Consider the following 137,534-nt stretch of genomic DNA (forward strand, 5'->3'; position numbering starts at 1 on the left):
TATAGGATGCTCCTTTTTTTTCCTCCTCCCTCCGCTCCTGAAAAAGATCAACTGTTCCCTCTCTTACATCAAAACACGTCTCCCTTCACAATGCCTCCATTATCCCACCTGACCAATCACAGCGCACACACACTCGCACACACTCCCCAAATCACGCAGCCGGCTGGTCAGTGAGGACAGCGATAGCGACTCGAACCGCATCATCAAAGTCCAGAGAAACACTTTGACCCACGTGAGGGGAAAAGGTCCCAGGAAAACACACACCGCTCAACTATAATATACACCACGATGGATTTCATGCATTTTTAGCTTTTTTTTTTTAAACTGAATTCTATGATCGGTTTGAAAAACGAAGAATGAAACGAAACCTTATTTTACACGCGCTCTTGTTCGAACTCTTTTTCTGGAAGTCGAAAAGGGTCATAAGTTATATTTTACAAAATGCTGCTCTTGATTGAGATATGCTAGCAATGCTAGCTTGCCGATTCTACGTGATCTCAAAAAAATAACCATCACTGAAAAAAAAAAACCCAGACCATCAATGACGGCGGAGTTCGCTCCGGCCCCGTCTAGTCCAGAAGGGACGATCTAAAGTGAAAGACCTTCCTTGTGCAATAAATGTTTCAAGCTATATACACCCTAGGAATACAGATCTACAGTATTTGCCAGAAAGAATCCAAATCAGCGAGGAATTGACCGAGAAGAGGAGATTTTTGTTGAGCTGCTCATCTTAATTAGTCCACAACTTCATTAATAATTGTAAGGAAGCATATCTGGGTAGAAGTTATATGCACCCTAGGTACCCCTACCTTCATGCTAGAAAGAATCAAAAGTCAGGGAAGAACTGAAAAAGAAGCAATTTTCGTGAAACATGGACGACGCCGGACAGCACGACGGCATAAGCTAATCGCCTGCTGGCTGGATGAGCGAATAAGTCTTGAGATAACAGTACTGGGACACCAACCCTCATCGCAGGGTGGCACAGTGGTGTAGTGGTTAGTGCTGTCGCCTCACAGCAAGAAGGTCCTGGGTTCGAGCCCCGTGGCCGGCGAGGGCCTTTCTGTGCGGAGTTTGCATGTTCTCCCCGTGTCCGCGTGGGTTTCCTCCGGGTGCTCCGGTTTCCCCCACAGTCCAAAGACATGCAGGTTAGGTTAACTGGTGACTCTAAATTGAGCGTAGGTGTGAATGTGAATGTGAATGGTTGTCTGTGTCTATGTGTCAGCCCTGTGATGACCTGGCGACTTGTCCAGGGTGTACCCCGCCTTTCGCCCATAGTCAGCTGGGATAGGCTCCAGCTTGCCTGCGGCCCTGTAGAACAGGATAAAGCGGCTAGAGATGAGACAACCCTCATCGCTGTCAGAGTGCAGGCACTTACGGATGCAAAGCGCAGGGGAGACCGGGGGCTTCGCAAACTGCAGTTTGAGCCAAATTGAAGAGTGGGAATTAAGGTATTAGGCAGAGACCCGTCCACCCGTAAATTTGACGGGCGATTGCCGATTTCAACGGGCAAGTATACACACAGACGGATACTGAAACGGACGATAATGCCGAAAATTTTCGCACATGAATACTCCCACATGTCATCCGATAAATCCAGTTATGTTCCGCCCACACACGGACTGGCCATCGGGAGTAGCGGGAGTTTTCCCGGTGGGCTGGTGGTTCAGTGTGGGCCGGCGGAGAAAAAAAAAAAAAAAAAAAAAAAAACAGTTGCGCGCTGGCCTTTAATATGATAAGCAATGTTAACAGTTTCTTTAACAAACTGTTAACATTGCTTATTACAGTTGCGCGCTGGCCTTTAATATGATAAGCAATGTTAACAGTTTGTTAAAGAAACTGTTAACATTGCTTATCATATTAAAGGCCAGCGCGCAACTGTTTTTTTTTTTTTTCTCCGCTGGCCCACACTGAACCACCGGCCCACTGGGAAAACTCCCGCTACTCCCGATGACCAGTCCGTGTGTGGTTCCGCCATCATTTACAAATCGTAAGAAACACAGTTTAATACGAAAAATACTGAAAACTTGAAATGAAAAATCAGAATATTTCATCGTTTCCGCCACTTTGGCCCGCACTGAATCTTGTAACATGCGGACTGAATAAATCGCGAATTCTGATTGGTCGAAAATTGCCAAACACCCTGCGTTGTAGTTTCCTCTTTCTTGGCGGGAGAACCGCATTTTTTTTTGCTGACTCACTCTTCTGGATCAAGATGAATCCCAACAAACGCCCCAAATTGAATGTGACAAAAACTGATTCGTTTTTCCACAAAAAGACAGAAAAGGTATGTGTGATACATTGATTAACAAGGGGGTTTCATTGGGGTATGGTAAAATAGAATACTGTTGGTTTTTTTTTTTTTATTAAATACTGTAACTAGATCAAAAGATTATATACAATTCATTGTTGTTTATTTTCTTTTCACTTTTGTTACCAAATCAAACACCATACATACATCTGATACATTCAGGAGTGAAACTGAAAAAAATACAAAGTAAAAATATGCAATATTTCTGATCAAAAATTACACGCCATTTCACCCTGAAAATGTCCTAGAATGCAGGAAATGAAGTCTAAATTTCAAAAATTTTCTGGGGGGGCATGCCCCCAGACCCCCCTAGAGGGACTTCGCGCCTGCGGCGCTCGTCTTCGCACCTGCGGCGCTTATCAGGATTATATAAAATATTATTTTTGACTGGTAAATTTCTTTTTCTGCCTAATACCCTAGTGGGAATCGTAGTTAGGGAAATCAAACGGCTCACGGAACATGAAACAATACTTCGCAAAATCAGGAAGTGAGAGCTGAGCTTATATAGGCAAGGTGATGATAGCTGAATGGGAAACAGATGATGTAATTAGTAGTCAGGTGACCAAGGGCGCTGTGATTCTTGGGTTTTGTAGTCCCGAGCGGCCGTGTTTTCAGCGCCGTTACCGACAACAGCCTTTTTGGACTTCCATATTTCCCCCATTTTGAGTGGGCGGGGCTAACCTTGCGTTGACTCGAGCAGCGGCTTTGCGCATCGCATCTTTCAAATCATTCTACGATGGCCTTTGTCGTCATGGTTAGTGTAAGGCTAATGTGATGTGTATCCACACATGCTAGCTCGCAAATGCATACAAAAACCACCCATTCGAGTCAAAATTAAAGTTGCTTTGCTAGAAACTTAAAATCCTGAAGGAAAATAAATAAATAAATAAATAAATAAAAGACTGCGACTAGTGTCGGAACGAACCTGGAACACCGCTTGGTCATCACAATTTCAAAATCTGTGAATGATGCGACAAGATATCATCACACCGTAATACAATACTTTATACCATGATACGTTGTACGGCTGGCTAGTAAACCTGCAAAAACCTTTTGTTTAATATCTAATTTAAAATATATATATAATCATTTTGAAGCAAAATTTTTTTTATTTTAACATTAAAATCAGCTGAATCTAGTTGTTTAAAAAAAATTTTTAATGAACATTAATAATAAAATGTTTTTGTACTGACTCGATGTAAAAAGTCAGAGTTATTAAAAAGGGCGCCAAGACTTTTGCACACAACCATACATGATTGAATCAGGAAGAAAATCTGTGCACCCTGAACACTGGATAATCTTTCTTGGTTAACAATCGTTCCCTCACTCCAACTCTCAACTTCTCATTTGCATAAAATTAAACCTCGCTCGACTTTGTCGCGCTGCTTGCTCCGCCTACTTTGGACTGAATCGCTGCGTCACACTTGATCCTACTGGAAACGATCCCGCTGACTGACTCGAAGCCGCTTCGGTATGCTGCCCAGCTGTAAGGGATAACATTCCGAACAACTTTCGCTTCATTCGTGCTGGTTGGAGGTCCAGTGGTGACAGAGCGTATCCCGGGAATACAGACTGGCATTAGGTACGATCCACTGGACACTCCGTCCCACCCATACAGTAATATATCACACCCAGATCAACCTACAGCCATATTTTTTGCGAGAACATTTGCGTTCAGGATTGAACCAGGAACCCTGGAGATGTGAGGTGACCGCGTGACCTCCATTTCCATCCAAATCTGTACTGGAGTCTTTAACCGGCTCACGGATTGAAATTAAAGCTAGACTGCCTTTCAGATTTTTCAAGTGTAAGTCATAAAAAGAACTCCCCCCCCCGACACCCAGTTATTTTTGTTTAGTGGACCGAAAGCTATGGAATTCGACTTACAGACTTCCAATTTTTTTAAATAGAACAATGAATGAATTTAAGGCCACATGGCCCTAAATTCTCCGCTATTTTTTTCCTGTTTCACCATGACCCAATTCAAGATATTACGCCATGCATGACATGGTGGGCTTTCCCTGTTCACACAAGGCATTGTGGGATACAAATTTGAAACAGGAGAAAGAAAAAAAAAAAAAAAAGGACGACGTGAGTGTGTGAAAGGCCGACTACAGTAACGGAAAGAAAGCGAGAAGAAAAGACATTGTTATATACGAAGGAAAGGCAACGCTAGTCTGGCTAACGCCACTTCAAAGCTCTGCGAGCATTTGGTCTGGCAAAGATATTAAGCCCAACCGTTTCCCAAAGCGCGTGGTTGACCCGCCTCCCTGAAATGCCTCAGTTTGCTACTGGTCGAAGCCAGAAAAGGCTGTGACGAAGCTTAAACCAATCACATCACTCTTTCCTCTGACGTATGTGACACGACGGAAACTGCTTGAGTAACAGGAAGAAGATAAATACCTCCAGGGCTGCTCTTTGCTCCGTTTTCAATGAGAACTTCCCGTTGAATGCTTTCAATACAGCATCTACCGCTGTGTCAAAGGCTTGCCGCTGCTCCATGTTCGTAATGTTTCTAGTGAATGAAGCGCTTCCGGCATAGATTCGGTAAACAATCTATGGCTTCCGGTCGCAGTTCTACTACGTCACTGCCTTGAACACGCCTCTACCCAGGGCCGTTGGAGATGCTCAAAGTTGATTGGCTCCCGATTTTTCGGGAGCTTGGAAGAGCTGTAGATAGCTTGCCTGGCCACACTAAGCTCGCAACAGGCCCTCGTGTTGCGTCACGGTTAGGATGGGCGGGCCCAGGCTAAGGAAACGCAGGACCAAACTAATAAATAATCGGCGCTCAGCGAGCACCTCGGTGCGATCAGCTGTTCGTTTAGTGACAGGATGATGGAACTGTCAGTGCACGGTCAAAGATAAACCTGCGCATGCGCGCACACGGACTTCCTCTGTCTGCGCGAAGCAAGCGATTTCATGCACGTTATTTGCTTTAATCCCCTCAAATTAAGGGAACTAAATTTCACCGCATTTATGAAATCGAAGTACCACACCATCCCAGGCTCTTGTTCGACTCCAGCTAGCTCTCGATACTTTTCAAAATAACCTTTAGGATTTAAAGCTCGTCTGAAACGCAGATAAAAAAAAAAAAAAAAAAAAAAACCTCAACTTATGTTGCTTTCTAATGCAAAATCAGCGCCTCAAAACCTGCCACAAGTCATCGCTTCACAGGGTTCTCGGATCGTACCGGTATCCCAAGTCAAATATCTCGGGATTTAGATTGATGGCTCTCTTTCCTTTGCATATCAGATTATATTCAAACAGCTGGTAAAAAGACTAAGGGTTTTATTTCAGAATCAAGTCCTGCCTTTTCCTTGGAGGCCAGAAAGAGGCTTGTTGTTGCCACTTTTCTGTCCGTGTTGGATTACGGGGATGTGATCTATATGCACGCATCTTCTCAGAGCTTACATGCTCTTGACACGGATTACCATGGAGCACGAAGGTTCGCCACAAATTTCAAAGCTCTGACTCATCAGTGTTTGGCGTATGCTCGTGTTGCTTGGTCTGCCTTGTCCACTTCCATCGTGCTTTCAAGTGTACGTTTGTCCAAAAAAAAAAAAAAAAAACCGTGAACAGTTATAGTCTTTGTTCACAGGATCTGTTCCAAAGGTCCGTACTGAATTGAGGAAAAAAGGCCTTTAAGTTTTCGGTGCCCTCTGCTCATTTTTCAATTACAAGCTGACCTGAAACTTAAAGAGTTGGTCTCATTATAGTCGGTGTATCAGATGCTCGCTGGCCATGCTGTGAAAATTGTCCACGCAGACGCTCATCTAAGTTTCCAAATCTGTCACTGTCAAAACCAGAAAAGTAATACGCAGATACAAAAGATTGGTAATGTTAGGCACTCAATACAGCACATATACTTTGCCAAATCTGTATTTAGAGAGTCTTTATAAGCGTGCGCTGTGATCCGGAACAGGTGCATGGTACTTAGTCGCTCATCTAAGTTTCCAAATCTGTCATTGCTTAACTCGAATATTTTCTATCGTGAATACCATCATTAAAAAGCTTATAATCTCTGCTTTCCAAAGAAAAGTATCTGGTTAAGATCTGTTCAGTACTTTGGGAGGAACGGCAGGGTGAAGTCGGTACAACAGAGTAAAAACTGCGCACGTGACGTCGGGAAACTGCCAGTGCGTTTCTTTTTGAGTCACGAAAAAGTGGTCAGGCTCTCTCTCTCTCTCTATCAGTTTCCGACTGGATTACTCACGAAGATCAATCAGACTCCCTTTTATAAGGAGGTTCTCTCGCTCTCGCTTTTTTCCATCTGCTAGTTTTGATGTTATGATTCACGGGAGACTCTGAAGTGAGCTTTCATAGCTTCTACCTACTTATTTTTTCAAATCAAACTGATTTATGTCAATAAATAACTATTTTAAAATATAACTCGAGGTGTTTGGATGAAAAAGATTGAAATCTTCTTGGTCGGAACGAGATTTTTAAAAACCCGGAAGTCAGAAACGCGAGTGTCAATTTCAATTCAATTAACGTGAATTGTTGATTGGATGTGGATCAGAGTTTTTTTCGAGGCTCGCTTTGAAAGCTGTGAATATTAATCGAAATAATAATTTATATTCTTTCACGTAAACACGAGTAGGCCCTAACTTTTGTGAAATACAAACCTACAGAGCACAAAGAGGGAATTAGAAATAACCGTTTTTAATCGAGTTTACCGATTTAACATTTTTGCCTAATTAGCATAATCAATACTAATGAAATACTAATTAGCGTAATTGATTTTTACTAACTTTTGATTCAGTACGCAACCATCTATGTTAACAAAAAACATTTGATCTCATTGGTTAATGAGGCCCATTTTGGACCATGTGACCCTCATACAGAATATCACGGCAAATTTTCGAAAAATTACACCGTTTCTTCAATCTTCGATTTGTAATATCTCAAGAACGGATAAACGTATTTTCATTCTGTAAAAAAGTAAAATGTTCTGCGTTCAATGAGACGACGTTCAAGCCATTTGGATCGAATTTGAATTTTCACCTGATATGACTAATAACACGTATTAAAGCGATTTTTGGGCGGCATGGTGGTGTAGTGGTTAGCACTGTCGCCTCACAGCAAGAAGGTTCTGGGTTCGAGCCCCGTGGCCGGCAAGGGCCTTTCTGTGCGGAGTTTGCATGTTCTCCCCGTGTCCGCATGGGTTTCCTCCGGGTGCTCCGGTTTCCCCCACAGTCCAAAGACATGCAGTTAGGTTAACGTGGGGCAGCCTGCGCGTGTTCACTGCTTCAGATGAGTTAGATCCAGAGGATGAATTTCACTGTGCTTGAAGTGTGCATGTGATAAATAAAGGCTTCTTCTTCTTCTAAATGATTTGCAGACAAACATCCAGCTATAAATGTTTCACCTGAATTTTTGGTATACTGATTCTTCATGAACTTTTTGTTCATTACTTTTAAAATTCTCTCTTCGTTGTGTAACGTTCTGTAAATTATTTCATGTGTGTATGGACGCATGTTTTGGTTCTATGCTTCGTTAACTGTGCTGCTGCCCGTCTTGGCCAGGACGCTCGCGTAAAAGCGATTTTTAATCTCGGCGAGTCTTTCCTGGTTAATTCTTTTTCAACGACAGCACGTCCTGTTGAAGTGTTTTGTTCCTCTTGTACCGCAGCAATTAATCAACTACTACAGTTTTTATTGATGAAAGAATAAATGCTGTACTTTTTATTCGTTTATTGTTATATTTTGTCCAGAAAATGGTTAATTCCTGCAAATACTTGTTATAGCAGTTACAAACATGGCGTCCCTTCAGCAGCCTCTCTCTCGGGATGTTAAGACAAAAAAAAAACCTTAGCTTGTCTTCTATCCAGAAGAGTTTCTTCTAACCTCTTCTTAGTGACGGAGACACGTGTCCCTATTCCTATCATTATTAAGACTCTCGAGGACTAAAATCCTGCATAAAGACAACAAATCAGACGCATAACAACTTATTATACCTTGTAATCTATCCATCAAAATACACTACCATCACAATTTTATCATAGCTCAAGCACCCCTAGTGGTGAACTGCTGTAATGCACGTACACACCTCAAACACCAAGAACACAACTCGGTGAAATGTTCGGAAGGTACTGTCTGCAAAGTCTCATTCTCATCTCATTATCTCTAGCCGCTTTATCCTGTTCTATAGGGTCGCAGGCAAGCTGGAGCCTATCCCAGCTGACTATGGGCGAAAGGCGGGGTACACCCTGGACAAGTCGCCAGGTCATCACAGGGCTGACACATAGACACAGACAACCATTCACACTCACATTCACACCTACGGTCAATTTAGAGTCACCAGTTAACCTCACCTGCATGTCTTTGGACTGTGGGGGAAACCGGAGCACCCGGAGGAAACCCACGCGGACACGGGGAGAACATGCAAACTCCGCACAGAAAGGCCCTCGCCGGCCACGGGGCTCGAACCCGGACCTTCTTGCTGTGAGGCGACAGCACTAACCACTGTGCCACCCGTCTGCAAAGTCACCTGACATTTTATTTTATTTTTTTAAATTGCGCATGGCATGTTCCTCTGTCTCGCAAGAACAATATCATGTGGACGAAACGTGATCATTTTGATCTCCTGAGGGTCGCTTTTCTCCATTTTAGGACCGTTTTCCTCCCTCTTGAGGTAAACAGTACAACGCTACGGAAACAGCCAAACGCGAGGAGCTTTAACTAATTAGCATAACTATGAAACTGCATCACATCAAGGTGGGGTTTACATTAGACCGTATCAGCGGATCATCAGATTAACGTTTTTAAAACGATTAGCGTGCACACAGCAACACCAATACACGATTCGCGTGCACATAGCAACGCCAATACACGGATACGCTCGGCTCCGCAGGCATCCTGCGCTCCAAATCACTCCGCCCTGAACAGCGAGTGCCCTCTGGAGGGTGCGCACTCCGGCCCTGTGCAGCTCACAGAGCGCGCGAGTATAGCGCACGAGCAGTGATTCGGGACTGAGCCGCTGTGTGTGTGATCCCAGTGCATATCACTTACCACTTGCAAGTGGAAGGATGGCAAGCCTAAAGACAATCATAACTACACAATGGGCAGTATTTGCATCAGTATTTGCAGTATTTTCATACTTTTATACTCTTTAATGAAAGGTGATACAAGGCGGAAGTCCACGCCGTTTTTCAGCAGTCGCGTCACATGACCAACGCCAGCGAATCAGGAAGGTGGATGTCACAGTGACGTTGTCCAATGACGACGCCAGCTAGAGCTCAGCACAGCGTATCCGCGTATTCTCAATGTTTACACAGCACCGGACCAGACACGATCTGGATTGAATACGTGGACGCTGGCGGATTCCCGTTTCCCGGCGTTTTAATGTAAACAGACAGTGCATCCGCGAAGAAAACGAGACAGATACGGTCTAATGTAAACTTGGCCCAAGATAGCAACGTGCGGAAAACATCGTGACTCCGGAGAGTTTTGAGTCGCAGGGATGCAAGTTGTGGTTGACATTCGCGAATAGATCCGTGAAGCAAAAGACAAATATATCTTTTCTCTGCAAGATCAAAGTCATTAGGTGTATAACGCCATACTCGCTACCGTGCATTCTAAGATAGCCAAGCGCTAGCTAGAATGATTTAGTTATCAGTCCAGCAAAATGGCACTTCATCTAACCTTGCACTTACATTCACTAGGCAAGTTTTCCTTTTCTTTTCTGCTGCCGGGAGAGCAGAGTCCGCCGTGTTTGCCTATGCTAACTTGTTTTAGTTAAAAGTAGATCAAAAAAACACACCGCACGGGGGTCACGTGATTTTGCTGCTCAGGATCAGGACACTTCGTCCAACAGTTAAGGCCTTTCGTCCAAAGCCTTTTTCATACGCGCTATCAATTATTTTATACGTGGTGACAATATGTGCGACAAGATTGAGAACAAAACAGAAACTAAGAACAGGAAAACCAGGGAATCTACACAGGAGAATAAAGCTCAGGAATGCATGCTGATGTGGTGCAATACTTCGCACTGAACATGCGTTTTCTCAGTCTTTATATAGGCACGCTGATGCCTCTTGATCATGTGCAGGTGAGCCTCATTAACAGCGCACGTGCAAGAGTCCTTCAGGTGCACAGGACTGACATCCACATAATAGTTCAATCAATCAAAGTCCTTCCCACGCCATGTGGCGCATAGGGCGTCGCCAATCTCCGTTTCTGTAGCCCTCGGCCTCTCGCCTATTACATAGCTAGGGTTACAGCGGGGGGCTAGTCCTCTGGTAACCGCAAGAGTTTGACTCCCCACTCACATCTGTATTGCAGCGTGCCTTGCCAGATGGCAGTAGGTACCATTTTTATGATGGTCTTTGGTATGACCCGACTGTGAGTAGATCTCCCGATTGAGAGGCGGACACGCTAACCACTAGGCCAACTCACGATACGTAATAGTTGGCATCCCAAGAAAGGACACCTAGCAAGTGCGAGTATAGATTTCCTATGCAGTTTGGTCTAATAAAAACGATCGCTCCCCAGCCGAACGCACCCAAAGTTGACACTCGCAGATTCCAGTCTGCAATGGCGGGCCCCAACATGCACAAGGAAGGAGTTTTTGTCGAATATTTCTTGGATTTTATATGAATACATGAGTCTAAGGCGATTGTTACTTGCCATTAGATTTCACAACTCCTGTTGGGCGAGTGGTTAAACTACGCGCCGAAAAGAAAAAAACGTTTTGCTTCAGCCAAATTCCATCAAGAATTCCTCCTTTTTTCGAACAAACAAATACCTGAAACATCGTATAATTGACAGTGCATATGAAAAAAGGCTTTGGACGAAAACATCTCAACTATTGGATGAAATGGTGGGCGGCACGGTCGCCTCACAGCAAGAAGGTCCGGGTTCGAGCCTTCTGTGTGGAGTTTGCATGTTCTCCCCGTGTCTGCGTGGGTTTCCTCCAGGGGCTCCGGTTACCCCTACAGTCCAAAGACATGCAGTTAGGTTAGCGTGGGGCGGCCTTGGACTGAAGTGCCCTTGAGCAAGGTGTCTAACCCCTGACTGCTCCCTGGGTGCTCTAGAGTGGCTGCCCACTGCTCTGTGTGTTCACTGCTTCAGATGGGTTGAATTTCACTGTGCATGTGACAAATAAAGGGTTCTTCTTTCTTCTTAAAAGAAATTACCTGTATCCTATTGCTCACGTGGGCGGCATGGTGGTGTAGTGGTTAGCGCTGTCGCCTCACAGCAAGAAGGTCCAAGTTCGAGCCCCGTGTCCGCATGGGTTTCCCCCACAGTCCAAAGACATGCAGGTTAGGTTAACTGGTGACTCTAAATTGACCGTAGGTGTGAATGGTTGTCTGTGTCTATTGCCGCTTTTCCACTACCAACGCGGCTGAGTTGGGCTGAGCCGTGCCGTGCTGAGTTGGGCTGAGTCGAGCTGAGTGGGGCTGTTGGGGTTGCATTTCGACTACAACCGCGCTGAACCATGCTGGCTGGAAGTGGGTGGACACATTGGGTGGAGTTAGCGAAAGTGGGTGGACGTCACGTGATGTCGTTAGGCGGTGACATCAGTGACCTTTTAAGTGGTAGTCTCACGACCCGGATAGTAAACAATAAACATGGAGGACATGGAGTCGTTAGTGTTGCTGGTCTTGGTGCTGTGGCTTGTTGTCACCGACAACGCCAACAGATACTGGCAAGAGCGTATAGATGAGGCGAGGCGCATAAGGCTTCAGAAATTCCCGTAATTCTTCTTCTTCCGGGTTTACAGATCCCAGCGTGCTCGCGGGGCGTGTGTGGGCGTGTGAGGACACTCCTCCTCACCAATCAGTGCACAGTGGAGTGTCTTCTCATGCCCCTAGCCCCACTCGGCTCGGTTTGGCTCACTTCAGCCCTACCGTGCGAGTTTTGGGTGCTGAGCAGGGCTGAAGCGAGCTGAGTCGTGCCGCTCTGAGGTAGTCGAAACGCGAGCCGTGTCAGGCTGAAGCGAGCTGAAAAAGGGTAGTGGAAAAGGGCCATATGTGTCAGCCCTGTGACGACCTGGCGACTTGTCCAGGGTGTACCCCGCCTTTCGCCCGTAGTCAGCCGGGATAGGCTCCAGCTTGCCTGCGACCCTGTAGAACAGGATAAAGCGGCTAGAGATAACGAGATGAGATGAGAGTTGCTCACGTGCTTCTGGAATCGTAAAACGCGGGACACTTTTTATCTCAGGAAAACGTTTACACATAGGATACACAGTGCGTGCGTGTGTAGCACAACATCTCAAAACTTCAACAGCTACAGAAATAGAACATTTTACCCAGAATTCAACGCTGCACTCGGCACCTTTAATTTAACTTAGTTAAGGAGTTCACACATTAAAAAAAAGTGTTCCCAAATGGGAATATTAAACATTAATTTGGCCTAAAAAAAAAAAAGGAAGACTGAAGTGGTGTTGGGTTGAACACTAGGTGGATACACTTAAGGTAAAAGGCAATATTTGTTCTATGTTGTTGTTGTTGTTGTTCAGAGCCAACTAAGAGGTAGAAATAAACAAACAAAAACATGTTCAACTTTTAATAAACATTTTGACCGACTATATAAATTCCTAGAAATCACCTTCTTAGAAAAAAAAAAAGTGACACTACAGAGTAACAAAGTAAAAAAGTAACAAATTAACAAGTTACACTCAGAAGTGAGAAGAACATTTACATATTATTAAAATAATAAAACAGTCCTGGAGACTTTTATGTTGATAATGTTGGAGTTTTTTTTCTCTCTACAAGTTATATATTTTATTTATAAAACCTACCTAATAACATGGTTTCTAGTCTCTTTCGGTCCACACGGAACCTCTCCTCGGTCCAGTCCGGGTCGGGCGGAGACACGTGGCCGCTCGAGTCGCTCTCCGAGGCGGGCAGAGGGGAGTCAGCGCTCCGCTCGCTGTTGGAGCCCGGGTCAGAGTGCTGAGAGCAGCCGCTCAGAGGGACGCGCTGCGCGGCCATGTCGCTCCGGAACCGCCGCTCAACACGCACACAGTTCCGAACCTCACTCAGACTGGGATTTACTTTCATAAACCGAAAAGATGAAACATTCCAGTGCGTCAGTGGAGCTTTTCCTTCTCAAGCAGCAGCTCGCTCCTTCAGGAACTCCCTCTCACCCGCAACCATCTCTCCCAGTGCTTTACTGGGAAAAGAAGCTCCCCGACTACTTCCATGCCTGAAATCCACGCCTACTTTTCATCCATCGCCACGCCTACTTTTCATCCATCGCCACGCCTACTTTAAACCTTTTTTTTAAGCGCCAAAGTAACCCGCGCATGCGCACAACCATCACATAAACTTTTTTTTTTCCTTCTTCTTCTTCTCTTGAGCTAAAATACTACGTTTCTCTTTTGCAGTACATCAACCAGTTTTAGTTTTAAAACCTGACCTGGCCAAAAGTATGTGAACACCTAAGGCCCTGGTCATACTACAGCTCGGGACGGGTTTGCAAATACTTCCATCCATCCATCCATCCATCCATCCAGGGGCGTATCAAGCTTTCCAAAAGTGGGGGTGTTCTGGAATGGGGAAGCCAATCGGTTTATGGCTATATACACGCCCGGCGTGTACACTGCGATGTACTGTCAATGACCGATATGGAACTTTTTCATCCCCATGGTCCATGGATGCAAATGAAAGGGAGGACAGCAGAAAGCCTATAAATCCAGTTGACTCCAGCCAAGTTCGACATTTCATGCAGAGATCTATGTTGGGTTTTGGTGTTGTTACTGCCAGGGCTATGTAATTATTCAGTAAGTGAAGGCAAAAAGTATTGAGTGATAATTCTACTGTTCTATAACAGAGATGTCAGTATTGCTGCCTACACTGGTACACAGTGATATAAACAAAACCAAAAACTTCACATAGCCCAAGAAGTCGGCGGCACGGTGGTGTAGTGGTTAGCGCTGTCGCCTCATAGCAAGAAGGTCCGGGTTCGAGCCCCGTGGCCGGCGAGGGCCTTTCTGTGCGGAGTTTGTATGTTCTCCCCGTGTCCGCGTGGGTTTCCTCCGGGTGCTCCGGTTTCCCCCGCAGTCCAAAGACATGCAGGTTAGGTTAACTGGTGACTCTAAATTGACCGTAGGTGTGAATGTGAGTGTGAATGGTTGTCTGTGTCTATGTGTCAGCCCTGTGATGACCTGGCGACTTGTCCAGGGTGTACCCCGCCTTTCGCCCGTAGTCAGCTGGGATAGGCTCCAGCTTGCCTGCGACCCTGTAGAACAGGATAAAGCGGCTAGAGATAATGAGATGAATGAGATGAGCCCAAGACAGTGTATAGATCATACACCATCATGCATAACGGTTTGGACTGGGATCGCTTTGTGTGAGCAGGAGGCATGGCTAATCAGTTCATGTTGGAGAAGCGCAGCATCCTGGAAGGACCTCTTTAGTATAGCATTCAAATAAGACGGGGCAGTTCCTGCTTTTAATGTCTTTAATTATTCAAACTCGTGTACAAAACTTGTTTGCATCATGCATTACATCAGGTTTAATGCATAAAATTTGAAAATGATGCAATAGACTACACATACAACAAACACTTAATGGCCAAATAACATTACTGTACAACAATTATTGAACATACATTCATTGAAATGCCTTTAAATCTCAATTGAAAAACTCTTCTAAAAAGTGATAAGCAGTTATAATGCATGAAAAGTAGACTTGGTACAAACACACACACTTGTAATAAAAAACTTGCCTCAACTGACTTTACAACTAGTAACTACTACTATTTAACATCACTGTCAACAAATCCTGACAACCTTACTTTACCCTGACACACTATTTGTGTTTGAAACAACCAAATGTGTTTTTTCTTTGCTCCTTATAAGAAACAAATTGTTGAGCAATCATTTGTCTGTCCAACAGGTCAAGTCTGTTCTTCTGAACATGACACACAGCTACACTATTAAGACGTGTTTGTGTCATGCTACTTCGCAGCCACGTTTTCAGCCTTCGGAGGCTACTTTCAGCTTCTGCTTTCAGAGCCGCAGAGCCAGGCACAGTAAGCACCGCATGCGACGTCAAACCTGGAACGGTGAATCAGGAGCGGTAAAACTGGTGTTGGCTCTGCAGCTCTGCAGACAGATACTGTATTATTGAGCGCTTTCGGCACGCTACGCAAACTGGCTATTATATTCACGCAACTGCTGATTGGTCGGGTGAGAAAAACTGTTTTGAGTCCATTGCGTGGCTGTTTTTTGTCTAACGTTATGGCAATAGTTTACTTCCTTGTTACACATTTTATAGTAGCTGTATAATTTTCATAATGATGCCATTTTAATCTGACAAAAGTGCGGGGGATGAAATTGTGTTTCAACAAAAGTGGGGGGGATGAAACATACGCATCCCCCGCGGGTGATACGCCCCTGCATCCATCATATGTAACCAATTATCCTGTGCAGGGTTGCAGACAAGCTGGACCGCACCCTGGACAAGTTGCCAGATCATCACAAGGCTGACACATATACGGTACCCCTTTTCCACAAAATCAGTTCCAGTGCTGGTTCACAACTCATTCAACTTGCAAACCAGCTGAGAACCAGTTTGCTTTTCCATAGCTCGGGGTGCTAAGGGGAGCCACGTCATTATGTCACTCAAGGACGCGTTATCCTAATGAGCTTCATGGGCAGCTGCCCAGGGCCTCGGCCACTAAAGGGCCTCGGAGGTAGCGAGATCGGAAAATCTCATCTCATCTCATTATCTCTAGCTGCTTTATCCTTCTACGGGGTCACAGGCAAGCTGGAGCCTATCCCAGCTGACTACGGGCGAAAGGCGGGGTACACCCTGGACAAGTCGCCAGGTCATCACAGGGCTGACACATAGACACAGACAACCATTCACACTCACATTCACACCTACGGTCAATTTAGAGTCACCAGTTAACCTAACCTGCATGTCTTTGAACTGTGGGGGAAACCAGAGCACCCGGAGGAAACCCACGCGGACACGGGGAGAACATGCAAACTCCACACAGAAAGGCCCTCGCCGGCCCCGGGGCTCGAACCTAGGACCTTCTTGCTGTGAGGCGACAGCGCTAACCACTACACCACCGTGCCGCCCCAGATCGGAAAATATGAAACGATATTTTCAGAAGTTTTGATCATATTGATAACATTTTTGATGCATTTCGCCACCCGTAAGGAAGCCCACCTTGTCCCATCACATAAATCACCCGTCATTGTCAATATGATCACTGTCCACCATGTCTTCACACGCTACGCCAGCTTGAGTTCAATGATTTAATTAATGACTTCGCTTTCCAGAAAAGTAGGAAAGTGCCCTTGTAAGTTGACCCATGGCTGTCAAACTGAATGCGCAAAGCTGTGTGCCACTGCTGTTTGGGACATTACGTGTGTGAAAGGATGAAATGTTTCACATAGCCTAACATTTTGAGATTTATTTCTGAGAAACAAGACATTTTTCTTTCTTTGTTATCGCTCTTTGTTTTCACAAGTTAAAAGTCGCCTGGATTCCAAAATGAAAACGAACGGTTATATACCAAATGAATGTTCTTGTTCTGAATACTAAAGAAACTGTTGTAGGCCGAGGTTATGTTCTTGACATGTGTAGGTGCAGTTGGTTAATTGAGTGATCAATCTCATTAAATCTGAAGGTTAATAATTGAATCATTAAATTGAATCAGTCTCATTTGAATCATACCATTGAATCATTCTCATTTGAATCGTTTTCATTGAATCAGTCTCATTTGAATCATTTTCATTGAATCAGTCTCATTTTATCATTAAATCACTCACGGAATCAGTCTCATTAATCATACCATTAATTTTAGTGCTTAATAATAAATTACCAAACAGCTAAATTATGGTATATTCCAAATTATTATGATCACTTACCATATTACATAACTTATATGCACCTTTGAATTCTTGGAGATTGGTTGACTTCAGAAATATCGGAACACAAATAAACACACAGTTTCAATAATAAATTAATTTATTACAAAGATAAAAATGAATAATGGCAGTTGAAATAGATACAAATATGATATATACTTGATGAGCGTGTGTTTGTATGTGTGGGAAAAAAAAGAAATTAAACATTAAACATGAAACATGTAGTGTGTGTGTGTGGGAGTTGACCACGTGTTTCTAAGTGAAAAAAAGGGAGTTAGCTTTGGTTGCTAAGACAAAAGAATTAGCTTTGTGTTGCTAGCTAAGGAGAGTGTGTCACCACGTGGGGTTTGAGAACAAAGGATTTAGCTCTGGTTGTTAGCTAAGATGTGTTGGCCACGTGTGGAAACACAGATTAGCCTTGTGTCGCTAGCTAAGACAAAGGGATGCTAGCTAGCATGTGTTTGTGTGTGAAAGGCCTGGTGACCATGTGGTAAGGCCTATGGCCTAGCAAAAGAAAGGCTAGCGTGGGATGCTAACTGAGGTGTGTTTGACCACGTGGAGACACAGATTAGCCTTGTGTCGCTAGCTAAGACAAAGGAATGCTAGCTAAGGTGTGTTTGTGAGGCCTGTGGAGGAGGGCCGCCACATGTTCTCCTTTGAGACAATACAATTAGCCCTGGATGCTAATGGGACAAAAGAATTAGCCATAGGCTAATTTCACTAGCTTATGACAGTACTGAATCCACTGAAATCTTGATGAGGTCAAGATGTGTGTAAATAATGAAATTAAAGTATTAGAAAGAAAGAGAGGGCATGCAAAACCTATTAAACAATTGCGAGATCAAAACAAAATAGAACAATCAATTCAACACAAAAATCAGTGTGCACACTTAAACAGTTCCTGAGTTTAAATTCACACTACTTCAATAAAAGCTAATTCCTAAGACCAGTTTTTATGCCCAAAATTGCCAGTCTTACTCAGTATTTTGCCTCTACGCAAAATTATTAAGAGATGTTCCGAGACGTTTGGAGTTTCACCATTGTGAAGCACGTGAGTCGCTCCGTGAAGCAGAGGATCTCTTGGTCCGACGCGTGGTCGCTCGTGATGAAAGAAAGTCTCTGATCAAAATAATGTGCACAGTCCTTTAAAATTAGAAGGATCTGGTCGCTTCTTAACTTTAAATTAAACTACTTTGGGCTGCAGTTTTGTACGTACTTGATAATAGAAATAAAAAACGGTTGTAACTCATTTGAGTTAGATTGCGCGATTTTTGGATTTTTACCGTGGCCAAAGGTAAACAAAGAAATCGCGCTGAATCGTGGATCTTGCAAGAAAGAGAAGAAAAGAAGTCTATCTTGGGTGCTTGGCGGAGCAAGCGATCCTCCTTGTATCCAGACGGAAAGAGGAGGAAGCGGAAAAGTGTTCCATTACTTATGCCTTCATGGTGGATGTGACGTTGGTGATCCCACCCCGGCGTGACGCAGGTCAACGCGGAAGCTGGTGATGGTAGTTGTAGTCCTTAAAGGGACTGTGTCGTAGTTCTTAGACAGACTGTGTTACCTACACATGTTGTTCATTGACTCACTCATTCAAAGGCTTGTTGAGGCTAAACTTTAGTTAACGAGACTTGTTAACCGTGATGTCTGATGGATTTTTTCACCATGCAATTGCCTATTTCACCATTGCTTTTTCTCGATTAAATAGGTGTTGATGGATATAAAGTGTTATCATTCAATAGTATTTCTAATTGTGCCACTGTCATTATTTAAGTTTCTGTGTCTTGTTAGACAGGCACGTCTGAGGGGGTGAATTTGCTGAGCGCAGTTGACAACATGCGGGGGTGGGGCCTCGGGGGGGTGTCTGCCCAGGGCCTCGGCAAGGGTTAAGGCGGCCCTGACATCACTGTATACGTCAGTTACGTCGCTGCGTTTGCATAAACCTTGGCGCGAACATCGAAGCAACAACAACACGGAGAAGAAGAAAAAGAAGCAGCAACAACAACAACAATAATGGATGACTGCTGCTTTACTGCATCCATGATATCTCGTCGCTTATTTAAAAATGGCGCCCTCTCCCGGTCTTGCTATTGTTGTTGGTCTTAACAACTCCGCCCCCCCGCTGACGTAAGCAGTTCTTTCCTCTGGCCCAGCAAAGAGCTGGTGCTACCCTGAAACTGTTTTTTCTGGCCCAGAGCCAGTTCTTTGTCAGTGGAAACAGAAAACCTGGTTCCAAACTAAGTACTGGCCCCGAATCAGCCCTGGAACTGATTTGGTGGAAAAGGGCTAATATAGACCAACAACCATTCACACCAATGGTCAATTTAGACCCATCAATTAGCCTAACTGGGCAGCGTAGTGGTTAGCACTGTTGCCTCACAGCAAGAAGGTTCTGGGTTCGAGCCCAGCAGCCGATGAGGGCCTTTCTGTGTGGAGTTTGCATGTTCTCCACATGTCTGTGTGGGTTTCCTCCCGCCGTCCAAAGATATCCAGGTTAGGCTAATTGGTGGCTCTAAATTGACCATAGGTGTGAATGGTTGTTTGTGTCTCTATGTGTCTGTCAGCCCTGTAATGAGCTGGCGACTTGTCCAGGGTGTACCCTGCCTCTCACCCATGGTCAGCTGGGATAGGCTCCAGCTTGCCCCGTGACCCCGCACGGGACAAGCGGTTACAGATAAAACAAAACAAGCAAACAATTAGCCTAACCTGCATGTCTTTGGACTGTGGGGGAAACCGGAGCAAACCCACGCAGACACAGGGAGAACGTGGAAACTTCACACAGAAAGGCCCCCATCGGCCATTAGGCTCAAACCCAGAATCTTCTTGCTGTGAGGCGACAGTGCTAACCACTACACCACTGTGCCCCCTATAGCATCATCAAACACTTCATTTCCAGTATCTTCAGTAAATGCAGTATACTGATCAGGGTCATGAGAGAGCCAGAGCCTCCCCCAGGTACAAGATGGGAATACACCCTGGATGGTCCACTGGGCTCAAACCCAGAACCTTCTTGCTGTGACTCAACAGTGCTAACCACTACACCACCAGGCCACCTGTTTGTGAATACTTCCATCCATCCATCCATCCATCCATCCATCAATCAATCATCTGTAGTTACTTATCCTGTTCTACAGGCAAGGGTCGCAGGCAAGCTGGAGCCTATCCCAGCTGACTATGGGCAAGAGGTTTCTTGCTGTGAGGCGACAGCGCTAACCACTACACCACCGGGCCACCTGTTTGCAAATACTTGCCAAAGGAAAACTGGTACCATCGCTACCAATAGTGTGATGCACAGCAAATGTTCTCTGAGCTTCGCAAGTTGTTTTGTCAATGTATATTTATTGAACTTTTTTTTGATTTACACAAAAAACAAACCCTCAAATCAGGACATAATACATGGAAAGAAAAAGAGAGAAAACAAAAAACAACAACAGCAAAACAAACAAACAAAAATCCACAGTGGTTATCCAGAAAGACAAATGTAAAGCATCTTATTCAGAGTCAGAATGCATAGTTAGCTGTTCTACATGGGAAATAAAAGGACGCCGTGTCAAATCAAACTTGGTCACAGATCCATTCAGTGTATATCTCATTTATTCAATTTAAAAAAAACCCATAACATCACAAATCCATCTGCCAAAAGAAGGGGAGCGATCACTTTTCCAATTTAAAAGAAAAAGCCGACGTGCCAGAAGGGAGGAGTAGGCTATATAGTTCAATTGCGGCTTTCTGAGGGAAATATCATTTATTGATACACCAAAGAGTCCAATGAAGGGGCATGGGTGAATGGTAGCTCCACAAACTGCTGAATAAACTTCAAAAATTGAAGACCAGAATGCCGTTAGGCTAGGACATGACCAAAACATGTGGTAGAGAGTGGCAGGTGCTTGTTTACACCTATCACAAATGGGATTAACATCAGGAAAGAATTTTGACAGCTTAACCTTGGACATATGGAGCCTATGTACAATCTTAAATTGAATGAGCCTATGCCTTGCACAGATGGAGGAAGATTGAATTCTTTGAAGTATGTTGGACCAATGTTCTTCAGTTATATTTGTACCCATATCCTTTTCCCAGTGATCTTTTATTATCGATAATGAGGAACCCTCCATTTCAAATATTATAGTGTACAGCCGTGATACTGTACCTTTCACCTCAGGTGAAGTTTCAAGAATAGAATCAAGTGGTGACTTTGGTGGTATTGAGGGAAACCGAGTAAAATGATTCTTTATGAAATGTCTGACTTGTAAATATCTGAAAAAATTATGTGCAGGTAAAGAGAATTTTTCTCTGACCTGATCAAAAGACATGAAAATGCCATCCCTGTATAGCATCTCAATATTAAGAACCCCATTCTTCTGCCACAGACTAAATGCATCATCTAGAAGAGAGGCCGGAAACAAGTGGTTGGCTGTGACAGGGGAATTAACTGACATGGAGGCTAGCCCGTAGTGTTTTCGGAACTGAGACCAGATTTTCAGGGAATGGCATACTACTGGATTCTGACAGGCCTGAGGTGAAGGTAGGGGAATAGAGGAGCACAAAAGAGCTGAGAGTGAGACAGGACGGCAGGAGATAGATTCAATTTGTAACCAGCCTGGAAGGTCTTTGGAGGATGTGTCCCATCGCCAGTACAATAGGCTTTTTATGTTGGCAGCCCAATAATAAATTTGAAAATTTGGTAAGGCCATCCCACCATCTATTTTAGGTCTTTGCAAAAACAGTTTCCTGATCCTAGGTGCCTTATTGTTCCAAATAAAAGATGAAATAAGACTATCAAGCTTAGTAAAAAATGTTTTTGTAAGGAAACAGGGAATGCACTGAAACAAAAATAGAAACTTAGGAAGGATATTCATTTTGATTATGCTGATTCGCCCGGCTAAAGATAAAGGCAATGTAGACCAGCGGGTGAGATCCTGCCAAGTACTCTCAACAAGCGGAGTGAAGTTGGCCTTAAGAAGTTGGGAATGACGCTTTGTGATGCAAACACCAAGATAATTAAACTTATTATTCGTCACTTTGAAAGGCAGAGAATTAAGTGGGAGCTGACAGGCAACCTTAGTGATGGGCAAGAACTCACTCTTGCCAAGATTCAGTTTGTACCCTGAAAAACTACCAAAAACTTGTCCGTGTCCGCGTGGGTTTCCTCGGGGTGCTCCGGTTTCCCCCACAGTCCAAAGACATGCAGGTTAGGTTAACTGGTGACTCTAAATTGATCGTAGGTGTGAGTGTGAATGGTTGTCTGTGTCTATGTGTCAGCCCTGTGATGACCTGGCGACTTGTCCAGGGTGTACCCCGCCTTTTGCCCGTAGTCAGCTGGGATAGGCTCCAGCTTGCCTGCGACCCGGTAGAACAGGATAAAGCGGCTAGAGATAATGAGATGAGATGAGATGAGATGAGATGAGATGAGATGAGATGAGATGAGATGGTTGTCTCTGAAGATCCCTTTGATATCAGTACACTGTCTCATAGTAGCCGCTAAAGGCTCCATTACCAGGGCAAAAAGCAACGGGGACAGGGGACAGCCCTGTCTGGTCCCACGTTGGAGGGGAAAATATGGTGAATAAGTGTCATTGGTTCTGACAGAAGCCAAAGGGGAAGTATATAACAATTTCACCCAGGAAATAAAAGTATCCCCAAACCCAAACCGCTTAAGAACATAAAACAAATAATTCCATTCAACACAATCAAACGCTTTCTCAGCGTCCAAAGCCAGAAGTGCCTCTGGACGTTGAGAGGAAGATGATGTGTAAAGAATATTGAATACATGCCTGATGTTGAAGAATAAATGTCTGTTTTTTATGAATCCAGTTTGATCAGATGAGATAATGGTAGGCAAGACAGATTCGAGACAGAGAGCTAGCACCCTAGCCAGTATCTTCACATCAACATTAAGAAGGCTAGGGTGCTAGGGCGGTAGGAAGAACAGCTACAAGGATCTTTGCTTTTTTTTAGAAGAAGAGATATACAGTGGGGCAACAAAGTATTTAGTCAGCCACCAATTGTGCAAGTTCTCCCACTTAAAAAGATGAGAGAGGCCTGTAATTTTCATCATAGGTACACTTCAACTATGAGAGACAGAATGGGGGAAAGAATCCAGGAAATCACATTGTAGGATTTTTAATGAATTAATTGGTAAATTCCTCGGTAAAATAAGTATTTGGTCACCTACAAACAAGCAAGATTTCTGGCTCTCACAGACCTGTAACAACTTCTTTAAGAGGCTCCTCTATCCTCCACTCGTTACCTGTATTAATGGCACCTGTTTGAACTCGTTATCAGTATAAAAGACACCTGTCCACAACCTCAAACAGTCACACTCCAAACTCCACTATGGCCAAGACCAAAGAGCTGTCAAAGGACACCAGAAACAAAATTGTAGACCTGCACCAGGCTGGGAAGACTGAATCTGCAATAGGTAAGCAGCTCAGTGTGAAGAAATCAACTGTGGGAGCAATTATTAGAAAATGGAAGACATACAAGACCACTGATAATCTCCCTTGATCTGGGGCTCCACACAAGCTCTCACCCCGTGGGGTCAAAATGATCACAAGAACGGTGAGCAAAAATCCCAGAACCACACGGGGCGAACTAGTGAATGACCTGCAGAGAGCTGGGACCAAAGTAACAAAGGCTACCATCAGTAACACACTACGCCGCCAGGGACTCAAATCCTGCAGTGCCAGACGTGTCCCCCTGCTTAAGCCAGTATATGTCCAGGCCCATCTGAAGTTTGCTAGAGAGCATTTGGATGATCCAGAAGAGGATTGGGAGAATGCCATATGGTCAGATGAAACCAAAATAGAACTTTTTGGTAAAAACTCAACTTGTGTTTAGAGGAGAAAGAATGCTGAGTTGCATCCAAAGAACACCATACCTACTGTGAAGCATGGGGGTGGAAACATCATGCTTTGGGGCTGTTTTTCTGCAAAGGGACCAGGATGACTGATCCGTGTAAAGGAAAGAATGAATGGGGCCATGTATCGTGAGATTTTGAGTGAAAACCTTCCATCAGCAAGGGCACTGAAGATGAAACGTGGCTGGGTCTTTCAGCATGACAATGATCCCAAACATACCGCCCGGGCAACGAAGGAGTGGCTTCGTAAGAAGCATTTCAAGGTCCTGGAGTGGCCTAGCCAGTCTCCAGATCTCAACCCCATAGAAAATCTTTGGAGGGAGTTGAAAGTCCGTGTTGCCCAGCGACAGCCCCAAAACATCACTGCTCTAGAGGAGATCTGCATGGAGGAATGGGCCAAAATACCAGCAACAGTGTGTGAAAACCTTGTGAAGACTTACAGAAAACGTTTGACCTCTGTCATTGCCAACAAAGAGTATATAACAAAGTATTGAGATGAACTTTTGTTATTGACCAAATACTTATTTTCCACCATAATTTGCAAATAAATTCTTTAAAAATCAGACAATGTAATTTTCTGGATTTTTTTTTCTCATTCTGTCTCTCATAGTTGAAGTGTACCTATGATGAAAATTACAGGCCTCTCTCATCTTTTTAAGTGGGAGAACTTGCACAATTGGTGACTGACTAAATACTTTTTTGCCCCACTGTAGATGCCTGGCGCAGCATTTGTGGGAGACACTGGGAATTTAAGCTGTCATTGAACACATCTTTAAGCAAGGGGCCTAATTTTCCAGAGAACTTCTTATAAAATTCAGTAGGAAAGCCATCTGGACCTGGACATTTCCCACTTTGCATACACGAAATGGCGTGATTAATTTCCTGTAAAGAAATGGGGCTATCTAAGGATTCCCTAAACTTATCCTCCACAGTCGGAATATCCAGACCATCAAAAAAACTGTCCATTGACCTCAGATCAGTGGGAGGTTCAGAAATATATAAATTAGAATAAAACTCACAAAACTGTTTACTAATATCCTCTGGGTCTGATACCACTCCTGACTCAGATTCAATTTGATCTATTACCTGTGTAGTGGTGATATGCCTAGACCGTGGGCAAGAGCCTTGCTTGGTTTCTCTCTGTATTCATATAACCTATGTTTAGATTTCAGCATAGCTCGCTCAGCCTGACCAGTTGAAAGCATGTCAAATTCAGCCTGATGCATGACACGTTGTTTATACAATTCTGAGGTTGGGGCATTTGCATAGGCCTTGTCTACTTCATAGAGGAGATCAATTACAGTAATTCTGTTTGTCTGGCCGTTCGCAATTTACGGATAGATGCATTAAGGGAAATAATCTGCCCCCTCAAGTAGGCCTTTAGGGTCTCCCAAAGCAGGGATGGGGAAGTTTCATTATTTGAATTAGTTTGTAAAAATATATCTACGTGGCAGCACGGTGGTGTAGTGGTTAGCGCTGTCGCCTCACAGCAAGAAGGTCCGGGTTCGAGCCCCGTGGCCGGCGAGGGCCTTTCTGTGTGGAGTTTGCATGTTCTCCCCGTGTCCGCGTGGGTTTCCTCCGGGTGCTCCGGTTTCCCCCACAGTCCAAAGACATGCAGGTTAGGTTAACTGGTGACTCTAAATTGACCGTAGGTGTGAATGTGAGTGTGAATGGTTGTCTGTGTCTATGTGTCAGCCCTGTGATGACCTGGCGACTTGTCCAGGGTGTACCCCGCCTTTCGCCCGTAGTCAGCTGGGATAGGCTCCAGCTTGCCTGCGACCCTGTAGAAGGATAAAGTGGCTAGAGATAATGAGATGAGACATTCCAATTAGTAAACTTAATTGACTGCCCTCCCCCACTGCGAGGCATAGCTAAACTAGCCATGCATGGTGATGTAAATGATATTGAAGCATGGCGTTCCGTCTCGAAGCATATAAGGACTCTGGCAAAGACCAAGAATGAAATGGCAAGTTGTTTTTTGGTATGTCTCTGCCTCGTGAGTGGCCAAAAACGTTGTGAGAAACTTCAACGCATGCATTGAAATTTGATGATGATGTTTTTGTCAGCAAACTAAGCAGCAAATATTCACAGATGGATTTGGGAATACTTCTCAAAGCTCGGGGAACCTTCTTCAAGCCTCTTGAGATGTATTTGTCTCGAATCCATGTCCCCAGTGCTCCCAGGACCCTCATCAACACAGCTGCTCAGCATAATCTAACCTTCGCCAAGACTTGAAAAGTCCATCTACATTCGGGGATTCTTCGGAGCACGCTTTTTTACGCACTTGGGACCTAGCCGTTATGGGAAACGAAACTTTGCAAGTATTCTGTCAGGTATACGATAGTACACGGATGTAAGTGCAGAAAGAGTGTTTATTAGCAGGCATGATATTTACAAAAACAAAACATGAGGCAAGGTCAGAGTAACAAAACACAAACTGAACCAAAAGCAAAACAGAATCATAAAGCAGAGTATTTAATCAGAGTCATAAACATGGCTAGAAACAAATGTGATGGTGATAATACTTCACAAAACAGTGAAAACAGCATCCTTACCTTTGATTTCATTCAAATCAGTATCAGGTGGTTCCCATAACAATGGAGTCCCAAGCATGTACACAATGCACTCCGTGAGTGAACTCAAGCTGCGCCAGGCTCAAGTGTCCGAAGGCGTGTCAGTCAAGTGTTCTCCTGCTGTGTGACCACAACTTTTAGTTCGCCTGTATATCACCATGAGTCACCATCAAAACGCCTCATTTTCATAGATAACCCATCGCAAAGCATTGCGAGCTGTAGTGTGACCATAGCTTAACATAACCATTACGTGCATGCTTGTTGAACATCCCATTCTAGATTTAGTCCCCTTTGCTGTTACAATAAGTTCCACTCTTCTGGGAAGGCTTTCCACTACATTTTAGGGCGTGGCTGTGTGGATTTGTGTTCATTCAGCTACAAGAGCATTACTGAGATCAGGTACTGATCTTAGGTGAAGAGCAATGTCTGGGGTGCAGTCAGTGTTCCATTCATCTCATCTCATTACCTCTAGCCACTTTGTCCTGTTCTACAGGGTCGCAGGCAAGCTGGAGCCTATCCCAGCTGACTACGGGCGAAAGGCCGGGTACACCCTGGACAAGTCGCCAGGTCATCACAGGGCTGACAACATAGACACAGACAACCATTCACACTCACACCTACGGTCAATTTAGAGTCACCAGTTAACCTAACCTGCATGTCTTTGGACTGTGGGGGAAACCGGAGCACCCAGAGGAAACCCACGCGGACACGGGGAGAACATGCAAACTCCGCACAGAAAGGCCCTCGCCAGCCACGGGGCTCGAACCCAGACCTTCTTGCTGTGAGGCGACGGCGCTAACCACTACATCACCGTGCCGCCCGTCGGTGTTCCAGTTCATCCCAAAAGTGTTCAATGGGTTTGAGGTCAGGGATCTGTGGAGGACACTGAAGTTTTTCCACTCCGACCTTGACCAAACCATGTTTTCATGGAGCTCACTTTATGCACAGGAACATTGTCACGCTGGAACAGGTTAAGGCCTCTTCGTTCCAGTGAAAGGAAATTATTAAGCTAGAGGATACAAAAACATTCTATACAGTTGTGTACTTCAAACTTTGTGGCAAGGTTGGTGAAGGCTCACATATGGGTGTGATGGTCAGTTGTGCACATACTTTTGGCCATATAGTGTATACTCTTTTGCATGTATAGTATCTCAACCAGACGTGAATTTTAAAAAATCGGTTACCCCAAAAGTGAAAAAGAAGTCAAGTGTCAAGTCAGTTCATTTGTATAGCACTTTTAACAACAGACGTTGTCACAAAGCAGCTTTACAGACAAATAAAGACTTTAAACATATGAGCTAATTTTATTCCTAATAAATGTATTTACCCCGGATGAGCAAGCTGGAGGCAAAAGTATCAAGGAAAAACTCCCTCAGACAACATGAGGAAGAAATCTTGAGAGGAACCAGACTCAAAAGGGAGCTCTTCCTTATCTGGGTGTTAACAGATAGCGTAATTATAAATAACTCACTTCTGTAACTGTCTCCTATATAGTCACAAAATACAACTGTGGAGCCAGGAAATTCATGATAACTTCAACAAAATAGACTTCATGCTAAAGCTATCAACTGTTCAGTGATGGAGACTTGAGTGCAAAACTGTTCATGACAACTGCAGTCCTAAATTTATCATGTCAATTGTAGTCCTAAATCATCCTCACAAAACTGTAAGTGTCCAGAGCCATCTCTTCTAAGTGTGTCTTTCAACTGTCCATATGGGGCCGTCCTCCACAGGAATGATGTTATGAGATTCCAGCAAGAAGTAGGGCATCAGGATGGATCAGGCAGGTCTGAAGAGCAGGAGAGGCCAGCATCACTGGTGTCTCAGGATCAACATGTAACTAGACAGAGAGAGAGAGAGACACACAGCGAGAGAGACAGATAGAGACAGAGAGAGAAACACAGCTTGTTAGGTATGCCTGGTGTCACCTAATGGTTAAGAATAGTATACATTGTGTGCCGAGTGCAAGCAGGGACTCCGGCAAGACTAACTATGACAGCATAATTAAAAGGGGAGAGACAGAAGGTAAGACAGACACAAGGGACATAAAGCAGCCAGCCACTCCACTGTCAACAAACCTGAGTGAAAGAGGGTGGGGGGTGGACGATGACAGCATCCATACATCCTAGTTTACCAAAACACTCTATGCCTGAGGACCCTCCGGATCTACTCCTTTACTTAATAAAAAACTATTAACAAAAAGCTTGACTAAACAGATATGTTTTCAGCCAAGACTTAAACACTGAGACTGTGTCTCAGTCCTGAACGCTACTTGGAAGGTTCTTCCATAACTGTGGGGCTTTGTAAGAAAAGGCTTTGCCCCCTTATGTAGCCTTCACTATATGAGGTACCAACAAATAGACTGCACCTTTTGATCTACCTGTAAGTAGGCATGGTGGGTCATAAAGGACTAAAAGTTCACTAAGATACTGTGGCACGAGACCATTCCGTGTTTTAAAGGTCAATACTATTATTTTATAATCAGTGCAAAAATTGATCGGGAGCCAATGCAGTGTGGATAAGACGGGTGATGTGGACATGTCTTCTAGTTCTAGTAAGGACTCTTGCTGCTGCATTCTGGACTAACTCGAGCTTGTTCATGTACCTATTGGAACATCCAGACAGTAAGGCATTACAGTAATTCAACCTAGAGGTAAGAAAAGCAGGAACTAGTTTTTCTGCATCGTGTAGTGACATTATATTTCTTATCTTAACAATATTTCTGAGATGGAAGAAGGCTATCCTCACAATATTATCGACATGAATTTCAAATGAAAGACTGGAATCAATGATCACACCGAGGTTTTTTACTGCTGCATGTGAAGAAACAGAAAGACCATCCGGAGTTACTTTGTAATCAGAAAACCAACTTCTAGCTACATGTGGTCCTAGTACAAGTACTTCTGTCTTGTCAGAGTTAAGTAAGAGGAAGTTAATAAGCATCCAGGGTCTAATGTCCTCTACACATTCCTCAATTTTATTAAGCTGGTGTCTCTCTTCTGGCTTTGCTGAAACATACAATTGTGTGTCATCAGAATAACAGTGGAAGCTAATACCATGCTTACGAATAATATCACCCAGAGGTAACATATACAAAGAAAAAAGCAGTGGGCCTAAAACAGAACCTTGTGGAACACCAAACTTTACCTTTTAAATGTTAGCTTTACAAGTTGGCCTAGTGGTTAGCGTGTCTGCCTCTTGACCGGGAGAATGCGAGTTCTACTTGCTGTCGAGTCGTACTAAAGACCATCATAAAAATGGTACCTTCTGCCATCTGGCGAGGCATGCTGCAATACAGATGTATTAGTAGGAAGTCTTATACCCTGTCCACACTAGGGATTTTGTACCGATACGATACTACTTTCGTACTGCAACACCTGTCCACGCTAGCAACTATACCAGTACTGTAGCAGTATAACTGTATCGGTACGAAACCCACAAATGTATGGGTTTCGTACCGGTACAGTATCGGTACTGTAGCGCTTCGCTGTAGTGTGGACAGATGGAGCGGTTCTGTATCGATACAAATATAATGCGCATGCGCAAAGTCACACACCTCAGTCGATGTCTTCGCTGAATAAAATAGTGAAGAACAGAGATTCGTTTTCTTTGTTTCTTTCTCAACTGCCTTGCGCGTTTTATACGATTCGACTGAATAAATGACCACCAGAAATACAGACTGTACATTGACAACAAAAAGCACACACACATTGTTTCATCCGCCATATTCTCGGAAGGAAGTTACTCGGTAACCACGGAAACATTTCGCGCACGCGCATTTCAACTACCATGAAAGAAAACCGCAAACATTTCTTGCTAGTGTGGACAGATGCACTAAACTGTACCGGTATACTTTGTATCGATACAGTTATACCACTATCGTACCGGTATATATGTGAACACAGCTAAACTCTTGTGGTTACCAGAAGACTAGCCCCCACCCCCCACTGTAACCCTAGCTACATAATAGGCGAGAGGCCAAGGGCTACTGAAACGGAGATTGGTACTGTCTGGTGTGACTTGTGGCATGGGAAGGACTTTGATTTTGATTTGAAACTTTAACTTAGTATGCATAGAGAAGTCACCATTTACATCAACAAACCAATAATGACTAATTAAAGAAGCTCTGGGCCAGGAGAGGACCTTTCCTATGACTCCCACATTTTCTCGTCTATCAAGGAGAATGGAATGGTCAATGGTGTCAAAGACTGCCATAAGGTTAAGTAATACAAGGAAGGAGACACAGCCCTGATCAGAGGCAAATAGTAGGTCATTTACTACTTTAACCAGTGCTGTCTCTGTGCTATGATGAGGTCTAAATCCTGATTGATATATTCATGGATGTTAAAAGAAGACATCCATCAACATCAACAAGAAGACAACATTGAAAGATCCACTGAAAGACTGAAAACAACTTCCTCATTGTCAGAGTTATACCAGTTTTTATTTCATGTTGTATATGCTGCCGATAATAATAAATCTAATGTTAAAATTTGTCAAATGTGTAAAATGTCTGGGGTGTGTTACATGAGCTGCTTGTTTTCATATCACCAGAAAAGGCACCCCAGTGGTAAAAAGATAAAAACAAAAACAAGCGCCTGGAATGGGCTTTCAAAACATCCTGTTGACAAAGTCAGCATTTTTTTTTTGAAGTGTGCAGGAGTTTGCAATAAAATCAGGTACTGTCCTAACTGTAGCCACATTATTTACGCAGCAGTGGTGCTAAATGTCTGATTACATAGTGGAGTGACGTGTTCATACCTTTAAATCCCAGCTTATCTCAGAAAGTGAAGGTCTTCATGTTGATAGCTAATTTGTAAGTTAAAAAAGGGTTAAAAATCAGACTTATCTTCCACCTCACTGACTATCCATCATCCATCCATTATCTGTAGCCGCTTATTCTGTCCTACAGGGTCGCAGGCAAGCTGGATCCTATCCCAGCTGACTATGGGCGAGAGGTGGGGCATACCCTGGACAAGTCACCAGGTCATCGCAGGGCTGACACAGAGACAAACAACCACTCACACCTACGGTCAATTTAGAGTCACCAGTTAACCTAACCTGCATGTGTTTGGACTGTGGGGGAAACCGGAGCACCCGGAGGAAACCCATGTGGACACGGGGAGAACATGCAAACTTCACAGAGAAAGGCCTTCGTCGGCCACGGGGCTCGAACCCGGACCTTCTTGCTGTGAGGCAACAGTGCCACCCCCCCACTGAGTAATCAACTCAAATAAATAAATAAATAAATAGTGATACCAGTCAACCACAAACAGCTAGTCATGTAACGTTAGAGAAGAATGTTATGAAACAACCATCGCTTTTCGTCCTATTCCTGCTTTTGTGGTGGCCGCTGTTACTGGATATTAAAAGTGTGTAAGTTATGTAATAGCTAGCTCCAAAACAAAGCAACAATTAAAAAAAAATGATCAAGGTAGCACTAGCTAGTTCACTAATGTCAGGTTTATTTGCACTGATTAGCTAGTTCATGCTGGCTAACAAATAAGCCAAGCATTACATTCATGTTTATGCTTTGCCAGGTTTGTTTTTGTTTCACAAAACAGCAGCAAGCTACAAAAAAAATGACCCCCCCCCCAAAAAAAAAAAAAAACAACCCTACTACACCTAGCCAATTTGATAATGTCAGGTTTACTTTTGTTAGCGAGTTAGCAAACTTTTAAACAGGATGACTTTCAAGGAACAGTCTGGAAATGTTTAACCTGGGCCCAATTTTCTCATCTGTTTGGGTTCAAATATTTACCAAGGACAAAAACGTTTGAAATCAGTCCAGTATTGTGTTACAACGCTAGAACCTACAACCATAAAATGGCTATGCAATGTAATTCTATTGGGCAATCATCAGTTTCAAAGTAAACTGCTTGTTTTCACGAGTGGCAGGCTCAATGTTATTATACGGTAAGTGTCGGACAACATGGAAAGGATCCGTCCAGAGATACTTCTACCCAGATGCGCAGCTTGTGAACAGGCAAGGCAGGCAACTGCTTGGGGCCCCCTGGCCCAGGGGCCCCCCGAGAGTCGGGGCCCGAGGGCTTATTTATTTTGTTTTTTATTGTTTTTATTGTTCTTTACCATTGTATTTTCACATTTGGAATTTAAAAAACTTTGGTTTCATACATTTTTCGTTGGTGTCAGATTATTTATAACATATTGGTGATGAACACTGGTCAGAAGGGCCCCCTGGAAATTTTTGCTTGGGGCCACAACAGACTCTAGAATCGCCTCTGCTTCTACCCCCTTTTACATCAAGAACTGTAAAGGAACTGTAGAAAATGACAGTTTTAGTCATCGTTTTACTTTTCTCTTCTTTCGGTCTTTGACGCAGCACCTCATTCAGTGCCTGTAGTCAATTACTGCATGAACAGTGTGTTGAACAGTTGCTTCTTTACTTTCGAAAAGGTACTGGAGCTACATGACTAATGGAGCTAACAAGTCTGTGTCGCCCAAAATGATGACGCTAAATATGAGCCTCAAACCACATCCAGTTCTTCAGTGATGCCTCAGACTTCCTGATGTGGTTTTTCAGGATGCAGTGAGACTTCCTGTTATCTATGAACAAACAAAACTTCACCATATATACACACACGCCTGAATGCAATAACTATCTGGGACAACTAGAAATTTGAATATAAGGTTTTAAATAAATGCATCAGAAAGCTAGATATTATGCAGATGATTATGTAGTTCAACTCACGGTCCGGTATCCATCAAATCCTGCGCACTGATTGGCTGGCGAGCTGGTCCGTATCCTATGGTACGGACCCCAGTTATGGACCTCTGGCGGCTCGCTCGTTCACAACAACAAACATAGTAGCATTTTTTTGTCAACAATTATCTTTTTTTAAAAAAATAAGATTTATTTATAAGGGCGGCACGGTGGTGTAGTGGTTAGCGCTGTCGCCTCACAGCAAGAAGGTCCTTGGTTCGAGCCCCGGGGCCGGCGAGGGCCTTTCTGTGTAGAGTTTGCATGTTCTCCCCGTGTCCGCGTGGGTTTCCTCCGGGTGCTCCGGTTTCCCCCACAGTCCAAAGACATGCAGGTTAGGTTAACTGGTGACTCTAAATTGACCGTAGGTGTGAATGAGAGTGTGAATGGTTGTCTGTGTCTATGTGTCAGCCCTGTGATGACCTGGCGACTTGTCCAGGGTGTACCCCGCCTTTCGCCCGTAGTCAGCTGGGATAGGCTCCAGCTTGCCTGCGACCCTGTAGAAGGATAAAGCGGCTAGAGATAATGAGATGAGATTTATTTATAAGATTGTCAAAAATCTTATAAATGTTTCCCAGCATTTCTCAGGAGAATAGCGTTAATTTTACAGCATGGATAGCGATAACGACAGTCTTCACAGTGAAAGCGAGTTTTACTACCCGGAGGAAGAAGAAATAAAAGAAAACATTTCAGGAGAAAGCTAAAAACCTCTAACTTGCTAACAGTTTGATCTCATTAGTTAATGAGGCCCATTTTGGACCATGTTATCCTAATACATAATATTACGTTAGGTAAAAACTTTAAACCAGTACAATCTCTTCTTCAAAATTTCACCAAATGGCTTTATTTATGCAATATAAAAAGATAATAATACTGTATAACTTTGGTCGAGCAAAAACATGGCTGAATCCTGAATGACTCCTATTTGTATAAATAGGGGACTATATAGGCGGCAAAATGTAGTTTTTTTCCTGCCATGGAAGTGCACTTGTATACCGAGGAGGAAGCCATTTGCATTACAGCCGTGAATGAGGATTCAAAATGGCGGCTCACCTCGGTTCGGTTTTCCCTTTCGGGCGCTCTCGTTTACTGTTAGAATTTGGTAACAAAAAAATAAATATATTATTTACCAGCTTAAGGTCGGTCCGTATGGTGAAACACCATGACCTCGGCCTTGAATACTGACCTTGGCCCAGAAGGCCTCACTCAGTACTTTCAAGACCTCGGTCACGGTATTTCACCATACGGACCTCCCAGCTGGTAAATAACATACATCAATTATTCGCCGAAGGGAATAATAACCGAGACGAAGTCAAGGCCGATATTCACTGAGCTGGAGGTGGATAACTGTTTTAGTATAAACACACAGATGATTATTTCAAATAAATAAATACAACAATAGGGCCACGTGGCCCTAAATTCTCCGCTATTTTTTCCTGCTTCACCATGACCCAATACAAGATACTACATCATGCATGACGTGGTGGGCTTTCCCTGTTCGTGCAAGGCATTGTGGGATACAAATTTGAAACGGGAGAAGGAAAAAACAAAACGGAGGATGCGAGTGTGCAAATGAAACATTAAAGTCTGACTACAGTAAGGGAAAGTGAGAAGAAAAGACGTTATGTTATATACGAAGGAAAGGAAACGCAGGACCAAACTAATAAATATCGGCGCTCAGCGAGCACCTCGGTGCGATCAGCTGTTCGTTTAGTGACAGAATGATGGAACTGTCAGTGTATGGTCTAAGGTAAACCTGTGCATGCGCAACACCACACACATGGACTTCCTCTGTCTGCCTGACTGCGCGAAGCGAACAATTTCAAGCACATTATTTGCTTTAGTCCCCTGAAATTAAACAACTTCCCAGCCACAGAATTTTGTGAAACGTTACAGAAATAAACACATATCACAAGGACCACGTTTCAGACAGAACTATACAGTATTTCACTGATTTTATGACATCGAAAGGCCGTCTAGCTTTAAAGAAAGACTTTTATAGCCTGACCGTATTTTTAATTTTAGCAACATAGCAAAACAATCAACAATTGGTTGTTGTGATGGAGACTGATGAGAAGTGGAGTCACTGTTGATGATTTTCCACTAACAGCATACCCTGAAGTGCGTCATTCCTCTTATACCACATCAATTCGCCAACAATTATAACCGTTTTACTCAGTTACAGCAAGACCCAAACGTCCTGAAAACTTACCGCCTGTTACAAAGTCCTGACACTGGAGACTCCTTCCAGAAAACGTGAAACAAGTGCAAGATTGTTTCCGTTTGATAGTTTAAGAAAACGGGACGGTTATCAAAACAAGGTAGAAATACAGTTTTCTTTTTATTTTCACCTTTTTCAAAAGGCAACCTGGCTTTACAACACTTTTTTTCCCCCCCCTCGGGGTCATGTATACCAGTATAGTTTAACATTAACAGAATAATTATTCCAGATTCCTTCATCACAGTATACCATCATACCCCTAACACACAGTAAACCTTTAATAACAATCTAAAAGAACAAAACCTGCTTGTTAGTTCACACACAGCATCACTGGAAAAAAATTGTCATGTTTTTAATTCAAAATAAAAAATAGCTCCAGAACAGGTTTTAATAATATGATACAATAAAATATCTGTGTGTGAGAGAGAGAGAGAGAGAGAGAGAGAGAGAGAGAGAGAGAAAGAAAAAGTGTACCAGTAATAAACACTAATTTGATATCATCAATATTGTTTTGGCTACTCTGAGACTCTCATCCACAGTAGCTTGAAAACGTTTCGTTGTTCCATCACGTTTCTGTGAACGGAAAAGCGAACGGTTCCGCTGCGTAACGCAGTTTCAGCTACAAGTTTTCCTCTGTAAAGAAAAAAAAGGGGAGAAAAGAACCAGAAAAAACAAACAAACAAACAAAAAAAAAAACAGTCCACCAGTTTTTGCTAAAAGGTGGTACAGTACATCTTCATTAATCGTCCACGTGCAACCGTTCAGAGTCCTGCCGGCGGAATCAGAGGGAGTTACATGGCGTATTTCTGAGTCCACTCTCGGGCCATTCTGTTGTATCTGAGACAAGAGAGAGAGGAAAACACAACAAGAAGACATGATCATCACTATCCCCTGCCACGAACGTTTTATGGAGACCTCTTAACACTTATGCCCTTATAAGCCCATTGCTTTAATATTGACTTATGTCGTCGTACGTGCTAGGACACCTTCATAAAACTCTACCCAGCTTTTTTCAGTAACATGACCATGCAAAGTTTCATTGATGTAGCTTATGTAGTTTGAGAAAACTTGTGCAGACTGAATCCAACTCTGAAAATAATAATTAATCGTGAAAGATTTTCAAACTCAACTGCTCACTTACGTATCCCCCTGCTCTCGCTTATATCAGAACGCAAGCAATCGAAGGAATAGGGCACTTATTCTGAATGTTGGCTTCGACAAATAATGAACCCTGAAACGAGTAAGTAAAGAGCAGTGTTCTCGTCAGGGGTTTCAAACAGCATCCTGGTAAACTGTCATTTCGAAATAGCATTTTGCTTGGGGGCGTCGTGGCTCAGGTGGCTAAGGCGCCATACCATAAGTCCGGGGACCCGGGTTCGATTCCGACCCGAGGTCATTTCCCGATCCCTCCCTGTCTCTCTCTCCCGCTCATTTCCTGTCCTGTCTCTACACTGTCCTATCCAATAAAGGTGAAAAAAGCCCCCCAAAAAATCTTTAAAAAAAAAAGCATTTTGCTTCTTGAAACAACGTGAAAATCCACCCAATACGTTTCTGAAATACATTCAGTCGGTAAACAGGAAGTCGTTGTGGGACAGACCTGAAAACGGTATACACGGTACAGAAACCCAAGCCGAAGTTTGGTACCAAATATCAAATAGTTGTGATTTGTAGTTGCTGAGAAAAGTGTTACGAAAATTTTGTAAATCCACGCTATACGTTTCGTAAATACATTCAGTCGGTAAACAGGAAGTTGATGTGCGACAGATCTGAAGACGGTGTACACTACCGTTCAAAAGTTTGGGGTCACTTTGAAATGTCCTTATTTTGAAAGAAAAGCACTGTTCTTTTCAATGAAGATCACTTGAAACTAATCAGAAATCCACTCTATACATTGCTAATGTGGTAAATGACTATTCTAGCTGCAAATGTCTGGTTTTTGGTGCAATATCTCCATAGGTGTATAGAGGCCCATTTCTAGCAACTCTCACTCCAGTGTTCTAATGGTACAATGTGTTTGCTCATTGCCTCAGAAGGCTAATGGAGGATTAGAAAACCCTTGTACAATCATGTTAGCGCAGCTGAAAACAGTTGAGCTCTTTAGAGAAGCTATAAAACTGACCTTCCTTTGAGCAGATTGAGTTTCTGGAGCATCACATTTGTGGGGTCGATTAAATGCTCAAAATGGCCAGAAAAATGTCTCGACTATATTTTCTATTCATTTTACAACTTATGGTGGGAAATAAAAGTGTGACTTTTCATGGAAAACACAAAATTGTCTGGGTGACCCCAAACTTTTGAACGGTAGTGTATGTACGGTATAGAACCCCAAGCTGAAAAGTTTGGTACCAAGTGGATATGATTTGTGGTTGCTGAGAAAAAGGGTGTTTTGGACGGACGGACAGACAGACAGACAGAGGTAAACCAGTATACCCCCCTCCTTCAGAGCGGGGGTATAATCATGACCAGTAGTATGAACACGCAAAGTTTCATTGATGTAGCTTATGTAGTTTCTGAGAAACCTTGTCCAAACTGAGTCCATCTGGGCTTGGGACCTGCACTAAGAATGTACTGGCTTGTGCAACCCCAGTGGCTGGATTCATAGTAGTAGTCCTGAATATGACTTTAAACTGCAACCGGTGGTGAGTCTCAGGTCCGGGATGACTTGAGTATTGGGGAAAATGGAGTTACCCCTTAAATCGCCATTGCTCCCAGGTCTGTTCTGACCTGGAGTGGTAGCACCTGCCTGGGTTCCAGCTATGGGTTAAATAGTACATCAACGATAAAGCGCTGGCAGCAGGGCGCTTTTCGGTGCAATGTGGCAGATGAACCCAACAGGGTCAGTGGCGCACCACCTGATGGCATGCGGAAGAGCCACTCAAATGGCATCACTCGGCAAGTCAGTTGTCACTGCGGGTCAGCTTCCATACCCGTCAGGTCTTTGGCACTTTTGTGCACCACTTGGCGTCAGGTCTGGAGATCCAATACGATGGGGGCACGACATCGTTTGTTTTACCTTATAGACCCCTTCGCAGTAAACGTCATTCATACGCAAGAGGAAATTGCGTGCGCAGCCTGGACCCAAAAAAGACTCAGCGACGGTAGAGACGAGAAGAAATATTTGGAAGAAATGCCTAGTTGTTGTGTTTTCGGGTGTCAGAATCGTAGCAGTGATGGGGTTAAAATGTTCAGAATTCCAGCAGGATCTCACCCATTCCAAAAAAAAAAAAATTGCCGACGTCTATGGCTACAAGCCATCAAACGTGTAGACTGGGATGAAAGCACCATCAAAAATGCGCGGGTTTGCAGCGCCCACTTCATCACAGGTAAGATCAGGCTATTTATTAAATCTTTCTTTTTATATTCTTTCTAGTCTTCGTTTATTGATGTAGCAAAATACTTTGGTAACGTTTGTCTGATTAGCTGGGTCATAGTTACACAATGTAATGAATATTGTTAGCATGTTAACTTAGCTTTGCATGCAATTTTGTTTGTAGGAGAGGTCTCGCTTGACTCAAGCAGTCCAGATTTTGTACCATCATAACAATCATATGCGTCTAAAGACTTGTAGGCACGAAGTTTTTCGTGGGTGTACACTGAAGTCTTGTCAATAAGGTACGAGTATATATCTGGCCATTGTATACCAGGGAACTTACTAACATCGTCCGTCCACTCTTTAATTAAATACGGATCCGGTAGCGATGTCCACTTGTTAGAGTTAACTTATTTATGTAGCATTCTCGATCTTGTAACGACAATTGTTTTGCATAATCTGACAGCTCATAATGCCGGTCTATGGGCAGCACCATTGTTTCTGAGTCCAGGCTGCGCGCGCATCCTGGCAACGGTCGGTTTGTTTACAAACATGCGAAGGGGTCTATTGTGCCAAGCGCTTCATTAGAAAAGGAGAATAGTATGCAAGAGCTCATTCCATGGCGGCTTGGCCGGGTCATTCGTGCCGCCACTGCGGGTGACTCCGTCGCTCTGGTACGCATCCTAACGAAGCCGTCATCATATTTCAATAGTTCACAGTTGGACGTTTGACAATCCAAGACTTGTAGACTAACATGAAGTTAAATACAATCATCGTCACTGCCGAACCCGATCAGGGCTTGAGGCGAACCATGTTTGGTTGATTTGGCCAGAATTGCAGCAGTAGGGTGACCGGTTCCTTTCTGCGCACTCACACACATTCACACCTGTGGTGTAATTTAGCGCCACCAATTAGCCTAACCGCAGGTCTTTGGACTATAAGTGAAACCGGAGCAAACCCACAGAGACACGGGGAAAACATGCAAACTCCACACAGAAAGGCCCTCATCGGCCACTGGGCTCAAACCCAGAACCTTCTTGCTGTGAGGCGACAGTGCTAACCACTACACCACCATGCCGCCTTAAAGGAACAGTCCACCGTACTTCCATAATGAAATATATTCTTCTCTGAATTGAGACGAGCTGATCCGTACCACTCCGAGCTTTGTGCGACCTCCCAGTCAGTCAGACGCGCTGTCACTCCTGTTAGCAATGTAGCTAGGCTCAGCATGGCCAATGGTATTTTTTGGGGCTGTAGTTAGATGTGACCAAACTCTTCTGTGTTTTTCCTGTTTACATAGGTTTATATGACCAGTGACATGAAACAAAGTTCAGTTACACAAATTGAAACGCAGCGATTTTCTATGCTACGGAAAGTCCGCACTATACCTTCTGCGCGCTTCGACAGCGCATTGATACCTTCACTCGGAGTTGTACCATTTTTTTTTTTTTTTAGACAGGGCGGACGGACCAGGGCATTCGCCCGCCTGGCCGTGCCCGACGAGGAGTGAAGACGGCAGCCCTGCCTGGAAGTGTGGTTTTACCATGGGCCTCATGCGGAAAAATGACAAAGTCCCAGTTTTACCATGGGGCTCGAGTTGTACCATTTTTTTTAGACAGGGCGGACGGACCAGGGCATTCGCCCGCCTGGCCGTGCCCGAAGAGGAGTGAAGGTATCAATGTGCTGTCGAAGCGCGTAGAAGGTGTTAGCACGCCTGTCATTATAGTGCGGACTTTCCATAGCATAGAAAATCGCTACGTTTCAATTTGTGTAACTGAACTTGTTTCACATCACTGGTCATATAAACCTATGTCAACAGGAAAAACGTGGAAGAGTTTGGTCGCATCTAACTACAGCCCCAAAAAATACCATTGGCCATGCTGAGCCTAGCTACATTGCTAACAGGAGTGACAGCGCGTCTGACTGACTGGGAGGTCGCGCAAAGCTCGGAGAGGTACGGATCAGCTCGTCTCAATTCAGAGAAGAACATATTTCATTATGGAAGTACGGTGGACTGTTCCTTTAAATACAGTCCATTAGTGATATTTAATGATTTCTTTCCGAGACGTTTATTTAAAATTTAAGTAAGGAGTCTCTAGTGTCAGCGTTTTCTATATTCATGGGGGTGACTGAGATGCTGCGTTGCTATGGTTACTAGAATTATACAATAACAGGAAGTAACTTGTTTCATGGATGTTCCATAAAATGTTAAACGTAACTATAAACAGATTTTTTTTTTTTTTAAAGTTGCTCTTTAATCAATAAAATATTTTAGCGTTCATAGATTGCTGTGGTATGAACACTTCAGGACGCACCCTTATGGCGGGTTGAATGCAAAAGTTTGTGCACCCCAGGCCAATAATTTACATAAAATAACATGTTCTGCAAATGTTTAATGTGCAGTTAGTAACTTTATACATGACCTTAAAAAATGGCATGTGTAAAAGCATCATTTCCTAGTTGTTGTCCCAAAGATACAATAAGATTTATATTTAAAAAAAAAAGCCACTACTAGCTTACTGAATATGCAGCTCAGTTATCCAACAACAGAATAACAACCTTTTAAAGGAAATGTTCAAAAGATATTAAATTTGGTGTGAAACTACTCAGAAGTTAAAATGTAAAGGTTACTTACTTGTCTTTGTCTGATTTGTAGATGTGTGCGATGTCCGGAACTAAAGGGTCATCTGGGTTCGGGTCACACAGCAGTGAGCATATGGATAACAACACTGAAAGACAGATTGAAGGAGACCATTATTCATTCAAATTAAATAATATTTAATTATTTTTTTCGCAGTCCGGTTTCCATCAAATCCCGCGCTCTGATTGGCTGGTTAGCGGTTAGCCGGTTACGGACCTCTGGCGCCTTGCTCGTTCACAACAACAACAAAAATAGTAGCAATTCTTGTCAACATTTATTTTCGCATTTCTCAGGAGAATAGCATTAATTTTACAGCATGGATAGCGATAACGAGAGTGTTCACAGTGAAAGCGAGTTTTACTACCCTGAGGAAGAAGAAATAAAAGAAAACATTTCAGGAGAAAGCTAAAAACCTGTAACTGTTGCTAACGCCGAGCAAAAACATGGCTGAATCCTGAATGACTCAATTTTGTATAAATAGGGGACTACATAGGCGGCAAAATGTAGTTTTTTTCCTGCCATGGAAGTGCACTTGTATACTGAGGGGGAAGCAATTTGCATTACAGCCGTGAATGAGGATTCAAAATGGCAGCTCGGCTCGGTTTTCCCTTTCGGGCGCTCTCGTTTTCTGTTAGAATTTAAAGAAAAAATATATATATTAATTACCAGCTTAAGGTCGGTCCGTATGGTGAAATACTGTAACCTCGGCCTTAAATACTGACCTCGGTCCAGAAGGCCTCGCTCAGTACTTTCAAGACCTCGGTCACGGTATTTCACCATACGGACCTCCCAGCTGGTAAATAACACATATCAATTATTCGCCGAAGGGAATAATAACCGAAACGAAGTCAAGGCCGATATTCACTGAGCCGGAGGTGGATAACTGTTTTAGTATAAACACACAGATGATTATTTCAAATAAATAAAAACCTTATTTATTTCAGACTTCAAAAGTAATAACGGCGCATGCAGGGTTGAGCCACTTATCCATGCCGACTCACATAAAATACTTTATTTTAAAATCGATAAAATGAATCGCAATCCCACCTTCCCTTTGAATAGTTTTAGACCAAACTTCGTAGCATCTTTAGTGCTTTTCGGAACAGCATTTTCTTTCATCATTTGTAATTCTTCCTCACTTACGGTGACGAAGCGATTGGTGATTATCGAGAAATAGTCTGAATTTCTCGACCAATCAGCACGCACGATTTTCTTTAAAATTACCTGCGTATTTATACGACTAATATATATATTTTTTTAAATCAGCCAGGCTGATGTGTACAGGGAACGTACAAGTGGAGGCACAAGTGTATAAGTGTACGCAGTGTATTAAGAAAACAACTAGAAACCTTAAGCCTCATTTATTTTAGTAAAAGTTGTACATTCACCACCTTTAAAGTGCTAAATTTGCATCTACTAATTAGTGATGCCCACGAAACTCCATATAAGGTCAAACACACAGACAGCTGGGAGCATGAAATGACGACTAAACGTTGAAGGAAAAGGCAGAAAGTTATTTTGACTCAGTTCTAGGCCAATAAAAATATTTAGCATTGGAACAAACACCTGAAAGCCATTTAAACTCAACAGTAGAATATTTAAAAAGTTGATCAACTCAAAGTGTACATTAGCTCGGCTGTGTTCACGTTACCAGGCTGAAGTGACCCAAATCTGATTTTTTTTAGGGCTGTCTGAACACAGAAATCAGATTTCATGTGTGGTCCTGGATCGGATACATATCCCATTCATGACCATGCGATATGAAGTATTATACATACAGGACACTTTTTCCATGGAATAAAAACATGTATTCTATTCCTTTCTAGTGGGTTTACTGACAGCATGCAATATTGTTACCATAACCGCTTATCCTCCATGTATTATGTAACTGTACTCAGTGGAGAACGAGCGTGCAATATTGTTACAATATCGCACGTTGTCAAGACAACACGACCTCACACGTCGGAGCTCATGTGAAGATCCAATGACGAAAGTTTTCTGCTACCCCTTTTCCACCAAATCAGTTCTAGGGCTGGTTCGGGGCTGGTGCTGGTTCACAACTCGTTCAACTTGCGAGCCAGCTGAGAACCAGTTTGCTTTTCCATAGCTCGTGGTGCAAAGGGAAGCCACGTCATTACGTCGCTGTATACGTCAGTTAGGTCGCTATGTTTGCATAAACCTTGGCGCGAATATCGAAGCAAAAACACGGAAGAAGCAGCAGCAGCAACAACAACAACAATAATGGATGACTTCGCGTTTGTACAGCTGCTGCTTCTCGTCGCTTAAAAATGGCGATCCTTCACGGTCTTGTTATTGTTGTTGGTCTTAACAACTCCGCCCGCCCCGCCCCCCCGCCGACGTAAGCGGTTCTTTCCTCTGGCCCAGCAGAGAGTTGGTGCTAGCCTGGAACCGGCTTTTCTGGCCCCAGAGCCAGTTCTTTGTCAGTGGAAACAGAAAACCTGGTTCCAAACTAAGCACTGGCCCCGAACCAGCCCTGGAACTGCTTTGGTGGAAAAGGGGCATGCTGCACATGCGCACGATCATTTCTTTGTCGGCCAGGAGACAGAAAAGACGGAGTTAATCCAGTGCTAGGTTTAAGTGCTAAATAAATGAACAAACTGAAAACTGAAACTAAAGACGTGTTGAACACCTGAAAGGCTACCAAAACTTCACTGGATATTCTTCACGCATATTTACAAGAGAAAAACAGACCAACGGAGATCGAAAAAACTGGAAAAGGAACACATTGGAGATGTAAAAAGGATTCCGTGCTAGTAGTTTGTACACCAACATGGCTGCGAGGTTTGCTTCGTTAAAAGCGGAAGATTTAAAAGAGAAAGACACGCTGAACACCAGAAAGGCTACCAAAACTTCACTGGATATTCTTCACTCATATTTACAAGAGAAAAACAGACCAATGGACATCGAAAAGCTGGAAGAGCGCGCAATAGTGTTAATACTGTCAAAGTTCTACTTGGAGGTGAGGAAAATTGACGGAGACTTTTATGAGAGGACTTCACTCTTGTTTACTGTTTTTGTTTTTACTTCTGTAAAGCACATTGAACTGCCATTGTGTATGAAATGTGCTATATAAATAAACTTGCCTTGCCTCAGCAAAGCCCTTTTGTTTTGAACAACTGCAATGGAACAGTAAACTACGACCAAAAGTAATTGAACTTGAACTGTCTACCTGGATATAGCTTGTATACAAGTTGGGTGGTTGTTCAGGCTTTTTGGACTTGGACCATTTTTATCGTTAGAACTTTGACTTTGTACACTGGATTGACCTCGATCAGAATCAACGTTGGTAAGTTACACACCCCCTGTTCTTAACTTTTTATTTTTGTAATACAACCCCGATTCCAAAAAAGTTGGGACAAAGTACAAATTGTAAATAAAAACGGAATGCAATAATTTACAAATCTCAAAAACTGATATTGTATTCACAATAGAACATAGACAACATATCAAATGTCGAAAGTGAGACATTTTGAAATTTCATGCCAAATATTGGCGCATTTGAAATTTCATGACAGCAACACATCTCAAAAAAGTTGGGACAGGGGCAATAAGAGGCTGGAAAAGTTAAAGGTACAAAAAAGGAACAGCTGGAGGACCAAATTGCAACTCATTAGGTCAATTGGCAATAGGTCATTAACATGACTGGGTATAAAAAGAGCATCTTGGAGTGGCTGCGGCTCTCAGAAGTAAAGATGAGAAGTGGATCACCAATCCCCCTAATTCTGCGCCGACAAATAGTGGAGCAATATCAGAAAGGAGTTCGACAGTGTAAAATTGCAAAGAGTTTGAACGTATCATCATCTACAGTGCATAATATCATCAAAAGATTCAGATAATCTGGAAGAATCTCTGTGCGTAAGGGTCAAGGCCGGAAAACCATACTGGGTGCCCGTGATCCTCGGGTCCTTAGATGGCACTGCATCACATACAGGCATGCTTCTGTATTGGAAATCACAAAATGGGCTCAGGAATATTTCCAGAGAACATTATCTGTGAACACAATTCACCGTGCCATCCGCCGTTGCCAGCTAAAACTCTATAGTTCAAAGAAGAAGCCGTATCTAAACATGATCCAGAAGCGCAGACGTCTTCTCTGGGCCAAGGCTCATTTAAAATGGACTGTGGCAAAGTGGAAAACTGTTCTGTGGTCAGACGAATCAAAATTTGAAGTTCTTTATGGAAATCAGGGACGCCGTGTCATTCGGACTAAAGAGGACAAGGACGACCCAAGTTGTTATCAGCGCTCAGTTCAGAAGCCTGCATCTCTGATGGTATGGGGTTGCATTAGTGCGTGTGGCATGGGCAGCTTACACATCTGGAAAGACACCATCAATGCTGAAAGGTATATCCAGGTTCTAGAGCAACATATGCTCCCATCCAGACGACGTCTCTTTCAGGGAAGACCTTGCATTTTCCAACATGACAATGCCAAACTACATACTGCATCAATTACAGCATCATGGCTGCGTAGAAGAAGGGTCCGGGTACTGAACTGGCCGTCCAGATCTTTCACCCATAGAAAACATTTGGTGCATCATAAAATGGAAGATACGACAAAAAAGACCTAAGACAGTTGAGCAACTAGAATCCTACATTAGACAAGAATGGGTTAACATTCCTATCCCTAAACTTGAGCAACTTGTCTCCTCAGTCCCCAGACGTTTACAGACTGTTGTAAAGAGAAAAGGGGATGTCTCACAGTGGTAAACATGGCCTTGTCCCAACTTTTTTGAGATGTGTTGTTGTCATGATATTTAAAATCACCTAGTTTTTCTCTTTAAATGATACATTTTCTCAGTTTAAACATTTGATATGTCATCTATGTTCTATTCTGAATAAAATATGGAATTTTGAAACTTCCATGTCATTGCATTCCGTTTTTATTTACAATTTGTACTTTGTCCCAACTTTTTTGGAATCGGGGTTGTAATAATAATAATAATAATATTGGCCGACTTTTTTTCGTGGTACATCAGATGTATTCCATTCAGCTACTCGTCTTCGACTCGTTCAGTATCATGCTAGCTGAATGGAATATATTGGATATACCATGAAAAAAAAAAAAAAGCCCGCCAATATTATTTAAAGAATGATCAGATCGGAATTCGTGTGGCTTTTTGCCATTACACACACACTGAGCTCTGTCTTCATCAGCAGCGCAGCAAAGCAACAATGGAGGAGAGATACAACAACTGAAAAAAAAAAAAAAAACCCAAAAGCGAGCAATCTGGGGTTTTTTCCATTTTCTTGACCCGATCGTATCCATTTGACGACCTCTCTGCTGTCCTCCATTGCGAAACATTAGCTACTAGCATGTCCATTTAGTCAGTTTTAATACCACGAGTTGTCTCACAAACATGAATGAATAATGATCTTTATTGAGGATGAGGTACACGTCTGTGGCTGAGCGGCTTCCCCTTTAGCTTTTTTAAGGCGTCCGTTCCGGACAAAGGAAAAGGTGAATCTAAAATTATTATTTGTGCTGCTTTATTGTGGAGAACTTGACGTTGTGCCATAAGAGCAGAATTTCCCCCGATCACCGCGTATGATATCTGTACAGTCGAAAACGGTTAAAATGATGGTTTCTTTGTTGGTGGTGACGCTGATGACTTGCGGGAAAAATGCATCAACGTGACAAATCTGATCTGAGCAAACAATAAGAAGTGAACAATGTGGCGCTGTAATGTGAACATAACCTTCGTTTTCTCCTGCGTAAATTTACACAAGTAGAACGTTTTTCGAAAAGTCACAGGATTTTCATGAATAACAGATTTCTTGTACAAATGCTCCTACGGATAAACATGCTCGTATTCAGCTTAATAAAGTAGGCCTAATGAACCTGTTTTTACTGCATGGACCTAAATTGAAGTGCACATAAATCAAAATGATTTATTTCATTCACAAATACTGTCTGGAGCGCGCGCGCACACGCAATGCATCTTTATTTGTGGAGTTTGGAAATGCTATGGTGAGTCAAATAAGCCTCAATGAACATGAATCATTAATGATGAATCATCAATTCCCACGGTACGCTATACAATCACAGCTGAAATGAATCATGTGTTGTAAACAGGGTTGCCAGGTCCTCCGTTTTCTTTCAAATTAGAGGAAGCCTATGACTTGCTGTAGTGCGTTTTTTTGTTTCTTTTTTGATGGTCTGTGTGATGAAGACTTCCTTTTATTTATTTACAGATCAAATTTTTTTTTTAAATTGCATAATTTGGGTACAAATAAAACAGGGGGATTTTTTTTTTTTTTTAATTTTGTAATTTGCGTACAAATAGCACGGGTGTCCCAGAACTAAAATGAGATCTGTAAATAAATAAAAGCATTATTTGTACACAAATTACACAATTAAATTGTGTGGTTTTTTTTTTTTTTAAATTGCATAATTTGCATACAAATAACACAGGTGTCCCAGAACTAAAATGAGATCTGTACATAAATAAAAGGATTTGTACGCAAATTACACAATTAAATTAATTGTGTTTTGTTTTGAATTGCATAATTTGCGTACAAATAACAGTTTTTTTTGTTTTTGTTTTGTTTTTTTTAATTGCGTAATTTGCGTATAAATAACAGGTGTCCCAGAACTAAAATGATATCTGTAAATAAATAAAAGGATTATTTGTATGCAAAATTACACAAATTAATTGTGGGGTGGTTGTTTTTTTTTTTTTATTGCGTAATTTGCGTACAAATAACACAGGGTTTTTTTGGTTTTGTTTTTAAAATTGCGTAATTTGCATACAAATAACACAGGTGTCCCAGAACTAAAGTGAGATCTGTACATAAAAGGATTTGTACGCAAATTGCACAATTAAATTAATTGTTTGTTTTGTTTTTTTAATTGCGTAATTTGCGTACAAATAACAGGTGTCCCAGAACTAAAATGAGATCTGTAAATAAACAAAAGGATTTTTTGTACGCAAATAACGGAATTTAAATAAATAAATAAATAAATAAAACCCAAACCCCTATTTACGGCCCCCAGTGGCTTTGCTGGTTCTGGTTCTAGAGTACATCAGGTAATAGTCGGTACCTTTAGACACTGTGAGCGCCGGACTCCACTGAGAGCGCAGGATGTCCAGACAGATGCTGCCGTTACTGTTGATGTTTGGATGGTAGATTTTTGTTGTGAAGGCAACCTGCCAAATAAAAAAAAGAAAGAAAAAAAGGCTTAGATGAAGCGTCTAACAACTAGTAGTTAAAAACATTTCAAAACTACGCTAAAGCTCTACTTATTTATATTTTCATGCTATGATTTAATGATGTTTAAGAAAACACATGGCTCAGATGACAAAAAATAAATAAATTAGGCAATTCTTATACATTTTTTTGGAGTCAAGAGGCTATAACATTCCTAACAACTAAGGGACACTTACAGGAAATAGTTTAGTGTTGTGCAAAGTCCATACCTCCTTTAAAAGGCTCAGTAACACCACGTGTACATAAACTGTTTAATAAAATAGCAGAATAAGCAACAAATATACAAATTAAACTGAACATTTTCATCAAAAGCACTTAAACGTATGTGACGCTCACATTTAACGATGCCAAAAAAAAGAAAGAAAGACTGGTACGTGTGTTTTATCTCCATGTAATCCTTTTGTTTGTTTTGCAACAGTGTGTCATACACACAGTGTCAGAAACCACATCAACAAGTAATTTAGGCCAGTCATCAACCGAGGGCCAGATGTGGCCCAGTGAAGTATTCACAGAGTTCAAAATGTGAAATGTTAAAACTTAAAAAAAAAAAAAAAAAAAAAAAAAAAAAAAGTATATTATACATAGTAATAATGACAACAACTAGATAGAGATTGTGACTAAAGTCAGAGTAATTTCCACTAGCTAACCTTGGTCAACTGAAGGTAATTTAGCTGGGGAAAAAAAAAAAAAAAACATGAAAATTGACAGAGTTATAAGTGATTGAAAAAATTCCCATTTTTCATGGATCATTCCAGAACAGTGATCCAGATCAGCACCAAAAGTCATGGCAACATAATTCAGCCCAAAGGTATTTTTCATGTGAAATTTGGTGATGACTCGTTGAAAACTGAGGGATAAATCACGTCCTAAAAACATAATAATAATAATAATAATAACAATACAACCCCAATTCCAAAAAAGTTGGGACAAAGTACAAATTGTAAATAAAAGCGGAATGCAATGATGTGGAAGTTTCAAAATTCCATATTTTATTCAGAATAGAACATAGATGACATATCAAATGTTTAAACTGAGAAAATGTATCATTTAAAGAGAAAAATTAGGTGATTTTAAATTTCATGACAACAACACATCTCAAAAAAGTTGGGACAAGGCCATGTTTGCCACTGTGAGACATCCCCTTTTCTCTTTACAACAGTCTGTAAACGTCTGGGGACTGAGGAGACAAGTTGCTCAAGTTTAGGGATAGGAATGTTAACCCATTCTTGTCTAATGTAGGATTCTAGTTGCTCAACTGCCTTAGGTCTTTTTTGTCGTATCTTCCGTTTTATGATGCGCCAAATGTTTTCTATGGGTGAAAGATCTGGACTGCAGGCTGGCCAGTTCAGTACCCGGACCCTTCTTCTACGCAGCCATGATGCTGTAATTGATGCAGTATGTAGTTTGGCATTGTCATGTTGGAAAATGCAAGGTCTTCCCTGAAAGAGACGTCGTCTGGATGGGAGCATATGTTGCTCTCGAACCTGGATATACCTTTCAGCATTGATGGTGTCTTTCCAGATGTGTAAGCTGCCCATGCCACACGCACTAATGCAACCCCATACCATCAGAGATGCAGGCTTCTGAACTGAGCACTGATAACAACTTGGGTCGTCCTTCTCCTCTTTAGTCCGAATGACACGGCGTCCCTGATTTCCATAAAGAACTTCAAATTTTGATTCGTCTGATCACAGAACAGTTTTCCACTTTGCCACAGTCCATTTTAAATGAGCCTTGGCCCAGAGAAGACGTCTGCGCTTCTGGATCATGTTTAGATACGGCTTCTTCTTTGAACTATAGAGTTTTAGCTGGCAACGGCGGATGGCACGGTGAATTGTGTTCACAGATAATGTTCTCTGGAAATATTCCTGAGCCCATTTTGTGATTTCCAATACAGAAGCATGCCTGTATGTGATGCAGTGCCGTCTAAGGGCCCGAAGATCACGGGCACCCAGTATGGTTTTCCGGCCTTGACCCTTACGCACAGAGATTCTTCCAGATTCTCTGAATCTTTTGATGATATTATGCACTGTAGATGATGATACGTTCAAACTCTTTGCAATTTTACACTGTCGAACTCCTTTCTGATATTGCTCCACTATTTGTCGGCGCAGAATTAGGGGGATTGGTGATCCACTTCCCATCTTTACTTCTGAGAGCCGCTGCCACTCCAAGATGCTCTTTTTATACCCAGTCATGTTAATGACCTATTGCCAATTGACCTAATGAGTTACAATTTGGTCCTCCAGCTGTTCCTTTTTTGTACCTTTAACTTTTCCAGCCTCTTATTGCCCCTGTCCCAACTTTTTTGAGATGTGTTGCTGTCATGAAATTTCAAATGAGCCAATATTTGGCATGAAATTTCAAAACGTCTCACTTTCAACATTTGATATGTTGTTTATGTTCTATTGTGAATACAATATCAGTTTTTGAGATTTGTAAATTATTGCATTCCGTTTTTATTTATAATTTGTACTTTGTCCCAACTTTTTTGGAATCGGGGTTGTAATAATAACAACAACAACAACAACAACAACAACAAAAGCAGAAAGATCCTGAGTGAGAGTAACAATTTGCGCTACTGCAAATTAATACTAACGAACTAAAGAAGTTTTTTTTTTAATTATTGTTTACCTGAAAGTTGCTTATTGGGGGGAAAAAAAGCAAAGAATTTTCAAGGACTTTTAAAGCTTTTTACATTTTATTTACCCTTTCAGGTCTGTTTAATAAACTGATGACAGCTTGTTTAAAAAAAATTTGACTGAAAATTGGATAGGGATGTGTGTACAATCCCGATTTAAAAAACAAAACAAAACTGGGGTGCTGAGTAAAACGTAAATAAACAGAATGCAATGATTTGCAACGCCTTTTTGACCTAGATTCAACTGACGACAAAAGACTAGATATTTAATGTTCAAACTGAAAAATGTTTTTGTTTTGGGTTTTTTTTGGTAAATATACATTCGTTCTGAATTTGATGGCTCCAACACGTTCCAAAACAGCTGGGACAGGAGCGTGTTCAGCACCGTGTTACATCACTTTTTCTTTTTTTTTTTTGAGGATACTAATTGTTGAATTTTTGAACATGAACTTCTTTCCCATTCTTGCTTAATACACAACTTCAGTTGTTCAAAAGTCCAGGGTCTCCACTGTTGTGTTTTGAGCTTCATAATGTGCAACACATTTTTGATAGGAGTCAGGCCGGCCAGTTTAGCACCTACACTCTTCCTTTACTATGAAGCAATGCTGTTGTAACATGTGCAGAATGTAGCTTGGCATTGTCTTGTTGGAATAAACAGAGATGTCCCTGAAAAAGAGATCTGGAAGGCAGCGTATGTTGCTCCAAAACCTGCATCGACCTTTCAGCATTCATGGAACCTTCACAGATGTACAAGTTACCCAAGCCATGGACACGAGCACACCCTCATGCTGGCTTTTTAACTTTTTCCCCCTTTAGCCCAGAGGACATGTCATCCATAATTTCCAAAAACAATTCAAAATGTGGACTCAACAGATAACTGTGCACTTTTCCACTTGGCGTCAGTCCACCTCAGATGATCTCAGGCCCAAAGAATTCAGCAGCGTTTCCGGATGGTGTTGATATTTGGCTTTCGCTTTGTATGGTAGATGCAGCGATGAACTGGCCATCAATGTTGGTTTTCAGCCTTGTCCCATACGTACAGAGATTTCTCTGGAGTCTCTGAATTTTTTTGATGATATTATGGATTGTCGAAGGAGAAATCCAGAAATTCCTTGTAGTTGTACATTGAGAAACATTGTTCTTAAATTGTTGGACTCTTTGCCCATGCAGTTTAGTTTTTTACAAAATGGTGACCCTTGCCCCATCCTTGCTTGTGAACAACTGAGCCTTTCCAATTAACCAGTTTACCTGTCGAAAGTTCCAAAGGGGTGTTTGTTGGAGAATTTTTGTCTCCGAACTTTTCTGGAATGTGCTGCAGGCATCAAATTCAGAATGAGTGTATATTTACAAAAAAAAAAAAAACCACCTTTATCAGCCTGAACATTAACCATCTTGTCTTTGTATTGTATTTGATTGAATCTAGGTCAAAAAGGATTTGCAATATTGCTGCATTCTGCTTTTATTTACGTTTTACACAACGTCCCCCCTCCCCCTTTTTTTGAATTGGGGTTGCATTTTTTTCCTTGAGTCAAAAATGTCTCAGGCTCCTAAACATCACCACTGAGCCAAAGGAGCAAAATTCGCCGTTCTCTCTGGGCGTCAATCACAGCTCCATTAGCTAATCTTAGCTTATAATACATAGGGCCAAATTACTCAATTCTGATTGGTCAATCAAGGAGGGCTTTTTTCCTTAACACGGGGCCATATTTCTGAAATGCTATTGGCTAGTTCGTTGCTTGGTTACGGTTACAAAAATTAGCAAATTTTGTCAACAAAATGGCTGACTCAGCTATGCCGCGTTTCGCTATATTTGACGAAGAAAGGATAAACCAATTGAAAGCTGCAAGCGAAAATGAAAATACCAAAAAAAAAAGTAAGAATTTTTGGCTTTCCGTGTTTAAGAAATGGGCTGCAGAAAGACAAAGAAACGACTCTCTAATGGCATATGAATGCTGTGAGTTAGACAAGATGCTATCGCAGTTTTACTGTGTCATGATGAAAGACGCTTTAGAAACTGATTCAAACGTGCAAGATAGTCTCGCACCCTGACTGGTTCAGAAAACGTGAAAGACAAAATATGTTGTGAACTTGAATGGCTTCCGAAGTATGAATTTGGCCCTATATATTATAAACAAGTAATTGTATGGTTCCTCGTAAAATTAAGGATCAATTTCACTCGTGGTTTCAAAGTTTTGAAATTGCCCGAGTCGTGAACTACGAAATCACTCGTGAAATTAATCCTTAATTTTACTCGGGCCCCATACGATTACCAATACTAATCACAGGTGTCTGAACTCATGTATGTGGAAGAGGGCAGACATCCAAGAGAGCAAAATTGGCCATTCTGTCTGGATAGAGTGATTTCATGCTCTCTCAATCACAGCAACACTAGCTAATCGTGGGCATTGGTTCAAAGAAGAAAGAAAAAAAAGTGGCTGTCTGGATTCACGTGTCTCTGAGGAAACACATTGGCCTTCATCCTCGCTGGTTGGTAGCCATCACGTACATAACACACATACACAGAGTTCATGGCACTACTCATAAGTAGGAAGATGAAATGCCACTTCAGACTGATTTCACATTCATGCCATGAACTAATTGCTAATCGTTATTAAAAAAAAAAAAGGGTCACCATTTCGCAAATCTTACAACCCCGATTCCAAAAAAGTTGGGACAAAAGTACAAATTGTAAATAAAAACAGAATGCAATAATTTACAAATCTCAAAAACTGATATTGTATTCACAATAGAACACAGACAACATATCAAATGTCGAAAGTGAGACATTTTGAAATTTCATGCCAAATATTGGCTCATTTGAAATTTCATGACAGCAATACATCTCAAAAAAGTTGGGACAGGGACAATAAGAGGCTGGAAAAGTTAAAGGTACAAAAAAGGAACAGCTGGAGGACCAAATTGCAACTCATTAGGTCAATTGGCAATAGGTCATTAACATGACTGGGTATAAAAAGAACATCTTGGAGTGGCAGCGGCTCTCAGAAGTAAAGATGGGAAGAGGATCACCAATCCCCCTAATTCTGCACCGACAAATAGTGGAGCAATAACAGAAAGGAGTTCGACAGTGTAAAATTGCCAAGAGTTTGAACATATCATCATCTACAGTGCATAAGATCATCAAAAGATTCAGAGAATCTGGAAGAATCTCTGTGCGTAAGGGTCAAAGCCGGAAAACCATACTGGGTGCCCGTGATCTTCCGGCCCTTAGACGGCACTGCATCACATACAGGCATGCTTCTGTATTAGAAATCACAAAATGGGCTCAGGAATATTTCCAGAGAACATTATCTGTGAACACAAGTCACCGTGCCATCCGCCGTTGCCAGCTAAAACTCTATCGTTCAAAGAAGAAGCCGTATCTAAACATGATCCAGAAGCACAGACATCTTCTCTGGGCCAAGGCTCATTTAAAATGGACTGTGGCAAAGTGGAAAACTGTTCTGTGGTCAGACGAATCAAAATTTGAAGTTCTTTATGGAAATCAGGGACGCCGTGTCATTCGGACTAAAGAGGAGAAGGACGACCCGAGTTGTTATCAGCGCTCAGTTCAGAAGCCTGCATCTCTGATGGTATGGGGTTGCATTAGTGCGTGTGGCATGGGCAGCTTACACATCTGGAAAGACACCATCAATGCTGAAAGGTGTATCCAGGTTCTAGAGCAACATATGCTCCCATCCAGACGACGTCTCTTTCAGGGAAGACCTTGCATTTTCCAACATGACCATGCCAAACCACATACTGCATCAATTACAGCATCATGGCTGCGTAGAAGAAGGGTCCGGGTACTGAACTGGCCAGCCTGCAGTCCAGATCTTTCACCCATAGAAAACATTTGGCGTATCATAAAACGGAAGATACGACAAAAGACCTAAGACAGTTGAGCAACTAGAATCCTACATTAGAAAAGAATGGGTTAACATTCCTATCCCTAAACTTGAGCAACTTGTCTCCTCAGTCCCCAGACGTTTGCAGACTGTTGTAAAGAGAAAAGGGGATGTCTCACAGTGGTAAACATGGCCTTGTCCCAACTTTTTTGAGATGTGGTGTTGTCATGAAATTAAAAGTCACCTAATTTTTCTCTTTAAATGATACATTTTCTCAGTTTAAACATTTGATATGTCATCTATGTTCTATTCTGAATAAAATATGGAATTTTGAAACTTCCACATCATTGCATTCCGTTTTTATTTACAATTTGTACTTTGTCCCAACTTTTTTGGAATCGGGGTTGTAGCTGATTTGCTGAACCTTAGCCGATTTGCACAATGCTAAACCAGTGGCTATAAACTCTTCGTCCTTGTTAGCTATATTATATTAGAAATTAAACAACGATCTCAGGACACAAAGCATGTTTAGGCTGATCGACTACATTTGGAAAAATCATGTAAACTTCCTGGAGAAGTCATGAGTAACTAATGAGACCAATTCTTTGGAACAAAAGCGTGAACGCAAAATACCGTAACTTGCAGTAGGTGAACGACACAACCAAGGTTAAGTCATAAAGAGAAGCGGGGGCGGGGTGCTACCAGTGACGATGTGGACGACACACACTCGTACTGCCACTGTGACTCACCTTCGGTGGTTTAAAGGGGTAGTCTGTTGGGAAGTGAATAGTCAGGAAGAAAACCCCGCCCTGATACGGACTGTCACCCTGAGGAAGACCGAAAGACGAAGAGGTTAGGAAACTCTTGGTGGAAAATTAGTTCTAAAATTATTGTCCATCTTATCCACAAATGATACGATTGTATTTCTCAGGCATCAAAATGAATCAAAGAAAAAAGTCAGAGTTGTTAAAGAGAGAACGATTAACGCTGTGTTCGGTGTATAATACTATCCTCTGAATAAAATAAAACAAACATCACTGAAATGTTCAAGTTCTCATTTTCATATAAAGATAAATATTTAGCAAAAAAAAAAAAAATAGCATCTTAACTTGAAAGAATACTGCAGCATTCAATAAAACGAAAACGCTTCCTCAACTCGGAATTCTTCAATTTGTCGCTGGAATGCATGGACGTTTGGGGGGGGGAGGCCGACGCAATTCCTGACAGAGTTCTGATTTTCTTAAAGTTCCCAGGAAACTGTATATTCTACCAAATCACAGCGACGTACTTCCGGTTAACATGAGATACACACGCGCGCCGCCGTGAGTCAGTACAACGTTGGACGCCGTGGAGTTCGGAGCTTTCTTGTGGTCTTCCTTCTAGAGCTGTGGTGTTTTTTTTTGGACTAAATTCGGTTTTATACAGGTAATTGATATTTATGGATATATTATATTCCTTTTCTTATAGTTTCTATGATTTTTTTTCTTTTAGAAATTTACGACTTCTTTATGTTTTGGGAGTTGTTTTATTAATGTTAGTCACATGGACTCGTATAACTTCACGAGAGAGCTTTCAAACCTCAGTTGGTGTAAAGCCTAACGAGGAAATTTAGGGAAGTAAGTGATAGTTCCCTTAAAAGATTCACTAAGAAGGGAAAGTAAGAGATAGTTTCCCTACAGTCTAAATTCGTAATACTGTTATTCTACTTAAAAGTCGACAATGTCATTAAAATTGGTAATAAAAAAGGGAAGCAAGTGTTAGTTCCCTAGCAAAAAAAAAAAAAGGGGGGGGAAAGTAAGTGATAGTTTCCCTACAAATGATCCACAGTCGTATGAAATTTGGGAAACACTACGTTCATAATCTTCGATCTAGCTTTGCTTCGAAGAATATTCAATGAGTGGCGTACAACTCTGCTGCATGGATGCTCTAAACGAAATTTCGTTATTCTTTTTTGAGACAATGACAATAAATAATCTGAATCTGATCGGAATCTGAATAAGACTTGTGAATTCCTATTCACACTACATATATTTATTACTTGTTTGCAACAATTAATATGTATGACCCAGGAACCTCGACTGAAACCACATCCTCAGAAGATTTGAAAACTTCTATATCTGCCATGTTTTCAGAGATGAAAACTGATCTGAAACAACATGTCGAACAGTTTGTTCCGACTGCCATCGAAAACTACGCTTATAATGAAGATTTCTGGAGTGATGAAGAGGAGGAATCTGGCGGGAATATCTTAGCCTGGGCCCGCCCATCCTAAGTGTGACGCAACACGGGGGGCTGTTGCGGACTTAGTCTGGCCAGGCAAGCTATCTCCAGCTCTTCCAAGCTCCCGAAAAATCGGGAGCCAATCAACTTTGAGCATCTCCAACGGCCCTGGGTAGAGGCGTGTTCAAGGCACTGACGTAGTAGAACTGCGACCAGAAGCCATAGATTGTTTACAGAATCTATGTCGGAAGCGCTTCATTCACTAGAAACATTACGAACATGGAGCAGCGGCAAGCCTTTGACACAGCGGTAGATGCTGTATTGAAAGCATTCAATGGGAAGTTTCTCTCCATTTCTGCTCGTGTTATTATCTTCCTCTTCAGCTCCTCCTTCTTCTTCCTGTTACTCAAGCAGTTTCCGTCGCGTCACATACGTCAGAGGAAAGAGTGATGTGATTGGTCTAAGCTTCGTCACAGCCTTTTCTGGCTTCGACCAGTAGCAAACTGAGGCATTTCAGGGAGGCGGGTCAACCACGCGCTTTGGGAAACGGTTGGGCTTAATATACTATTCAAAAAAAGTAGGGGATATTGGATTTACAAGTAGAATGAAATGCAGATCATGATGTCAGGAAGGAAACAAATGACAGAAAAACATTAAGGAAACATTTGTCAATTTATTCAAAACCCTGTGTACAGTCAGTAAAGGACAGATTCTCCAGAATAAGGGTCAACACAAACACAGGGTCACACAGCAAATTTACCACCATTTTGAAACCGAGTCAGTAGCGGGTAAAACCCCCTCGGTTGGCTAGACAAGCTCGAATTCGGCATGGCATACTCCTAACGAGACGTCCCAGGTCATTTTAGGGAATGTTATTCCATTCCTGTTGCAATGCTGCAGCAAGTTCTTGGACATTGGCAGGAGGTTGTTGACGTTGGCGTAGCCGCTGTCCAAGCATGTCCCAGACATGCTCGATGGGGGAAAGGTCCGGACTGAGTGCTGGCCATGGTAATCTGGTGACATTCTGCTGCTGGAGGTAATCTGTAACGATCCTGGCCCTATGACATCTGGCATTGTCATCTTGGAAAATGAAACGGCGGCCATAACGACGTGCAAACGGCACAACATGGGGTGCCAAGATGTTGTCCCGGTAGTACTGCCCTGTGACACGTCCAGCAACAACATGCAAGTCTGTTCTGCCGGCAGCAGTGATGCCTCCCCACACCATTACAGAGCCACCCCCATACGGATCATGTCTAATGACGTTAACGTCATGGAAACGTTCGTTATGTCGGCGCCAAACCCTCCTGCGTCTGTCCAGGAAGTCCACAGTGAACCTCGACTCATCTGAGAACATTACGTGGTTCCATCGGCAATTATCCCAGCGTTGATGATGACGACACCATTGGAGTCTGGCCCTAATGTGACGATCCCTCAAACAGGGAATGACACGAGGACGTCGGGCGTGTAAGTGAAATCTGTGCAGTCGATTCCTGATGGTCTGGCCACTCACTACCAAGCCAGTATCCCTTCGAAGTTGAGACCTTATCTGATTTGCTGTTACCATACGATTTCTCAAGGCAATAGTGCGGATGAATCTGTCCTGAGCCTGAGTTGTTGCCCTTGGTCGACCGGATCGTGGTCTATCCTGAACAGACCCTGTAGCACGATGTCTGGACCATAATCTGCTGATGACAGACTGGGAAACATTCAATGCTCTTGCCACAACGACCTGTCTTGTGCCAACCTGTAGCATGCCAAGGGCACGTAACCTCTCATCCTGTGTTAGACGGCGCATGGTCTCTGTTTAATTAACGACTTCAACCACTGATAATCTGATGCTTTCTCTTCAAAATCTTCCTTTGGAGTGGCTCTAACCTTCCAATTCAGAGTCATGCAAATTTGTGGCACGACCCCCTTGATCATCAGTAGCATCCCGTGCTGATCATGAGAGTGTCATTGATGTGTTTGGGGGATGAATTTCTTTGGAAATGCCTCCTCAGTAAGGAACTATACAACATGCTTTCGTATCCCTTTGTATATGTGAAAATTTGGATCTCAAAATAAAATATCCCCTACTTTTTTTGAATAGTATATCTATGCCAGACCAATGCTCACAGAGCTTTGAAGTTGCGTTAGCCAGACTAGGAATATCTCTAACGCAGATCTTGCTGGTGACTTAGAAAAATTTCTTTCTCAAGATAAAGATCAACAGAAAGAGAAAAATGCCGCCTCAAGCGAGTTCCAGGACCTCGCCCAGGAGTTTGCCACAAGTAAGAAAACAAGCCCACCAATCGATGACGATCTGGTGAAGATCATAGATGGTCTCATAAATGACAAACTACCCAAAGCAAAACTCGACAAGCTTACTGAGAAATATACCAGACCGGAAAATTGTAATTGCACTACGAGTCCTTTTGAAACAGGAAATCAGGGCAGGGGCGGGAAAGATTTTTTGACCGTTTTCCACAACAGCCAATAACGAGAATTCGAGCTCCACTCCAGCTTCCCCTCCGAATTAAAAACAAACAAACACCCAATTGACTGGATGCAAACTGGACGATGAATGCCACACAAATTTGAGCTCCTATTTTATTTCTACAACAGAACGCACACAGAGATGTGCCACTAAGGATATCCTAAAGTCGCCATTTTTGGATTCAATGCCATATAGTGATGGGTTAAAATTTTTTTACACCTACTTCCTATTGGCACGAATATTTTAGACGGTTTTCTTTTTTAAAAACGTCTCATGGTCGAGTAACTGCATCTCCTTCAGCGCAACCTGATCCTCGAGCAGCACGGTTGTTAATTAAGTATAATGTCCGCAAGTGTAAAACCAAAACGTAGCAGAAATCTTTTGCTGTTAGAACTATAAGAATTTGGAACGGTCTTTCTGATGAACTGAATTTCAACATGGACAATCTTAGCTCTTTTAAAATCTACCATGTTGAAATTTACCATTATTATTTTTCCAATTTAAATAATTATGATGGCAACAACCCTCACATCACACTTTTACGGTACATCTATATGTCTGAAATGTTGCACATCCTGTCTTATGTTGTCGGTAGACTGCTTTATTTCTAATATAATATATAGGGTTTCTTTCCTTTCTTTAAAAAAAATAAAAAATACTCTGGGCCCATAGTAATTGGCTAACACTTGTGGTCACCCTGCCATATATTATTCTATCCACATTGACTGGATAAGAGCAATCGTGCACTCTGATTGGCTACTCTACGATTAGGCTATCAGCTCAAAGTTTTTGTTGAACCAACCGAGGACGAAATAAAAAAGTACTCGAAAACAAAAAAAAACTCAAAACATACAAAAATACGGAATAAAAGTATTTGATGGCAAGAACATTTCTATTTTTCAAGAATTATTATTATCGCATTTTTCACAAATTGCTCCTGTCATTTCGCCGGTTTGTTTACACTCTTCATCTTTAAGCATTAAAATGTGTTGAATTTTTTTAGACTGGATCAAAAGCTCAAAGAAGTTTGAAAATTACAGAACTGAAATGTCCAAGGAAGAATTAAATAAACGTCTAAAGCTGTTCTATACCTCGGCACGACAGCGAGACGGCACTTTCTACAAAAAACCCCCAAAAACACTAAAGTCAATTTGTGCAGCCATTGATATGTTTTTAAGAAGTCTGGTTAAGTGGAAGTGATTTTGTTGGACGTTTTGAATAAAGTTTTTATTTATCGATTTTGCAAAAAAATATAAAAATGCTCCGTTTCTCAAAATCCACTGAATGAGTGGAATAATTGTTTTATTCCATCCACAATCTCGTCATACATGGCTTATAAACAACTCTACGTACCTCATCGGCTGTCAGCCCATGTACGACTTGATTTTGTGGAATTACTAATATATACACATAGCTTTTTTTTTATTCATTCATCAGGGATGAGAATGAAAAATATTTTAAAAGTCTGAAAAAACCGGGGCGGGGCGGCATGGGTCTAATTATTTTTGGCTATTTTTTTTTTTTAACCCCAAAACCATTAATTTTATCAGCAAAAATTTGCAATTTATTTGGAAATAAATTCCCCTTCTTGGTGGACTCCCAGGTGAAAATGATTAATATGGTACAAGAGACTTGTTTTTAATCAATTCACATTTGATGATTTCAAAAAAAATCAATGCACCTTTTAATATAAACGAGCTCTACAGTATTATATTTGGGTCAGTCCATGAAATGATGTTACTTTTCATTGGTCCGGGTTTACATAATCATTTCATCTTTAATTTCCATGATTTAAAGAAATATTTAGCAGATTATCCATAAATATTGTTTGAAGAAATAAAATAAATAAAAAAAATGAAGTTTTCTTTTGAAATAAAGAAATGTGAAACATTTTCTTCCCCTGTGACTGGACACGGATGACACGTTTTTTGTGACATGGAATATTTGCTGACTTTGAGCTTAAATAAACCTTCATTACTTTCTGAGAATTTCAATAAAATTAGTTTCATGGTACTTGCAATTTAGTTTTACACTCACATAATAAAGTTAAGAAGGTTCTATAAACTATTTAGCTTCGAATTCATCCACTAAAAATAGGTTGTGAACGTAACATTGTGATGTCCTACCGTGTTACGTTAGAAACCAGGCTTATAAAAAAATGATAAAACGAGTTGAAATCATGATTGATGTTTTTAATATAAAGAAGAATATATTATAAAACGATGTAGGTAGAAAGAAATTTAAACAAACGGCAATAAAAGAAATTATCGATGTTTTTTCTCACATCCTAACTTAGCGTCCACTCACTTCCTGGTTCGTTCACAACCTGCGAGACCTATTTACTCAATCTAGGTCAGCTGAACTGACGTGAGATAACTTCTCGCGGGATCTCACACACCACAACACGTGCTCTAGAGAAGTGCAGATATAAGTGTGACTAAGTAAAGTAATGAATTCAATAATCTCATTTACCCCGTATAGGATGAAACTGTTTCCTGTTAATGACTGTTGTTATTGTTCAAATCTTAGAGATTTTATGAAGTTTGTGAAATACTGGTATTTCATATTTTCAGTGTTTATGATGTTGAACTAACAGGCTTTTAGGCAGGATTTTTTTTTAGGGAGTCTAACTTTTTTGCAGGTGTCACTGTATGTGGCGAGGTGTAGCGGCGCGTTGAGCGCCGCTGGCACGAGTGTTTTAGGGGGTTCCGGGGGTACTCAAATGTATTCAAAATACATGTAGGTATAACAGATTGGTAATACAATATCAACTTTGGGAACACCAAAACAAAATGCACTGCAAACTGCGTATATTTTTAATGAATATTATTATTAAAATGGGTATATTTCTGGGATTTTTTGAGCTGGAGTTGCATATTAAGCATGACAAATTAGCTATAAAGCTTTCTGATCGCAGAATACTACATAAATAAAGCTTGTTGTAGCTGTGTTTGTCTCAGTCAGTAGTGCACCTATTGCAATTGCATTACATGTGACAACCAACCCCGAACACAGTGTGACAACCAACCCCGGCTGACCAGTTTTGCTTTCAAAGCCGCTAGCGTCCAAAGATTTAGTATAACAAAGAAAAAAACACACAGGAAATATGGCTAAGTCTTCAAACATTATAATGGTATTCGTTTTTTCAATAGAAACCCATTAATTACAAAGCTAGAAGGTAAAAACCAAGGTACTAAAAATTTACATTTAGGTATGAAAAACCTTCAAATTGTTCTCACCTTTGAAATGCATGCAACACACAATAACTTTTCAGGTAGAATGACCCCAGTACTAATTCTAAACATTTCTATCTTGGTGGGTTTCTATCAGGATAAATAACATGTCAGGTAAGGCCGGTTTTCTATAGACTACATTCCACATTTAGCTGCGGCAATATAGTCTACGGCTATATTGTCTGGATATTTATGCCAGTGTCTCCTAGGCATACATCTTTTCCCCCTCTGCTCTGGGAACGCATATTACAAGTGCTTTGTACACCAAATTTATTTAATAACCCATTTATTTATAACGAGGGCTCTCACAACTTTGAAATTAGTGCAGCCATAGAAACGCGTGTTTCTGTAGCTCTGCGGCGGGTGCCTATATTTTGTACTCTGGGCTCGTGCTGTTGCTATGGTAACCCTGGGCGTCTTCGGGAAAGACAGCTGTCAAAGCGAGACTTCTGAAATTTCCAAAATGGCGGTGTCAACAAAGCTTGTAGATCCTCGGAAAGCTCAGACTCGGCGATTTTTTAACATATTCAGCTAAGTTACCGGACATAACACGGGCGGAAATATTAGGGCGTCTTTAGGGCGTCGTACTAAAAAGTAGGGCGTCCAATTTCTTGTTTTTTTCAGTACAGGGCGTCGAAAAGACGCCCAGACGCCCCTCTATCTAAAAGCCTGTGAACTAATATTTCTAATGAATTCTTATTCAGTGTTAATGTTTAAAGTAAGCAAATAAAAGCAAAAAATTGATTTTATCAATATTTTCCCTTCATTTTTAAAAGCTTGTTCGTGTCCTTGTTACATTAGCAACCGGGTAAATATTTATGGATTTTATCATACATTGTAGAGCAGGAGTTCTCTTAACAACTATGTTATATTTTCTTATATGGTCAATGCTTCATGGAAATAAAAGTTGTTTTCAGTTGTAAATTGTTTTAAGTGACTCCCTCTATGTCACATTTTGGTAACCCCATTTCATGGACTGACCCATTTCTGCATTTTTGTGATTCGTCTTTGAATACTCCAATCCTTTAAAATGAAGTGCAAACCAGAAAAAAAGTTCTATCATATAATTCTCTTAAGCTTTCTTCTGATGTTATCATGGTAGCAGGAGCTCTTGCATATTAAGCAGGCAACATTCAACATCGCTCATCACTTCCCTTTCAACTGTTGTGTGGACTAACTAGGTTTTATCTGGACAGGATGCTGTGTAATGTAATACATATACCATATGGTCAATTTGAAGATCGAGATGGTGAGTTTGAATTAAAGAACAGGCATGTACAATGGGCATTACATATTGGAAATTTTTTTTTTAATCAAAAACTATAAAGTTCATCTCGGCCTAAAAAGTTTGGGCAGACGCTCCCGCGCGGCACAGGCCAGCAATTCCGTCCCCCTATGAAATGAGCAATAAGTAGGAGAGTTATACATGCTATCATACTTAAAATTTCATCAGAAATATAGATATGATAACTATGATTCTCCCCAACATGCTACAACCCTGATTCCAAAAAAGCTGGGACAAAGTACAAATTGTAAATAAAAATGGAATGCAATAATTTACAAATCTCAAAAACTGATATTATATTCACAATAGAACATAGACAACATATCAAATGTCGAAAGTGAGACATTTTGAAATTTCATGACAGCAACACATCTCAAAAAAGTTGGGACAGGGGCAATAAGAGGCTGGAAAAGTTAAAGGTACAAAAAAGGAACAGCTGGAGGACCAAACTGCAACTCATTAGGTCAATTGGCAATAGGTCATTAACATGACTGGGTATAAAAAGAGCATCTTGGAGTGGCAGCGGCTCTCAGAAGTAAAGATGGGAAGAGGATCACCAATCTCCCTAATTCTGCGCCGACAAATAGTGGAGCAATATCAGAAAGGAGTTCGACAGTGTAAAATTGCAAAGAGTTTGAACAGATCATCATCTACAGTGCATAATATCATCAAAAGATTCAGAGAATCTGGAAGAATCTCTGTGCGTAAGGGTCAAGGCCGGAAAACCATACTGGGTGCCCGTGATCTTCGGGCCCTTAGACGGCACTGCATCACATACAGGCATGCTTCTGTATTGGAAATCACAAAATGGGCTCAGGAATATTTCCAGAGAACATTATCTGTGAACACAATTCACCGTGCCATCCGCCGTTGCCAGCTAAAACTCTATAGTTCAAAGAAGAAGCCGTATCTAAACATGATCCAGAAGCGCAGACGTCTTCTCTGGGCCAAGGCTCATTTAAAATGGACTGTGGCAAAGTGGAAAACTGTTCTGTGGTCAGACGAATCAAAATTTGAAGTTCTTTATGGAAATCAGGGATGCCATGTCATTCGGACTAAAGAGGAGAAGGACGACCCAAGTTGTTATCAGCGCTCAGTTCAGAAGCCTGCATCTCTGATGGTATGGGGTTGCATTAGTGCGTGTGGCATGGGCAGCTTACACATCTGGAAAGACACCATCAATGCTGAAAGGTATATCCAGGTTCTAGAGCAACATATGCTCCCATCCAGACGACGTCTCTTTCAGGGAAGACCTTGCATTTTCCAACATGACAATGCCAAACCACATACTGCATCAATTACAGCATCATGGCTGCGTAGAAGAAGGGTCCGGGTACTGAACTGGCCAGCCTGCAGTCCAGATCTTTCACCCATAGAAAACATTTGGTGCATCATAAAACGGAAGATACGACAAAAATGACCTAAGACAGTTGAGCAACTAGAATCCTACATTAGACAAGAATGGGTTAACATTCCTATCCCTAAACTTGAGCAACTTGTCTCCTCAGTCCCCAGACGTTTACAGACTGTTGTAAAGAGAAAAGGGGATGTCTCACAGTGGGAAACATGGCCTTGTCCCAACTTTTTTGAGATGTGTTGTCATGAAATTTAAAAATCACCTCATTTTTCTCTTTAAATGATACATTTTCTCAGTTTAAACATTTGATATGTCATCTATGTTCTATTCTGAATAAAATATGGAATTTTGAAACTTCCACATCATTGCATTCCGTTTTTATTTACAATTTGTACTTTGTCCCAACTTTTTTGGAATCAGGGTTGTACATTAGATAAGCTAAACCCATTTATAAAAGATACACACATATATGACGTGTAATTGATATATTTTTGGGGCGCGCGCTCTCTCTCTGCCATGCCGATCCTGTAGGCTGCACTGACTCAAACTCCGGTCCTCGAGAAAAGAGATAAAAGCCCGCCCACACTGAAAGCTGATTGGCTTATTTTGCTGAGTAACCCAATCAAGATGCTCTTTGTCTGGCATGCGCTACATGAACAGGCACACAGGCAGTGTTGCCAGATTGGGTGCTTTTAAGTGCATTTTGGCGGGTTTTGAACATATTTTGGGCTGGAAAACGTCAGCAGTATCTGGCAACACTGCACACAGTCTCCCTCGCGCACGCACATTGTAAGATGCGTGATGCAGACCTTAATGTTGCGCGCGCACGCTCTTGCTTGCTTCTATCAATATGCAGGAGACTCCCGGAACTTCCGGGACACTTGGGATGTCTGCGTTATAAGGTGACCACAGATCGTTAATCGTACCCCCCCCCAAAAAAAAATTCTCAACGGATTTACATCGATCTAAAAAACGATCATTTTGGTCTGAAAAAGTCGGAAATCCGCCAATCGGCGGAAAATTCTCCTCCCTGATTCATTCTTATTTAATTTACTTAACTTGTAAAGATTTACATGACTCATTTTATTAATTTTTAGGATTAGCTAGTAAAATTTAAAAGTAAAGTGAACCATCCAAAAATGATTATTTTCCTTTTATCACTGTTTTCCCCATCATTACGATGCGTGTTGAATTTTTAACACCATACCAGCATCAAGGGCTGTAATTCCTGGCAATTTATGAAGAAATAAAAAAAATATATACAGTTGTGCTCATAAGTTTATATACCCTGGCAGAATCTATGATTCTTTGACCATTTTTCAGAGAATATGAATGATAACACAAAAACATCTTTTCCACTCATGCTTAGTGGTTGGGTGAAACCATTTATTGTCAAATGACTGTGTTTTCTCTTTTTAAATCATAATGACAACAGAAACTACCCAAATGACCCTGATCAAAAGTTCACATACCCTGGTGATTTTGGCCTGATAACATGCACAGAAGTTGACACAAATGGGTTTGAATGGCTACTAAAGGTAACCTGTGATCTGTTTGCTTGTAATCAGTGTGTGTGCATAAAAGCTGAGTGAGTTTCTGGGATCCAGACAGACTCTTGCATCTTTCATCCAGCCACTGACATTTCTGGATTCTGAGTCATGGGGAAAGCAAAAGAATTGTCAATGGATCTACGGGAAAAGGTAGTTGAACTGTATAAAACAGGAAAGGGATACAAAAAGATATCCACGGAATTGATAATGCCAGTCAGCAGTGTTCAAACTGTGATTAACAAATGGAAAATCAGGGGCTCTGTTAAAACCAAGCGAATGCCACAAAGTATCTCGCCTACAATACGCCAAACAGCACAGAGACGAGCCTCAAAACTTCTGGAACAAGGTAATTTGGAGTGATGAGACCAAAATTGAACTTTTTGGCCACAACCATAAACGTTACATTTGGAGAGGTGTCAACAAGGCCTATGATGAAAGGAACACCATTCCTACTGTAAAGCACGGAGGTGGATCGCTGACGTTTTGGGGAAGTGTGAGCTACAAAGGCACAGGAAACTTGGTCAAAGTTGAAGGAAAGATGAATGCAGCACGTTATCAGCAAATACTGGAGGCAAATTTGCACTCATCAGCCCGGAAGCTGCGCATGGGACGTACTTGGACGTTCCAACATGACAACGATCCAAAACACAAGGCCAAGTCGACCTGTCATTGGCTACAGCAGAACAAAGTGAAGGTTCTGGAGTGGCCATCTCAGTCTCCTGACCTCAATATCATTGAGCCACTCTGGGGAGATCTCAAGCGCGCAGTTCATGCAAGACAGCCCAGGAATTTACAGGAACTGGAGGCTTTTTGCCAAGAAGAATGGGCAGCTTTACCATCTGAGAAAATAAAGAGCCTCATCCACAACTACCACAAAAGACTTCAGGCTGTCATTGATGTTAGAGGGGGCAATACACGGTATTAAGAACTGGGGTATGTAAACTTTTGATCAGGGTCATTTGGATGTTTTTTGTTGTCATTATGATTTAAAAATAGAGAAAACAGTTGTTTATCAATAAATGGCTTCATCCAACCACTAACCATGAGTGGGGAAAAAAGTTTTTGTGTTATCATTCATATTCTCTGAAAAAAGGCCAAGAAAGCAAAAATTCTGCCAGGGTATGTAAACTTATGAGCACAACTGTATATATATTGAGCTCACAAAAGACTAAAATAGTCATATATGAAGTAATTAAAGAGGAGAAATTTTAAATAGTTTAAAAAAAAAAAATCAATAAATTATGAAATATTCCATACTGAGCAAGTTAAAAACCTGGATCAATCGTTAATTACCGTATTTTTCGGACTATAAGTCGCACTTTTTTTCATGGTTCGGCTGGCCATGCGACTTATACTCCGGTGCGACGTATATATGTTTTTTTTTTCACCGCGAGAGGGCGCTATGTAGCTTTCTGCCTGTTTTTTTCTCTGAGCGGTTGTTGTTGTTGTTTTTTTTTCACTAGACGGTTGTTTTTACTACCGTACCTGTCTTTGGAGATGATATACCTATAGCCTACTTGGCCTCTGATTTGATGAAATAAAATTCGACAAAAATGAAGAATGACACTCCTCGATGATGACTACAGCTTTAATAACAAAGATGAAAGAGCCACGGGGCGATAATAAGCCCTACCGGTAAAAATATTCTAAAAGCAAACTGATTAATGCATCAGTAACAGGCAGGGCTTAATTTGAGCCGGAACATGACGGAACAAGATCCGGAACCTCCGTCGTCGGATCCGGCAGCTATTTTCATTTCATTCGGTGTTCCGGCAGCTATTTAAATGGATCAGATCACCTCCGTGACCATCACAAAGGGAAAAAAATAAAACAAATTAAATAAATAAGTAAATAAAAATTTGTTTAGTGTTCGGTTTTGATTTTGGTATCTGTTGTTGATTTCTCTCCTATGACATCCACAAAATCTATGCGAAAGGGGAACGGGGGGGACATGGGGTGTATGGACCCTTTTCGCGTGACGTCACGACAAACGCGGCCGCCATTTTGGACATGTACTACCAGTAGTTTACCACAGCCAGCATTGAGGAACGGCAGCAAAGAAAGTTTTTACTTTCAGCAAGACTTCCATCATGCCACTATATTGTTGTGCACCTGGATGTCGTAACCATCAACAAACAAGGCAAGGTTTATCATTTTATCGGATCCCGACGGAGAAGATGGATAGTGGCCATTAACAGGAAAGATTGGCAGCCCTCGGCATACCAGCGCTCGTGTAGTGACCACTTTGTTGGAGGTAAGACGAATAAAATTAGCCAGAAAAGGCATTACATTGCTGTTAACATTCTGTGGCGGCGAGTGTGTAACCAAATAGGTTAAATAACCCATTGTAACCTCTTTGTTCTTCTGTAGTAGCTATTGTTGACTAGCGAATGTCAAATACATAGTAGCTAGTATGTTACTGTAGCAATGTTTACGTTCAGTCATTTGGATGACTGTTAAAACCTTTCAGTCTCAAGTTTTTCCTTTACTGTATTTACTAGTTCACTGTAATTATGATCCGGTAGCTATTTACACCGGATCCAGTGTAAATAGCTGCCGGAGCCAACGTCCGAGGTTCCGGAGCGCGCTCCGGCTTGCTCCCAGAGTGCTCCGGCTGAGGTTCCGGAGCGTGCTCCGGCTTGCTCCCCCTCAAATTAAGCAGCGCGCTCCGGCTTGCTCCCCCTCAAATTAAGCAGCGCGCTCCGGCTTGCTCCCCCTCAAATTAAGCAGCGCGCTCCGGCTTGCTCCCCCTCAAATTAAGCAGCGCGCTCCGGCTTGCTCCCGGAGTGCTCTGGCCGAGGTTCCGGAGCGCTCCGGCCGAGGTTCTGGAGCGCGCTGCTTAATTTGAGGGGGAGCAAGCCGGAGCGCGCTGCTTAATTTGAGGGGGAGCAAGCCGGAGCGTACGTCAGTGAACAATCCTGGTGGAAGCAGGTAAACTTCGTTCTCTAAGCCTGCTAACCTCAATTTTTGCAAATACCTCTCCCTCTGCTCGCCCTGTAAATGCCCTACGTCGCTGGATAGTGAAGGTGTTTTCTGCATCTCGCTCCTTTTTCTTTTATGTCTTTCGTTTGTCGCCTTCCTCTCGCATTCAAACTGATTCGAGCCGAAGTCCACTACATGTCCAAAATGGTGGTCGCGTTTACGAAGGTCACGTGACTGAAAAGGGTCTATACTTCCGCTCAATAGAACACTGGGTTTTTTGTAGCCGTTAGCTTGCGCTGTGGAAAAAATGGCAAAAAAACAAGAAAGCTTACTAAAATTTTTAAAATAAAATTCTCCAACTTGTTTTGTAAACCCTTTATTTCTTAACTATTACTTGAATTGATTGCACTTATGTTTGCTGGCACTGCTTTTAAATTATTCTCTTTTTTGGGCTTTTTCCACCTTTATTGGATAGGACAGTGTAGAGACAGGAAATGAGCAGGAGAAAAACAGGGAGGGCTCGGAAAATGACCGCAGGTTGGAATCGAACCCAGGTCCCCGGATTTATGGTATGGCGCCTTATCCACCTGAGCCACGAAGTCCTGCTGGCACTGCTTTTAAATCCCCTACTTAAATCCTTAAAATGAGTCATTTAACTCATGTCTTGTGTGATCTGATCTCCAATGGTGAAATAAACCGGTTGTGATATGATTACAGTCTGTTATTTTAGAAGATAAATTTAATATATAGCCTAATAAAAAATAATATTTTATAACATATCACGACGACATATTACTGTCTGTAACTGTTCGTCACTAAAGCGTTTTCTAAGATCGTAATGTCTGATATTATTTTTTTTTTTACACACACAATAGGCGTGTGTGCGTAAAGTTATAGTAAACCACCCCCCCGCCTTTTTTTTTTTTGAGTCACCAGACCCACCCACCTCCTGCATTCCGGGACCTCCCACTTCACAAATTAAGCACTGGTAATAGGCTACTAATATTAGTTATTATAATAATATAGGCTATTAGTAATAACGATACTGATAGTATTAAAGATAGCAGTAGATATTTAAAATAATCAGACTAGGCTACTTACAGGGCAAAGGGCGCGTTATCACTGCTCAGCTGTTCGTTTATTAAATAAACAATGCAGTCGCGCAGTAACCACGCGCCGCTTATCAGATAGAATCACAGATTCTATGGATAGAATAACCCTTCAAAAAAGTGCGACTTGTAGTCCGGTGCGACGTATATATGTTTTTTTCGTCTTCATAATGCATTTTTTTCCTGATGCGACTTAAACTCCGGAGCGACGTATAGTCTGGAAAATACGGTAATAATAAAGATGAACTAAAATTAAAATATATCTGAAAAAAAATGTTTTTGGTCAAACTGCTTTTCATATAAAAAGATCTAAAATAACAATTTGGATTTCCTGGGCACTTCATCCACGCGTGAGTGAAATGAAAAGCTTAATTTTCAGTGGCTGCACAGTGCAGATGCGACCGGACAAATTTATTTTCTTGCAGAATCCGGACTCCCCTCAAGCGCCGGAACGTATTCACCGAACAAAACGGATATGACGTGGAAATAACTGTGTGGCACTGATCTGCAATCTGTAGATGTAAAATGCTTAACATTCATGAGGCTTTCATTCGACTGTACCGTGCACTACGACGAGGGTCAGTTGAGCACAGAGTTCGAATCACTTTCGGACTCGACTGTACGTCAAAGGACAAAGATGAAACGTATTTAAAACAAATATCATGGAACGAAACCAGAGAGAATGAAGAAGGCTTGTTCTTACTGGTCCCATTATTGTAGCCTGCCAGTGAAACACTACGGACAGAAAGACAAAGGAACAATTAGCACAATTAAACACTTCATCATACTGAATCTTCTGTAGAACAGAACACAAGGCTACTAACGACTTGCACGGAAACTGCGATGAGACTGCGCGTAAACTTTAAGTGTCTAATCATCTGCGAAGTTTTCAAAGGAGCTCTTCGTTCACAGACGGCTGCACATAGATATGAGTTTTATCATCGAGTGCTGAATGTATAGTTTTCAACACGAGAAGGTAATCTTCATATCATCAAGCTGACGTGCGATTTTGTTTTTATTAGAATTGACACATTCACAAACAAAAAGTCCGCAAATTTATCAAAACCAAATTTAATCATCGATTTCCTCTCGAGTGACATGTAGAGATTTAGGTCACGGTTTCGGTTCTCCATGTCCCGGATGGAGTTCGGGTGAAAAATACGAGTGGTGTATTTCCCAGTAAAACACTGTACATATCATACAATATTTAAATAATATTGGCTGAATTTTTTTCATGGTATATCAGATATATACCATTCAGCGAGCATGATACTGAACGAGTCAAAGACGAGTAGCTGAATACCATGAAAAAAGCTATTATTATTATTATTATTATACATACTTCATATCAGCATTCTTGAAAACCAACGCTAACTTACCCGCATCTCGGTGATGTTAGCGCGGCAGTCCAGTTAGCGTAGCAGTCGCATTAGCAAAAGCCGACACTAGCTTATCTGTGACTTGGTGCCATTAGCGCGGCACTCCAGTTAGCGTCCAGCTGCATAGCGAAGGCTAATGCTAGCCTCAGGGATGAGAATGAAAAATATTTTAAAAGTCTGAAAAAACCAGGGCAGGGCCCATGGCCCAGGGGGGCGGGGCCCATGGCCCAGGGGGGCGGGGCCCATGGCCCAGGGGGGCGGGGCCCATGGCCCAGGGGGGCGGGGCCCATGGCCCAGGGGGGCGGGGCCCAGGGGTTCCAGGGGCTAATGATTTTTGGCCATTTTTTAAATTTATTTACTTATTTATTTTCTTTATTATTAGACAGGGAGATTATTATTAGACAGGGATATTATTATTAGACAGGAATATTATTATTAGACAGGGAGATTATTATTAGACAGGGAGATTCTTTTGTGTAATCTGAGCTGAAGTGGGTTTTGTGCTTTGGTTTTCTGGGGCGCGCGCGTGCTCTCTCTGCCATGCCGATCCTGTAGGCTGCACTGACTCAGCTGAAAACTCCGGTCCTCGAGAAAAGAGATAAAAGCCCGCCCACACTGAAAGCTGATTGGCTTATTTTGCTGAGTAACCCAATCAGGATGCTTTTTGTCTGGCATGCGCTACATGAACAAGCACACAGTCTCCCTCACGCACGCACATTCTAAGATGCGTGATGCAGACCTTAATGTTGTGCGCGCACGCTCAAAAACGATCAGTTTGGTCTGAAAAAGTCGGAAATCCGCCGATCGGCGGAAAATTCTCATCCCTGTAGCCTACCTGCGACTCAGTGCCATTAGCGCGGCAGTCCAGTTAGCTTCCAGCTGGTGTAGCAGTAGTGTCAGCGAAGGCCAATGATAGCTTACCCGCGACTTGGTGCCGTTAGCATGGCAGTCCAGTTACCTTCTAGCCAGTGCAGTGCTAGCGCAGTCAAGCCAAATATTATTATTTTCCCTGCGTAATTTACGGAGTTACTTTTAAAATCGACAGCTACACACAACGGCGCGACCTGGCAGCCAAAATTCTCTCAAAACCTTCCGCTTTGAAATGACGCAAACCTCACAGCCATGTTTGTTTCCAAACTGTCACAGTCACTCGTGAGCGCATTCGTTTTACATCTCGTGCGTGTCTCTTCCAGTTTTTCAATGTCCGTTGGTATGTTTTTCTCTTATAAATATGCGTGAAGAATATCGAAGGAAGTTTTGGGAGCCTTTCGGGTGTTCGGCGCGTCTTTAGTTTCAGTTTATTTATTTCGTGCTCAATCCTAGCACTGGATTAGCCTCGTCTTCTCTCTCTCTCTCTTTCGGCTGACAAAGAAATGATTGTGGTCATGCGCGGCAGAAAAGTTGTCACTGGATCTTCGCATGAGCTCTGATGTGTGACATCGTGTTGTCTTGACAACGTGCAATATTGTAACAATATTGCACGCTCTTTCTCCATTGGGCAGAGTGGCGTAATACGTGGAGGATAAGCGATATGATGACAGTATTGCATGCCATCAATAAACCCGCTAGAAGGGAATAGAACACGTTTTTAATTCCAAGGAAAAAGTGTCCTGCATGTATAATAATTCCTGATACTTCACTGCCAGTGTTTTCCTGCTGACTGCGCGTTGTCAAAATGGTGAACGGGTTCAAAATTAAAATTATTTTGATTAACTTGCTTTTTTTTTTGTGGCTGTGTCCATATACAGTGCTCAGCATAAATGAGTACACCCCCTTTGAAAAGTAACATTTTAAACAATATCTCAATGAACACAAACAATTTCCAAAATGTTGAAAAGACAAATATAACATCTGTTTAACTTATAACGGGAAAGTAAGGTTAATAATATTAACTTATGTAGGTATCATACCGCCATCTTGTGTCAGAACTACAATTCCCAGTCCACTTCCGTGTGACCTACGTCACGCGTGGGCGGGATCATCTACGTCATCATACAAGGAAACATAAAACAATGGGACAACGCTTCCATCTTTGCTCTCTCACGTCTGGCTTCCGATGGATCTGGATGTATAAAGAGGCGCTCTCCACCCAAAAAGACGTCTTCTTTCTTGCAAGATCCATCACTCAGCGCGATCTTCTTACCCTTGGCAAAGGTAAACTCTAGAGTCGCGCGATCTTTAAACTCAACCCGAGTTACAACCGGTTTACTTGCATTAGAAGTGACGTCACGACTGCAGCCCAGGCAGTCAGAAGTTAAGAAGCGATTGAATCCTTTTTAACTCAAAAGCGTTGTGCATCTGATTCTGATCAGAGACTTTTCCTCACGAACGCTGAGATTCGGACCAAGAACCCTCTGCTTTTCACGGGAACCACCCAAGTGCTCCGCTGGACCCGGAAGTTTTCTCCGCCTCCATCACGAGCGGCTCACGTGCTCCCACGGCGAGGCCCGAGACTACACCGGCGAATAGTTCTTCATATCTTGCTAAAGGCAGGATTAAGTAAGATTTTGGCATTTGGGCATAATTAGGATAGTCTTAGGAATTTGCTTTTATTTGAAATAGTGTGAATTTAAACCCAGGTTTATTGTTACACTGTTGAACACGCAGCGTGTTGATTTATTTTGGTTCTATGTTCTCTCAATTGTTTAATAGATAGGCTGCGCATGCTTCTCTCTTTTATTCTTTACCACTAACATATAGTTCTCATTATTATACATCTTGATGTCATTAAGATTTCAGTGGATTCAGTATGGTTATGAGCTAGTGGGTTAGCTACAGCTTCGCTTTTGTCTGCTTAGCAACACAAAGCTAATCAAGGCCTACCATGTGCTCAGCAAGCCATCAGGCCTAACAAACACACTTTAGCTAGGCTATAGGGCCTTTCACAAACACATACTAGCAACACAAGGCTAATCTAGGCCTCCACCACGTGTAGTTAGCTACACGAGGCTAAACACAGAGCTAATCCTTTGTTCTGTTTAGATAACATTCTTTTGTTTAGCTACCAACAAGCTAGGCCTCCACCACGTGTAGTTAGCTACACGAGGCTAAACACATGGTCAAGTCCTTCACACTCCCTCTCTCTCTCTCTCTCTCTCACACACACACACACACACACACACACCTCACTGCTTGTATATATTGATTTATCTTTTTATCTTTGTATAATAAATTCATTTATTAAACAAACTGTGTTTATTTGTGTGAACAACATCTGAAGTCCCCAATTTTCTCAAAGAATTCAAAAAGGGTGCAAATGTTATATAATATGGTAAGTGATCTTAATAATTTGGAAATGTACCATAATTTAGCTGTTTGGTAATTTATTATTAAGCACCAGGATTAATGGTATGATTCACTAAATGATTCCCTAAATGATTCATTGAACGATTCCCTAAATGATTCATTGAACGATTCACTGAACGATTCACTTCAAATGAGAGTGATTCTATGGTATGATTCAATTCAAACGAGTCAAATTAAATGATTCAATGGGATTGATTCATTTTAATTATTGACCTTCAAAATTTAATGAGACTGATTTAACGAGATTGATCACTTAATATCAATAATTAACTGATTGCACCCACAGTTAAAATGGTGCCCCGTGTGAGGCGATTGGTTTGTTGACTTCTGGATTATTGTTCAACAAATAAACTATCAGTTTAATTCAGCAACTGCTAAGGTATATCCCCAGGTGTGTTAAAACGGATAACAGTAGTGTGATAACCATATCACCAATACTCATAACCTATTCAACTTAGGATAAGAGAGCATTTCCAAATAAACCTTCATAATTAATTACATAGTTAATTAATAATGATTAAATTAATAATTAACTTGATGAATTATCTAACATCCAGCCTAAGTAAAATGGCATCCCCTCATGTCTCAAAAATGGAAGACAACGCTCAAGACGTGTCTCTCCTTGAGGTCATTGCAGACCTCATTCACTGCTCTGCCTCCGAAAAGGCAAACATTAAGTACATGAGTGAGAGTGAATGCCAAAACAACCTAGACAATTCAAACAAACATATGAGAGATCCAAAAAGAACAACTATTAGTGTCCAAGTGGCACTAGGTAAGCTATTCCTATCATACTTCCAAAATGCTGATTCAGAAATCAGATGCCTTCGCGGAGAGGTTGAAAGGCTGACCACCAGCAACGCCAAGCTGACAGCCGATCATAATGATTTACATAGGGAGTGTGAGCTCTTGAAGACCTCCCTTGATAATTGCACCAAACGGCTAGAGAAAGCCGAAATGGTTGCTAAGAGGGCTGCCCAGGAGCAGACCCCCCAAGAGCAGCGCGAGGGGCGTGAAAGACCCCCAACAATGCGCCAAAGCTCAGAGCGGGAAGAGGCGTCCGAACCGGACACCGTAAATGATCTGGTCGAGAACCAGACATCCCGCCAAACTCCATCAACTCGCTACACGACTCCGTCGTCGTCTAGCCAGGATGGAGCTGCCCTGCGCTCATCCCGAGCCCAGGCCCGTAGCACACCTAGGTCAGTGCGCTTCAGTCTCCCTGATCCATCTCCAGACGAATCAGACCACGCATCTCGTGCGAAGCGGGAGCGATTCCAGAGTAGCTCAGACAGTGAGTACTCAGAAGAGCCAAGAAGGTCGCACAAGGACGTGCACCAAACCCTTCGTTTACGGCAAATTGACCTACTTGCCAAAGATGTCGAACAATTCGATCCCGACAATCAAAGAACAAATGTAAATAACTATTTACGAGAAATTGATCGATGCCTGATGGACCTGCCGAACGCCACAACACGTGAAAAACTTAAACTAATCTGGAAGACCTCCAGTAGTAGCGTTCGTGCCTTTTTAGAGACACTACCCCCAAACATTCACGATAGTTATTCGAAACTTCGCAATTACATGAGGGAAGAATATGCGCCATACACGGACGAAACCTCCGCGATATTGTGTGCATTACAAGTCAAACAAAAACGGTCTGAGGCGCCTCGTGAATATTACAGACGGCTACGTACTGCCTATTTCCAAGGTAGTAGTGCACCAGGGTTGGAAGAAGATAGAGGTTTCATATCTCTCTTCTTGCATAACCTCCACCCAAGCGTGCGGACCCATGTCACACTGACGTGTCGACAAGGTCGCTATTCGATGAGGGAAATTAGGCGACTAGCCCAAATGACCTGGGAGACCATCGTCAAAACCGCAAACGGAAACGATGATGAACCCAGGGTCCTTAGCCTCCAGGGTGAGGACAAGCCCCCGCTAACCTTAGAAGGAGGTGAAGCTCCAAAAGGGGGACCCACCTGGAAAAATTCCGGTCCAGCCCGATCCTTGCCGAGCCATCACAAGGGTGAGTGGAAAAATCGACAAGGTAAGGCCAGGAGGGACCAAGGGCGAGTCCACAGTGACGATGGCAATCGCCCATCACATGAAAAGGGTCATAGGGAACAAAACGGTTGGCAGCAAAACCGTCATCCCCGCTCTGACCAGAAACGGCAGAAGCGTTCCGACCGTAGCTCTAAACGCAAGGGTAGAGACGACCAACACAGTGACTCAGACCAACCTGGTGAGTTCCACTCAGAGCTGGACTCTTTAAAAGCCCAGTTGGCTGAGATTAAAGAACTGTTACAGGAGACGTCAGACCCCTCAACAGATAAAACAAAGGAGCCCAAGAAAAATGACAAACCATTTGCTGGCATGACTAGGCCAGGAACCACGGGTATATCTCGTAAAAGGGGGAAGGAGATCTCTCTGAAACAGCAGGCGAGGGTCAGGATGTAGGGCCCCCCCTGGTGGCGAAGGCAAACACACAAGACGCACCTCTCATGTGCGCTAAAGTCTTCACCACCATTTCTCAGACACACGGCTCTCACAAGGCGACCCAATCCCAACCAAGCCCTGCGACATAAACTTAGTCAGCTTTACACAAAACAAAACCCCACAGTCGTTGGATCCCACAAAATATGCACAAAACTATTGCGACGAGATTAGTGCGAACACTGATCAACCAAGCGCCACGCGAGATCAAATTTCTGATTAACTTCAGTTCATGTCTTGGCACACCGAGTCCGGTGTCGAAACACCCGACATCGCGACTCCCCCTAGTGGCAAAAAAAAAAATCTCCCTCTATCCATCGACTCAGACACAGACACCCATTTCACTGCTGGTGTAATGGCTGCGCTGTGGAACATGTTAGGCGTCGAGGTGAAATTCCATATCGCGTACCACCCTCAATTTTCTGGTCAGGCTGAACGAGCCATTCAAACCGTTGTGAACATGCTGCGAAAGTATATCACAAACCATGGTAAAATTTGGGACGTGAAACTTCCCTTGGTGCTAAGGGCCATTCGGTCCACCCCTCATTGCGCCACTGAAGTCACACCCTATGGGATGATGACTGGGCGAGAGTCGGTTCTTCCCCCGCATCTCCTATACAAACCAGAGGCCATAAGCGTCGCGATTGCATACACCGCACATCAACATGTCGCCGACCTACGATGCCACCTACAGTCAACCTTTACAGGTGCCCAAAAGAATCTCGATTCGAGAGTAGAAGGACACAAAGCCTACTACGCTCGAATCTCAGAGAAGTTCCTACCACCCTGGTCGAGACCTTTCGATCGTGGGAAAACCGTTCCCCGTCGCGTATCACATTAGGACATCTAGGCCTAATTAAACGCTTTCATATCGATTTCCACGATAATCGAATCAAACCTTTTGAACAGTCCTCACTCCAAAAGGGGGTGGACGACAGCTAGGCCCATCCTGTCCACCTAGTTTGTACGCATCACTCAACCATAAGCGTACACTAACATTCCCGGTCAGACTTCACCAACCCAATGAAGTAATAACCCTTCAGTATAACATGGTAGATAAAATACTAAAATCCGCTATTATTACTAGTGTGTATTCATCGCAAATACACCTGGCATATAGTCTTGGCAGTGCTATCCTCATTTTTGTGAATCCACAAACTTAGAGATGTGCACCCCCACTAAAGACATCCACTGGGTCTGCCCAGGCAACCCATACATAACACTACACACCTAGCTAGATAAGATGGTCTGTGTCCCCGACAGCTAGCCGCAGTAGCGCACGCTTTCTAGCCAGACCCCCCCACTGCTATCACCTTCCCAGAAGATTAGGTTTGCCAACCCAAACACTAATACTTCTTTCCTTCCTTCATTTCTTCTCTTTTCTTGTTTTTTTATGCCTAAGAAATTGAACACTACATGTTTCATGTTCCATGTTTAATTTTTTTGATGTGGTTTTGATCTAGTTAGTTAGATAGTGATTATATGCCCAAAATGCCCATAGTGATTATATTATGCCCAAAATGCCTCTGTCTCCAACTGTCTTACTGGAACTCACAAGTTTACAGTCTTCACAGGACACCATGGACTGCACAGGACAAGTCTACCTCAAGGACTATGGACACGGCGATGATACGATACGGTGCTCTCAGTGCTACGACTCCGTCATACCCCTGAGACCAAAAGGGGGACTGTAGGTATCATACCGCCATCTTGTGTCAGAACTACAATTCCCAGTCCACTTCCGTGTGACCTACGTCACGCGTGGGCGGGATCATCTACGTCATCATACAAGGAAACATAAAACAATGGGACAACGCTTCCATCTTTGCTCTCTCACGTCTGGCTTCCGATGGATCTGGATGTATAAAGAGGCGCTCTCCACCCAAAAAGACGTCTTCTTTCTTGCAAGATCCATCACTCAGCGCGATCTTCTTACCCTTGGCAAAGGTAAACTCTAGAGTCGCGCGATCTTTAAACTCAACCCGAGTTACAACCGGTTTACTTGCATTAGAAGTGACGTCACGACTGCAGCCCAGGCAGTCAGAAGTTAAGAAGCGATTGAATCCTTTTTAACTCAAAAGCGTTGTGCATCTGATTCTGATCAGAGACTTTTCCTCACGAACGCTGAGATTCGGACCAAGAACCCTCTGCTTTTCACGGGAACCACCCAAGTGCTCCGCTGGACCCGGAAGTTTTCTCCGCCTCCATCACGAGCGGCTCACGTGCTCCCACGGCGAGGCCCGAGACTACACCGGCGAATAGTTCTTCATATCTTGCTAAAGGCAGGATTAAGTAAGATTTTGGCATTTGGGCATAATTAGGATAGTCTTAGGAATTTGCTTTTATTTGAAATAGTGTGAATTTAAACCCAGGTTTATTGTTACACTGTTGAACACGCAGCGTGTTGATTTATTTTGGTTCTATGTTCTCTCAATTGTTTAATAGATAGGCTGCGCATGCTTCTCTCTTTTATTCTTTACCACTAACATATAGTTCTCATTATTATACATCTTGATGTCATTAAGATTTCAGTGGATTCAGTATGGTTATGAGCTAGTGGGTTAGCTACAGCTTCGCTTTTGTCTGCTTAGCAACACAAAGCTAATCAAGGCCTACCATGTGCTCAGCAAGCCATCAGGCCTAACAAACACACTTTAGCTAGGCTATAGGGCCTTTCACAAACACATACTAGCAACACAAGGCTAATCTAGGCCTCCACCACGTGTAGTTAGCTACACGAGGCTAAACACAGAGCTAATCCTTTGTTCTGTTTAGATAACATTCTTTTGTTTAGCTACCAACAAGCTAGGCCTCCACCACGTGTAGTTAGCTACACGAGGCTAAACACATGGTCAAGTCCTTCACACTCCCTCTCTCTCTCTCTCTCTCTCTCACACACACACACACACACACACCTCACTGCTTGTATATATTGATTTATCTTTTTATCTTTGTATAATAAATTCATTTATTAAACAAACTGTGTTTATTTGTGTGAACAACATCTGAAGTCCCCAATTTTCTCAAAGAATTCAAAAAGGGTGCAAATGTTATATAATATGGTAAGTGATCTTAATAATTTGGAAATGTACCATAATTTAGCTGTTTGGTAATTTATTATTAAGCACCAGGATTAATGGTATGATTCACTAAATGATTCCCTAAATGATTCATTGAACGATTCCCTAAATGATTCATTGAACGATTCACTGAACGATTCACTTCAAATGAGAGTGATTCTATGGTATGATTCAATTCAAACGAGTCAAATTAAATGATTCAATGGGATTGATTCATTTTAATTATTGACCTTCAAAATTTAATGAGACTGATTTAACGAGATTGATCACTTAATATCAATAATTAACTGATTGCACCCACAGTTAGAGTACACATTTTTCGGTTTTACTCAAATTAGGGTGGTGCAAAAATGAGTACACCCCACAACAAAAACTACTACATCTAGTACTTTGTATGGCCTCCATGATTTTTAATGACAGCACCAAGTCTTCTAGGCATGGAATGAACAAGTTGGCGACATTTTGCAACATCAATCTTTTTCCATTCTTCAACAACGACCTCTTTTAGTGACTGGATGCTGGATGGAGAGTGATGCTCAACTTGTCTCTTCAGAATTCCCCAAAGAAAATAATTTCTTTACACCACAAAGGTGAAGGCTACAAGAAGATCAGCAAAGCTTTACTTATCAGTCAGAATACTGTAGCAAAAGTGGTACAAAAATTTAAGAAAGATGGAACTGCAACCATCTCACAGAGACGTCCAGGTCGTCCACGGAAGTTAACACCTCGACAGGAGCGTCTTCTGATGAGAAGAGTTGAAGAAAATCGGCATGCAAGTTCACTGCAGTTATCTAAAGAAGTAGAAAGCCAAACTGGGGTGACTATTTCCCGTGACACAATACGGCGTACACTGCAGAGGAATGGCATGCATGGATGCCGTCCACGAAAGAAGCCTCTCCTAAAGCCCAGGCACAAAAAAGCCCGCCTAGAGTTTGCCAGGGCCCATGCTGACAAAGATGAAGACTACTGGGACTCTATACTCTGGAGTGATGAGACCAAGATAAATGATTTTGGAACTGATGGCTTCAAAACTGTACGGCGTCGCAAAGGTGAGGAATATAAAGACAACTGCCTGGTGCCTACAGTGAAACATGGTGGTGGCAGTGTCCTTATGTGGGGCTGCATGAGTGCTGCTGGTGTCGGGGAGCTGCATTTCATTGACGGCATCATGAATTCACAGACGTATTGCTCTATACTGAAAGAGAAGATGCTACCATCACTCCGTGACCTTGGTCGTCGTGCACTTTTCCAACATGACTAAACACACATCTAAGGCCACTGTTGGATTTCTGAAGAAGAACAGGGTGAAAGTGATTCAGTGGCCAAGTACGTCTCCTGATCTGAACCCAATCGAACACCTATGGGGAATTCTGAAGAGACCAGTTGAGCATCACTCTCCATCCAGCATCCAGTCACTAAAAGAGGTCGTTGTTGAAGAATGGAAAAAGATTGATGTTGCAAAATGTCGCCAACTTGTCCATTCCATGCCTAGAAGACTTGGTGCTCTCATTAAAAATCATGGAGGCCATACAAAGTACTAGATGTAGTAGTTTTTGTTGTGGGGTGTACTCATTTTTGCACCACCCTAATTTGAGTAAAACTGAAAAATGTGTAATCTAAGTTTATATTATTAACCTTACTTTCACATTATAAGTTAAACAGATGTTATATTAAACTTTGTCTTGTCAACATTTTGAAAATTGTTTGTGTTCATTGAGATATCGTTTAAAATGTTACTTTTCAAAGGGGGTGCACTCATTTACACTCAGCACTGTAATATAAAGAACATTACACAGTGGTGTGAAGAGATGAAGTTTATCTTCTCGTGTTGAAAATATTTTCACTCGCTCACGAAATATACATTTCACCGCTCGATAAACTTCATATCTTCGGACAGCTCTGTAATATCCTCTATTTCTGTAAGGAGTCTCTAGTCTCAGGGGGTTATAACAGTCAGACGTATCGTTCTACAGCATTAAATAGAACCGTGAGCGAATAAGTAAATAGTGTTGATTGTAATTGGTTTCGAATAGCTGTGGTTGGTGTAAGAGGAATAAAACACGCCGAGACTCGCTGTGCTGTTGGAGTGGCATCAGTACCTCCACTTCGTGTCATGTTGCATCATAGCACTCCGTCTTTGATTATTTTTCTATCATGGTGTTTTTTTTTTATTCCTTACGCAGCTCCGGTGCAAGATATTAATTTTGGGATTAGTACGGAGTTAATAAGGAATACTCACAGTCTTCTCCCATTGGTCCTGCTGAGCATTGTGAAGGAGGGTCTCGCTGCAAGTCTTGTAATTCCTAAACACACACACGGGGAGAGAGAGAGAGAGAATGAAGGAGAGTCTTTACATAGTGCATTTTCAAACGTGTTTGCATACAATGATGGAAAATTCCATGGAAAACTCCATTCTTCGAAATCCTCCTCCATGGGCATGAAGTCACGTCAGAGGAATTTATCCAGAAAGCTCACTGCGGCTCGACAGCATCGCCATCCTGATAACCAGTTCAGCTTTTCTCTTCCTGTCTCGGTTTACGAAACTTCTTCAAAACCAAGCGCCTCAAATCTCCTAAGCTCTTTAATACGTGTTTAATATTTGTGCGTGTTCACATTAACCACATTGAAAACCTTTGTCGCTTCAAACTGGAAAAAAAAACATTGAAAACAAAGTATTCAAAACAGGTCAATATCTTGAATATTTACTATTCAAGACTACACCATTTCCAGGTCTCTATTTAAAGCGACACAGGTCGATGTGCTGGTTCAGGAATGATTTAATCCACTCCCCTTTCTGAACTGTTTGAGCTGATACCCGTCCCTATAGCTGGTACGCATCACCTTGCTTCAGGACATTTTATTTCCTAATGCGGGGGTGGGGTGGGGGGCGGTCCTAACCATGTGTTAGTCTGTTTACAAACCGCTCGCTCAGCAGCCAGTTCAGAAAAGTCACGCGAGGTCCTGCATCATGATCGCGGGCGGAGCCACAGCAAGCATGGCGGATCGCCCAGATCGAACGAAGACTACTAGATTGAGACAAAAAAAAAAAAAAAAAATGACGATTTTAACCCTCTGGGGTCTGAGGGTATTTTCTCAGGGATGCAAACAGCGCGCCTTTTGGCGGATGCCACCTTTTTCACGTCTGAATCGCGCAGATCCGATTTTTTTTTGGGGGGGGGGGCGTTGGAGTGTCCGATTATAATTTCATCAAAGTAAATTCTGTATATAAGCAAATGCTGTTACAGTCCATGAAACATAGGAAGTATGAGAAGAAAACAGTAAATCAGAAAGCTGCGCACTTTTGCGCAGCTTTCGTGCAAACGTGTACAGCTTTCTGATTTACTGTTTTCTTCTCATACTTATACTTCCTATGTTTCATGGACTGTAACGGCATTTGCTTATTTAGTAATTTTAATTCAGAATTTACTTTGAAATTATAATCAGACACTCCAACGCCCCCCCCCCTAAAAAAAAAAAACGGATCTGCGCTATTCAGACGTGAAAAAGGCAGCATCCGCCAAAAGGTGCGCCGTTTGCATCCCTGATTTTCTGGCACTAATGATTTTGGCATGCTCTGATTTTGTCGTCAATTTCAACAAATCTATACAGTATTTTCAAAGTCATATGACTTTTTTTTTGTATTCGGCACAAGTTCAGCTGCAATAATATCTCTGTAGTATTTATGTCATGATTGTACCGAAAAAAAAAAAAACAGATAAATGAAGATGCTGTAAAAAGCAGTTTTAGAACAGTGTTGGAATGCGTGGGGAAAAAAACAAAAACATGACCTTACCCATTGTGACGAACAGTTTTGGTCACTTGAGCTGATTCTGTTAAGTCCGAGGAATGGATCGAGCACAAAAACTTAAATCTGCTCCACTGATTTTGGACAATTACCTGGCTATCAAAAAAATACATATATATGTATGTCCTCTTGTTTTGGGATAAAGGGTTGGCAGTGGAAGGGGTATTCAATGAGAAGAGTAAAAAAGTCCATTCCATTCAATGAGAAGAGTGAAACCCCCCCCCCCCCCTCACTGCCAACTCTTAATCCCATCAGGTCAAGTCAATGGGTAAGGTCATGTTTTTTTCACACATTCCAACAGTTCTAAAACGGATTTCTAGAACAGCTTCATTTATCTGCTATTTGACTCTATTCAACGGGTCTTGAAATTAACTCTTGTACTATTTTACTCAGTTCAGAGCCACAACCAACTCTGTTGCACAATTACTCCGTAATTTTGCTCCCACTCCAAATTTCTCATCTCATCTCATTATCTCTAGCCGCTTTATCCTGTTCTACAGGGTCGCAGGCAAGCTGGAGCCTATCCCAGCTGACTACGGGCGAAAGGCGGGGTACACCCTAGACAAGTCGCCAGGTCATCACAGGGCTGACACATAGACACAGACAACCATTCACACTCACATTCACACCTACGGTCAATTTAGAGTCACCAGTTAACCTAACCTGCATGTCTTTGGACTATGGGGGAAACCGGAGCACTCGGCGGAAACCCACGCGGACACGGGGAGAACATGCAAACTCCGCACAGAAAGGCCCTCGCCGGCCACGGGGCTCGAACCCGGACCTTCTTGCTGTGAGACGACAGCGCTAACCACTACACCACCATGCCGCCCAACTCCAAATTTTACACTCTAAATTCAAAATCAAGCAAAATTAACTATTTTTGAAGAAAATACTTTTAACTCTGGAAAAACTGCTCAGTCATTTTTCCTGTGTATACATGCAGTATACACAGGAAATACATACATGCAGTATAGTGTATGCATATCAACCGATCTGCTCATAATAAATAGAAGAAATATTTACACTTACTTGAGTTGATCTTCAGCTGGATCGAGTCAGCGTTAAAAATAATAATAATAATAATAATAATAATAAAGGGGCACCACTCATCATTAGTGGTGCAGTTTTCAAGATTGAATTGAATCGCTGTCCTGAATCACCTGGTGCACATAAAACCCGTGCGCCATCTTGCAACAAGTTTTACCTCCAAGTAGCCTGAACTATGTCTGACAGATTTTATCCTGTTTAAGGTGGGCGTTCCCACTACGAAAGAGAAACCAATTGAAACCGAAAGAAAGAGTGAAAGTGATGATCATGCCGTGACCACGTGAATAGTCTTTTATGAACATGTAACTGCGCGCTCAGCACTCCGACTCCAGTGTGACTGAGGAAGGTGACAAGTTTTATGGTTCATCTAATTTAGATCATTTAAAAAAATATATATTATTTGGCAGTGGGCACATAGGAAAGTGTAAAGCATAAACTGTGTCAATATGTTTATCATGCTTGCATGATAATTTGCGAAGATATTTATCTAAATTCATGACCTACTCATTCTAAACCTGTCGAGCTTCGCCGGAGAAGTTCTCGACCCCCAGAGGGTAAAGGAAGTATCTGACATTGTCAGAGGGCAAAAAGTGCCAGAGAAGGGGGGGGGGGGGGGGGGGGGGGGCGACACGGCAGACAAGCTGAGTAAATATTGCTGGTCAGCTTTCCTGATGGAGGGCCAGGGAAAAAAAAAAAAAAGGAAAAAACGAATGTGGCATCTGATGCCAACTTTGCAAGATGCTGCTGGACAGGTGAGTGACAAAAGAGTTTGTACTTTGAGAAAAGTCATGAAAACTTGAACTTTTTCATAAAAGATAAAAGTATTAAAACGCTGTTAGGCCACCGGTTCCACCATGTTTGTTGCGACCTCGCTCATTATAATATATGATAACGAGGATAAACTTCGGCCGTTTCCGTACCCAAGTCTAAACGTTAGCGCGCTGCGTTTTTCAGCTCATTCTCCTTCAGAGGTATGAGGCAGCAGGAAATACGGCGTGTGACTCAAGTACCTGGGTGTTATTCAAGCCCCACAGGGTGCTAGTCATCTTTGTAATACATCGACCTGCGTCACTAAGTGTAAGCAAGTGTCTAATATCGACCATGTTTTGTACAGCTTTGTACAGACGGTCCGAGTTTCCTCATGTCTCTTCTGTTGAAGCTTGTATTCAGACGACACTGATGGATTCGATCTAAATGGATCAGGTTTTACGCAAACTCGTAGAGAAGTCAATAAATGAATAAACTAGTTTGGATCCAACTGTACTGTAGACTCACTGGCCACTTTTCCACACAGGAAAACGGCCATGAAGGATACAGTAACTCATAGCAACTCTTTACAACCGTGGTGAGCAGAAAAGCATCTCAGCATGCAACAGCAGAAAGACCACCACGTTGGGTTCCACTCTTGCAGCCAAGAACAGGGATCTTCCACAACACTGCGCTGTGGACACTCTGGTTTACAAGCCTTGTGATCTTTTAAAACCATCGTGAAGGTCTTGATGTGTGTTCATTGGATTATTCAAACCAGAGATCAGGGAGTTCTTTGAAAGCCAGGGTAGGTCATTGACTTTCGAAGCATTTATACCTACCTAGCAGTCTGCCTGTGCCCGGAGTCTTCTACAAGGCTTTTCAGACGTATTGCTAAAGCTAGCGAGCTAGTCGACAGCTGTGAGCATTAACAATAGCCATGTTCACTGTTTACATTCACGATGATAACGTTAGGTGTTTTCTTACATGTGAACGACACATGAGGTACTTGGATATAACATGCTACACTCCTCTCCCCATCACGCACACTCTCTCTTTCATGGACTCATCCCCGAGTCGGAAAACCAATACCAGTTGATAGAAGTGCTAATAAACAGTACAGCACTCACTACTGCTATTAATCCACAGTGCAGCCATCTTGGATTCCGTAAGGTTCCTTCGACTGGAAATACAAGTTGAAAAGGTGTTCGAGTTAACATTTCTGATTGGGACTCGGAAATCCCAAATCCCGACTTTCCAGTATGAATGGAATTTCAAGCAAGCGGTGCGTGTTTGTGTGTTCTGGAGGAGTGGCCTGAAAGATGGGGGTGGGGTTTTTCAATCAGATATGTTCAAGATCTTGCTCACTCTTGCTGGCTTGTTCAAAATGACCTCCCCTGCTTTTAAATACATCATCCTGATTCTGCTGTTAACTCACTGGCACTTTCGGATTGCTCAGGATTTCCGCTCATCCGCTTTCTGACCAACAGGGAATGGGTTCTGTTCTTGTTTGCGCACCACGTTTTGATCATTCACAGTATTTCAACCAAAAAATAAACTGGCTCCGAAGATGAAAAGTTGGTTCCCAACTGGAACCAAAATCATCATCTTTCAGCTGCTCCTGTTAGGGGTCACCACAGTGGATCATCATGAGCCGCATATTTGATTTGGAATAGGTTTTACACCGGACGCCCTTCCTGACGCAACCCTCCCCAAACTATCCAGGCTTGGGACTGGCGCCAAATATGCACTGGTGTATTTTATCAAACCTGCATGTCTTTAGACCAGGGGTCACCAAACTTTTTTCTCTGGGGGCCACATTGTCGTTCCTGACTGTGATGGGGGGCCGGGGTCGGGTCAGCTATATAACATAGAATTGTATGACCCAGACAAATATGACCACCAGCAGGCCTCATTGTGTAGTAGAGATTACTAGCCTGGCACAGCCATCCCCACTACTATACCCCCACTACTATATCCCACACTACTATATCCCACACTACTATATCCCACACTACTATATCCCACACTACTATATCCCACACTAGATTCCTGGCACATATTTGTTTATCTTTACTAGTGGTTTGCAAAAGTAGTAATCGAGTCTTCACACTGTTTTAATTTGAAATACCACTGATATTCCATTTATTTATTTTCTAATAAAAATAACATCAAAGCTGTCAAGGTAAGAAACATCTGCCTAGTTGAGGTGACTGACACTGGCGAAGGTGAGTGGAAAATTAGAAATTGTAGGTAGGCCTGTTGATATTATTAATAACAGAGATGCCTAACCCAAATTTTGAATTTCAGTATTCTTGAAAACATTTTTCAGTATTTTGGAATGACTTTCAGTAACATTAATTTATGCGCATTTCCATTATAAACAGGTGTATATACCAATATGTTTAACTTTTAAATTATTAAAAAGTACCGTTTTGTGTGAACTGAATAAACAAAACAGGAGCAGCCATCTCAATTGAATTTCCACTCAACAAATTTCTAGAGCATACAATTTCTCACATTTTTTTTAAATACAATAGTGTTCCCTGTTTGCAGACATTACGGTTGACTACCAATCATTGGTATTGAATGTAACTCCTCAAAAGTATTATATTATATTGCCTGGCAAAATGTTCTACCTGTTAACGGATTCTACAACCCCGATTCCAAAAAAGTTGGGACAAAGTACAAATTGTAAATAAAAACGGAATGCAACGATGTGGAAGTTTCAAAATTCCATATTTTATTCAGAATAGAGCATAGATGACATATCAAATGTTTAAACTGAGAAAATGTATCATTTAAAGAGAAAAATTAGGTGAGTTTAAATTTCATGACAACAACACATCTCAAAAAAGTTGGGACAAGGCCATGTTTACCACTGTGAGACATCCCCTTTTCTCTTTACAACAGTCTGTAAACGTCTGGGGACTGAGGAGACAAGTTGCTCAAGTTTAGGGATAGGAATGTTAACCCACTCTTGTCTAATGTAGGATTCTAGTTGCTCAACTGTCTTAGGTCTTTTTTTGTCGTATCTTCCGTTTTATGATGCGCCAAATGTTTTCTATGGGTGAAAGATCTGGACTGCAGGCTGGCCAGTTCAGTACCCGGACCCTTCTTCTACGCAGCCATGATGCTGTAATTGATGCAGTATGTGGTTTGGCATTGTCATGTTGGAAAATGCAAGGTCTTCCCTGAAAGAGACGTCATCTGGATGGGAGCATATGTTGCTCTAGAACCTGGATATACCTTTCGGCATTGATGGTGTCTTTCCAGATGTGTAAGCTGCCCATGCCACATGCACTAATGCAACCCCGATCAGAGATGCAGGCTTCTGAACTGAGCGCTGATAACAACTTGGGTCGTCCTTCTCCTCTTTAGTCCGAATGACATGGCGTCCCTGATTTCCATAAAGAACTTCAAATTTTGATTCGTCTGACCACAGAACAGTTTTCCACTTTGCCACAGTCCATTTTAAATGAGCCTTGGCCCAGAGAAGACGTCTGCGCTTCTGGATCATGTTTAGATACGGCTTCTTCTTTGAACTATAGAGTTTTAGCTGGCAACGGCGGATGGCACGGTGAATTGTGTTCACAGATAATGTTCTCTGGAAATATTCCTGAGCCCATTTTGTGATTTCCAATACAGAAGCATGCCTGTATGTGATGCAGTGCCGTCTAAGGGCCCGAAGATCATGGGCACCCAGTATGGTTTTCCGGCCTTGACCCTTATGCACAGAGATTCTTCCAGATTCTCTGAATCTTTTGATGATATTATGCACTGTAGATGATATGTTCAAACTCTTTGCAATTTTACACTGTCGAACTCCTTTCTGATATTGCTCCACTATTTGTCGGCGCAGAATTAGGGGGATTGGTGATCCTCTTCCCATCTTTACTTCTGAGAGCCGCTGCCACTCCAAGATGCTCTTTTTATACCCAGTCATGTTAATGACCTATTGCCAATTGACCTAATGAGTTGCAATTTGGTCCTCCAGCTGTTCCTTTTTTGTACCTTTAACTTTTCCAGCCTCTTATTGCCTCTGTCCCAACTTTTTTGAGATGTGTTGCTGTCATGAAATTTCAAATGAGCCAATATTTGGCATGAAATTTCAAAATGTCTCACTTTCGACATTTGATATGTTGTCTATGTTCTATTGTGAATACAATATCAGTTTTTGAGATTTGTAAATTATTGCATTCCGTTTTTATTTACGATTTGTACTTTGTCCCAACTTTTTTGGAATCGGGGTTGTAATTAAGCAAATCTGGGTAGACATTATATGCACCCTAGGTACCCCTACCTTCATGCCAGAAAGAATCGAAATCGGTGAAGAAGCGATGTGTGTGGAAACTGCTCGTTAGGAATTGATTAATTACTCCATATCTTGACTATTAGTTGCAATTATGCAAATTTGGGTAGAAGCTATATATATATATATATATATATATATATATATATATATATATATATATATATATATATGCACCCCAGGCAGACCTACCTTCCTCTTTAAAAAAATAAAAATCGGTGAAGAATTGAGAGAGAAGCAGCGATTTTCGTGAAATGTGGACAATGACAGACGGACAACACATGATGGTACAAACTCGTCACCTGTCGGCTGGACGAGCTAGTAACAGAACAAAAGCTCGGAGGTAATCGATCAATCTGATCTGCCATCTTGCTCCTACTGCTTACTCCTGTTGTGAATCGTGCCACGCCCTCTGTTCAGGACGCATCCTTGATTACAACGGTTCCACTCAAACCTGGTGAAAATGTTGGCTGGATCGCTTTGCACCAAGGTTCAAAGAATCCTGAACGGACCTGGTTCAAGAACCCGTTTTGTGTTGGTTGAAAAGGGGGTAACAGTGGCCGAATCCCATTTCACCCCTTGGACATACCCCTTGGCCCTTCCCCTCCATTTTGCGCGTTCACGTGAAGGGGTAGGGGTATCCCAATCCCAGTTAACGCGGAGGGGTAGGGGAAGGGGTAGGGCTTCTGTACCCCTCCAAACGGAGATTTTCCTGGAGCTGACTCCGAACGAAGGGGTTTGAGTGATTTCCCACAATGCCATGCGGATTTCAGTGAGATTTCATGCGGATTTCAGAAAGATGGCGGTTCCCGCGGCGAAAGATTGTCATAAATGTATTTTCTCCATTATTTACGTGTTTTAAGTTGTTATCCAGAGGAAACACGCCGCTTGATTCGCTTTCGAGCTGAGAATGAGCAGCGATTTCTGAAATCCAAGCTGCTGCTAAAAAGCTTTGGGAGTGAGTATTGTTTTCGGTTGCTTGACTGTGTACGTTTTGTTCTGTTATTCTCGCTTTTATTGTTTACATGAGTGTTCTGACACCTCATTCTGTCGGATGTGGTGCACGAAGCGCCAAAGATATCCCATTCAGTGGTGTTAGTTAACAAATCACACCCTGCCAGCAGAGATTTCTGGTTCTGCCTCTGGCTCTGACTGTAGCGGCTAGTCGCAGCCAGTGACGCATTTGGTCGCGTTTTGCTAACGTAAACACTGACGGAGGTACGCGATGACGTATGCGATCGTTGAAGGGCTATCCCAATACATAGGGGTTGAATTTCAAGCCCTATCCCTTGTAGCTCAGTTTCAAGGGGAAGGGCCAAGGGGAAGGGGGAGGGGAAGGGGTAGAAATTAGAATTGGGATTGGGCCAGTGACTCGGCATGCTTCTTGATTACGTCTACGTTTTTACACGATGGATTTCAGAGCTGAAAATAGGAGTCATTTTTAACCCTCTGGGCTCGAGAGCTTGGCCAGCGAAGCTCGGCAGGTTTAGAATGGCTAGGTCAACAACATTGTTGAGAGAAATATTTTTGCGAGTTTATCATCATACAAGCAGGATAAATATACTGACAAACATTATACTTTACACTTTCCTATGTGCCCACTGCCAAATAATATAGGCTTCTAAATGACCTAAATTAGATGAAACATAAAACTTGTCGGCGGCACGGTGGTGTAGTGGTTAGCGCTGTCGCCTCACAGCAAGAAGGTCCGGGTTCGAGCCCCGTGGCCGGCGAGGGCCTTTCTGTGTGGAGTTTGCATGTTCTCCCCGTGTCCACGTGGGTTTCCTCCGGGTGCTCCGGTTTCCCCCACAGTCCAAAGTCTTTGTTAAAACTGTTTTGATTGGCTATTATAACAGAGCATGCTGCATGCTTTTTGGTTTTGTTGCGCAGGTTAGGTTAACTGGTGACTCTAAATTGACCGTAGGTGTGAATGTGAGTGTGAATGGTTGTCTGTGTCTATGTGTCAGCCCTGTGATGACCTGGCGACTTGTCCAGGGTGTACCCCGCCTTTCGCCCGTAGTCAGCTGGGATAGGCTCCAGCTTGCCTGCGACCCTGTAGAACAGGATAAAGCGGCTAGAGATAATGAGATGAGATAAAACTTGTCCAGCACACCAGAGTCGGAGCGCTGAGTCCGCACTTACACGTTCATAAAAGACTGTTCACATGATAACGGCGTGATAATCACTTTCACTCTTTCGGTTTCAATTGGTTTCTTTCAGGAACGCCCGCCATAAACAGGATAAAAGCTGTCAGACAAAGTTCAGGCTGTTTGGAGGTAAAACTTGTTGTGAGATGGCACGTGAATTTTGTGTGCTTCGGAAGATTCAGGACAGCGATTCAATTTCAGGACAGCAAATCAATTCATGATTCAGTTCAATATTGAGAACTGCGACACTGATGATGAAGAATGGTGCCTTTTTTTTTTTTTTAAACTTCGACTCGATCCAGCCAGAGATCAGCTCGAGTAAGTGTAAATATTTCTTCCATTTCTGATGAGCAGATCGGTTGATATGCGTGCGCTGTAATGCATACACAAGAAAAATGACTGAGCAATGTTTCCAGAGTTAAAAGTATTTTCTTCAAAAATAATTAATTTTGCTCAATTTTGGAGTTTAGAGAGTAAAATATGGAGTTGGAGCAAAATTAGAGTAATTGTGTAACAGAGTAGGTTGTGGCTCTGAACTGAGTAAAATAGTACAAGAGTTCATTTCAAGACACACTGAATAGACTCAAATACCAAAATAAAGTCAAAACCTAGTGGTTAGCGCTGTCGCCTCACAGCAAGAAGGTCCGGGTTCGAGCCCCGTGGCCGGCGAGGGCCTTTCTGTGCGGAGTTTGCATGTTCTCCCCGTGTCCACGTGGGTTTCCTCCGGGTGCTCCGGTTTCCCCCACAGTCCAAAGACATGCAGGTTAGGTTAACTGGTGACTCTAAATTGAGCGTAGGTGTGAATGTGAGTGTGAATGGTTGTCTGTGTCTATGTGTCAGCCCTGTGATGACCTGGCGACTTGTCCAGGGTGTACCCCGCCTTTCGCCCGTAGTCAGCTGGGATAGGCTCCAGCTTGCCTGCGACCCTGTAGAACAGGATAAAGCGGCTAGAGATAATGAGATGAAAGTCAAAACCCAGATAAATGAAGCTGTTGTAGAAAGCAGTTTTAGAACTGTGTTGGAATGTGTGAAAAAACATGACCTTCCCATTGGGACTTGATCTGATGGGATTAAGAGATGGCAGTTGGAGGGGTTTTCACTCTTCTCAGTGAATGAAATGGAAATTTTTACCCTTCTCATTGAATCCCCCTCCCACTGCCAACCCTTTATCCCAAAACAATAGGACAAATTGTTTGATAGCCAGTTAATTGTCCAAATCAATGGAGCAGATTTAAGTTTTTGTGCTTGATCCATTCCTCAGACTTAACAGAATCAGCTCAAGTGACCAAAACGGTTCGTCACAATGGGTAAGATCATGTTTCTTCACACATTCCAACACAGATCTAAAACTGCTTTTTACAACATCTTCATTTATCTGTTATTTTTAAAGTACAATCATGACATACAGTGCCTTGAAAAAGTATTCATACCCCTTGAACTTTTTCACATTTTTCCACCTTACAACCACGAACTTAAAAGTTTTTTATTGAGATTTTATGTGATCGACCAACACAGAGTAGCACATAATTGTGAAGTGAAATGAAAATGATAAATGGTCTTCAAAATTTTAAACAAATAAAAATCTGAAAAATGTGGTGTGCATTAGTATTCAGCCCCCTGTACTCTGATACTCTAAATACAATCCAGTGCATAAATACACTTATTACTAAATACAATCTCAGCATAAATACACTTGTTCTATGAAGGCCTCAATGGTTTGTTAGAGAACACTGAAGAACAAACAGCATCATGAAGACCAAAGAACTCACCAGACAGGTCAGGGATAAAGTTCTGGAGAAGTTTAAAGCAGGGTTAGGTTATAAAAAAATATCCCAAGCTCTGAACATCTCAAGAAGCACTGTTCAATCCATCATTCAAAAATGGAAAAAGTATGGCACAACTGCAAACCTACCAAGACATGGCCGTCCACCTAAACTGACAGAGCGAGCAAGGAGAGCACTGGTCAGAGAAGCAGCCGAGAGGCCCATGATCACTCTGGAGGAGGGCAATTCCATGTAAATGTCAACCTCACCATGCAAAAATAAAGCAACATGTAATACATCAAAACCACTCCCAGAGATATCACCTAGGCCTGTATTTTACAGATGTGAATAAGTTGAACCAATTTGTAACCAACCTAATATGTCACTGTCAGTCTTTCTTTCTTATAATGTAAACCCCAAGCTAAAATCAACTTTGATCATGTACAATTCTATATTATTGCCACAAGCCACAGAAATGTATGCTAAAATCCACAAAACAGCAAAACAATAGCCATCCTAAATATTATTTAAGAACTTTGATAGTTTTAGCTGATATTTAGAGAGTTTTTCAAAGGGTTATGGTGGTTAAATTGCTGATTTTCTAAACATATGCCATGTCTATTTCAGACGCGTCACATCCATAACGGAATTTCGTCACATCCATAACGCTGACTTTTCCTTCCGAAACTCTGCATGAAATACAAAATATTTTAAACAAAGATTTTTTAATATTCACCTTGGACCCCTCTATCAAATGGATATCTCCATTTCGACATTAGGTTTACAATTTCACAGAGTTTGATAAAAATGTACAGTCACCCAAGAAAAGTGATATTTTTTCTGTCACATCCATAACGCATCTTTTATTGGCATTTTCTGGCATGCCCTAGATGTACTATGGGAATTGTTCTTGTTCTATCACTTCTCCAGTATGGTACAGCCTTAAAATATGCAACACCTGTTTAAATACTGGGAGACAATAAAACATGCACTGGGTCATTTGTTGCCATTTTGAGTTCAAGTGTCACGTCCATAACGCTGGAATTGCTCAGGAGCTGCAGAAATCCACAGCTCAGGTGGGAGAATCTGTGCACAGGACAACTATAAGTCGTACACTCCACAAATCTGGCCTTTTTGGAAGAGTGGCAAGAAGAAAGCCATTGTTGAAAGACAGGCATAAGAAGTCCCGTTTGCAGTTTGCCAGAAGCCATGTAGGGGACACAGCAAACATGTGGAAAAAGGTGCTTTGGCCAGATGAGACCAAAGTTGAACTTTTTGGCCTAAATGCAAAGCGTTACGTGTGGCAGAAAACTAACACTGCTCATCACCCTGCACACACCATCCCCACTGTGAAACATGGTGGTGGCAGCATCATGCTATGGGGATGCTTTTCTTCAGCAGGTCAGAGTTGATGGGAAGATGGATGGAGCTAAATACAGGGCAATCCTGGAAGAAAACCTGTTGGAGGCTGCAAAAGACTTGAGACTGGGAAGGAGATTCACCTTCCAGCAAGACAATGACCCTAAACATACAGCCAGAGCTACAATGGAATGGTTTAGATCAAAGAATATTCATGTGTTAGAATGGCCCAGTCAAAGTCCAGACCTAAATCCCATTGAGCATCTGTGGCAAGACTTGAAAATTGCTGTTCACAGACGCTCTCCATCCAATCTGGCTGAGCTTGAGCTATTTTGCAAAGAACAATGGGCAAAAATTTCAGTGTCTAGATGTGCAAAGCTGGTCGAGACATGCTACCACAAAAGACTTGCAGCTGTAATTGCAGCAAAAGGTGGCTCTGCAAAGTATTGACGCAGGGGGGCTGAATACTAATGCACACCACATTTTTATTTGTTTAAAATTTTGACGACCGTTTATCATTTTCGTTTCACTTCACAATTATGTGCTACTCTGTGTTGGTCTATCACATAAAATCTCAATAAAAAAAAAAAAAACTTAAGTTCGTGGTTGTAAGGTGGAAAAATGTGAAAAAGTTCAAGGGGTATGAATACTTTTTCAAGGCACTGTACATACTACAGAGATACTATTGTAGCTGAACTTGTGCTGAATACAAAAGAAGTCATAGGACTTTGAAAACACTGCTTAGATTTGTTGAAATTGACAAAATCAGAGCACGCCAAAATCATTAGAGTGCCAGAAAATACCCTCGGACCCCAGAGCGTTAAAACTTTCTCAGCCAGTTTGGAGCTCGTTTTATGATTCAAGACTCCTTGTCCTCCTGCCTGAACGCAGACTTTACAGCGGTCTCAAAAGTAGCCGGTCACCGGTGGCAAATCGCCAGCTATGGCTTGTTATGCCGCCGGCTATCGAGTCACACAATTTAATATTAAATATTTCTGACAGCAAAAAAAAGTTGTGAACGTAAATTACATTCACCATGTCATGTATGTCCGTTGCCGCGTCAACTGTGTTTACATCCTCGACACGAGTGCAACCATTACTGCCGCCTGTGTTGCCAGATTGTGTTTACATCCTCGACATGAGTGCAGCCATTACTGCCCCTGTGTTGCCAGATTGGGTGTTTTCCCGCCCTATTTGGGCGGTTTTAAGTGCATTTTGGCGGGTTTTGAACGTATTTTGGGCTGTAAAACGTCAGCAGTATCTGGCAACATATTTTTTTACTTAATACAAGAAATTAATGGATACCAACGTTTTTGCCAAAATGGCATTTTATTTTCCATTGTTTAGGCAGCTTCAGCATCATACTGTGAGATTCTGTTCAAATTGTTTTTTTCTTCTAGGAAGCCTGAGCCATTTATTTTATTAGTCTATAATTATTGTTTAATTTAGTCTTCAGGAGAGACTGCCGGCACACAGTACTAGTATTAGAGCAATTCCAGCGTTATGGACGTGACACTTGAACTCAAAATGGCAACAAATGACCCAGTGCATGTTTTATTGTCTCCCAGTATTTAAACAGGTGTTGCATATTTTAAGGCTGTACCATACTGGAGAAGTGATAGAACAAGAACAATTCCCATAGTACATCTAGGGCATGCCAGAAAATGCCAATAAAAGATGCGTTATGGATGTGACAGAAAAAATATCACTTTTCTTGGGTGACTGTACATTTTTATCAAACTCTGTGAAATTGTAAACCTAATGTCGAAATGGAGATATCCATTTGATAGAGGGGTCCAAGGTGAATATTAAAAAATCTTTGTTTAAAATATTTTGTATTTCATGCAGAGTTTCGGAAGGAAAAGTCAGCGTTATGGATGTGACGAAATTCCGTTATGGATGTGACGCGTCTGAAATAGACATGGCATATGTTTAGAAAATCAGCAATTTAACCACCATAACCCTTTGAAAAACTCTCTAAATATCAGCTAAAACTATCAAAGTTCTTAAATAATATTTAGGATGGCTATTGTTTTGCTGTTTTGTGGATTTTAGCATACATTTCTGTGGCTTGTGGCAATAATATAGAATTGTACATGATCAAAGTTGATTTTAGCTTGGGGTTTACATTATAAGAAAGAGACTGACAGTAGGTTGGTTACAAATTGGTTCAACTTATTCACATCTGTAAAATACAGGCCTAGGTGATATCTCTGGGAGTGGTTTTGATGTTTTACATGTTGCTTTATTTTTGCATGGTGAGGTTGACATTTACATGGAATTGCCCATTAATAGTTTTTTTTCTTACATGAAAGCTGAGGCATTTATATTATATTTTAAGGTAACTTCATGTTGTGCTGTGAGGTTCTCTGCACTTTAACTTTTGAACCAACAGGTGCATTTGGATAAGTAAAGCCTATTCTGCATTTTTGTAGTCCTGGTAATCTTTTATATTGGTAAAGTTGTTTATAGGACCATTTCTCAGTGTCTTTTTTTAATCAATAGTTTTTCAGTAATAACTTAATATTTAACATATCACTCAATTTTAAACAACCCCCGCGCCTCCCCCATGGCTTGCCCCCATAGTCTCCAAAATTTCTGTGGGAAACACTGGCGTGCGTAACAACGCTAATCAAGCTTAAGCTAGACGACCCGCCTCAAATACCCGTCCCGGGTAAATGTTATCCCAATTTTAGATGGCCTGTTCCAAACCATCCCGCCCCATGAAAAATTCGTACTTGCATCTATCTATCTATCTATCTATCTATCTATCTATCTATCTATCTATCTATCTATCTATCTATCTAGCTATCTATCTATCTATCTAGCTATCTATCTATCTCTGCACGCTTTGCGTGCATTATGTCTGCCGCTGGCAGACATTTTACCATTTTGCACCCTGCTGTAAATTATTTGTACCCTGCTATTCTCTCAAACTTTGAAGCCCCTGGACTTTAGTCTTCATATCACTGAATAAGACGGATTTCCCGTCTGAGTCCAGGGTTGTGTCTATCTTATGGGTGAAAAGAAAAAAAATAATAACCAAGAGACTGTATTTGTGAGCAACATGACAATTAGAGTCATGGCCACAGACGCAACTTAAGGTATTAGGCAGAGACCCGTCCACCCGTAAATTTGACGGGCGATTGCCGATTTCAACGGGCAAGTATACACACAGACGGATACTGAAACGGACGATAATGCCGAAAATTTTCGCACATGAATACTCCCACATGTCATCCGATAAATCCAGTTATGTTCCGCCCACACACGGACTGGCCATCGGGAGTAGCGGGAGTTTTCCCGGTGGGCTGGTGGTTCAGCGTGGGCCGGCGGAGAAAAAAAAAAAACAAAACAGTTGCGCGCTGGCCTTTAATATGATAAGCAATGTTAACAGTTTCTTTAACAAACTGTTAACATTGCTTATTACAGTTGCGCGCTGGCCTTTAATATGATAAGCAATGTTAACAGTTTGTTAAAGAAACTTAACATTGCTTATCATATTAAAGGCCAGCGCGCAACTGTTTTTTTTTTTTTTTTTCTCTCCGCTGGCCCACACTGAACCACCGGCCCACTGGGAAAACTCCCGCTACTCCCGATGGCCAGTCCGTGTGTGGTTCCGCCATCATTTACAAATCGTAAGAAACACAGTTTAATACGAAAAATACTGAAAACTTGAAATGAAAAATCAGAATATTTCATCGTTTCCGCCATTTTGGCCCGCACTGAATCTTGTAACATGCGGACTGAATAAATCGCGAATTCTGATTGGTCGAAAATTGCCAAACACCCTGCGTTGTAGTTTCCTCTTTCTTGGCGGGAGAACCGCATTTTTTTTTGCTGACTCACTCTTCTGGATCAAGATGAATCCCAACAAACGCCCCAAATTGAATGTGACAAAAACTGATTCGTTTTTCCACAAAAAGACAGAAAAGGTATGTGTGATACATTGATTAACAAGGGGGTTTCATTGGGGTATGGTAAAATAGAATACTGTTGGTTTTTTTTTTTTTTATTAAATACTGTAACTAGATCAAAAGATTATATACAATTCATTGTTGTTTATTTTCTTTTCACTTTTGTTACCAAATCAAACACCATACATACATCTGATACATTCAGGAGTGAAACTGAAAAAAATACAAAGTAAAAATATGCAATATTTCTGATCAAAAATTACACGCCATTTCACCCTGAAAATGTCCTAGAATGCAGGAAATGAAGTCTAAATTTCAAAAATTTTCTGGGGGGGCATGCCCCCAGACCCCCCTAGAGGGACTTCGCGCCTGCGGCGCTCGTCTTCGCACCTGCGGCGCTTATCAGGATTATATAAAATATTATTTTTGACTGGTAAATTTCTTTTTCTGCCTAATACCCTAACGCAACTTAAGTGTGTAATTACATCGGACTGTAAACAGGGCATGGGTTACTGGAGATGAAGTCAGCTTTGTGAAAAAAAAATACCAGGAAAAGAGCTAAACTAAGGGAAGTGGCAGAATCCGGTTCGGTTACTAGAATGATGAGATTTCAAAGCTGTACAGTTTTATTAACGCATTTTTCATGCGCTGATACTGTGGGATTTGTATGGTAGATGTGATGCACAAATAAATAAATTAAAATAAATCGATCCACTTCGTCTTAATGGACGAAGTCTCCAGTGTCCGATTACAATTTATTTATAGACCTGAATGACATCATATTTGAGTCCATTATAGCAGCTATAAACAGCTGTTCCCTCACCAGGGTCTCTTTTATGCTCTCAAAGTTAACAAGACAAAAAAAAAAAGCTTGTCATGTTAATGTTTGCAAGGAGATCAAACTCCTCTGTGCTGACTACGGGCCTCTGCATGCTCTTGCGACAAGGCTTTCGCAGATAGCTTTTCGCAGACAGTTGTAATTTATCGTTGAGCAGGGAGTAATAGGCGTGCGCGATGTTATTCACCGCTACAACGCAAGGGGGCGCGAAGTCGCTAGGAGTAGTTGGTGGGTGTGGTTAGTGGAGTGTTTATCCTCCGGTTACTTATAATGACTAGAACTGGAGTCGTATAGATGTACGCACTTCCTCACTTCCTCGATCAACCGCTCTTCGTGCTGCTCCATCTTCGCTCGTGTTTTTAAAAATGGCGGTCGTGAAAACAAAACAAACCGGGAAAGTAGGGAAGCGGAAGTGCGTGTACAGCAGATGTAGAGTGGACCAATCAGAGCCCTCTTGTCTGCGAGGCTTCTGCGGTGGTCACAATTTTTGGGAGGTGCGCGCAGAGCGTCTGCGAAAGTGGAGGGGGCTACGCAGACGCTATCTGCAAGGACTGCGTTGTCAGCATAAATTGGCCTTAAGGCTACATCCACACGACAACGGCAACGAGATTTTTTTTTTAAATATCGCGTCCACATGGGCAACGGATCAGTAAAATATCAGGTCCATATGGCAACGCAAAGCTTGCTAAAAACGATGCAATACACATGCCACACCTCCACGTGCGCTGTAAGACGGTCCCATCGGAGACACCAGAACAATAGAAGAAGTAGGACGCATGCGCATAAACCCCTTCTTCTGTAGTGTCAGCCACATAAAGCTTTGATTATTAATCAGTAGCGTAAAATAGTATCTATTGTCTAAGACACATTTATATTTCATATTAAAACGTCTATGTAAATTAATACATAGAAATCCTGGCCAGGCGCTGAACGTTCTTCTGCCTTCACTTTAAGAGAAATTCAGGGCGAGCATGAACCTAGGTTCTTCCCGGTCACTGTCACACGCGCACACCTTCTCACTCCCTATCCTATGGATTAGGGTTGGGCGGTATCCAAATTTTGATACCTTTAAACTGTCTCTGTGTTTTCCTGGGGTATACGGTATTACCGAGAAAAAAATAATATTTTGTTTCGGCCTACTGTGTAACGTGCGCCTATACCTCAAACGTACTATTTAAAAGCAGCATAGCGAATTGTGTGCATTGTGGTATGGATTAAGCAGCAAAGCGAATTTTGTGCATTGATGAATGGATTAAGAGATATTTCAAAGCATCACGCAACTCTTCCTTCATCTTGAAAATAGCATTCAACTGTCGTTTACACACGTCTGCGTTGAAACGCCATTTGCAGCACTATTTCACCTACTCCATCAAAAAAAAGTACACGATGAGCAGGATCATACCCTTTCAAGCATGGGAAATAAAAAAAAAGAAAAGAAAAAGAATCAACCAACACCCCGTTTAGACTGCGCGATAAACCATATTCTTCAGCGCAAATGAGGCGAACCTAATTCAAATGCGTGATAGCTGCTCAAGGCAAAATCATATGGGCCCACGTCATGCCATGGTGGGGAAATTAATAATCAAATGGCCTTACCTTGCTTAAAACGTTGTCTTGATCACATAACTCCTTACAATTATTCCACTTAAATCCATACGGTTTAACACACCCAACAAAGATAGCAAGCGCATTGCTAATTCCCACCAGAAACCTAACAGTTTACGCTACGATGTTTTCTTCCGTTTCTTCAGTAGATGACATTTCAAACGTTTATTACCCACATCCCAAATGTCATACGTTATATTATTTTACCTTGTTGTTACTCATGTAACCTACTCAAAACACTCAGATTGGAGGTGTTCCCCTCTCGCGCCGTGACCGTCTTCTTACATACTTTACACACAGTTTCATCTGTGTTTGCTGGCTCTCCCTTTTCGTTTGGTTTGAAACCAAAATACTGCCACACTGCCGATGTTGTTGTTTTTTTGCCACTAACTCGTTATCTTGACTTGACATCTTTCAACCGCGGTCTCAGTCTCTTGCGAAGCTTTCTGTCAGACTCCAAATGTCATGCAGGGTTGCCATGGTAACAACATAAACAACCCTGCACGCGATGAGAACTTCTTTAGGAAATTGATAGAATTAGTGAAAATACGATCATACAGTTATTCGGGATGATCTTCAATTTATTATTTTATATTATGACCTCATGTACTCCATATTTATTTAGATATTATATATTTTTTTTAAATGACGGTAATGAGACCGATACCATTGGTACTTTTGGATACCTCGGGATACCTTCTTACCGTAATACCGCCCAACCCTACTATGGATATAGTCCCTTTAAATCACATGCTCGTTTTTTGAATGGAGACGCGGAAAGAGGAATGAATGGGGGTAGATGGAAGCCGGTACGCCAACATTCTGATATCCTCCAGAATTCTTTAATGGTCCGGAATAAATTGAATGCTACACGTTGATGGATTACTTTGTTCTTCTACGCCCTTTTTGAGGAATGTATTGTCGGACTTAAACCAACATCTGAAGAGGTGAGATGGCTCCTTTTTTTCCCCTATTTTTGCTGGCGGGATTGTTTTTGTTTTTGGAAAGCGCACGGGCGGTGCGCGGTTTGGTACTGCTTCCGTAGTGTTTGGACTAAAGACTCTGCCCTAAGGGCTATTCTCTCACACTTTGCACCATTACACAATAAATATTCACAGTGAAAATATTTTGCAAGCGCGTTTCATGAACCAAGTTATAGGATTTGTTGACAACTCGCATCGAGTTCGTTACACTTCTACCCGGCGTGAAGCACTCACAGTCATGTGGTTGTGACGTCATCGTAAACAAATCCGTTCTACTCATCCAGACGACTTCACAACGGCGAACGGTTGCCAGATTTTTCCACTCTGGAACCCGTTCTCAAAAGATTTCGTTTTGGGGCACCCAAAACGCCGGTGCCGTGTGGACGCCAGGCCGAAACGATAAACAATTTTATCAGATTCACCTGAATCCGCTGCCGTGTGGACAGGGCCTAAAGTTATGGTGCTGTCGCCATGCGTACGTCTGCACGTGCAGCTAGTACATACTATCTTCACTTAACGGCATATCAGAGCCCAAACATGCATCTCGTTTCTAAGCCTACCTGCCACGTTAGTAATTTCAATCACAGCGACGTTCAACACACTGACGAGCTCTGCTCCTCTTTAAAACTTTCCGCTGTCGTTGGGATTATTGTCATGATCCGAGTCTCTAACTGAAAACCCTTATCCATTTGGTAAATTTAATGGCTAATGCTAAGGTCTCATATAGCTGGAATCACTTCACGGTCGACACTGGGACAGCCTTCTGGGGGTCAACCAGCATGCGTTCCAGGCCCTTCCGTCAGAATACGCGAAAGCCAAGGAGCTACCTTGACAATCAGGAGGGCGTGACTTCCATCCCCGGAAAGGTTCGTTATGTTGAAAACTGCCGTGGGTCATCCTCGACTTGTTCAGCATCATGCTAGCTGAATGGAATATGTCTGATTGACCATGAAAAAAAAAACCAGCCAATATTATTATCGCAATACACATTCTCTTTTCCAGTTTTTCAGTGTCTGTTGGTATGTTTTTCTCTCATAAACAAAAAGGAACCGTCAGAGCCTTCTAGACCTTCAGAGAAGGCCCAAACATATCAGCATTTCAAATGTTTACTTCATTCTTTAACTGCGTTCATAGTTTCATTATAATTATTCTCTTCTAATTTGGCCTCATTTTCTATCAAATTTTCTTCAGAAATGAAAGGGCATTTACTGTCCCGAAAACATTAAAATTGCGTTACCCAATGAGTGTGTTTGTTGTCTCTGGGCTGAGAAGAGTTTAGAGCTGCTCACTCATTGGTTAGGACTTCATTGCTGGGACAGAAGGCCATGGCAGTGTATGTTTATGTACGGTAGGAAGTGACAGATGAATTAACCAATCAGATTTTGCTTTATAGTGGGAGGGACCAAACATTTATCGCCCTCGGCCTTCTCGAAGGCCAATGCGAGCTTAACCGTGAGTCAGCGCAACAGTGAAGTCACCTTCCAGCCGGTGTAGCGTTCATCAGTAGTGTTAGCGAACGCTAATAAAGCGGTCAAGCCAGTGCTATCTATCGAGAGCAAGTAGCACTGGCTAACAACCGAGAAACTAAGATTTCTGTCTCCAGACTCTTCTTCCACGCAGCTCGCTATAGTATTTTTCACTCAGAATTAAGTATTCATTTCCCCGTGTATTTTATTTAGTTACAACGTTGACAGTGACACACAACAGAATGACCTGGCAGCCAAAATTCTCTCAAAATCTTACATTTCTAACGAAGCAAACCTGGTGGCCACGTTTGTTCACAAACAGTCACAGTCGCTCGCTAACACAGAAGTTTTACATCTCCGACTTCTCTTTTCCAGTTTTTTTTTTTAAACGTCTGTTGGTAGGGTTTTTTCTTGTAAATATGCAAGAAGAATATCTAATGAAGTTTTGGTAGCCTTTCGGGTGTTCAACGCGTCTTTGGTTTCGGTTTTCAGTTTACTCAGTGCTTAATTACAGCATAGCTAATCCTAGCAGTAGCACTGGATCAGCCTCGTCCTTCTCGGACAAAGAAATGATTGTGTGCTTGTTCAGCAGAAAAGTTTTGTCGTTGGATACTCGCATCAGCTCCGACATGTGATGTCATGTTGCCTTGACAACCATGCAATATCGTAAACCATATTCAACGCTCATTGGGTAGAGTGATGTAATACACGTAGGCTAAGCGATGGAAAAAGTCTCCTGCATGGATAGCATTTCCCATATTTCACGCCGATGATGTCACTCCCAGTGTTTTACTGCTGACTAGTAGCCTAGTAAACTAGACCCACCCGCCTAGCGGCCAAAAATATTTTTGCCTACGAGTGGGTCTAGCCTCGGACCATATCAACAACACACCCCGGGCATCAAATCGTGCCCGCCAATCACAACGCAAGGTTTTTGTTTGGATTCTTTGGGCGGGCTTTTGCAGGAGTGACGACAAGGCTGCGCGACGCTGGAGAAAGCACAACAGGAAAGATGGCTACGGCTAGTGAACAGCGCGCGTTTGACTCCGCTTTGGAATCAGTTTTAGAAGACTTAGACTTGGAGTTTTCATTGAAACATTCCTTTTCAAGAAGGACGTTTTCGCTGTTTTGCCGACCGGCTATGGCAAAAGTCTGATCTACCAGCTGGCTCCCCCACTGCTTTCTGTCGCTCTGACTACGCCACAGTTGCGCTGATTGGTCAGAGCGTTGGCCTATACGCACAGAGACAGTTTGAAAGACAACGGGTTGTTCCTACCCACACCCTTCGGAAATGTCTACGACCGAGACCAGACTAAGACTACATTCAGACTGCACCCTGAAACGACCCATATCCGATTCTTTTCACATGCGACCCAGGCCGCTTGGATATGTGGTCCTAATTCCGATGCATATCCATTATTTTCACATGCGACTGCAGTCTGACCGGACAGGTCGTATTCATGTGACCTACACGTCATCAACAAGAGACAAACGTCACTATTCTGCGTTGGCTAATCCCGCCTCTTTGGTGGAAAACAACATTTGTACAGTTTTCAGAATTTAAATAGACTTTTACAGAATTGATCAAGCTAATGGTGGATTTGGTAGGGACCTGGATGTTGATCTGTTAGCCTGATTAAATAAAACAGTTTCTATAACTGATTTATAACTTAAACCATCCTGTATTACAAGATTATTCTGGAAATTTCCAGTAATTTGACACCTTCGGTCTCATTAGTCTGCTGCCCACATTAATCAGATTATTGTGTGAGTTCCGCCGCCGCCACAAAAACCACATCGCCAGGTCTCACCTCATCTCCATGCTTTACTTGCAAACTTGAAGATTGCGCTTTTTTTTGTTTACGTATTACGTAGATGTGCTTATTACGTGTCAATTTGCGCATGCGGGACACTTTTGGGTCGTTTTCCGTTCATATTGGAGATCGCATACAAGTGTCATATAATTGGTAATGTGAACGGCCTAACAAAAAAATCGGATTTCACAACAAATCGGATATGCGTCGTTTCAGGTTGCAGTCTGAATGTAGTGTAAATATTCACATTTAAGGCCAATTTATGCTGACAACGCAGTCCTCGCAGACGGTGTCGCAGATAGCGTCTGCGTAGCCCCCCCACCTTCGCAGACGCTCTGCGCGCACCTCCCAAAAATTGTGACCACCGCAGAAGCCTCGCAGACAAGAGGGCTCTGATTGGTCCACTCTACATCCGCTGTACACGCACTTCCGCTTCCCTACTTTCCCGGTTTGGTTTGTTTTCACGACCGGCATTTTTAAAAACACGAGCGAAGATGGAGCAGCACGAAGAGCGGTTGATCGAGGAAGTGAGGAAGTACGTACATCTATACGACTCCAGTTCTAGTCATTATAAGTAACCGGAGGATAAACACTCCACTAACCACACCCACCAACTACTCCTAGCGATTTTGCGCCCCCTTGCGTTGTAGCGGTGAATAACATTGCGCACGCCTATTACTCCCCGCTCAACGATAAATTACAACTGTCTGCAAAACGCTACCTGTGAAAGCCTTGTTGCAAGAGCATGCAGAGGCCTTTAGTCTGGCTTGCCAGGCTAGCTGACTAGACGTGTGTTGTCAAAATGGCGAACCGGTTCAAAATTAAAATTCTTTTGATTAACTTGCTTTTCTGTGTGTACGTACATGTCCATATCATATCAAGAACGTTACACGATGGTGCGAGGATGTGACGTTTACCCATTACAGAAGAGTGGCCAGGTTTCCATTGCAAACATCACAGTGAAACAGTCAGGCACTTACTAGCCAATCAGGCAGCACTTTCCTCATGAATATTCATGAGATTTCATCGGCAAGCCTAAGGCCCTGTCCACACGGCAACGGATTCAGGTGACTCCGATACAATTGCTTATCGTTTAGGCCTGGCGTCCACACGGCACCGGCGTTTTGGGTGCCCAAAACGCAATCTTTTTAAGAACGGGTTCCAGAGTGGAAAGATCTGGCAACGTTGCCGTTGTGAAGTCGTCTGGATGAGTAGAACGGATTTGTTTACGATGACGTCACAACCACATGACTGTGAGTGCTTCACGCCGGGTAGAAGTGTAACGAACTCGATGCGAGTTGTCAACAAATCCTATAACTTGGTTCATGAAACGCGCTTACAAAATATTTTCACTGTGAATATTTATTGTGTAATGGTGCAAAGTGAGAGAGAGAGAGAGAGAGAGAGAGAGAGAGAGAGAGACTCTGCCCTTAGGGCAGAGTCAATCCCGCCAGCAAAAATAGGGAAAAAAAAAAGGAGTGATCTCACCTCTTCAGATGTTGGTTTTAGTCCTACAATACATTCCTCAAAAAGGGTGTAGAAGAGCAAATTAATCCGTCAACGTGTAGCATTCAATTTATTCCAGACCATTAAAGACGCCGCCTTCCGCGTAGAATCATACGTCATCCTCGCCGCCATATTGGATAGGTCAAAGCGGAGAATAAAGATTCATGTGCTGCATTTAACTGTACCAACAGGTTTACCGTCCAAACGAGATCATATGGGATTACCTTTCACAAGTGAGAAACAACAAATTAATCCATCAACATGTAGCATTCAATTTATTCCGGACCATTAAAGACGCCGCCTTCCGCGTAGAATCATACGTCATCCTTGCCGCCATATTGGATAGGTCAAAGCGGAGAATAAAGATTAGCTGCGTTTAACTGTACCAACAGGTTTGCCGTCCAAACGAGATCACATGGGATTACCTTTCACAGGTGAGACTGGAAAAATACTTTTCATTGTATTTGGTCATTATAACGTAATTTTACGAACAGATTTTCCTGACTTTGTGGCTAATATGAAGTCTCGCGCATAATAGTTTATGCGCATGCGTCCTTACTTCTTCTATTGTCCTGGTGTCTCCGAAGGGACCGTCTTACAGCGCCCCTAGAGGTGTGGCATGTGTATTGCATCGTTTTCAGCAAGCGTTGCGTTGCCATACGGACCTGATATTTTACTGATCGTTGCCCATTTGGACGCGATATATTTTTAAATAACATCTCGTTGCCGTTGTCGTGTGGATGTAGCCTAAGAAAGGCTAAATATCGTGAGATGTCACGTTTTCAACTTAAGTATCGCGATATTTTCCGACATATCGCCCAACCATTACTGAAAATTTCTAAAAACATTAGTGCTCTGAAACTTAGTCACTAAAACTAATTTCGGTGTGAAAGTAAAGAAGTAAATCAGTGTTTACTTGATCAAGGGTTTGTAAAATGTAATAATTTGGTTAATAAAAGGGGGAAAGTAAACAAGTGAGTGATTATCAGTGTAAATAAGTGGCCTAAGATTGGAGTTAAACAGGATTTAGAAAAAAATATTTAGATGTTTTTGTGTGACTTTTTACGGAGAGTCATTTTTGGAAGAACTTTAAAGAAAGAGTTAAAACGTGTATTTAAAAAAAAAAAGGCACGTCGTTGTGGTTTGTTGACATATAAACTGAGCCGGCTTTGTTCTCGCTAGCAAAGCTGGAGTGTCTAACATTAGCTAATGCTAGCAAACACAGCCTTTAGCAGGCGAGAATACAACACTATCCATCTCTTAATTCCTCTCAACTAACTGTCATAACTGTTTTATTATCCGAAATGTCAACAGAACATTGATTTACCTTCTGAATCCTTTTCAGAGCCATCACATCCACCGACACCTCTTTCCCCTTTTTTTTCTGCAACCTCTTCAACACCGCGTAGTGAAGGAAGAACCAAATCTGGGTCGCATCCCTAACAACCGCGTAGTGAACATCTAGTGCACTACAAAGAGTCAAAAAGCTACCGCTTCTTCAGCCTGTGTAGGGCACTTATTTATGGAGTTGGGAGGTGTTTGGAACTCAACCAGCAACTTCAGGAACTTGAGCATGTGTTTCAAAATAAAGGAATAAGTGAAGTGTGTGTGTAATAATTCACGACATGTACAGATTCAGAATCAATAAAATACATTTTAAACAGGCCCGGCCCTTACCAATTTCACACCCTAGGCAAGATTTTAGGTGGCGCCCCGTCCCCAACACCAGTTAAAGCCACTGATGGTGTATCTATACTAACAAGAAATGTCTTAAAACATTCTTTTATTTAAACAAAAAAATTGCACATTCAAAATAATTAAAGGCATTAAATAAAGAAATTGCACATTCAAAATATTTAATACTGAATTAAAGAAACAAATACAAAATATGAACTGAATATATGAAACATAATATAAATGGCTTACATAAAGTATTACATTTACAGTACTCCCAAAATAAAAAATGTAAACAAGTGTTGTAATTCGTAAATGCAATATAAATAAGGCATTGCACAAAATAAGATATTAAAGAAACCAGTGTGCATGAAAAATACAAGGATTTAAATAAAAATAAAAAAAATATATAAAATTGTGATATTAAAAAGACCTCTAGTGGTGTTTTTTGGTACTGCCTTCAACTTCAACTATTGAAAAACTAAATGTAGAACGGGGGAAAACTGTTGATATGTAACTATATGTGTATATGTTGATATTGAATATAGTACAAGGGAAATACTAGTTTACTATATGTTATGTTGTGCTGCTTTCCTATTTTTTTACTTTCCTTGGGAAAGTAACAGGTCTATTAATGATAACAACAATAATAATAATTATTATTATTATTTACGGGCAGCACGGTGGTGTAGTGGTTAGCGCTGTCGCCTCACAGCAAGAAGGTCCAGATTCGAGCCCCGTGGCCGGCGAGTGCCTTTCTGCGTGGAGTTTGCATGTTCTCCCCGTGTCCGCGTGGGTTTCCTCCGGGTGCTCCGGTTTCCCCCACAGTCCAAAGACATGCAGGTTAGGTTAACTGGTGACTCTAAACTGACCGTAGGTGTGAATGTCTGTGTCTATGTGTCAGCCCTGTGATGACCTGGCGACTTGTCCAGGGTGTACCCCGCCTTTCGCCCGTAGTCAGCTGGGATAGGCTCCAGCTTGCCTGCGACCCTGTAGAAGGATAAAGCGGCTAGAGATAACGAGATGAGGTGAGTTGCTTTTGTGTCTTCTTCCTTTACAGGAGAGAAAGTGTGCCATTTATGCTATTTGTAAAGAGAACACATCTGAGTGCTTGTTTCGTTTCCCTGCAGTCTTGACGCACTGAGATTGTTTCTTGTTTTCAGCGAGTTTATTATATTTTCCTCCAGGAAGCTCTTCGCAACATGGTTGCTTGAATGAGCTGCTAAACTGTCATTTTAATGAGAACACAGATCAACAAAGCAACTTTGTTTTATTTTAAAAAAAAACGTGCCAGGCACCATTGGAATATCTCGCTTTAGCCAACAACACTTAGGCTATTACATGGCCAAAACAGAGAATAGCCGCGGATGCGCACTTGCGCGCCCGAAGACACACTATAGACAGGGCGAACCAACTTGAGCGCTTATTGTTTCATGATTAACAACCACCACCACACCCTGCTTTTTTTGACAAATCGCACCCTGACTACATGCTTTGCTGTACAATTAAATTAGGCTAAGACATTATAATGCTGACTCGTTTTCAGAATAGTGGAAGTCATAATTTTTCTCCCCCCGTTTCCGCGCCCCTGGATGGACGCAGCGCCCTTAGCATTTGCCTATATTGCCTATGCCACGGGCCGGCTCTGATTTTAAATATCACTTTTTTTAATCTAAATACATAACGGATGCACCTGTATTTTTTAAACCTGTCAGTAAAGTAAATCCACAAAAGGATAGGAAAAAATAGAAGACATGACATTTTGTTTTCTTTCAAAAATAGAGTCATTACTGAATTGGTCAGAAGGTGTTGATTAATTTTCCACAACAGCAGCAGCTCTGATAGTAGTCCCAGCTGCAAAGCAAATCACAGGTTTATTTTATTTTTATTTTTCTATTGTAACAATGGACACTTTGTATACTGGACAGGCCTTATAAACATAGGCGATATTTAAAATAAAAATAAATAAACAAAATAAAATGTCGCTATTGATGTGATGAAGTTCTCTGCAAGTGTCAGGTGTTTATTTTACAGTTTTTGGAAAAAGTGTCCCCAGTGTCAGCACTGCCGGGGTAAAGCTTCCACCACAGCAATTCGCCAATGATTACGATCCATTAAATCCAATAATTATAAATAAAGCATGAAAAATAAGTTTTGCTTTTTTACAGCCCTCATAAAGGATGTAAATGTTTCAGAAAGGCTGATTTTCTTCATACCCAGGTTGATAAAGTGGAAGCTGCATTCCTGATACAGCTCATTTGCATGTGGTGACGCCCACAAAACTCCATAAAAGGTGAAGTGTACAGAGCTGGGAGTACGAAATGACTGATCAGGGTAAAGGCTGAAAAACAGAATTGGAAATTATGTTGAGGGAGTTCTATGTCAGGAAACAATTTTTAATATTGTTATACACACAGGCCACTTTTCCTTGGAATAAAAACGTGTTCCATTTCCTTCTAGTGATAACAATATTGCAAGCTATCATACCGCTTATCCTCTGTGTGTTATGCCACTGGCCCCAGTGGAGAATTAGCATGCAATATTGTTACAATACTGCATGTTGTCAAGACAACACGACATCATATGGCAGAGACGTAAAACTTCCGCATTAGCAAGCGACGGTCACAATTTGTAAACAAACATGGCTGCTAGGTTTGCTTTGTTAAAAGTGGAAGATTTTGAGAGAATTTTGGCTGCCAGGTTGCTCCGTTGTGTGTAGCTGTCGATGTTGATTTTAAAAGTAAGTAAATTACACAGGGAAAAAAATAAATAAATATTCGGCTTGAGTGTGCCAGCGTTGGCCTTGGCTAACACTACACCAGTTGGAAGGTAATTAAACTACCGCACTAACAGTACTCAGTCGCGGGTAAGCTAGCATCGGCCTTCGCAAACGCTACTGCTGTGCCAGGTGGAAGCTGACTGGGCTGCCGCGCTAACAGCACAGAGTCGCGGGTAAGCTAGCGTCGGCCTCTGCTAACACTACTGCTATGCCGGCTGGAAAGTAACGCAACTGCCACGCTAACAGCACCGAGTCACAGGTAAGCTAGCATCAGCCTTCAAGAATACTAATATGAAGTGTGTATGTATAATAAATAATAATGGCTGGAGGGTTTTTTTTGTGGTGTTTCAGATACAGTGGTGCTTGAAAGTTTGTGAACCCTTTAGAATTTTCTATATTTATTTCTGCATAAATATGACCTAAAAAAAAAAATCATCGGATTTTCACACAAGTCCTAAAAGTAGATAAAGAGAACCCAGTTAAACAAATGAGACAAAAATATTATACTTGGTCATTTATTTATTGATGAAAATGATGCAATGTTACATAATCTGTGAGTGGCAAAAGTATGTGAACCTCCAGGATGAGCAGTTCATTTGAAGGTGAAATTAGAGTCAGGTGTTTTCAATCAATGGGATGACAATCAGGTGTGAGTGGGCACCCTGTTTTATTTAAAGAATAGGGCTCCATCAAGGGGGCGACGCAGTGGTGTAGTGGTTAGCACTGTCGCCTCACAGCAAGAAGGTCCTGGGTTGGAGCCCAGCAGTCGGCGAGAGCCTTTCTGTGTGGAGTTTGCATGCTCTCCCCATGTCTGCGTGGGTTTCCTACGGGTGCTCAGGTTTCCTCTACAGTCCAAAGACATGCAGGTTAGGCTAATTGGTGGTTCTAAATTGACCGTAGGTGTGAATGTACGAACAAAAGGAGATTTCTGAGGACCTCAGAAAAAAAAAGTGTTGTTGATGCTCATCAGGCTGGAAAAGGTTACAAAATCATCTCGAAAGAGTTTGGACTCCACCAATCCACAATCAGACAGATTGTGAACAAATGGCGGAAACTCAAGACCATTGTTACCCTCCCCAGGAGTGGTCGACCAACAAAGATCACTCCAAGAGCAAGGCGTGTAACAGTCAGCGAGGTCACAAAGGACCCCAGGGTAACTTCTAAGCAACTGAAGGCCTCTCTCACATTGGCTAATGTTAAAGTTCATGAGTCCGCCATCAGGAGAACACTGAACAACAAATGGTGTGCATGGCAGGGTTGCAAGGAGAAAGCCAATGCTCTCCAAAAAGAACACTGCTGCTCATCTGCAGTTTCCTAAAGATCATGTGGACAAGCCAGAAGACTATTGGAAAAATTTTTTTGTGGACAGATGAGACCAAAATAGAAGTTTTTGGTTTAAATGAGAAGCATTATGTTTGGAGAAAGGAAAAACACTGCATTCCAGCATAAGAACCTTATACTGCAGGTCATTCATACCTACTGCTGTCAGACTGTACAACACCCACAACTTGTAACGTAGCACCAATAACCTGTTTGTCATTATATTTGCACTACTTCACCACTACTACCTCTGCCATCTCTCATCAATAATATAGGCCCTAAACTATTTTTATGCATACTAATATATATATATATATACACACATACACACACACACACACAGAGTCTACCTGTAATGTGCAATTTTTCCGAGCCTCTCAATAAGGCAATTTTTCTATACTTTTTCACAGTAGATAATGCAAATAGCCCTCTGTATTTAATCCTTCGTTTGTCTAATTTTTATTTCAGTTTTATTTATTATCTGTTTGACATTTTCTCGCTATTGTAACATGTGAATTTCCCTGATGTGGGATGAATAAAGTGAATCTAATCTAATCTAATATCCCATCTGTGAAACATGGTGGTGGTAGTAGTATCATGGTTTGGGCCTATTTTGCCACATCTGGGCCAGGACGGCTTGCCATCATTGATGGAACAATGAATTCTGAATTATACCAGTGAATTCTAAAGGAAAATGTCAGGACATCTGTCCATAAACTGAATCTCAAGAGAAGGTGGGTCATGCAGCAAGACAACGACCCTAAACACACAAGTCGTTCTACCAAAGAATGGTTAAAGAAGAATAAAGTTAAATGTTTTGGAATGGCCAAGTCAAAGTCCTGACCTTAATCCAATCGAAATGTTGTGGAAGGACCTGAAGCGAGCAGTTCATACGAGGAAAGCCACCAACTAGCCCAAGAGCATTAGCTCAAAATTGAGTCCAACCCGGAACAAATTAGTAACAAGCTGAATTTTTCAGAATATGTTCAGAATACCCTTAGGAATAACATACTAAAAGTCCCCGGGAATCCACCTTGTGCTCTCTGAGAAATTCAAGATGGCGTCCAAAATGGCCGCCGATTGGAGATTTTTCAATATCTCAGGGATAAAACATAATATAAATGCAATTAAAATATTAAATTATATGTTCTCTCATACAAGCAATGCAAATTCACCATTGTCACACTGTTAAAATTAAAATTAACCAAGATTACAAGGTCATTAATGTGGAAATTACATGGAATTTGATGGTTGACATGATTGACAGATTAGCTTAGTAGGCTACCTATATACATGAACATAATGTAAGACAACAATTAGACATCAATTTCCTTAATAGTTAGTGCATCTTTAAGCTTTGATAAAATATTAAAGGGAAATTAAATTTGAGAACTCTATCTTCTAAAACTACAATGGCAAGCTGTTTCAGTACACTTCTTCAACATTCCGGCGACTTTCATGACAAAAAGGTCAGCCTCAATAAAAGCTCTTGCTTATAAACAATGAGTAGACTTAAACACTTCTCAGTGCCTCAGTTGTAATGCTTGGACCTTTGTTGTACCATCAATGAAGTAGGGAATTTATTCAAGCTTGTTTAAGGGTGGAAAAAAAATTAATTTTTGAGTTTCTAGCGCCAGTCTTTACTACTAGCAATGCCAGTGTGTTCGGACAAAAAAATGACTAAACTCAGCATGACCTTTTAAAAATGACTGAACTCAGCATGACCTTTTAACATGCCATTTTTCATTTTACACCACCAATTTACTTTAATTAATATTAATGAAAATAAGTGCTCCAACCCCTAGTAATTGTGTTTGTTTTGTGAACAGAATAGGATATGGAGTGAACGAGTAACCAATGGATCCACACTATACACAAATATACTGTTATAATAATGTGTACATTGTTATTATATAATGTTAATACACACATGTTGGAATTTACTCTCCTACCCTACAAAACATATATTCTGACTTTTTAATTGCATTAATATTTTGTTTTGGGCCTGAGATATGGGCAGATCTCCATTTGGTGGCCATTTTGGACGCCTTCTTGAATTTCTCAGAGAGCACAAGGGGGATTTCCAGGGACTTTTAGTATGTTATTCCTAAAGGTATTCTGAACATATTCTGAAATTTTCAGCTTGTTACTAATTTGTTCCGGGTATAACCCTATTACTCCTGGGCTAAACATCCCAGAGTTGAAGCTGTTCTGCACGGAGGAACGGGCTAAAATTCCTCCAAGCCGGTGCGCGGGACTGATCAACAGTTACCGGAAACGTTTAGTTGCAGTTATTGCTGCACAAGGGAGTCACACCAGATACTGAAAGCAAAGGTTCACATACTTTTGCCACACACAGATATGTAATACTGGATCATTTTCCTCAATAAATAAATGACCAAGTATAATATTTTTGTCTCATTTGTTTAACTGGGTTCTCTTTATCTACTTTTAGGACTTGTGTGAAAATCTGATGTTTTAGGTCATATTTATGCAGAAACAGAAAATTCTAAAGGGTTCACAAACTTTCAAGCACCACTGTATATTCCAATCAGCTACTCGTCTTCGACTCGTTCCATATCATGCTAGCTCAATGGAATATATCTGATCAACCACTGAAATCCAGCCAATATTATTAATTATTATTATTATTATTATTAATAATAATGCATACACATTCCTTTTGAGTGTTCAACGCATCTTCCTCTTTCAAAATTCTCTCAAAATCTTCCGTATTTAATGAAGTAAACCTGGCGGCCATGTTTGTTTACAAATTGTCCCAGTCGCTCGCTAGCACGGAAGTTTTACATCTCTGCCGTGTGACATGTTATGACAACCATGCAATATCGTAAACCATATTCAACTCATTCTCCATTGGGTAGAGTGACGTAATACACGTAGAATAAGCGATATGCTAACAATATTGCATGCTATCAAACCAACTGAATGAAACCTGCTAGAAGGGAATAGAACACATTTTTATTCCATCAAAAAAAAGTGTCCTATATGAATAGTTATTAATAAATATATATATTAACTATATATGGGGAAGCTAGGGCCTAATGGTTAGAGAAGCAGCTTTGGGACCAAAAGGTCACTGGTTCAGTTCTTTGGACCAGCAGGAATGGCTGAATTGCCCTTGAGCAAAGGTACCTAACCCCCAACTGCTCCCCAGGCTGCTCTGGGTATGCTGTATGTTGCTCTGGATAAGAGCGTCTGCTAAATGCCTGTAATGTTATTATTATTATTTCATAGTAGTAAGCGACACGACATCATCCATCAATTGAGGCACTTGTTTCAGGCTTACAAAATTCAGGCTTAATATCAAAAAAAGCTGTAGGGAGAGGGTACAATCTATTATACTCCCATTTAGCGCACCAAATGGGAATTTGGGTTGTAGTAGCAGAATTTAGTGTGTTTTTACTCAACTAAATATTAAAGCTATGTCTGTACACACTGATTCATAGACTGAAATCAATACAAGAACATTATAAACATATAAATTAAATTTATTTTCATTGCTTCTTTTCGTAGTCTTGTATCCAGGTCAGGGTCGTGGTGGATCCGGCGCTTATCCCAGAAAATCCTGGCTGTGAAGTTAGAATACGCCCTGGATAGAACCCTGGGCCATTGTAGAGCACAAAGCCCGGGTGCACACACTCCTTCAGGGGAAATTTAGCAATCAATCTACCTACTGGTATAGATGGCTTTCTTGGGAAGTGGTAGAAAACCAGAGAACCCAGACGAAACCTACACAGACCCATGGAAAACAGCTGATCTGCCACATCATCAGTCCAGTTTGGTGTTCCAAGTTTTTGCACTGATCTGGAGGTACCAATTTAGCATCACACATATCGTCACGTCCTCAACTGAGGTTCAAACTGAGATTACTGATAAAAATAAACACTGTAGAAGAGAGTTTACAAGCTATACATGTCTTGCTTTGGGAATATCTTACCATCCAAACTCCAATTCTTCAGCAAAAATTGGTGTAATCATATCAATGGGCTGCTGTACAAAACTTGTTAGCATTAGCACCGTAGCTTCTATTTAGTAGATGGCATGTATCAGCAAAGTGGGTTTTTTTTTTTTTCACCAATTTGTTAATTCTGGTGTTTTTAAAAACAACCTTTAGAAATATATACACTTCATGAAGATGAGTTGCTTAATTTTGTCATGGTATTAGTGTGTGAGGATTAGACATGCTAAACTGGAAGCTGAAAGCTTTTCTTACTTCAGGTGAACCTCATATCATCTCTAGCCACTTTATCCTGTTCTACAGGGTGGCAGGCAAGCTGGAGCCTATCCCAGCTGACTACGGGCGAAAGGCGGGGTACACCCTGGACAAGTCGCCAGGTCATCACAGGGCTGACACAGACAACCATTCACACTCGCATTCACACCTACGCTCAATTTAGAGTCACCAGTTAACCTAACCTGCATGTCTTTGGACTGTGGGGGAAACCGGAGCACCCGGAGGAAACCCACGCGAACACGGGGAGAACATGCAAACTCCGCACAGAAAGGCCCTCGCCGGCCACGGGACTCGAACCCGGACCTTCTTGCTGTGAGGAGACAGCGCTAACCACTACACCACCGTGCCACCCTATTTAGAGATGTAATGAAAGTAAATTTATCCCTTAAAGGTGACATTTTATTCCCCTTTTCCACAAGTCGACACCATTCCCTGAGGTCTTAATGAAAATGTCTGGGACATGCTTTGGTCTAAATACTACAAGAATAAAACGCCACAGTTCTATTCTCACTCGGTCTAAACAACCCAGTTCAAAATGGCTGATTTCAGGAGTGGCCTGTTCCTTTAAATGATAATAAGCCACTGACTACGTTTACATGCACATCCAAATCGAGCTGCTGTCGGTAATCGAGCTGAAGGTCCCAGCAGGGTGCCAGAGAAATTCAATCGTACATGCACACAATGAAATCGAGCTATTGTGTGAGGTGCATTGTGCACCCGAGCCACAGGTGGCGCTACACGCCCCATCGTGTTGGTACACTTCCGGTTGTCGTCATGAAGAGCTATTCAAGAGTGTAAACAAAGTTATCAGTTCCGTGTTCTCCATTGCGCGTTTTTCTCCCGTCCATGAATTTTAATATATTCAACTCCTTAAGCTGAATGAGCATGAACTCCGTCTCCTCATTGCTCCAGAAGTGCATGTTTCTGCTCGCCATTTTCTCTTCTTCGTTTGTTCCTCCTGACCTCTTCTGCTGCTCGCTACTACTGTTGTCATGCCGACTGAGGCTGTTGTGTTTCCCGCTTGTGGTCTCGTCACTCGTCACTTCCGGAAGGGGCAGTAAGTAGCTCGACTACTAGCTCGATAGGGTATACATGCACTAAGTAGCTCGGCAGAAATCGCATAATCTAGGTCGTGTAGCTCGATTCCGAGAAATCAAGTTCGGTTCAATTTCAGCCAAATTAAAGGTGTATACATGGCATTTTGAACTTCAATTTCAGTCGAGCAACGGCAGAAATTCGATTCTCTCTATGTGCATGTAAACGCACTGACTGTTTACCCCACCCCCTTCCACCAACTATAGATGACTTGCAACCACCTGCTCAAAATGTGCTACATCATGAGCGTCCGCCATGATGGATATACAAAGTAACTAGGATGGCAGCTGCTGAAAGCGGGTCTAAACAATGCTGAATTTTCTCAGTATTACCACGATTTGAATGGTCGAGCAAAGATTCAATACAAAAGAGAAGATAGATGTGTGTGGTTTTGACCCATATCACTTAAAAAAAGTTGGATTTTTCTGAGGCTAAGATGCTTCTACCGACCACTGAGTACCCAGATCAGTTTGGAAATCTTCAAGCATATATGCAGAGCCATGGCCTCACTTTCGTTTATAAATGCCTTGAGACCTCAAGAAGGGCATAGGAATAGTTTTAAGCGTTAATAAATCTAATATAGTAATTTTTATGATTAAAGTGATTTATATAGGTAGGGATCCGAGTGAATGACCTTGACGTCCGTAACGTCACAGTGGGAAGCCTATCGGTCTCATCGCCATTTCCGCTATACGAAAACACAGAGCTGACCGCAATGCCAATCCTCCGTTTTGAGCTAATTTATCGCCATGCCACGTAGATTGTGTTGCTGCGCTGACCAGCAACACAATTGAAGGTGGGTTTATGTTGCATTCACGGCCCAAGAATGTTCAAACTGCAAAGATTTGGACGCATCTTGCGAGAAGTTCACGGGCACATTGGGCGGCTATGAAGTGGTCTCTCCTCTGCTCTGCACATTTTACTGAAGACTTGTACGAGACCTCTGATCCGTTGAGGACCGTTGGCTCATATTGAAAGAGGGTGCACTACCAACAATTAAAGAAAAAGAAAACAAGTATTTATTTTATTTAAATTTTTTTTTAAAGGAAAGTGAGTTCAGTTGCACCAGTTCTCCCGGAGTGAGCCGAGGGTTGTTGGTAAGACCCGAGACGGAACATATTGCTCGGGCAGTGATGACCTCGCCATTGTTGCTAAAACCGGTGACATCCTGTTCTGTCCCGGGTTTTAGGAATTGCCTGAGCTGAGTAGTAATGGCGGAGTACTCGGTAATGGAGAATGAGTGGAGCAGCCGTCTTATTTCTGCACTAGATATTGCTGCCATCTCGCCCTTACGTGGAAGAAGCTAATGAACGGAGAACTGAACGAACAACTGAAAGTCAGATAGTTTCAAAACCATAATCCACAAGATCGGCCTTCAAGAAGCGAGAACACAGACGGATAAGCTCCGACTCTTATTTGGATACAAAGCAACAAAAATAACACGTTGTTTACCTGCATTTAGATTGATACATGTAACTTGTGTTGTGTGTTTAAGTTACCGGTATAAGATTATTTAATTTGCTTCAGAATGTGATGGTCTCAGTTCATCTGATTAATTAGCCTTTTACGTTTTATCAGTGAAAATGCATGCATGTAAGTTATAACACCTATCCTGTTTTAATGAGAGTCAACCCACAATCAATGAAGTCAAATCAGTCTTTAGTTGAGCAAGTCGGTAATGGCATTTCTTACTTTCACCAAAATTTTTATTTATATGACTTTGGTCTATACCTGTTAAAGGCCTTAGCCTTAGAACTGGTTAAAGCAGTGATGTCATGCACGCAGGGCTGGCTGGCTCAGCAGGGCAGCTCGAATGTCAACTTTGCAGTCGATTTTAACTCTCAAAAATATATATTTTTAAAAATTCCTATTTATGCAGCATACAGTACAAGAGTCAAGGATGCCGATACTCATCTCGTTATCTGTAGCCGTTTTATCCTGTTCTACAAGGTCGCAGGCAAGCTGGAGCCTATCCCAGCTGACTACGGGCGAAAGGCGGGGTACACCCTGGACAAGTCGCCAGGTCATCACAGGGCTGACACATAGACACAGACAACCATTCACACTCACACCTACGGTCAATTTAGAGTCACCAGTTAACCTAACCTGCATGTCTTTGGACTGTGGGGGAAACCAGAGCACCCGGAGGAAACCCACGCGGACACGGGGAGAACATGCAAACTCCACACAAAAAGGCCCTCGCCGGCCACGGGGCTCGAACCCGGACCTTCTTGCTGTGAGGCGACAGCGCTGACCACTACACTACCGTGCCGCCTGATGTCGATACTATCCACTTAAATTTATTTAAAAATAAAGGCTCTGCCTATCTACTTCAAATTTATGGAAGTTTCGAAATATTACTTTGTTTCAGTCAAAATTAGCTGGCCTGATATTAATTTCTCAGCTTTAACCGTGGTGTTTTGGATATCTTGGAACTCCACAGTTGAGCTTCCATATGCAGCTTTCGCAAATTCAGCCGTCTTCCTCCTCCTTTGAGCTTTTTGGTGTCGTTCGGCTGCCACAAAATCAAGTCTGACCTTGGGTGAAACGTAGCCCATTTTCTGACTGGGGGCCCAGTCTGGATTGTTTCTATCATATAATTTTGCTGGCGCTCCTAGAAGCGAAATGGTAATCCACGGTGTTAAAATAACAACGACCAAGTGAACCCCAACAAGAGAACGTTCATTGTATCGCAAAATTCTAGCAACACAAAATAAAATTCTTCCATGATGAGATCAAGAGAGCTTTTGAATCTCACCCGAGAGAAAACGATTACTGCAAAACACAAGCTGTTTTGGTTTTAGTCCATTAGATCAGCCCTGCTGATGATGTTCAGCCATGCTCATCTCTCCGTACTAAGCCTCAGAGTTTCCACACCCTCTTTCCGAATCACAGACGGAATTCTAAAAAATAAGAACGTGCCACGGACACTATTGTGACCACAACCATAAACAGTACAAAGATATGGCATAGCTAAAAGAATGCTTAAAGTATTGGAAAAACAGAGTCACGCACGCATGACTATGTTTTGTATGGAATGTCGCTTGAGCCCACATTGGTATATCCACCAACATGGCCGACATCCGGGTTTCTATTTTGCTTTGACGTCACTTGCAAGTCAAGGATTCAGGTAGCACTTTCCTCAGGAATGTTCATTTGCAAAGGCAGTTTTCAAGCCATGAGGGGAGATACTTATGGAATCAATTTTGTGCCAAAATGTTCATCCAATACTTTTGAAATATCAAACAAAAACGACAAATCAAAATGTAAAAAAAAAAAAAAAAAAAAAAAAAGTCAATTTTAGACTGGCAAACAAATTATTCGTGTAATCGTGCAAAATATCAGTCTATTACTCTTCAGAAACCTTTTATTTTTGTTCCGCGTCTTTCTCAGTTTTGTTTGACGTAATTTATTTTGGTTGCGATTCCAGATTTCTCGTTTGTGCTCCCTGACTTTTTGCTTGCAGTTTTGGCACAAACTTGACGTGTGGGTGGGCTGTCCAGGAACGCATTCCCATTGGCTAACTTGTGTTTGACTGACAGCTATGCTCAGCGATTCCCCCAGAGGCTGTTGCGGCCATTTCCTACTCGGATTTTGGCGGACTGTTTGACGAGTGACCGATCCATTGACAGTAAACAAGGATTGAGTGGACTTCAGTGGCGACTATGATATTGAATTAATTCAACAAAGTGTAAATTCAATATCATAGTCGCCACTGAAGTCCACTCGATCCTTGTTTACCGTCAATGGATCGGTCACTCGTCAAACAGTCCGCCAGAATCTGAGTAGGGAATGGCTGAGCGTAGCTGTCAGTCAAACACAAGTTAGCCAATGGGAATGCATTCCTGGACAGCCCACCCACACGGGAAGTTTGTGCCAAAACTGCAAGCAGAAAGTCAGGGAGCGCAAACGAGAAAGCTGGAATCGCAACCAAAATAAATTACGTCAAACAAAACTGAGAAAGACGCGGAACAAAAATAAAAGGTTTTTGAAGAGTAATAGACTGATATTTTGCACAATTACACCAATAATTTGTTTGCCAGTCTAAAAAAATTGACTTTTTTGTATTTTGATTTGTCGTTTTTGTTTGATATTTCAAAAGTATTGTATGAACATTTTGGCACAAAATTGATTCCATAGATACTCAGATGAGGAGGCGGGATTATTCTAATGAGCTCTGCTTGTGACATAGAAAAGGGAGCCAAATCTGAACGGCTTGTTGAAGCAAATGTTTTCTGAAATAGGCAGAACAAGATACGGTTATGTTCTTTCAGAGATTATAAAATATAGGTAGGCTCCTGGTACCCAAATATTATAGATGATGCACAAGTACTGAAAAAGTGAGCTTTTCATCACATTCCCTTTAAATCAATTCTGTACAGTGTATAGATTTTTATGCCTTTATTTCACATTTTATTTATTCTATATTTATACAAGGATACAGAACTCACACCGTCTTCATAGATATTCATTCCTCTTTTGCTTTTTTCTTCTCCTTCTTGGACTCCCCTTCTCAGATCACATCTTCACACACTTGTGGCTCAGTAAAGTCTTAATTCGTGAGAAACCTCTCCCGCATTTAGTGCACGTGTGCTCTTGCTTGTTCACATGCATCTGCGTGTGAGCTCGGAGAGTAGATGCTACACGGAAACACTTCCCACACTCATCGCACTTGAAGGGTTTCTCTTCAGTGTGTATGCTGGCATGTCTGAGGACACTGGACAAGTGTGCAAAACGCTTTCCGCACTCTGTACAGGAGTACGGCTTCTCACCGCTGTGCGTGCGCTGGTGCAAAGACAAGCTCTTCCTCGTCTCAAACTGCTTGTTACACACCCCACAACGAAAGCTTTCCTCTGTATGGACAAGTCGGTGGTCTGCAAGATCAGCGAGGGTGCTGCATTTCCATCCACACACGGAGCACGTGAAGGGACTCAAATGCGGATGGACCTGAAGATGTGAGCGGAGATGGCCAGCTGTGATGAAGCTCTTACCACACTCGTCGCAGCGGTGCAGATTCACTCCTAAATGGATCTGCTGGTGCCTTCTTAGATACGCAGCCGAACCAAATGATTTGCCGCACACAGAGCAGGAAAACGATCGCTTGTTTATGTGAACCTTCTCGTGCAGCCGGAGAGCCCGGATACAATTTAAACTTTTCCCACAGGTTTCACAGACATGCGTTTTCTCACTAGCATGCACGCGTTGATGAATACGAAGGTGGCTAGCTTGAGTGAAAGTCTTCTTGCAGAGATCACAGTTGAAGGATTTCAAATCCCTGTGGCTCTGCTGATGTCTGGACAGACAAGCAGCAAGGCTAAAACTCCTGCCACATGTTTCACAGCGAAACGCCTTTTCACCCGTGTGAACCCGCCAATGGACATTAAAGGTGCTTTTAGCGATAAAGGTCTTCCCACATTCCTCACAGCGATATGGCCTCTCTCCTGAGTGAATCCGCTGATGAGAGATCAGGCCACTCTTCAGTTTGAATCTTTTACCGCAGACATCACAACCAAAGGGTTGTGTCCCCTGGTGCTCATTTACAAAGTGTGCACTTAACATGTGCTTGTTCAGGAAGGATTTGTCACAGCTTGGGCAGTTAAATTGCCCATTTCTGTTGTGACTAGATTGATGTGCTGCTCTTGCTTTAGCTGTGGCGAAAGCTTTCCCGCACTCTTCACATTTCAGAGGTTTTTCCCCTTTATGTTCAGAACGTCTGTGTGCAATCAAACTACATTTAGCAGAGAAAAGCTTCCCACATGACCTGCAGTTAAAGTCATCTTTTCCTTGGACAGTGTGCACTTTAAGAGAACGATGGTATCTGAAGGACTTGCCACAGTAGTGACACTTGTAACGCAGAAGTTTCTGCTCTGATTCAGGAGGGGACAGATTTGATGTGTGGTCATCTTGAGACTGGTGTTCATGGTAGAACAAGTTTGCAGTGGGTTCCTCTACAGATCGGTGTTTAGGAAAAGACAGGTTTGAGGTTTGGCCCTTTTCAGATTGATGATTAGTTGAGGAAAGATTTGAGGTATAGTCCTCTTCCGATTGGTTTTCATGACAAGACACATGTAACATGTAGTCCTCTGCAGAGTGGTGTTCAGCAAAGGACAAGTTTGAGGTAAAGTCCTCTGCAGAGTGGTGGTTAGTTGAGGACACGTTTGAGGTGTGCTCCTCTCCAGATTGGTTTTCATGACAAGAAACAAGCAACATGTATTCCTCTCCAGAGGAATTGTTAGATGAGGACGGGGTCGAGTCCCGTGCAGAGTGGTGGACAGCCGAGGATGGGGTCGGGTCCCGTGCAGAGTGGTGGACAGCCGAGGACAGGTTCGGGGTAGAGTCCTGTGCAGAGTGGTGGCTAGGTGATGACAGCTTCAGTGTAGAGTCCCATGCAGAGTAGTGGTTAGGTGACAACAGGTTCAGGGTAGAGTCCCGTGCAGATTGGTGGATAGCTGATGACGGGTTCGGGGTCGAGTCCCGTGCAGAGTGGTGGACAGCCGAGGATGGGGTCGGGTCCCGTGCAGAGTAGTGGACAGCCGAGGACGGGTTCGGGGTAGAGTCCTGTGCAGAGTGGTGGCTAGGTGATGACAGCTTCAGTGTAGAGTCCCATGCAGAGTAGTGGTTAGGTGACAACAGGTTCAGGGTAGAGTCCCGTGCAGATTGGTGGATAGCTGATGACGGGTTCGGGGTAGAGTCCCGTGCAGAGTGGTGGACAGCCGAGGACGGGGTCGAGTCCCATGCAGAGTGGTGGACAGCCGAGGACGGGGTCGAGTCCCGTGCAGAGTGGTGGACAGCCGAGGACGGGTTCGGGGTAGAGTCCTGTGCAGAGTGGTGGCTAGGTGATGACAGCTTCAGTGTAGAGTCCCATGCAGAGTAGTGGATAGCTGAGGACAGGTTCGGGGTAGAGTCCCGTGCAGAGTAGTGGTTAGGTGACGACAGCTTCAGGGTCGCATCCTCTGCCAAGTGGTGGTTAGGTGAGGACGGATTTGAGATGTGGTCCTTTCTAGACTGGTGTTCCGTAGAGGACATGCGTGAGCAATGCAGTATGACCTGCTGAGTTTTGTTCTCCACTCTGCATGGTTTTGGATCAGTAGCATTGCTGTGATGTGTCTGAGCAGGAAGGTCATGTAATGCTTCAAACCTGAACTCTGCGAACACAACACATGAGATGAAACACTGTACAAAAACAGCGATATAAACATAACCAAGGGCAAAAACGTACAAGACAAAAACATTAAACTACAACACAAAGAACATGCAAAAAGTAACAGTTGGCAAATGCATTACACAACATAGCAGAACATTAGAGATGGTCAAGAACATGTAAAAAAGGTGATTCAGCAGTTACAGGTGAGACAAAAAGTGCAAAATAAATTCAAGGACTTTGTGAAAAAGTGACAAATTAAAAAAAAAAAAAAACAAGCAAAACTTTACAAAGGAGACAAAACATGCAAAAAAACTACAAAGTGAAGATTAAAATCAAACTTTACAGATAACAGACAACCAACAAAATGTAAAACAAACCTTACATGATGACAGGACAGGATTTTGTAATCAACAACCATTATGTAAAACAAAAAAGTACACAAATATTTAATTAAGTATGCAAAAGAAACCCAAACATTAAAGATAAAAACATTAATAGCATTAAGCATGAAAAAAAAAAGCAAAAAGAAACTCAACAGCCAAACCATTTTTACGCGTTGTTTTCTAATTAAAGTTCGTGTTAGTTTTGCATGAATTGTGTTTATGATGGTCAGGTGCCATCTGATGTGTTTGTGTTGCTTTTTTTTTTTTAAAATAACTTTTGCATGTTTTCTTCCTTAATACAGATGACAAAACATGAGCAAATCGACACGCAAACTGTATGATGTGATATTTAAAGGACATTGGCTGGTGTTGAGTGGTATATCGGATATATTCCATTCAACTAGCATGATATTGAACGAGTCGAAGACGAATAACTGAATGGAATATATCTGATGTACCACAAAAAAAAGCCAGCCAATAATATTATTATACATACACTTTCAGTTTTTCGATGCTCATTGGTATGTTTTTCTTTTGTAAACACAGGGGAACCATCAGAGCTTTTTAAGTCTTCAGAGAAGCCCAAACATATCAGCATTTCAAATGTCTCATCTCATCTCATTATCTCTAGCTGCTTTATCCTGTTCTACAGGGTCGCAGGCAAGCTGGAGCCTATCCCAGCTGACTATGGGCGAAAGGCGGGGTACACCCTGGACAAGTCGCCAGGTCATCACAGGGCTGACACAGACAACCATTCACACGCACATTCACACCTACGCTCAATTTAGAGTCACCAGTTAACCTAACCTGCATGTCTTTGGACTGTGGGGGAAACCGGAGCACCCGGAGGAAACCCACGCGGACACGGGGAGAACATGCAAACTCCGCACAGAAAGGCCCTCGCCGGCCACGGGGCTCGAACCCGGACCTTCTTGCTGTGAGGCGACAGCGCTAACCACTACACCACCGTGCCGCCAGCATTTCAAATGTTATATTGAATTTCTATCATAATTTCATTATAATGAGTCTCTTCTAATTTGGCCTCTCAAATTTGCTTCAGAAATGAAAGCGTTACTGTCCTGAAAACATTAAAATCGAGTTATCCAGTGATATTATTTTGTTTGTTGTCTCTAGGCTGAGAAGAGTTTAGAGCTGGCTCACTCATTGGTTAGGACTTCATTGTTGGGACAGAAAGCCATGGCAGTGTATGTTTATGTAGGAAGTGAGATGAATTTTTAGGGCATACCTAACAACCTGTGTTTTCTTTCTCTCTCTCCCCCCCCCCCAATCTGTCCCTCTGAGTTACATGTTGATCCTGGGATTGAGATGCTGGCCTCTTCTGCCCCTCGGACCTGCTTGATCCATCCTGGTGCCCTGTGTCTGGTCGGAGTTTTATCGCACCGCTCCTGTGAAGGACGGCCCCATGAGGACAGTTGAGGGTTATACCTGTTAAAACTGTTAATATTATAGTCAGGCTGTCTGTTGTTGCCCAAATGAGGATGGGTTCCCTTTTGAGTCTGGTTCCTCTCGAGGTTTCTTCCTCATGTCGTCTGAGGGAGTTTTTCCTTGCCACCGTCGCCACAGGCTTGCTCATTGGGGATAGATTAGGGATAAAATTAGCTCATGTTTTAAGTCGTTCAAATTCTGTAAAGCTGCTTTGCGACAATATTTATTGTTAAAAGCGCTATACAAATAAACTTGATTTGATTTGAATTAACCAATCAGATTTTAATTTATAGTGGAAGGGACCAAAAATGTATCGCCCTTGGCCTTCTCAAAGGCCAACGTGAGCTTAACCGCGAGTTGGTGCTGTCAGTGCAGCAGTGAAGTCACCTTCCAGCCAGTGTAGCACTCATCAGTAGTGTTAGCGAATGCTAATAGCCAAGCCAGTGCTATCTATCGAGAGCAAGTAGCACAGGCTAACAACCGAGAAACTAAGATTTCTGTCTCCAGACTCTTCTTCCACGCAGCTTGCTAAAGTATTTTTCACTCAAACTCAAGTCTTCATTTCCCTGTGTAATTTACTTAGCTACTTTTAAAAAAAGTTAACATTGACAGCTACACACAACAGAGCAACCTGCCGCTAATCCCTTACAAAATCCTTTCCCTTGTTGCTTTTTTGGTGTCTGGCTAAGTTTTGGCTGAACTCAAGTCCCAATTCTAATCAGAACAGTTTGCCACTGCTTATAAATACGCGTGAAGAATACCTAATTAAGTTTTGCTAGCCTTTCGGGTGTTCAATGCATCTCTCTCTTTCCTGGCAAACACAGAAATGCTTCTGCGCGTGCACGGCAGAAGACTCTCATTGGATATTCGCATCAGCTCCGACGTGTGACGTCAAGTTGTCTTGACAACCGTGCAATATCGTAAACCATATTCAAGGCTCATTCTCCATTGGGTAGAGTGATGTAATACACATAGGATAAGCGATATGCTAACAACATTGCATGCTATCAAGCCAAATGGATGAAACCCGCTAGAAGGGAATAGAATACGTGTTTTTATTCCATCGAAAAAGCGTCCTGTATGTATAATAATTCCCGATATTTATCTTCTCATGTTGCGAATAATGTTCAGCACTTGAAGAGCAGCTTCATATTTTCATGCAACCATGTAATAGCCTCTTATTATATAACATTTGTGAAGTTATGCATTATGTGAAAATGTATTATTAGTAAGAAAGTCACATGAACAAACTAAGCGAATGAAAGTTAAAATAAAAGTACATGCATTATATTTAAAAAAAAGTATGAAACAAGGTGTTTATTCGGACAAGTGCAGAAGTGATGTTGCGTACAGAATTCATAACTGCTTACTGAAATAAACATGCGTATTAATCAGATATCTTACCTTTAAACAGATTCAGAAATATGCTGCCTTGTCGCCGAGGTTCTCCTTTTGTACATAACTCTGATCTGGAGTCTTCCATAACAGATTCCTGTGTCAAACTTGTGTTTCCACTGCAAAACATTTGATTTATTAGAAAGTGGAGCGCTTGAGATGTTGCTATTTTGTCTTATTGCCTTACTAATTGGAGTTTAATTTAGATCCCTGCTGCTACTATATATATATATATATATATATATATTCTTTTTTTAAATAGCTTATATAACTTTTATATCACCTCAGCCCTCAGATATCACATGTGAGAGTGTGGAAATGTAATCAATCCTCACCAATAAAGCACATTATCTAATTACTACTGCACTATATTTCAGAAAGGGAATTTGTAGAACCAAAACACAAGTTCTTAGTGATGGTATCTGCACATTTTAGTGTTTTCCCTGGTCTAACTAATTAACTCACACACACTTGAACTCAAGGAAGGGCTGTTAATTAACCTGATTAGTTGAATCAGGTGTGTTAGAGCAGGAAAACACCAGCATGTGCAGGACACAGCATTCTCCAGGTCCATGGTTGTATGTTAGAAGAAGGACAAAGCAAATTTTGATAGAACTTTCTTCAGAGGAGGAAATATCGAATATTTATTTCTAATCTTCCAGGTTCTCCAGTTTCCTCCTCGCTCCCAGAAACATGCCAGTCAATGGATTCGTGTGTGTGGTGCCCTGATTACTTTCCTATAATATCATGCCCCAAAGTGATTTATTCCCTATATGAAAGTATTTCTAATGAATATTATATTTATACTGTTTTCATGATGCAATACCTTTTAAAAAACTAAATCCCATAGGAATTCAGCAAAACCCATTTGTATACCCTGTATACAAAATGTTTAAAAAAGAAACTAGCAAAAAAAAAAAAACCTTTAATCTGCTTGATGGAAAATCTTTTGATTAAATGCTCTATTTTTTAATTTCTCTTGCAGCAACTTCCAGGGAATATTCGCATTGTGGGTGATTACAGTGTGCATGAAAGTAAGGACAATACTATCCATCCATCCAATATCTGTAGTCGCTTATCCTGTACAGCAGGGGTGTTCAATCTTATCCACAAAGGGCCAGTGTGGCTACAGACTTTCATTCCAACCAAGTGGGAGCTACACCTGATTACACTTGTTTAATCAGTTCATCTTGGTCTTCAACCAACTATCAAGGGTGACTCCTATTTGGCTGGAACGAAAGCCTGTAGCCACACTGGCTCCTCATGGATAAGATTGAAGACCCCTGCTGTACAGGGTCGCAGGCGAGCTGGAGCCTATCCCAGCTGACTACGGGCGAAAGGTGGGGTACACCCTGGACAAGTCGCCAGGTCATCACAGGGCTGACACATAGACAACCATTCACACTCACATTCACACCTACGGTCAATTTACATTACTAAATTACAGTACTAATTAAAAATAAATGACTTTCATATCTCATCTCATTATCTCTAGTCGCTTTATCCTGCTCTACAGGGTCGCAGGCAAGCTGGAGCCTATCCCAGCTGACTATGGGTGAAAGGCGGGGTACACCCTGGACAAGTCGCCAGGTCATCACAGGGCTGACACATAGACACAGACAACCATTCACATTCACACCTACGGTCAATTTAGAGTCACCAGTTAACCTAACCTGCATGTCTTTGGACTGTGGGGGAAACCGGAGCACCCGGAGGAAACCCACGCGGACACGGGGAGAACATGCAAACTCCGCACAGAAAGGCCCTCGCCGGTCACGGGACTCGAACCCGGACCTTCTTGCTGTGAGGCGACAGCGCTAACCACTACACCACCGTGCCACCCGACTTTCATATTATTGAGCAATTCAAAAAGTTACTGTGATGAACACTCGGCTGTTTCAATGCATTTAGTGCAGCAGATAAGTGAATATTTGTCAGGAATCGTTGAAATGATGATGATACAAGCAACAAATTTGGCATGAATATCCCCAAGAGGCTATATTTTAAGAAAAAAAATTGTTAGCCACTTAAAAAAATCAAAATGGCCTCTGTTTTTCAAGATGGCCGACAATACGATAACGTTTTGATGCAAGATTTGATCCAGATGTCCAACATGAATGATATTGGTTCCGATTCTGATGTTATTTACTATGCAGAAAATGATTCTAGCACTTTTAAATATATCAGAATGTCCTTTGTGTCATTTTCAGGTACCTTTGCTTCTATAATAATAATAATAAAGTTCAACTTATATTGCACCTTTCTCCTACCTAAGGTTGCTTTACAATTACAAAAAAAATAAATAAAAAGTCCACCAAAAGATGGTCAGGATGTAATTCCAATGGCGTAGCTACCTACAGTCCCACCAAAAGGCGCGTGAAGGTATGTCCCACACCGCATGCACAGCTGCCGTGATGCCATCAGGTAACACTGCACCAAGCACAGAAGCACCGTTGCACAGAGCGCTGGACAACTCCAATGTTAAAAGCGTAACGAGCTCACTACAGTCCATAGCGAGGAGCACAGACGTCACTCATAGCAGACCAAGACCTGAAGGGAACCGACGCCCAAAACTAGGTCTGGAGCTACACCACAACCGGCAGACAAAACATTCAAACAAAAAACATTCAAACAAAGAACAAACATCAAACTGTACAAACAAAGGGAAAAAATAAAAAGCTTCGGTGAGAAGCGGCACTTCTATGTGAGTGCATGATTAATGTTAGTGAATAAAAACATTGTAAGGTGTAGTAGTAGAGGTAGTACTCTGGTTTCAGAAGTCAGCCACATCCTCTGGATGGACTCCTGGCACTAGTCCTCACTGCTTACCTGTGCCTTCATTTATGGCTCTCATCTATGACTGCAAGTAGTTGCTTGTGCATAGCAGCGGCCACACCCTGGTACACCAACATTTAAATTATGACGTCATAATATTTGAATCTGTGCATGGCCAGCACCATTGATGATAAACTTTGCACTGTGTTCCCGAGAAATCAATCTTTGTCTTCATTTTTCCCTAAGAAATGGCCTCATAATGCTTCGGAGCTTTATTAGAGGTATCTTGTTGGATTCACTGAGGTCAAAAATATAGGAATCAACACCAATATTGCTCATATCGGACGTCTTTATCAAATTGTGCATCAAAAAGTGTATTTTCATGAACTCATTGGTGGCCATCTTGAATTTTTTAGTGGCTAATCAGAGGGATATCCATACCAAACTTGCTACTTGTATCACCATTTGAATGATTGTTTCACTTATCTGCTGCACTAATTGGAAACCGGATCTCAACAGTGATGATACACATGGAGACAAAATCGTGTGTCACTAGAACAGCACTCGGCAAAGTGCATACCTTCACCAAGACATGTATTATCAACATCAAAATCAAATGACCTGAACCTAGGATAAAACTAAAGCTGTCCACCAAATTTCATCCAAATCCATTCACTATATTTTGAGTTACACTGGAAACAGACAAAAAAAAGTCCTGGATCCACGTACATATCCGGATGTGCATCAAAATCTAATTAGTTGTTCCTTGGCCCTTGGCCCACCATTCCTCCAAATTTCATCAAAATCCACTCCTTACTTTTTGAGTTACGTTGGGAACAGACAGACAAATAAACAAACAAACAAATGGAGGCAAAGTTGGTGGAGGTAATCATGAGGGTTTTGCTTAAATGACCTCCCCCCCCCATCTCTACCTAACATTGTAGCACAAAATAGAAAGGGTCTACATCTAGCCTCGCCAACACGGTGCCTGTGGGCACCAGGTAGCCCGCCGGGAGCCTGGGAGGTGCCCGCGATGGAAGTTCTAAAAATAGCCAGTGACTACTGCACTGTTCAAATCATATTTGGTAATCTTTAAAAAAATATTATTTTTATTATTTTCATGTTTTAAGATGCCTTGAAATTTAATCCAGAAGTATTTTCTAAAAATCCCCCTAATATTTTTTAAATTAAAATAGACGCCTAATGACAATTTTCTTTGCCGGGTCAAAGTTTAGCCCATTATGCCAGCGCGCCAACTCCCCTTTGCGTTCAGTCCTCAGTCATTAGCCCGCCAATCGATAGCGATCAACACACTGCGATAAGTAAAGGCAGTTTTGTAAAAGTGTTTAAACGTGATGTCAGAGAGCAAGAAAAAGAAGACATATCACTTTCAGGATGAATGGGAGAAAGAGTTCTTCTTTACTCAAGTTTGTGAACATTGTGTGTGTCTGATCTGTGGAGCTGCCATAGCCTTGGCTAAGAGACACAATGTGGAGAGACATTTTTCTACATGCCACAGAACATTTGATGCTAGCTACCCTCCAGGCAGCACATTACGTGCTCAAAAGACTCGTGACCTCAAGGCAGCTTTGGGTAGACAACAGTCTTTTTTCACCAAGCCGGCAAAGCAATCAAAAGCGGCTACGGAAGCTTCCTTCAGAGCAGCACACTACCTGGCTAAGCACAAAAAGGCATTTTCGGACGGAGAGGTGGTCAAAGGGGTGATGCCAGTGGTTGCAGACACTTTGTTTAAAGATCACAAGAATGGGAAGGAGATCCTCGCTACCATCATGGATGTTCAGCTAAGTGCCAACACCATCGCCAGGAGAGTATCAGCAATGTCCACTAACTTGGTGGAACAGCTGAATGGTGACACGAGTACATGCAGGTACTTTAGCATCCAATGTGATGAGTCGGTGGATAAAACCAGCACGGCGCAGCTGATGGTCTTTGTCAGAATGGTGTTCAGTGATTTCACTGTGAAGGAGGAGATGCTTACTTTGCTGCCCCTGAAAACCACAACAAGGGCTGTTGACATCTACGAGGCCATAAAGCGCTATTTTACAGAGAAAAACATCCCACTTCAAAAGTTGGTATCGGTAACTACCGATGGAACCCCTGCGATGACCGGCCGTCATTCTGGTCTCATTGCATGCTGCAGAAGCAATCTAGATTTTCCCCGTTTCTTCAGTTACCAATGTATCATCCATCAGCAGGCAATTTGTGCCAGAGTGATGGGTTTTGATCACGTCATGACTCCGGTAGTGAAGATTGTCAACAATATCCATACGAATGCCACACAACACCAGCCATTCAAACAACTTCTGGAGGAGCTGTCAGCTGAGTACGGTGACCTCTTGCTGCACACAGAGATACGATGGCTCAGCAGGGGTCGGGTTCTGCAGTGCTTTTTGTCACTTCTGGATGAAATCAGAGTTTTCATGGAATCCAGAGGGCAGGACACGACTTTGCTCCGGGACACTGAGTGGGTGCTTGACCTTGCCTTTCTAACAGACATCACAGGGAAACTGAATCACTTGAATTGTGAACTGCAAGGCAAAGGTAAGACTGTATCGGACATGATCAGTGCTGTGAACGCATTCAGAGCAAAGCTGAACATTTTCTCTGTGCATTTGCAAAGTAAGAAATTCCTGCACTTTCCATCTGTGCAGTCAGTTTTGAATGGAAATGCCCCTGCATCTGTAGCCTTAGACGGGGCTGTAGAAAAGTACACCCAGCTAATATCTAGACTTGGGCAAGAGTTTGAGGCAAGATTTCATGACTTTGATAAACTGCAGCCTTGTGTTGCATTCACTGCTAATCCTTTCATGCAGTGTAACATCGCATGCATTTCTGAACAACTCTGTGAAGTATTCGACTTGAATGCTGATGAGATTGAAATGGAAATCATTACGCTGCAAAACGATGTTACTCTCAAAGCCCACCAGGGGTCCTCAAACTTCTGGTATCTTGTGGACTCAGAAAAATACAAAGGTGTGCACACAGTAGCCTTGACAGTTGCATGTCTGTTTGGTTCGACGTATCTCTGTGAGTCAGCTTTTTCTAACATGAATTTCATTCAAAACAAAGTCCACACAAAGTTCCCCCACAGTCCAAAGACATGCAGGTTAGGTTAACTGGTGACTCTAAATTGACCGTAGGTGTGAATGTGAGTGTGAATGGTTGTCTGTGTCTATGTGTCAGCCCTGTGATGACCTGGCGACTTGTCCAGGGTGTACCCCGCCTTTCGCCCGTAGTCAGCTGGGATAGGCTCCAGCTTGCCTGCGACCCTGTAGAACAGGATAAAGCGGCTAGAGATAATTAGACGAGATGAGATTTGAACAGTGCAGTAGTCACTGGCTATTTTTAGAACTTCCATCACCGGCGCCTCCCAGGCTCCCAGCGGGCTACCTGGTGCCCGCGGGCACCATGTTGGCAAGGCCAGGTCTAGAGGGCATGGATCTCATAGCTGAGAACACGGGTGCCCAAGGTCTTGCTGAGAGGCCAAGTCTCGGCACCATAGAGCAGCACAGATGAAACTGCAGTATTGTAGACCTGTAGCTTGGTACATCGGGAGATGTCACATCATCTCCAGAGTGATCTCCAAAGGCTTCTCATGACGCCTGCTGCCAGTCCATATTGTCTGTTGGTCTCAGTGAGGAGGTCACCATTGTTGGCGACTTCCGATCCCAGGTAAACAAATGCCATGATGATCTCGACATGAGCGGTGCCAGTGACGATGGGTGGTGGATCAGGACCATCACCGAAATGCATCAGCTTGGTCTTGGACCAGTTGACATGTCGTCCAAGCCTGGATGCCTCCTCATCGAAAGCATGAAGCACTCCCTCCAATTCTGCCAACGAGCAGCAGAACAACATCATGTCGTCGGCATAATCCAAGGCCGTCAGGTGGTAGTCTCCAAGCTGGACACCTGGGAAACAGTCGCAGACTGCAGTCATCAGGTGGTCTTTGATGCAGTTGAACAGGTTAGGGGTGGCCACACAGCCCTGGCGAACTCCGGCAGCAATTGGGAACCAATTGGAATCCTTACCATTGAGCCAAACACAGCTCTCAGCACCATCGTAGAGCATCATGAAGAGTATGATTAGCTTCGATGGGAGGGCTAAGGTGTGGAGGATGTTCCACATGATAGGTCGGTCAACAGTGTCAAAGGCAGCCTTGAGGTCAATAAAGGTGATAAAAAGATGGCAATCCCAGCGGAACTTCACATTATATTCTGTTGATTGGACACTTCATCACTACATCTTGGACCAACACACACACAACACACCAAAACAGATGCATGTTAAATATCCAGAAACCATGATTGTTGCAATTCTTTCACTTCTCTGCATCTAACT

General features: G+C 42.1%; 2 protein-coding genes across 3 annotated transcripts in view; both read right to left on the bottom strand.

The window, feature by feature from the left end:
• The window catches only part of bicc1a (BicC family RNA binding protein 1a), a 182,022-nt gene extending 168,573 nt beyond the window's left edge, over positions 1-13,449 (bottom strand). For both annotated transcript variants that reach the window (XM_060933407.1, XM_060933406.1), the window contains exon 1: positions 13,052-13,449. In XM_060933407.1, the coding sequence (XP_060789390.1) occupies positions 13,052-13,313 (262 nt within the window). In that variant the 5' untranslated portion in view covers positions 13,314-13,449. The remainder of the gene's footprint in view (positions 1-13,051) is intronic.
• Positions 13,450-35,612: 22,163 nt separating this feature from the next.
• On the bottom strand, positions 35,613-110,316 carry ube2d1a (ubiquitin-conjugating enzyme E2D 1a). Its single transcript, XM_060932885.1, has 7 exons — positions 110,234-110,316; positions 83,834-83,897; positions 72,037-72,068; positions 55,928-56,005; positions 48,526-48,631; positions 41,457-41,550; positions 35,613-36,348 (listed from the first exon to the last, which is right to left on the bottom strand). Exons 1-7 carry the CDS (start codon positions 110,255-110,257, stop codon positions 36,303-36,305), a joined length of 444 nt encoding a protein of 147 aa, XP_060788868.1. The 5' UTR covers positions 110,258-110,316; the 3' UTR covers positions 35,613-36,302.
• Positions 110,317-137,534: the final 27,218 nt, after the last annotated feature.

This window comes from Neoarius graeffei, chromosome 11 (genome assembly GCF_027579695.1).
Source record: "Neoarius graeffei isolate fNeoGra1 chromosome 11, fNeoGra1.pri, whole genome shotgun sequence".
Classification (NCBI taxonomy): Eukaryota; Metazoa; Chordata; class Actinopteri; order Siluriformes; family Ariidae; genus Neoarius; species Neoarius graeffei.

Excerpts from the sequence above, each read along its gene's own strand:
- ube2d1a (XM_060932885.1), bottom strand. The coding sequence starts at position 110,257 with ATGGCTCTGAAAAGGATTCAGAAG. Across the intron at positions 72,069-83,833 it reads AGGACCAATGGGAGAAGACT|TGTTTCACTGGCAGGCTACA; the intron begins GTGAGTATTCCT and ends TTCTGTCCGTAG. Across the intron at positions 36,349-41,456 it reads TACAAATCAGACAAAGACAA|ATACAACAGAATGGCCCGAG; the intron begins GTAAGTAACCTT and ends CTCTTGTCTCAG.